This window comes from Delphinapterus leucas, chromosome 4 (genome assembly GCF_059928025.1).
Source record: "Delphinapterus leucas isolate spDelLeu-1000000601 "Yukka" chromosome 4, BTC_Dleu_Yukka2, whole genome shotgun sequence".
NCBI lineage: Eukaryota > Metazoa > Chordata > Mammalia > Artiodactyla > Monodontidae > Delphinapterus > Delphinapterus leucas.
The window spans coordinates 87,361,516-87,489,637 of NC_143132.1; the positions used below are offsets into that span (position 1 = coordinate 87,361,516).

Sequence of the window (128,122 nt, forward strand, 5' to 3'; positions counted from 1 at the left end):
GAGCCCTGACATTTCCCACTGCCCAGGGGCTAGGACAGCCACCTTTCCCAGAACTTTATGGCTCTGGACACACAGTCCCACACAATACAAGTGTTCACCTGATTGATCTATTTCACCACTGAGTACTACAGCCTGCTATATTCTGTCTTGAAATCTGAATGGAAGTCTAACTGCCTTCTACCCAATTCTGAACTGAAAAGCATTTCCAAATACCCACCTCGTATCCCCCAGCATTTATTGCTTGCAACACATTCTCTGAGAGTGAAAAAGTTGGAGTTCTTCCGTCATAAGCAATAGAAACTAGCTCTGACCAACATAAAGGAATAATAAGGGGTGTTTTGGAAAAGTACTGGATGACTCCTGGTACTGAAGAATAGGCTGAACTATCAGAAACCAATGCTCCAAGGTCACAGTAGCAGCCACTCATGCACCTTCTTTCCAAATGCTGCCACCAGTTAATGAAACAGTAATTTCATTCCATCCATATGCGTCTCTACTCAAGGTCTAGATTTCTAGGAGAAAGTCTGCTTGGTTGGGCCTCTGAATATGCCGAAGCCTGTGATTGGAAGGGGGCATTCTGCAAATAAGGGATGCTGATCAGAACAAAATTCAATAAATAAATACTGTACCGATCTTGCAGAATTGTTACAAGGATGTGAAATGTTTGTAAAGCATTTAACAGAGTTCCTGGAACATGCTAACTATTCTTATTATTTCTATCATTATCCACAAACCTGATACCTTCCTTCCTCTTCGGTGAGTGACTGCACGTTACTGTGGGGAACTGCTTTCCTCCATACATATAGCTAACCAAATTGCTCCCTCAGTATTCATTGATCACTTCATGAACACTCGTGCTTTTATACTTTTGCTCATGATGAACCCCAGTTAGAATATTCTCCCTCATTCATTTGATGTTTCTAAATCCTATTTGCCCCACATTTTTCAGAAAGTCTACCACATACACTTACTGCTTATGTCACTCATTAGATAATGTGTATTTTAGAAAATCTTTTATTTATCCACTCTGTCTCCCTGACTAGATATCAGGTCAATTGAGGGCAGAGACCATCATAATACAGCTTTGCATTCCCTGATCTAAGCTGTGCTTTTACATATAGAAGTTGCTCCAAAAAAAAGTTTTTGATTTTCAATATCCATCCCTCCTTCTCTCTTAGAAAAAAAATTGGGAGATCTACTGTATAGCACAGAGAACTCTACTCAATACTTTGCAATGACTTACATGGGAAAAGAATCTAAAAAAGAGTGGATTGGGAATTCCCTGGTGGTCCAGTGGTTAGGACTCCATGCTTTCAGTGCTGAGGGCTGGGGTTTGATCCCTGGTCGGGGAACTAAGATACCACAAGCTGCACTGTGTGGCCAAAAAAATAACAATAAAATAAAATAAAGTAAATAAAAATAAATAAAAATTTAAAAATAAAATACAAAAGAGGGGATATACATATATGTATAATTGATTCACTTTACTGTACACCTGAAACTAATACAACATTGTAAATCAACTATACTCCAATAAAAATTTTTTAAAAAAAGAAAATGAAATTGGGTAATGTTCTCAGGTAAAAAACTAAATTTTCCAACTTTGCATCTAGGTGCATCCAGTACATTTTAGAAATTAAGATGTAAGAAGAAAGTGTTATGCCCTTCTGATGTCATTCTGATCTGGATGTAATGCCTGGAGCTCCAGCAGCCATCTTGGACCTTAAGTGAGGATGGAATCCAGGTTCGGTAGAGAATAAAGATGGGAAGTTACTGGGTCCCTGATGTTTCTTAGAGCTGCATACTAGTCAGCCCTGGGCTGTCTAGTTTGAATGGTCTTCATAAAAGAAAAATAAATTTGTATCTGTTTAAGTCACCGTTTTTGAAAGAGGTAGTGGGAAATGCTCTGTTACAAGTAGCTGAATACAATTTCTAAATGATACAACTACATTAGAAAATTAGAAATACAGACCAATTTTAAAAAATTCATGTTACTTAGTACTAAGTAATTAAGTTTGCTTTATTTTTAACACTCTTATGTGAAAATCTCTTAAAAGCTTTTATGATCTCATGACTTGTGTAGTAGGCTGAATAATGGCCCCCCAAAGATATTCGCATCCTAATTCCTGGAACCTGTGAATATTATCTCATGTGGCAAGAAAAGATCTGTGTGTGGCATATGTGATTAAATTAAGTATCTTGAGAATTATCCTATATTATCTGGGTGGGCTCTAAATGTAATCACAAATGTCCTTATAAAAGAGAGGCAGAACGAGATTTGACACACACAGAAAAGGAAATGGCAATGTGACCACACAGGCAGAGGTTGGAGTGATGTGATCACAAGCCAAAGGATGCTGGCAGCCACAAGAAGCTGGAAAAAGCAAGAATGTATTCTCTCCTGGAGCCTCCAGAAGGAGAACAGCCCTGCCCACACCTTGATTTCAGCTCAGTGATATTGATTTCAGACTTGGCTTCCAGAACTATGAAAGAATAAATTTCTCCCATTTTAAGCCACCAAGTTTGTGTTGATTTGTTACAGCAGCCATAAGAAACTGATAAAGCTTGAATTACTTTTCTGCTTCTCTTTTAATGAGGAACTGTACTTTCTTCCACAAACCACCTCTTGTCTTCTTAACTCCTACCTCCCAACATCTCACGCCCGACATATTATAGATGCCCAAAATATATTTGGTAAATGTGTGAGTCCACACATCTTCTTTTTGTCCACCTAAGATGCAGTATTCCACAACATACACATGATTAGCCGTCAACTGCATGACACAGATTAACAACTAGCATACTGGGGGAGTGCACAAAATAAATTTAAAGAATAGACTGGTTTTGCAAGGATCAAATGTCCAGAAAGTTTATCACTGAAAAGAATGTGACACTGCAGGCAGTTTGAAGTGGGGCAAGGACTTTGGGCTTCCTCCTTACAGGCAGTGGAGAGTCACTGAAGGCTGTTGAGCAGGAAAGTGACGAACGTGAAGGTGACCTTTGAAGGAGATAAGGCTGGTGGCCCAGTGTAACACAGGCTGCAGGCGGATGGCTGCTGGCAAAAAGAACCCGCTGGGGATATTGCAAAAATGCATACAGCAAGCAACGACCAAGTCAGGGAGAAGAAGTGGAAATCACGTTCCATGAGGGAACTTGTAAAGTGAAAATTGACAGGACATTGATTTGGGAGATAAAAGGCCAATGTTACTCTTAGCTATAGCTATCCAGCTCTACTCCCTAGTTACATAACCTGAGAGAATTAATTAACTGCTCCACACTTTGTTCTCTTCATTTGTAAAATGGTAGGAAGATTAAAAAAAAAAAACTTTCTATGTAGGAAAAAAAAAATCTTGTAAGAATTGCACTTTCTCTCACTTTCTTCTCATTCTCATTGCCTCCTCTATTTTTAAAAAAACTCAGATATCTCCTCACTTATATGTGGACTCTAAAATATGACACAAATGAACTTATTTATGAAACAGACACAGACATAGAGAACAGACTTGTGGTTGCCAAAGGGGTGTGGAAGTGGGGGAGGGATGGATTGGGAGTTTGGTGTTAGCAGATGCAAACTATTTTATATATAAAGAGGATAAACAACGAGGTCCTACTGTATAGCACAGGGAACTATATTCTGTATCCTGTGATAAACCATAATGGAAAAGAATATGAAAAAGAATGTACAACTTTGAATCATTTTGCTGTCCAGCAGAAATTAACACAACATTGTAAATCACCTATACTTCACTACAATAATTTTTTTAAAAAACCTCAGATATCTCCTAAACTCTCTTGAAGTGATGACACGACAAGAGACCACATGAAGAGAAAGCTCCAAAGTATACAAGAAAGTCAAATGTTCTAATGAAACTTCTGACAGATATATACGGTGTCATTCATCTAAATTGTGCTGTATTATTTCCAATGTCACTTTGACAGCCCCATTAAATATAAGCAGTTTGTAAGAACAGTTTAAGTACATGAATAGCTCTCAAAAAATTTGTCCTATGAAACTAACTAGAGAAGAAGGTAAAGGACAATTAAAGGAAAAGGTGGAGGAGAAGGAGGAAGATAGATGTACGTAGACTGGGTGACTGAAACAACAAAAATTTATTTTCTCACAACTCTGGAGTCCAGAAGTCCAAAATCGAGGTGTCAGCAGGTTTGGTTTCTTCTGAGGCCTCTTTCCTTGGCTTGTAGATGGCTATCTTTCCCCCTGTGTCTTCACATGATCTTCCTTCTGTAAATATCTTTGTTCTAATCTCCTGTTAAAAGACCAGTCATACTGGATTAGGGCCCACCTAATGATCTCATTTTAACTTAATTACCTCTTTAAAGATCCTATTTCCAAATAAAGTCAGAGTTTGAGATGCTGGGGGTTGGGATTTCAACATATGAATTTTTTGTGGGGGGCACAATTCCACCCATAACACACACACACACACACGTATATAGATGTATATATACACACATATCTGAACCTAATTACTGTATATGTAGAGAGATACATATAGACTCATATATATGTGTGCATATCTATTCATACACACATACATATGTGAATATATGTGTATATGTATACACACATACATATATACACACATACATAGAAATGATATTTTTTCTGAACAATTTGAGAGTAAGCCAGAGACGTCATATCACATATACCACCTTTACCCCTAAATATTTCTATCTTCTACCCCTAAATATGTCCACTTCCTAAAATTAGGAATATTCTCTTTATAACTGCAGAGCGTTATCAACTTCTTAAATGCACTCTGAAATAATACTTTTATCTAATCCACCTTCCATACTCTAACTTGGTCAGTTGATCTAACAAGGTCCTTTATAACATACCCCCCCGCTTTATAACATACCCCCGCCCTTCCAGTACAGTGAAAGGTATTGCATTTAGTTTCATATCATTTATCCTCTTTTTATATGGAAGATTTTCACAGCCTTTCTTTGTCTTTCATGACATTCACATTTTTAATAAACAGTCTAGCTTTTTAAAAAATGGAATGTTTACATCTTGTGTGTGTGTGTGTCTGATGTTTCCTTGTGATTGGATCAAATTAGACTGAGTTTGGCATACTGCACAGGCTGTGTTCTTCTCAGGGTATATCCATGTGTCCCCTCATATGTAATGTTAATTTTTTTTTTTTTTAGCTGTGTTGGGTCTTCGTTGCTGTGCACAGGCTTTCTCTAGTTGCTGCGAGCAGGGCCTACTCTTCGTCGTGGTGCAAGAGCTTTCCATTGTGGTGGCCTCTCTTGTTGTGGAGCACGGGCTCTAGGTACACAGGCTTCAGTAGTTGTGGCACACAAGCTCAGTAGTTGTGGTTTGTGGGCTTAGTTGCTCCACAGCATGTGGGATCTTCCTGGACCAGGGCTTGAACCTGTGTCCCCTGCATTGGCAGGCAGATTCTTAACCACTGCGCCACCAGGGAAGTCCCAATGTTAAATTATTGTGTGTGTGTGTGTGTGTGTGTGTGTGTGTGATGTTAGCTTTGATCACCAGGTCAACGTCTCACTTCTCCACTGTACAATTAATGTTTAGTGTACAGTTACTTTGTATCCTGCTATTTTCACTTAACACTAGAGAAGATTGGCAGAAACTGCTAGTTTTTCCTCAGTATCCTTTCTCCAAAATTTTTTAGCTGGACATGTTTCTTGAGGCTGGGTATGGTCTTAGGACTAAGTCCTGTCCAGTGGTATGGGAACAGAAGTGAATGTGATTTCTAGTTCTATGTTTTAGATGGATAGAACATGCTTCCCTCTCCTATTTCCCTCTTCCCATTGGCTGGGATTTAGTCATGATAGCAGAAGCTATGTTAGTCATCTTGAACCATACAATGGAAGCAGCATGTGGAGAATGGCAGAGCAACAAGATAGAAAGAGACTGGGATCCTGAGAATTCATGGAGGAGAGCTGCCATACCAGCTGAGACTTTTACAAAGATAAAGAAAGAAACTTCCATCTCATTTGTGATATATTTGGGGTTTCTGTAATAGTTTCTCTACCTCTGTCTTAAGTAACATAGGTATTTCCCCTCATTGCTACATACTTTTCATAATTATTTTTAATGGCTACACAATATTCCATCAAGTGATATACTAGTAATTAACAAACCACTTGCCTATTAAGTACATATTGCTTATGTTTTTTCATTATTGTATATGATGTGATTAAGAGTTTAATGTATATATGGCTTTTTCATTTTTGTGGATTATTTCTTTAAGATAATTCCTTAGATATGTGATTATTAGGTTAAAAATAGAAGAGATCATGGCTCTAGGTAGGTTTTGTTCAAATGTCTTCCAAAAACAAACTCTCTGTGGTTAATTCTGATGTGCAATGTTGAATTACTACGCTTTTAGATAACTAATTAAATGTCATGATAAGTGATTTGAAAAACAAAAATGTGAATTATTAAGGTTAATTATAATTGATACATTAGAGGATATTTATTTTCATATTTTCCAATGTCAATGGTATTGCCATGTTAATGCAATATACAAAAAATGTCCAAAGTATGGGTACGTACCTGGAAGATATACTGCATCACACCATGACCAAGTTATTGCCTTTTCAATTCTCCATTTGATTTCATAAAGGAAAGTCTCCATTTGGTAAAAATCTAGGTAGAATATAATCCATAGTTATACCTGTGATTGCCTTTTAATTATGGCAAAGGACTTGTTTTCTATTTATAGTCATAACATTTTTAAAAAATTTAAGTTTAAAAAGGTCAAATTAAAGAAAATATGAAGTATATATCCTATGTGGAAGTAAAAATAGAGACAGTTGAAATCGAGGACTGCAATTTGGAAATAATTACATAAGGAAAGATATTGAGCCCTAACAATCTCTGCTAACTCCTTGTGATCTCCAGCAGAGTGTATTTGTTTTTAATGAGGACAGTATGGTTAATTTACGTTGCAGAATTTAAAGTCAACAGGCCTGAAGCAGGGATAGTATAGGTTATTTAGCAATTTTCTTGAAAAAGGAGTACACCATCTCAATCTTTAGTTGACAGAGAGAACTTTATCACCTATTACTTAACCAGTGTAGTAGGCACTTTACATGCATCATCCCAGTGATCCTCACAATACTACCGTGGGATGAAGAGCGTAATCCCCATTTTAGAAATAGGGCTTAAAGCAGTGAAGTTTTCTCAATATGAGATAGAGGGAAGATTAAATATAAAGTTCCTAATATGTCTGGCACATGCAGCAGATACCAAATAGATAGTAGTCATTATTATTGTCATAGTGTTTGGCAAGCTCAGAATTTAGTCTGAAGTCTGCTCAGTTCAATCCCATGTCTTTATAGAACACCATGCTGGGTCCTATAGAATTACAGAAAAAGAAAAAAGATAATTTAAAGATAACTCAAAATTCATGTTAAATCCATGAATCATTAACTCAATAGATCTTTACTCAGTGCTTGCTATGTTCCAGATGCTATGGAATGAGCATCCAATCATTCCATGTACCCTTAGTCTAGCTCAGGATGCCACAGGTTGCTACAGTGCCCTGTTCTTCCCCAGCACATGTAATCTGATTTAATGCCTATCATCTGTGCTGAGGAGTGTGCTCTGGGGGAAACATGTCCTGTGACAACCACTTGACCTCCGGTATGCATCTTAGTGACCAGTAGAGTTTTACTAACGTTTCCCTCCAAGAAACACTTTCAAACTTTTTTTTAAAACCTCTCCATTATATATATATGATCCCAGCTATGCTAAAAAAAAAAAAAAATTAAAGGAAATTTCTCAGATTTCTTTATGACTGGTGGGATTTCTAGTATTTCTTGTAACACTTTCCATATATATATATTTTTTATAAATTTATTTTATTTTTGGCTGTGTTGGGTCTTCGTTGCAGTGCGTGGGCTTCTCATTGCGGTGGCTTCTCTTGTTGTGGAGCACGGGCTCTATGCGCACAGGCTTCAGTAGTTGTGGCACGCGGGGTCACTAGTTGTGGCTCATGGGCTCTAGAGCACAGGCTCAGTAGTTGTGGTGCACGGGCTTAGTTGCTCCGTGGCATGTGGGATCTTCCCGGATCAGGGCTCGAACCCGTGTCCCCTGCATTGGCAGACGGATTCTTAACCACTGCATCAACAAGGAAGTCCCACACTTTCCATATTTTCTATGTTGTTTTTGTATATAATAATAGAAAGAAGAAAATAAAGTAAAACCTACTGGTGTTGAAAAATAACGTGTGAAGTCTAACAATATTGAATGTAAATGTACATAGGTGTAGCATCATTTACAATGACCACTGACAAGACCTATCTGCTTCCATTCTCCTTCCCCTTCTCCTACAAAACCAAATGGTTCGTGCAAGCAGGGGTTCAGGGACAGCATGTCCTTCTCTCAAATACTTTGGCAGCATTATGAGGTGGTAATTGCATAGGGAATCCTCAAAACAAAATCTGGAAGCAGCTGGGCGAGACAGCCCTCTTCTGGGGAAATAAGAAAATGCCATCACCCCAAAGGATGTTGGCTGGATTGTAAAGGGCATTTAGGGCCCTTAAGGCACAAGGGCATTCAAAAGGTATTCGCTGAGAATAATGAATTTTTGAAGCTAAAAGGTTATTTTGGAAGTTGAAGCATAAATGTTTATTTTTGTAAATATTGAGCATGTGTTTAAAATTTCTTAGCCTCAATTTCTCATCTGTAAAATGCAGAAAATGACCTCATAAGGTCATTTTGAAAATAATGTGAATAAATGCAGTTATTCAGCATAGTGCTCAGCAGAGAGTAAATGCTTAATAAATGACAGTCATTATTTTAACTCTTACTCATTTCATAATCTTTACAGTAATCATTTTACCTTGTGGAACTTCTCCAGTGTTTACAAAAAAGGACTCTAAGGAATCTGAGATATTGCATCTAAGAAAAATGAACATGTGTGTGTATATACATTTTAAAAGAACGATTTATGGCTAAAAAACATGAAAACATTGAACTTTGAGATCTCTTCACTGAAAAATTGTTTATTAAGGTGTTAATGTTTTATATAATTGGTTCAATATTTATATAATTTAAAATTCTGAGTTGCCCTTGAATAATCCACATATCTACAATACTCACATGTATATAAACTACATATTTCCTGATATTTAACATAGACTTCTCTAACTTCCATTTATCAGACAAATAAAACATTAATCTTTCAAACCTACACCTTTAGGAGTTCACAAATTCCTACTTCTTTGAGTTTTTTTTTATTATACTTAAACATTCTTAAAAGAGGAAGCTGAAAGCCCCAAACCAAAAGCCTTAATCTGCCTTTCACAATATATATGTGTATCAAATCATCATGATGTACACTTTAAATATCTTACAACTTTGTGAATGACACCTCAATAAAGCTGGAAAAAAAAATGAAATCACACACAAAAAAGCCTTAATCTGAACCAATGTTGAGAAATGGAGCAACGAATAGGATCTTTTATTCATCACACAGAAAAAATACAGAATATATCTAGTAATTTAGTATTGCCTAAAGAGAATATACTTTGTATTTAGAGAAATAAAAGATTAGTTGTCAGGAGTTGCTTTTGCAGAATGATCAATAAGTGTCTTATCAATGGTCAGATACTGATACCAGGGACCATCGCCTCTTGTACGCATTAGACTTCGTACTTCCATCTCCTTTAACCTGTAACAAACAGAATGGTGATGTTGTGACTACAGCATTTCCAATTATAAAGTTAATGAATTATCTCCATAAAGAACAACAACTTGCGAGTCTTGCTTTTATGTAAAATATAATGTCCCTCCACAGATCCATATGTATGCATATATCTGATAGGTACCTATAAGCAAAATTTGGGACTTATTTTGGCTTTTATTATCTTGCTTATGTAGTTAGCCAATGAATATTGTTTTTAATCACCCAAGCATCACTTGAATTGATAATCAATTCTCTCCTCCTGTCCCTGCTCTTTGTCTGGACAGATCACTTTCACTTGAATAGTGATAATGCATTTCCTGTCTTCTTGCCTTTTAAATGTTAAGAGAGTCATTTATACAGAACGCCTACTATTATCACCACATATTGTGCCAAGTGCTAGAAATTAAAAGGGAACAAGCCTTCCTGGAGGAGCTCACATCCCCTGTCTATACTGGCTGCCAATCACCATTAGGACAGAAAACTTCTTGAAAGAAGAGACGGTAACTTATTCACCAGCCACCAGCATCACACTGAGCCTGGTCGACAATCCATATTTGTAAAGAAAAGAAAAAAGAAAAACCAGGATTAAGAAAAACATTCTCTGACTCTAAGATCTACTTATTTGTCCTCATCCTTCTTCACAAACTGAATAATCTCTATTTTAGAAAGATACTTTCCTTATTCCACAGCCAAGCCTTTGCACAAAACTACCACGCATTCCTGGAATAATCCCTTCTCCATCAAGCCTTTTACTTTCCGTTTTTGTAGACTACATACTAACTTTTTATGACTGGAAATCTGTCACAGTTAAATGATTCACTTTATTAACCTTAACCAGTTTACCAACCCTATCTATGACAGATAATATACCTTTGTGATAGTGTATATAAGAGAATACATTTATCTTTTTTTTTTAGGGTTAAATATCAACCTTTTTCTTTTCTACTCTTTACAATAATCTAAAATGCAAGTAATTAATATATTCATCACAGGGGACTGGTTAAATAAATTATTGTTCACCCATATAATGGACAACGTATGCACCTGTTAAAAAGAATGAGGGAAATCTATATATAGTAACATGGAAGGAGAGGACAGATATATCATTAGGTTGAAAAAGCAAGGTATAAAATGAGTCTGTGTGGCATCTTCCCATTTCATTAAAAAGCAGAGAAAATCATTTATGCTATGTATATGTACACATGTACAGAGTATTAAAAATTCTGTAGGACCAAAAATAAATTATCTCTGGGGGAATCAATTACGTAAGACACTCCCTTCCTATTTTATACCTTTCCTTTAAGCTTCAGTTTTCCAAATACCTAAACATATATTTTTAAAAATGTGTAGGTACTCCCCATTCCATTCTCACACTTGCATCTTTCTTTTAGGAGTAAAAGTCAGGGTCCTGTTTTAGTTTTTTTAAAAATATTTATTTATTTAGGCTGCTCCAGGTCTTAGTTGCAGCACACGGGATCTTCATTGCTGCGTGTGAGATCTTTTTAGTTGCGGCATGCGGACTCTCAGTTGCGGCACGCGTGCAGGATCTAGTTCCCCGACCTGGGACTGAACCCAGGCCCCCTGCATTGGTAGCGCGGAGTCCGACCCACTGGACCACCAGAGGAGTCCCCTATTTTTGTTTTTATTTTTACTTTGTTTTGTTTTGAAATTGTTTGGGATTGTTATATGTCTAAGAAATTTTGTAATCTGATGTTTTATCAAAGGTATATGTCTGAAGTTCAAAAATGTCCAAAGCTAACTAAGTATGAGGCATAATGCTATTCCATGCTCTTAAATACTTAATGACAGTTTTATATGGTAACTACACATACATGTAATTACATATCTACAAAACAAGCCAATCATATGTTCATTTAATCATTTAAATAGTTTTCAATATCATAGCAATTTTTGTAAACTACAAAATTAGAGCAGAATGAACAGAAAGCAGATCAATGGTAGCCTGGGGCCAAGAGTAAGGGATGGGGATTGACTGAAGGGACAGGAAAGAAACTCACTAGGTGATCATAATGACCTCGATAGTGGTGGTTACAGTTATATATTTTGTCAAAACCCACTGAACTTAATGGGTACTTTTGATTGTATGTAAACCTCATTCCAAACACCAAAATAAATCTCAGAAAAGATCATATTTAAAAGTAGAAAAAGAAAATATGAGTGAACATTAAAAAATAATTTTGGGGCTTCCCTGGTGGCGCAGTGGTTGAGAGTCCACCTGCCGATGCAGGGGACACGGGTTCGTGCCCCAGTCCGGGAAGATCCCACATGCCACCGAGTGGCTGGGCCCGTGAGCCGTGGCCCCTGAGCCTGCGCGTCCGGAGCCTGTGCTCCGCAACGGGAGAGGCCACAGCAGTGAGAGGCCTGCGTACAGCAAAAAAAAAAAAAATTTTGGACTTGTGTATTTATTTATTTTATTATTATCAGAGACCTATATATGACACAAAATTCCAGAAGCTAAAGAAAAAGACTGACAAGCTTGACAATCATTAAATGAGTAAATATATTAAAAGCAATTAAAGCATCAGTACACAGTAAGTGTTCAAAAACATATTAGCTACTACTGCATTTTTGTTATCTGAAACATAAAAACACTAAGTTGCAAAAAAATTCTACACTGTCAGAAGACAAATGACAAGCTAGGAAAACATATCTGCAACAAAAACAAAAGGGGCTATTTTAATCAATGCACAAATTAATAGAAAATGGGCAATTTATGAAAAAGAAATATAAACAACCAATAGATATATGAAAAAATGCTCAACTTTGCCAAAAAATACAAAATTGAAATGATGAGATAACATTTTTCAACTGTCTTATCAGCAAAAATGTTTAGGTTTGATAAATTCCTTTACTGGGAAAGGTATGGAGAAACAGAATTATCCTGTATTGGTGACAGAAAAGACCACTGGTACAACTTTTTAAAGAAGAGTTTGACAAAAGCTATCTAAAATTTAAAGCATAACATTTGGTTTATCAGTGCCACTGCTAGGAATTTATATTCCAGATACACTGAATAAATATGCAAAAATATATGAGGATATTCACCACAGCACAATGTATAATTATCAAAAAACTTGGAAAGAGCCTAAGTACCAACAATAGGTCCCCCACCGGTTAAAAAAATTAAGACATATCCATCCAGTGCAGCCATTAAAAAGAATAGAGTATATGCTATTACCGAAAGATCAAGATACAGTTGGCCCTATCTATCTTCGGAGGGCCAACTGTTCTATACCATTTTATATAGGGACTTGAGCATCCTCAGACTGGTATCTACTGGAGGTCCTGGAACAATCCTCCTCAGTTACCAAGGAATGACTGTATATTTACATGAAAGGAAGACAAGGTGCAGAACAGTGCTGATAACAGGATTCCATTTGTGTTAATATATTTTGTAAATGATATATAAAAAATATATTTTTAATGCATAAAATATAAGAGATCATTAAATAGTAGTCACCTCTAAGGATGACACTGGGTGTAAGAAGAAAGGAAACTGGGTGGGGGAGGGGAAGGAGAGGGCTACCTTGCACTTAAAAGAGTCAGGACATTTCAAAAAAGAATTCTTTTTAATCTGACAGATATTATCTCCTAATAGCCTTCTAGTCTCCAACTCATAATCTCCTCTCTAAACAGGCTAATTCTCTCTCCATCTTCACCGTTTTACACAGAGCATCCTACACTGTTGAAATAGTTTTATTAAATTTCTTCCTGTGGTTTGCAACTGTAGGAAAGGATTTTCTTCCCTGCACTCCAACCCCTGCCCTTTTTTTTTTTTTTTTTTTTTACCGTAATTCAGCCTTTTCAGCTTCAACTTGAAGGACAGCCATTGTTCTTTCATAATTCTTTTCAGGACTATCAAAGAAAGTTCGGGCAATCCATCTTGATATAGGATGCTACAAGAGAAAATGTGTTTAAAATTAGTGTCTGAAAAGTACTTTGCTTTTCCAGTTTACTATTCTCCTAAAATGACCATCTCAGGTAAATCAATAACACTTTTACGTATCAACCACTTTATATATTTTTCAAATAATTTTAATTTGTTCGGTAGATACTACCTTTGTCCTCATTTATAGACGAGCAAATTTCACAACGTTGTACAGTTACTAGGTTGCAGCATCTGCACTCAGGCCAGGTCTGTCTGACTCTAAAACCTGTGCTCTTTCCTATTATACTACACTATAAGTATCTTAACTGGCAGATTTTGGAGCCAAACCCGGGGTCTGGTGATCTCAAAATGGCGCTCTTTCCACCAGTCAGCCAAGATAAACTAATTATATGGCTTACCTTAAGATTTAATAATGAAGTATTTCTTTTCTAAAATATAATTCATTCAGATAATAAAACATGATAAGATATACTGTAATCAAGGCCATCTCACTAAAACACTTGTAAAGACAAGTAACAGAATTAATTTTGGGTTTTAGTAGCCATGACAGTATGGTAAAATGACTAATTAACAGTGCAGGCTCTGGAGTCAAGACTGCCTGGGTTCAAATACTGACCCTATCCCTTAGACAGAGCACTTAACCTCTTTTAAGCGTCAGCTTCCTCATCTCTAAAGCAGAAATAATAATAGTACCATTTACATGGAATGAGATAGTATTTTCAAAACACTTATCATAGTGCCTGCTACACAGTGGGTGTTCAATAAATGACAGCTAGCATTAGTATCAGTACAGTTTTCCCTATGGCATAGAATGTAGGATAAATTCTGACAGTCAGAATTTACTCTCTAGGTTGAGAACACAGTGCAGAGTCAGTCTTTAAAAAACCATAAAGCTTAAGGTAATAAAACAATGCAGAAAATTACCAAAAGTTACTTATAAAAAGTGAGCACAAAATGTATCATTTACTTGTTATAAAAAATTGAATACAAAACTATACCACAATTGCTAAATTAAGATATTAAGCAGTACATTGACAAGACACCTAACTGAAAATAACTTTCAGTGACCTATACCAACCTTGAAATATTCCCAGTGCTCTGGGGTATAGCCTTCTGGAATTTCTGCTAACTCAGCTTCACCTAATAAGAGAAAACAGTGATATTCAACTTTAGTATCAGGAGTTTATAATGTTAATTCTTCACTATTTAAGTAAAAAACCAACCTCTTGTGATTTTAAAGAACCTTTTGTTTTGTAGCAATGAAGATATCTAATATTTTAAATTCACTTCAAGCTGGTGGAAAATCATTCATTAGATATTTTTTAGATGTCTTCTATGTGTAATGCATTGTGTATAGGCATTATATGAGGGTTCTCGTTTTGTTTTTATATAGTGTAAGAAGATATAATAAAAGACATACTATTCCTCTGGTTTTCCTTAAACATCCTAGACAAAATATTTAGGATTCAAGATGTTAGAAGTACTGTGAGCAGAATTTCCCAGGAGACCTAATAGTTACTATCATTCACAAATCTATTCTTTTTTGGAAGATTATAACTTTATATGTTCCAGGATGGATAAAAAAAGTTCTTCCATCCCTCAGCCTCTTTTCCACCTCTATCTCTTTCTATTTTCCTTATTCAGACTTCTCAAAGCTGGTTTTGGGAAATGAGAAAGAGGAAGAAGACAGGCCTTTTATGTGGCCTATAGAGTCAGTGACCTTAAAGGTTTTTGGAGAAAACAAAAAGTTAAAAAAAGAACCACTGTGTGCTATTGCAGATTAAGATTTGGTTATTTTAAAATAAATTCTCATGTTTATGTTTATTTTATTATTTGAAGAACTTTCCCTTATAATATCCATAATTCCTTTTTTATATTAATGTACACAGGTTTTAAAAATTTACTAATTTAGTTGGTGGGGGAGATACTTACCAATGAATACATTCACCAGAGTTATGCCAATTGCTACTGGAATCCCAGTCAACAAAATGTAGAATCTCTGTTAAGATTAAAAAAAAAAAAAAAAAAAAAAAAGTTTTCACATAACCATTTCCTAACTCCTTTCCTCACACTCAAACTGCCCTCATTACATGATTTCCTTATATTTCTTATAACATAAACTTGCCAAATTGGAGATGCTGTATAAAATTATTTATTTCTGTAATTTCTTTTGCTCTAGCTTTTAGATGCCTATATTTAGTGTCAAAAATGAAAGAAGAAAGCAAAGACTAATTGTATAAGTATAAAACAATATATATTTAAGTGATTTTTCATTTTTGGTTAAAGCAATGTCATAAAAGAAGTTTTTATGTTAAGAATAAAAGTGTAAGAAGATGAGGGCGATTTCTGGAGTTTGAGTTGGTCATCACAAGAAAAGTAGGAGCTCAACCATGGAGATGGAGAGGGCATTAAGCACAATGGACAGGCAAGGGAAGGTCTAGAGGGCAGCCAGTGGGTCACAGCTTTAGGAACAGTGGCAGAGTCCAGTCTTCCACCTTCTAAGTCTCTACTTTTCTTTACAGAGTCTTGAGATACAAACATGCAGTCAATGCCCTGCTTCACTCTCTGAAATCAAAGTTCCTAAACAACAAAGGAATAAAAAATCACATCCCAAAATAATGGAGTTACATATTTAAAGAAGTCCTTCAATGAGTTCTTTGTTAATTTAAAGAATATATTAGTAATATAAATAATTATCCCCAAATGAATCCATTTTCAGTTTTATAATTTATAGATTTTTCTTTTGGTCAGGGAACACAGATGATTTCAAAACACCATAATCTTGAGAAGAAAGGAATGTTTCAATTTTTACCTCCAATATGCATGAATTCTCTTTTTGAAGAAGGAAAGGTTCACTAATTTAAAAATAAATTCAGTGGGCTTCCCTGGTGGTGCAGTGGTTGAGAGTCCACCTGCGATGCAGGGGACGCAGGTTCGTGCCCCGGTCCGGGAGGATCCCGCATGCCGCGGAGCAGCTAGGTCCCTGAGCCATGGCCGCTAAGCCTGCGCGTCCGGAGCCTGTGCTCCGCAACGGGAGAGGCCACAACAGTGAGAGGCCCGCGTACCGCAAAAAATAAAAAAAATAAATTCAGTAACAAACCAGACCTTACTACTCAATCTCAATATCTTTTTGAGAAAAGGAATATGAATTTACAAAAAAAAAATCTTTTATAAAATGAAAGATGTTTTCTAAACAGGAAAAAAATTTCCTATTTATATGTAAAGAGTTTAGTTCAACAAGTTTTAACTCACCATTAATTTCAAAAAACGTCTGTCATAGAATCCAGAAGGCTTGATGATAAACAGTCTTTTCCCATGGTCTCCACTGTGTCGCACAGGAGCTGGAAATATTAAATAACCCCGTTATATACAAGGTTTATAAGGATATACTGTTATATTTTGAGATAAAAGTCAGACTATACGAAGACGTACATGCATAAATGTTTAATATGAATTAAAATAAAGCATCCCTTCCAAAAAATATATATACATATATATATACGATTAAGATAAAAAAATACATGCTTCTTTATTTGAGTACTAAAGGCAGGGAATACTAGGATATCTTTAAACAGAGATTGATGTACTGTTCTAAACTACAGCTCTCCTCATTTTTATTCAACATATTCATCAATATTTTCATCATTTTTATTCATCAATATTCAAGATATTGATATTTATTGAAGAAATATCTAAATGATTATTTGAATTTGTTTCAGTAGCAGGCAGGGAGATCAGATACTCTTGGTGGGCTACGTACCTTTGTTTACCTCTGCAATAAATATTTGCTAATGCTGCAAAAGAAATTAATTTAAATTGCGTCATATGATGAGGCAACATACATTAGGGACTTGATGCAAAATAAATGGAAAGATATTTTTTCAATATCTCTCTAGCAGGAATTTGAACTTGTTCAAAAGAACACACTCTAATATGTCTTGATAAAATCCCTTTATAAGCCATTTCTTCTTTTTTCTTAGTTGATATAATAATTTAATAATTATTATATTACATAATTATTTATTATAAATTTTACAAAAATTTATATTTTACAAAATATATTACAAAATTTTACAAAAAATTTTTGTAAAAAATAATTTACAATGTGTTTGTTTCTGGTGTACAGCAAAGTGATTCAGTTATAAATATATATATTCCTTTTCATATTCTTCTCCATCATAGTTTATTACAAGATACTGAATATAGTTCCCTTCGCTATACAGTAGGACCTTGTTGTTTATTTTATATATAGAGTTTGTATCTGCTAATCCCAAACTCCTAATTTATCCCCCTCCCCTTGCTTTCCCTTTTGGTAACCATAAGTTTGTTTTCTATGTCTATGAGTCTGTTTCTCTTTTGCAAAAGTTCATTTGTATCATATTTTAGATTCCACATGTAAGTGATATATAATATTTGTGTTTCTCTGTATGACTTACTTCACTTAGTATGATAATCTCTAGGTCCATCCATGTTGCTGCAAATGCGTAAGCCATTTCTTATTGTAAATATCCTTCTCTTCAAATCCTCTCCCAGACGGTATTTTATCAAGACTTGCTGAAGATAAACTGAGGCAAAACTCTCACTCTTGGATCTGCTTTCTACGCGATTTTCCTTTCTTGGAAGTCTGGAAGGATCACTATGGCCACTCTAAGCCCTTTCTGCTAAAAGCAGGAAAGGCTCTAACATTACTGAGAAACTAAGGGTTACTATGCTTCTGCTCTGTAACCGCATTCAAGGGAATTTCCCATGAGTCATTGCTGAATAAAAAACTAACTTCCCATTAAAGGAATTTTAATCATAATAGATGTCAGAAAGATTTGTATCCTTTGTTCAAGCTTAAATGTCAAGAATGACCTCCCCTCTCCTGAAATCTATTCTTTAGGCCCAGGTGACATCTCATCCTCCAAGAAATCAACATGCTTCCCAACCAGATGAGAGCTCTCCTACCTCTGAACTGCTTGCTGTATATTCTACTGATGTGTAAACTTGCTTTCACTGCCCCCACTGAAATATAAGTGTCTCGAAGGCAGGAACTGTCTTAAATTTTGATACCACCTGCAGCAGCCTGCAATGAATTTAGGAGGTTAATTCACAAGAGAATTAGAAGCTGGCACAAGTTTACTAAGTATAAATCATCTACTAAGGCTTCTAAAATAACAAGAGAATTTGGCAAGGTAAGTATGTATTTCTGCAAATCATTTGAAAGATACAGTAGAAATTTCTGTGGACTAGATGAAAAAAATGGGCTGGATAACAGTACAAACCACTAATTAATTCAATAAATATTTCAGTGCCTACTATGTACAGGTCTTATGCTAGGTCTATAGTATAAGAGGGATTTAGATTCTGCTGGGAGGAAAAAATAGATAATTACAAATCTATATTGTAAAAGACAACAATGGAAAGAAACAGGATGTAGTGTCAGAAAAGAAAAGGCTCAGAAGTAAAGCCCCTCTTTAGACAGGCTGGTGGAGTTGGGGAGGTATGAGGAAGGCACATTATAAACTGAGAGAAGTAGCAAGTTAGAAGAAATCTGTAATGGGTAATTGGTTGATTGATTATACCCAAAAGGTGCTGATTACTTAATGCAGTAACCTGCCAAAGGGCTCTCTCACAATTTCTATGAATGGCCTGAGTGTGGTGGAGATGGTATTCCTGATGATACAGAGCTACTGCTACAAAAGTGGCTACTACACTAATGATGAAATAGGATCCCCCCAAAAGTCCTCCTACACACTTACAAAAGGCTTGAATCTAAAAGGATTAAGTATAGTAAGTGGAAAGTCCTACTTGAACACTCCAGAAGTTTAGTGGCTCACAAACTTAAGAAAAGTCACTGGTGGGAGTTCCCTGGTGGCCTAATGGTTAGGATTCTGGGCTTTCACTGCCATGGCCCAGGTTCAATCCCTGGTCGGGGAATTGAGATCCCGCAAGCTGCGTGGCGTGGCCAAAAACAAAAAAAGAAAAAGTCATTGGTGTCATGTGGATGTGGTTACCAAAAAATCCCAAAGGTAATCCAATCTTAATCTGATGTACCAGAAATACAGGGTCAAAACAGAAGGAGCCCTCCACCTCCATGTCTTTCCAGACCTGAGGAAGTGTGTCCATCCCAGAGTACACTGTTTTAGAGGGACAATCTGGAGCACGTCCTAAGTTAAGCAACCAGGACGGCAAACAACCTGGAAATTGACCTACTGAAACTGAAAGAACTGAAGCTGACTGGCCTACAAAAAAGAAGTCAGGATAGAGACCAGAGAAGTGCCTTTAAATAGCTGAAGGCTGTCCAATGACAAAGGCTTACACTATTCTGCGCTGACCTGAAAGGAAGAACTAGGATCAATGTGCGAAAGAGAAATTTTTGGCTTAATACAAGGAAGAAGTTTCTAACAATTTTGAAAATAAAATGGTTGAAAATAAAATTGGACTGCCTCCCCAGTCCCCATTATGGAGTTATTCGAGTATCACTAATGGAATGTAACAAGGATTAGCATACTACAGGGGGTGGCCTATAAGATTTCTAAGGTCCTTTCCCTCAAAGAATCTGAATAGATGGCCTCTCTTAGAATAAAAAGACGTACCTTTCCTACTGATCAATCTCAATGGTTTCCTTCCAACACCAAGAACTCTTTCCTGCTTTCAGGTCTTTGCACTTAACCTTCCTCTTTGCTTGGAAGCTTTTCCTCAGGCTCTTTGAATGGCTAGCTCCTCACCCCATCCTTCAGAGGTAAGATCAAATGTTACCTCCTCAAAGAAGTTTTCTCTGACTACCCTATATCCACAGCTGGTCTCCCACTTATTCTCCTTAATATCATTTGGTTATTTCCTCTAGAACAATAAGCACTAAGCTGAATCATTCAGTAGTGTATCTCCAGTGCACTTTAGTGTCTGCCACATGGTAGGAACTCCATAAATATTGTTGAATTTACATTTCTTAAGTAAATTTAATGTTGGTAGGGGATGTTTCTTTAGTCCCTGAAAGTAAATCTTCTCAGAAGAGACAGTATACTCCCAACTTTCCCTTTCAATCAGACGGACAGACAGACACACACAGAGAGAAACACGTAAGGATTAAACTCTATGTGGGGTTTTAGGGACAACTGATTGCAAATGACAGTATTAGTAGATGTGGAAAGTGTAACAAACAAAAAAAAACTATGGAAGAAAGCTTGAGCTGGCTGCATTCTAGCAATATTAAACAGTTAGTAATGTGAACTTCTTGCTTTCTTTACATATAATTACCCTACTGTTAAACAACAATTATTCATGCCATTAAATGTGTTAGGTAACTGTTATACTATTAACTGTTCCAAAGGATATTTCATAGCACTAAACTCTTTTCAAACTTCTGAGCCTTCATGATTTGTTGTTGTAGTAGGGCCATCTGCTTACAATCTAAAATTATTAGAGTGAACATTGCTTACAACCAGGTGACTGCCAGGATTTCTGGAACTCAATCCTTCTGCCACAAAAAGAGGCATTTTCCTCCACTCTCTACAGCCTGGAATGTCTCAATTAAGGTACTCAGTAATTACGTGGAACTAAGGTTTCACTAACCAATTTTTTTTAATGCAAATAACTTCAGGAAAGTTATGCTTTGGACAATTGTGGTACTTGTGAGGATCAAATAAGATAATATCAGATTTTTTTGTGTCTCCAAGACAACACCCAAAATTGGTCATTTTCTTTCCCTCATTCTCAGACCATTCCCAGTTAATGGCACCACCAACTCAATTACCCAGGCTAAAAAATCTCAGTCATCTTCCTGTGCCTCATTCATCAGCTGTCAAGGCCTCTTGATCCTAAAATTCAAACTTTCCGTTTCTCTCCAAGACCTTTTCACCTCAGTGGCTTAAGAAATCAACATGCCTGATAAGCCATCCAATATTCAGAAGCATCTTCCTAAAACATACTACTGATGCTGCTCTTCCGCTAAAATACTCTCGGGTGCCTACAAAATCGTTAAGATACTTTGGCTTTGTATTCAGTCCCTCCCCTAATTAGGTCCTAACTTCTCTTTTTTTAACCTTCTCTCTCAACACCTACCTATCCCAAGAGCCCCATATTCAGATATATCTGAAAACATATCCTTTACTTTTCCATCAATTGCACCTGTTAAAACTATCCCTAGAATCCAGTTAACATGCCTCATCATCCATGTCTGAATTAAGCCACACTACTTCGTTTAATACTCTTCTCAGGTTTTAAAGCCATAATTATATGCACATCAGCCTTCAACATAAAAGTTCTCTGCAGCTGAGGGGAGAACTTAAGCTTATTTCTAGAATCCCTTGATGTTTGACATTTAATAAGTAATTAAACAGAATACTTTTATCTGCTTATTTTCTGAGAAAGGTTTTCACTGAGAGTGATTGATGAGAACATGACAGTACTAGATGTTTAAGGTGAGACCACAGGGCCCTGTAGAAGGTAATGCCCAGTGCTGTAGATTTTTCCCACTCACTCTTTACCACTACCTTTGAGGTAAGTTAAAATTATCACCCTCTTTTTAGAAACAAAACAAAACAGTTCTTATGGTAAGAGACAAGTTCATTCAAAATGACATTTCTAGAAAGATGCAAAATTATGCAGAAACACATTTCAGGGTTATAAATATTTGTCAGTGGGAAAGAGATTAGTTTTATTTTATTTCCCTGTCAACAGAAAATAAGCACACTTGTAATAAAATCCTCTTTTCTTTCTAAATCCTCTTTTTTAACGATGAAGAAATGCAGGTTTGGGGCAATTAAGTGCCTTCCACTTAGCTTCCCAGATGTGATGACCCAAGCTCACAGAGTTACTAAACTCTGGAGCTAGGATTTAAACCTAGGTGGTCTATATCCAGAGGAAACAAAACCAGACAAGGTTCTCTCCTCTGTTGGATCTTACGTTCTCCTAGAGGCAGCCATAAACAATAATATAAAACAGATTACAACCTTTCATTCCACAGTGATAGATTAGGTTTCACATGCAAAATACCTTTGAAAGCAGGTACACTGCTGAAACACAGTAACCTCACTATAGCTATCACATCCTTTCCTGCTTCCAGTGGAAAGGGTGTAGATTACCTGCGAGGATCCTTCCAGAACCCCAAGAATGGGGAATAGTGTATAAATGGGATCTAGGGGAGAAATTTTACCTCAGTTTATCTCCAGGTAGGCATGATAAAGTACTATGGGGGGAGGGGGTATTTGAAGAGGATATTTGTAATCAGAAATGGCTTACAAAGGAATTTTATCAAAGAATGTAAGCACATGTAGTTTTGTAACAGGTTCAAATTCCTGCCGGAAATTTGTTCAATGCCACTTTTTTTCCTTTCCATTTTTCCAGCAAGTCCCTCATGGCATCAGTGTATAATGCCTCATCATGTGAAGTGACATAATTCAAATTAAATTGGGAGAAGAGCAGTAAACAGAAAAAGATATTTTTAAGTTGGAGAAGAATCTTTTGGGCTTTAAATTTCACTTCCTCTGTATCTACTTGTATTGCATAGGACAAATCGCTTACAGTATATTTTTGATCAAGAGGATTAAATGAATACCTTTAATATCTTAGAATGGTGCCTGGCACATAATGTGTGCTCAATAAATGTTAGCTCCCATTATTATTATTCACTTAATACAGTAGTGCATTATTTTTGTAATAATTGAGTCACAGTTTCCTCATCTGTAAAATGGGGTAACACTGTACTCACTTTGCAGAATCCAAAAGGGAATAAAGCAGACTGAATACAAAGCATTTGATGCTTTGCTATTATGATTATTCATTCCCCTAGAGTTCAATCCACAGTCTCCAAGAGGCTCCAAATAATCCTCCCATGACTGCACTGACTTTCCTAAGACCTAGGAACTTTTTCTTCATAGGTCCCTTCCTCTCTAAGAAGACATTAAAAATAATTATTTTATGATTCCGTTGATATAAAACGAATACAATTCAGGCTGCATTCAGCATCACATATGCATTAACATTATAGCCCTTTTCCTTCTGATTTTAAAAGAAATTTAAATTAAAACATTTTCGTGGACACCTAAAAGTATCATGAAGGCACTGTGCCTAGCAGATGAGTTAGCCCTGAGCCTCTCCACCTGGCCATATATCAGTATTATTACTTAGCATCAGCGGGCTCCTCAGCAACATGACTTCCCACCTTGTGAGATTAAAACGTACCGCAGGTGGAACATACAAAGAATCTTGGTGCCTGAGAGACATGGGTCTCAGCTCTTTGCCTTTCTAACATCAGCTTCATCCGCAAATTACCACCAACAGGATAGGTGAATGACAAAGCGTCTCACAAATTCTAATTCATTACTTAAACACGATCGATTTGATTACTCCAGGAAAACCCTCAGTCTCCTCACATAGCCCATGCTCCGTCTCTCAAGTCCCAAGTCCTCAATTTCTCCCAGCTCTCTCCGGATTCCACCAAGGTCACCCGGGAAGAGTCCTCCATCTCTCCTCCCGCGTTTCTTGATAGCGCTTTCTCCCAAAGCCAGTACCCACCGACAGTCTTCGGAAAGTCACGGGTGAGGAAGCCCCCGAATACAAGTCTAGTGTCAAGGCGGCGGCCAGACAGAGCAGCCACTGCAGAGACCGAAGCCCGCTGTAATAAACTCATGGCCGCCATGGCTACTACGGGCAAGAGAAGAGCGGGCAAATGTAACGGGAGCCGAGAGAGCCAATTTCTCAAGGAGGGCGAAGCCGGAAAGTGGCCATGTTGAGTGAGGGCAAAGCCAATTCCTGTTCTCGTCATCCGGTCGGCGTGAGACGCCGGAAGTGACATCATCGTTGGCGGAAATGCGGTTTGCTTACTTATGCGGGAAAATGGCTGCCGCCAGTTTGGCTGTTTTCTGCCGGAGAGTGTCGGCGGCCCTGAAGGCTTCCAGGTCGTTAATAAGTCCTCAGGCCCCTGCTAGCACAAGGTAAGTGATGTGAGGAGTAGGTCTGTCCACTTCAACTTTGGTTCTTGTTTGGTTGGCGAGATACTGAGAAACACTTAGGGATGGAAAGGCCTCTGGGATGGCTGGGCCCGAACCCACCTCCGTGAGGAGCGAGTAACCTTGGAGAAGTCCCCCACCTGCGACATTTCCGTATCTTCCTCAAACATTTTGTTGCCACCTACTGTGGACCAGGCAGTCGTGGGGTCTGTAGAAAACCAGTATTTGTTGAACTAAACCTAGAGGTGCGGAAGCATCCTGTTCGGCTGGGTGAGTTGGAAAAAACTTCACTGAAGAGCTTTTGGCTGTGGAACTGAAGGCTGTGTCAGATTTGGATGGATTTAAAAAGGGGTGGGAGGGTGTACGCCCAGAGTCTGTCAAAAAGAGATTGTTCAGTAAATGTTGAGTGCATAAATGAAGGTAGCCAAATGAAGGTAGTCATTTTTTTTTTTAAAGGAAGTAATGTATGTGCTCTTGAATCCAGCACATTTATTGGGCATCTCTCAGATATAGTGAACTTAAATTAACCTCAGAGATAAGCAATTTTTTTGGTTTGTTTTTTGCAGAGGTTCAGGGGTTGTAACTGGAAAAGTAGCAAACTTGAATTAATCGTCTCTTCCATCTCATCATCGTTTTTCCTTAAAAAAAAAATTCTGGATTTTTATCATTACTGTTGAATAAATATCTGTTCATTTACAGACACTTTGGAAAATAGGGTAAAGTGCTTTGAAGAAGAAAATAAACATCAACTATGGTTTTACCATTCAGAGATAAACAGATTTTCTTCTATTCTTTTTAACTTTGAATATATAGACATACATGAGATTTTAAAATAAAATCAGGATAATATTTACGTATATGCATTTTTGTGTTCTACCCTTGTTTCTCCAACTTTTTATTTTAAAAAATTTCAAACCAAAAGGAAAGTTGTAAGAGTAGTACAAAGAATAACCGTATACTCTGCACCTATGTTAACCAATCCTCAGCATTTTGTCACCTTTTCTATACTTTTTATATCCATGCCTTTATTTTTCTGAACTATTTGAGGCATGTCAGAATTGCAGACATCATGACACTTCAGCATATATCTCCTAAGAACAAGAACATTGTCTTTTTTTTTTTAATTAATTAATTTATTTATTTTTGGCTGTGTTGGGTCTTCATTGCTGTGCACGGGCTTTCTCTAGTTGCGGCGAGCAGGGGCTACTACTTGTTGTGGTGCGCAGGCTTCTCATTGCAGTGGTTTCTCTTGTTGCGGGGCACGGGCTCTAGGTGCGTGGGCTTCAGTAGTTGTAGCATGCGGACTCAGTAGTTGTGGCTCGCAGGCTCTAGAGCACAGGCTCAGTAGTTGTGGCACACGGGCTTAGTTGCTCCGTGGCATGTGGGATCTTCCCTGACCAGGGCTCGAACCCGTGTCCCCTGCATTGGCAGGCGGATTCTTAACGACTGCGCCACCAGGGAAGTCCCAAGAACGCTGTCTTAACCACAATACTGCAATGATCACACTGGGGAATTTTTTTTTCTTTCTTAATTTTTAATTCAGAGTCCAGTCAATGAACATTTATCCTGTTAATTGTCGTGTATCATTAGTCTTCTTTAATCCAGAATGGTTCGTTTTTTCTCTTTCATGATATTGACATTTTTAATAAGGTCAGCATTTTTAGAATATTCCTTCATTTGGATTTGTCTGATTGTTTCCTCATGATTAGATTCACGTTAAATTTTTCTAGGTAGGAATACAACATTTGTTATACACTTCATTATTGTATTTTATTTCTCCAGGTCATTAAATATTCTTTATAAACATGACTTTTAGATTACTGCATAATAGATTATCATACAGATGCACAATAATGTTTTTAACCATTCCCCAGTTGCACATTTACATTATTATCAGCTTTTTGATATCATATATAACGCTTTAATGGACTTTTTAAAAGTATAATTGACTTAAAATATTCTGTTAGTTTCAGGTGTACAACATAGTGATTCTATATTTTTATACATTACAAAATGATCACCACAATAGACACTTTGATTTATCAATTCCCATCTATGATAATTTGTCTTTTTTTAAAAAAATTTATTTATTTTTTATTTATTTGGTTGCATCAAGTCTTAGTTGTGGCAGGCAGGCTCCTTAATTGTGGCTCGAGGGCTCCTTAGTTGTAACATGTGTGGGCTCCTTGGTTGTGGCATGTGAACTCTTAGTTGCAGCATGCATGTGGGATCTAGTTCCCAGACCCAGACCCCCTGCATTGGGAGCTTGGAGTCTTAACCACTGTGCCACCAGGGGAGTCCCTCTGATAATTTCTTTAGTTGAAATTTCTAAATTCAGTGGAATTACTGGGTTAAAGGAGGAAGCATTGGGGTCTCTGATGTGTTGCAAAATTAAAGTTCAGAATGTTTTTATCTGCTTATATGCCCACTAGCCACATATGAAGGACTTAAAAATGTTACCTTAAAATATAATTATGTCGGGCTTCCCTGGTGGCGCAGTGGTTGGGAATCCGCCTGCCAAGGCAGGGGACACGGGTTTGAACCCTGGTCCGGGAAGCTCCCACATGCCGTGGAGCAACTAAGCTCGTGCGCCACAACTGCTGGGCCTGCGCTCTGGAGCCCGCGAGCCACAACTCCTGAGGTCTGGGTGCCTGGAGCCCGTGCTGTGCAACGGGAGAGGCCACCTCAATGGGAAGCCCGTGCGCTGCAACGAAGAGTGGCCCCTGCTCACCGCCAACTAGAGAAAACCCGTGCACAGCAACAGAGACCCAATGCAGCCAAAAATAAATAAATTAAATAAATAAATTTTAAAAAATACCTTTAAAATATATAATTATGTCAATATATTGGCTCTGAAGTTACAGGATAGCAACATATATAATGGCATGTTAAAAATAATTTCTAAAGCATTTTATGAGTTTATCATTTCTTGGGCAGAAACCCCAAGTTGGTTTTTTGACATTGTAGATGAGGAAATGATTCCGTTTATTGCTTATAAAATCCAAATGTTGTGAAACTTGAATCACTTGTTTATATATGTTCAGTTGCAGGTTTTCTCTTTGTCTGTTGACTAAGAATACACCAAATGTCACATCTTTTCATCAGTGTAGATTACTTCATACCACATTGTCTAGGAGAGGACTGGAAGAATTTTTTGATGACCCAAAGAATTGGGGGGAAGAAAAAGTGAAATCTGGTGAGATATTTGGGTTGACCTATATTAAATAATTTTATTGAACCCTCTGTCATTTTGGGATTATTTATCCAGTTTGGGAATTACTTAAGTGTTTCCTTTTTTGATTTCCTTTGGGAATGTCTATTAGAGAAGATTAGAAGGACAGTATAATAGTAGAGTTAACTGTTCCTTGGAAGGTTGGCAAAAGGTTTAGAAGAGGAGTAGGATGAAATTAACTAAAGTGCGGTTTGGGGTTTGTTTTACATTTCATTTTTTTAGAGATAGTTGAATATTAATTTATAATGATACTAAGTATTTTGACATTAGACTGTGAAGGTACGTTCTATACTAATAATAACAGTTTTTGAATGCTATTGCTAGTCACATTACTAATATTTTCATATGTGTTATCTAATTTAATCACAAATCCTAATTATATATTGTACTATAATATAATAAAGCTATTAACACATTTTATAGATAAGGAAACAGGTTTAGAGAGGTTAAGTAATTTGCCAAAGGGCATGTAGCTAGAAAATTATTTCATGTTATGAATTTATCATTTTAATAGGAGCTTCATGGACCTGTCAGCAATTAAGGAACAAAAGTAATGAAGATTTACATAAACTTTGGTAAGTATACTGAGTACATTAACATCTAAGTGTTTGAAGCAGTTATAGTATAATAATGAGGTATAAACTTTATCTGATGTAAGAAATTAAGTAAAGTGATTTATAGTACTGTTTTGTGTTATATAAGATCATTAAAATTTTTATAAGTACTACAGAGGTTAAATTACATTATGACAGATGTATCAGAGTTCTTAAATAGTTGGGAGTTTAGAAATTTTACTGTAACTGCTACCAGTCATACTACCACTTTTATACTAAGAATTTCAAGAAACTAATAAAGCAAAATGGGGATGAGTTGGTCACATTTAGGTCTTCTTCCTTTTTATTACCTTTTGCATGGTCTGGACGCTTTAGCTTTTTTGCTTTGAGGAAGAGTATTGGAGGGTGCACTTAATTGGAAATTTGGGTAGGTTTTTCTGGCAGATTCTCCTGATAAATTAGAAAGAATTGAGAGGATTTAAGACAGATTTGCATTGTATATATACATATATAAATTGAAGTATAATTGACATAACATTGTGTTAGTTTCAGATGTGCAGTGTAATGGTTCAATATTTGTATATATTGTAAAATGATCACAATAAGTCCAGTTAATATCTGTCACCATATATAGTTACAAAAAGTTTTTTTTCCTTGTGGTGAGAATTTTCAAGATCCATTCTCTGAGGTACTTTCAAATACGCAGTACAGTATTATTGACTATAGTCACCATTGCCGTATATAACATCCCCATGACTTTTTCCTTTTATAACTGGGAATTTGTACCTTTTGACCCACCTATCCCCCTACATTAATCGACTATATTTAGCCCAGAGATATGTTTGTTTGGGCTGTGCTGTGTTTTAAAAATTGGGAAGTTTCACACAAAAATAAGGATTTCTGGCTCCTCTTGAATAATCAGACCTGTGATGTTGCAACACTGAACCTGCATTTTTACATGGTGACAGTTGGCTGGTCTAAATGGAGCAGTGCATACCACTTCTTACCCATCTTGTTGTTCTTTCACCATGCTCCCTTCACTCATAATTACTATTTGTCCAGGCACTGTAGTAGGCATTTAAAGTTTTATCCCTTGATTTAAAAGGTTATCTTTCATGGCAGATTAAAGAACTGTAAAATGCTTATAAAACCACTAATATTACAGGCTTATTTATGTGATACAATAAGAAATATATATTTTGTCTTTGTCTCTGATCGCTTAACACACAGCTTCTAAATCCCTTGGAATTGCCTGAGTGATATGAGTGTCTTCTAATCAGGCAGCTCTTGGGGGTGGGGGCTGGGGGGTATTGTTGTGTAGCTTCAGGATAGAGGCTGATTGCCAGAAAGGCCAAGGTGTGATTAGCAGATAGAGCATTCAGCCTCACCACCACCCCCACTTTTGGGGAGGGAGAGGGACTAGAGATCGAGTTCAGTCACCAGTGGCCAGTGATTTAATCAATCATGCCTGCATAATGACACCTCCATAATAAACCCTAAACAACTAGGTTTGGAGAGCTTCCAGGTTGGTAAGTACATGGAAGTTCTGGGAGGGTGGTGTGCCTTGAGAAGGCATGGAAGCTTTGCACCCCTTCCCCATATCTTGTCCTGTGCATCTCTTCCATCTGGCTGTTTCTGAGTTGTATCCTTTATAATAAACCAGTAAGAGAGTAAAGTGCTTTCTTGAATTCTGTGAGCTATTCTATCAAATTATCAAACCCATGGACAAGGTTGTTGGAACCCCCAGTTTGTAGCTGGTCAGTCAGATATGTGGGAGGCCTGGAAATTGCTGTTGGCATCTGAAGTGGGGGGCAGTCTTTCTTGTGGGACTGAACACTTAAATCTGTGGAATCTGGCTCTGACTTCAGGTAGTTAGTGTCAGGGAGATGGAAAAGACAACATGTTACTGTCAGGAGAGAAAAACCCCTCATTTGGTGTCAGAAGTGTTATGTTTAAAACAGCACAGATTCATGGTAAAAAATACGTTGTTTTAAAGCATGTTTACTGTTGGTTATTTGTAAAGGGATAGTTAAGGCAGTTTCAATATTCATCCTGGCTAAAGCCAAATAGTTTATCTTCTGCCACTCCTTCCCCCCAAATTCTCTTCTTCCATACCCAAAAGTACCCCAATTCCTTTGTTTCATTTTCTTTGCCCTCCACATTTATTTCCTTTCCTTTCTTCCAGCTCTGATTCTCAATCAAACTTATTTATTCACAAAAGTCACACTTGAGCTTTACCACCTCAGTGTTTTGATTTCAGTGATTTGATTGTGTTTGCTTTGGTTTCCTTTCCAGCCTAACATACCCCATCTCTATGAAGCTTTCGTTGATCATCTTAGCCAGAAGGAATGTCTCATCTCTCCCACTTAATTCTCCTGGTAGTTGTTGTCTATACCACTGAGTATACCACACCACATTTCAGTTGTGGAGGGAGGGTTTTCCACCCAGGGAGTTCAGGATTTGAATCTTGAATTAGGCATGTGCCCCCCGAAACCTTACTTCTCTTAGCTTTAGTTTCTTCATTTAGAATGTGTAAATAGTTCCAGCTTCAGAATTGTTGTGAGAATTCAGTGAAATAAATGTATATATGTGCTTATTTAGCACATTGCCTGGTGTATAACAGGAACTGAATAAGTGTTATTTATCTTCCATCCTCTCTCTCCACTTGGAATGTAGGGACTACGTTTTATACTTTTTTGTAACTCTTCTGACACTTAATGCAGTATGTGGCACATGGAAAATTTGTTGAACAAACGAGTAAGAATAGATATAGCTCTATATAAAGGATTATTCTAAAGGACTTTTGAGTACAGATCATTAATTTTGATGTCAAAAAATCACAGTTTTATTAATATAAGCACAGAATAGCATTACAAGCTCTGTTTTTTGATATAGGTATGTTCTCCTGAAAGAAAGAAACATGCTCCTAACTCTAGAACAGGAGGCTAAGCGGCAGAGATTGCCAATGCCAAGTCCGGAGCGGTTAGAAAAGGTGAGATTTGTGGGAGGCTGGAGACTGCTGAGTGTGGGATAAAAGCTAAAAGGTGTGAGTGTATGGTTCCTATAATTCTTGGCAAGTAGATTTCTTTCTTTCTATTTCTGCTTGATTTTTAGAAAATTACAGAGCTATGCAACTATCACTACTATCTAATTTAGAACATTTCCATCACTCCAAAAAGAAATCTCATGCCCATCTACAGTCACTCCCATTCCTACCTACAGCCCTCAGCCTATGTGTGGACATATGTTTTTATTTATCTTGGGTAGATACCTAGGAGTAAAACTGCTGTGTTGTTTGGTAAATCTGTGTTTGAAATTTTAGGAAACAGCCCAACCGTTTTCTAAAGTACCTGCACTATTTTACATTTCTAGTTCTGGTTTAGCTACTTCTGTACCAACTAGGTCAGATTTGTTTAATGCTTTTTTTTTAATTGATGTAAAACACCCATAACAAAATTTATCATCTTAACCTTTTTAAGTGTACAGTTTTTTAATTAAAGCATAGTTAATTTATAAAATTGTGTTAGTTTCAGGTGTACAGCATAGTGATTCAGTTTTATATATATGTATTTTTTTCCAGATTGTTTTCCAATATAGGTATTACAAGATATTGAACATAATTCCCTGTGCTGTGCAGTAAATCCTTGTTGCTTATCTATTTTATGTATAGTAGTTTCTGTCTGTTAATTCCATATTCCTAATTTATCCTTCCCCCACTCCCTCTCCTCTTTGGTAACCATATGTTTTTTTTCTATGTCTGTGAGTCTGTTTCTGTTTTGTATATAGATTCATTTGTATCTCTTTTTTTTTAGATTCAGCATATAAACGATATCATATGATATTGATCTTTCTCTGTCTGACTTCACTAAGTATAATATTCTCTAGGTTCATCCATGTTGCTGCAAATGGCAGTATTTCATTCCTTATTGTGTCTGAGTAATATTCCAGTGGGGGTGTGTGTGTGTGTGTGTGTGTGTATGTATGTATGTATGTATATACCTGTGTGTGTGTATATATACACCACATCTTCCTAAGCCAATTGTCTGTTCATGGGCCCTTCAGTTGTTTCCATGTCTTGGCTGTTGTAAATAGTGCTGCTGTGAACATTGGGATGCATGTATCTCTCCAAATTCGAGTTTTTCTTTTTTCCAGAAATATACCAAGGAGTGGGATTGCTGGATCATATGGTAGCACTATTTTTAGTTTTTAAAGGAAAATTTTCTGTAGTGGCTGCACCAATTTACATTCCCACCAAAAGTGCAGAAGGGTTCCCTTTTCTCCACACCTTCTCCAGTATTTATTATTTGTAGACATTTTGATGATAGCCATTCTGACCAGTGTGAGGTGATATCTCATTTGGTTTTGATTTGCATTTCTTCAATAATTAGAGATGTTGAGCATCTTTTCGTGTGGCTGTTGGCCATCTGTATGTCTTTGGGGAAATGTCTATTTAGGTCTTCTGCCCATTTTTTGATTAGGTTGTTTGTTTTTTCAATATTGAGTTGTATGAGCTGTTTGTGTATTTTGGATATTAACCTCTTGTCAGTCGCATCATTTACAAATATTTTCTCCTGTTCCATATGTTGTCTTTTCATTTTGTTGATGGTTTCCTTTGCTGTGCAAAAGCTTTTATATTTTGATTATGTCCCATTTGTTTAGTTTTGCTTTTATTTCCTTTGCTTTGGGAGACTGATCTAAGAAAATATTGCTATGATTTATGTCTAAGAACATTTTGTCTATGTTCTCTTCTAGGAGTTTTATGGTGTCATGTCTTATATTTAGGCCTTTAAACCATTTTGAGTTTATTTTTTCATATGGCATAAGGGAGTGTTCTAATTTATTGATTTACATGTGGCTGTCCAGCTTTCCCAACACCACTTGCTGAGGAGATTCTTTTCTCCATTGTATAGTCTTGCCTCCTTTGTCTAAGATTAATTGACCATAGGTGCGTGGGTTTATTTCTGGGCTCTCTATTCTGTTCCATGGATCTGTCTCTTTGTGCCAGTACCATAGTGTTTTGATAACTGTAGTTTTGTAGTATAGTCTGAAGTTGTAGATTAATTGACTGTAGGTGCATGGGTTTATTTTTGGACTCTCTATTCTGTTCCATTGATTTATATGTCTGTTTTTGTGCCAATGCCACTGTGTTTGGATTACTGTAGTTTTGTAGTATAGTCTGAAGTTTGGAAGGGTTGTACCTTCAGCTTTGTTCCTTTTTTCTCAGGATTGCTTTGGCAATTCTGGGCCTTTTGTGGTTCCATATAAATTTTAGGATTATTTGTTCTAGTTCTGTGAAAACTGTCATGAGTATTTTGATAGGGGTTGTGTTAAATCTGTAGATTCCTTTGGGTAGTATGGCTATTTTAACAGTATTATGTCTTCCAGTCCAAGGGCATAAGGTATCTTTTCATTTCTTTGAATCATCTTCAGTTTCCTTTATCAGTGTTTTATAGTTTTCAGTGTATAGGTCTTTCACCTTGATTAAGTTTATTCCTAGGCTTTGTTTTTTTGACACAATTAAAAAAATTTTTCTTAACTTTGTGATATTTCATTTTTAGTGTAAAAAAATGCAACAGATTTCTGTATATTAATTTTATATCCTGTTACCTTGCTGAATTCATTTATTAGTTCTTGTATGGAGACTTCAGAGTTCTCTATATAGAGTATCATGTCATATGCAAATAGTGACAGTGTTACTTCTTCCCTTCCAATTTGGATACCTTTTATTTCTTTTTCTTTTCTGATTGCTGAGACTGGGACGTCCAATACTACGTACTACGTTGAAAAGAAGTGGTGAGAGTGGGCATCTTTATTCCTGAATTTAGCAGGAAGGCTTTCAGCTTTTCACCATTGAGTATTATGCTGGCTGTGGGTTTGTCGTAAAGGGCTTTTATTATGTTGAGATATGTTCCCTCTCTGCCCACTTTGGTGAGAGCTTTTAACATGAATGGATGTTGAATTTTGTCAAATGCTTTTTGTGCATCTATTGAGATGGTTGCTCATGTGCTTTTTATCTTTCCTTTTGTTAATGTGGTGTATCACATTGATTGATTTGCCTATGTTGAACCATCCTTGTGACCCTGGAGTGAATCCAACATGATCATGGTGTATGATCCTTTTTAAGTATTGCTGGATTTAGTTTGCTGATATTTTATTGAAATTTTGTGTGTCTGTATCATCAAAGGTGTTGACCTGTAATTTTCTATTTTTTTGTAGTGTCTTTGTCTGGTGTTGGTATCAATCAGGCTACTGGTGGCTTCATAGAATATCTTTGGGAGTGTTCCCACCTCTTCCGTCTTTTGGAATAGTTTGAGAAGGTTTGGTATAAATATGTAAGTTCTTTGTATGTTTGATAGAATTCCCCAGTGAAGCAGTTGGTCCTGGACTCTTGTTTGCAGGGAGTTTTTTTTTTTTTTTTTTTTTTTTTTTTTTGCGGTACGCGGGCCTCTCACTGTGTGGCCTGTCCCGCTGCGGAGCACAGGCTCCGGACGCGCAGGCTCAGTGGCCATGGCTCACGGGCCCAGCCGCTCCACGGCATGTGGGATCTTCCCGGACCGGGGCACGAACCCGTGTCCCCTGCATCGGCAGGCGGACTCTCAACCACTGCGCCACCAGGGAAGCCCTGCAGGGAGTTTTTAAATTACATATTCTACTTCACTTCTAGTGATCGATCTGTTCAAATAATCTATTTCTTCTTAACTCACTTTTGGTAGGCTGTATGTTTCTAGAAACTTTTCCATTTCTTCTAGGTTTTTCAATTTGTTGACATATAACTATTCATAATATTCTCTTATGACTTTTTGTATTTCTGTGATATTGGTTGTTATTTCTCCTCTTTCATTTCTTATTTTGTTTATTTGGGTCCTTTTTTCTGGGTAAGCTTGGCTAAAGGTTTGTTAATTTTGTTTATGTTTTCAAAAAACCAGCTCTTAGTTTTATCGATCTTTTCTATTGGATCTCTATTTTATTTATTTCCTCTCTGATCTTTATTATTTCCTTCCTTCTGCAGACTTTGGGTTTTGTTTGTTCTTCTTTTTCTAATTCTTTTAGGTGGTAGTTTAGGTTGTTTATTTGAGATTTTTCTTGTTTCATGAGGAAAGCTTGTATTGCTATGAACTTTCCTCTTAGAACTGCTTTTGTGGCATCCCAGTGGTGGTTATTGTCTTTTGTCTTGAGGTATTTTCTGATTCGTTCTTTGATTTCATTATTGACCCATTGGTTTTTTTGTAGCATGTTCTTTAGTTTCCATGTGTTTGTTCTTTTCCCATTTTTCTCACTGTGGTGCATTTCTAGTTTCATACCATTATGGTCAGAAAAGATGCTTGAGATAATTTCTATCTGCTTAAATTTGTTGAGGCTTGTTTTGTGACCTAGTATGTGGTCTGTCCTAGAGAATGTTCCATGCATGCTTGAATGCATGTGTATTCTGTTTTTTTTTTAATGTAGTGTCCCATATGTCAGTTAAGTCCAACTGGTCTGTTGTGTCATTTAGGACTTCTGTTACCTTATTGATTTTCTATCTGGATGATCTGTCTATTGATGTCAGTGGGGTGTTAAAATCTCCTGCAATTATTGTATTATTGTCCATTTCTCCCTTTACATCTGTTAGTATTCATTTTATATATTTAGGTGCTCCTATATTGGGTGCATATATTTTGACGAGTGTAATATCCTCTTCTGTATTGATCCTTTTATCATTATATAGTGTCCTTTGTCTTTCTTTATGGCCTTTGTTTTAAAGTCTATTTTGTCTGATAGGAGTATTGCTACCCCACTTTCTTGTCATTTCCATTTGCATGAAATATCTTTTTTGATCCCCTCATTTTCAGACTATGTCTTTCACCGTGAAGTGAGTCTCTCAGGCAGCATATTGTAGGTTCTTGGTTTTTTAATCCAGTCTGCCACTCTGTGTCTTTTGATTGGAGCATTTAGTCCATAGACATTTAAAGTAATTATTTATTAGTATGCACTTTTTTCCATTTTAATCTTTGTTTTCCAGGGGTTATTTTATAGTTTTTCTTTGTTAATTTCTTCTTTTTGTTTTTCCTTTTGTGGCTTGATTATTTTCTTTTGTAGTATGCTTGAGTTCCTTTTTTTTGTTTGCCACGCTGCGTGGCTTGCAGGATTCTTAGCTACCCAGCCAAGGATTGAACCTGTGTGCTCGGCAGTGAAAGCACAGAGTCCTAACCACTGGACTGCCAGGGAATTCTCTTGAGTTCCTTTCTTTTTGTTTTTGTGAATCTGTTGTAGGTTTTTGATATGTGGTTACTATATCATAAGTATGGTATGTTGACCCATAACTATATCTAGTTGCTTTAAGCTGATAATCATACAAGTTCAAACACATTCTAAAAGATCTACATTTTTATTCTTCCCTCCCCAACATGTTGTGATTTTGGTGTCCTGTTTTACATCTTCATGCTTATCCTTTTGCTGTTAATTGTAGTTACCATTGCTTTTACAAAATTTCTTTGATTGTTTTTTAATCTATGTACTGGCTTATTTAAATGATTTTCAGTCCTTTTATATATTTGCCTTTCCTACCATGATTTTCCCTTTCCTATAGAGTCTTTCTTCTTTTCTATTTAGAGAAGACCCTTCAGTATTTCTTTTAGGGTAGGTTTAGTATTGCTGAATTCTTTTATTTATTCATTTATTTATTTGTGGTACGCGGGCCTCTCACTGTTGTGGCCTCTCCCATTGCAGAGCACAGGCTCCAGATGCACAGGCTCAGCGGCCATGGCTCACGGGCCCAGCCGCTCCGTGGCATGTGGGATCCTCCCGGACAGGGGCACGAACCCGTGTCCCCTGCATCGGCAGGCGGACTCTCAACCACTGCACCACCAGGGAAGCCCTAAAATTTATTTTTATTTATTTATTTTTAAATTAAAAAAAATTTTTTTGGCTGTGCTGGATCTTTGTTGCTGCATGAGGACTTTCTCTAGTTGCAGCGAGTGGGGGCTACTCTTTGTTGTGGTGCTTTCGTTTTTTTCATTTGTCTTTCCGTCTGCTATTTTGATTGGGTAGTTTCCATTATTCTGTCTTCCAGATTACTTATTTGTCCCTTCTGCGTCATTTAGTATGCTATTCATTGCTTCTAGATTGGTTTTCATACTGGCAATTGAATTGTCTAATTTTGATTGGTTCATCTTTATAAAGCTTCTGGTTCCTTGTTATAGTGATCTTTATTTTTATTATTTTTATCTGCTTTTATTTATTTATTTAAAATTATGTGTTTATTTATTTATTTTTGGCTGTGTTGGGTCTTTGTTGCTGCTCACGGGCTTTCTCTAGTTGTGGCAAGCAGGGGCTACTCTTCATCATGGTGCGTGGGCTTCTTATTACGGTGGCTTCTCTTGTTGTGGAGCATGGGCTGTAGGTGTACAGACTTCAGTAGTTGTGGCACATGGGCTCAGTAGTTGTGGCTCATGGGCTCTAGAGTGCAGGCTTAGGAGTTGTGGGTGAGCCACAAGTTGTGTGTGAGCAATGGGCTTAGTTGCTCCACGGCATGTGGGATCTTCCTGGACCAGGGATTGAACCCGTGTCCCCTGCATTGGCAGGTGGATTCTTAACCACTGTGCCACCAGGGAAGTCCCTGCTTTTACTATTTCCATTTTGAACTCAGGGTCTGTAGACTGGTGAGGTCTATTTTATTATTTGTTCTTTCAGGGGATTTCTCTTGTTTTTTTAAATTGGGAGTAGTTCCTCTGTTTTTTCAGTTTACTAAACTTTCTCTGTCTCTGTGAATTTAGGAAAAACAGTTATCTACTGTGGTCTTAAAGGGGTGTTTTTATGTGGGAGTGTCCCTGTGTAGACTGTGTCCAGTATTCTTGGTGTGAGGGCTGGTTTTGGATGCCAGTCATGTCCTTCTTAAGAGTACTCATCGTTATTTCCTTGATAGGGGGTGTGACGGATGTCTAGAGTCTGTGCTGGATGTGAGGCAGGGCTTCCTCTTGGCTCTGTAGCTGTCACTGCCCAGTCAGGGGTGGGGTCTGCTCCCCAGTTGTTGGAGTAGAAGCCTGAGGGTCAGGTTCAATTAGTCTCTGTTGCCCTGCCCCAAAGGAGGTGATTGCTGAAGCAAGTGAGGCTCCTGTGGTCACAGCAAACCTGTGCACCACCTGTGTGTTTCTGTCTGGAAGCATCCCAGGGTCCTATCACTTTCTGTGTTGTGTTTGTTCCAGATCTAGTACAAGGCTGTGGCATGGAGTAGGGTGGAGGTTGGGGCATTGTGTCTGCAGGAATTGAGGTGGCTGTGCTACAACCTGAGATCTGGGCTGCCTCTGTGACAGACTTCTCCAGGACCTGTCTTCCCCAGATCTAGTGCTCAGCTGCACAGAGAGGGCAGAGCCAGGGTGCTCTCTCTGGGACACCAAGCCTGGCCTGTCTGCCTGAGATTCAGCGCTTAGCTGCTTCGCATTCTTGTGGCCAGTGCCCAATGCGTCCACTGACAGTGTCTGCCTGACTAGACACTGCTCCCATGTGTGCACTGATAATAGTCTCTGTGGCTCTGCCCAGATCACATCCCAGGCACCCTGGTCTGTCTCTGCCTAAATAGACTGCATCTTTGCCCTGATCTCATGCCAGGCTACGGTGTGGAGTGAGTGAGGTCGGGGCATTAGCCCTTTCAGATTGGGAAGTACAGCAAGGCAGCAGCTGCCAGTACAAGGCTCTCTCAGACCTAATTGTTAGCAAGCCAGCATGCGTGCACTCCTCCCAAGTAGAGCCTAGGCTTCTCTAGCTCTTCTGTCTGTCTCAGCGGATTTCCCACCAGGCAAGGGGGCTTGTCTCCTCGTGCAGGACCCCAGGACTGGGATGGAGGTGCCCAGATTGTGGGTTGATCACTCCCTCCCTAGAGTGAGGGTCTGCCCATGTGAACCTTCTCTTCCTTACAGATCCTTCCCAGGGGCACAGGTCCTGACCTGATGCCCCTTTTTTTTCTGTTCTGCCTGGTTACATGGAGATCTTTCGTGCAGCATTGGTTGTGTAGGAGATCTTCTGCCAGTTTCCAGTTAGTTTTCTGTGAGAATTGTTCCACATGTAGATGTATTTTTGATGTGTTTTTGGGGGGGAGGTGAGCTCTACTTCCCCCTACTCTGCCATCTTGATTCCCCTGCTGTAGCTCAATAATATTATGTTCACATTACTGTAAAAAGGTCAACTATTATTTAGGTTAGATTTTCTTCATCATTAAAAAGAAGTCACTTGGGTTCTTTATTTCCATTCCTAGAGGTAATCAATCCTGTGTGTTTCTTATTTATCCATCAGAATTTCATCAGAATTTTTCTCTGCATGTAGAAATGTGCCTGATAATTTTTATTTACACAAATGTGGTTATACAGTATATACTCTTCTGAAACTTGCGTCTTCTACTTACTAGTGTATTTTGGAGATTTTTCCGTATCAGTAAGTGCAGAAGATCTGCCATTATTTTCTTCATGGCTGTACATGTTTAAGATATTTCTTTCATGTAGAGGTTTTATGTTTTATTTAGTTAGATTTATCAGGTTGTTTCTTTTTTTCATAGAGTGCTTTCAGGGTCAGCTCTTTATTGATTTTTTTCTGTTTCATAGTAAGTAGTCAGTGAGATTGGAACGCAGCTTTTTGTAATGGCTTCAGTCTTGCTGCCTTACCTCAGCTGCTTCAGGTTTCTTTCCCCACACTGCTCACCACCATTAAGACCTGATATTCCTGCAGAGAGTCAAAGAAGGTATTGGATAAAATCTCAATTATTTACCCTAATTATGGAGAAGGTTATTCTGCCTTTATAAACATTGAGTTAATCATATTTTGGGGTTTTTAAACTTTATTTTGATAAAACATGAGGCTGGCAGAAAAATTACAAGAAAAATACAAAGAGGCATCCTTCACCCAAATTCCCTATGTATTTTACCACGTTTGTTTTATCTGTCTTTGCCTCCTCTCCACATAACTACATTTTTCCTCAGCTATTTGAGAGTAAGTTATATATGTGATATCCCTTTACCCATAACTACTTTAGTGTATATTGCCAAAAAAACCACGGATATTTCCTTATATAACCACTGTACAGTTTTCAAAATCAGGAAATTAACATTGATACTATAATCTACAAATCTTACTGAAATTTCATTAGTTATTCCAACATGTCCTTTTATAGCAAAAAAAACCCCTGGCTGGTGTGTTTTCAGTGTTGTCTCTTGAGTCTCCTTGAATCTGATTACTCAGTCTTTGTGTTTCATGACATCGACACTTTTGAAGAGGATGGGCCAATTTGGGTTTGTGATGTTTCTTATGATAATCATGATGATTGGCAGGAATATCATAGAAGTGATGCTGTATTCTTCACAGTGCATCATGTGAAGAGGCATGCAATGTTGATTTGTTCTGTTACTGAACTTGTTAGCATTAGTAATTTGGTTAGCCTGGTGTCAGGTTTCTCCACTGTAGAGGAACTAAATTTTTCTTTACATTGAGATCTTGTAAATATCTTTTAAACCCTCCAACTTGGACTCGCTGGTTTTAGCATCTATTGATGATGATTTTTGCCTCAATCAGTGATTATTACTGTGATGTTTGCCAAATGGTGATTTTCTAATTTCATTGTTCATTCTACATTATTTGTTAGCTTTCTTCCGTAAGAAAGGGCTTTTCCTTTTCTCCATGTCTTCCTTTCCTTTCCCTTTTCTTTCTTGAGTCATGCATTCCAATTTTATTCAATGAGTTAAAATCCTTTAATATCATCATTCTAGATTTGGCCAGTGTGTTTTCCTTCAAGCTGGCCTATATGTCCTCATCATTCTTTGATGAGGAACGGCAAGATATTCTGGATTCATCCTGTACTTTTCCTGCCCCAATCCTGGAATCAGCTGTTTTACAGAGGAACCCTGATTCCTTTGAATGGAGAATGGTATATTTAGAAACTAAGATCTGGGTGGTACATGTTTTCATTGCTACAAAACATTTGTAAAGTAATGTTACTTTATTTTTAGGTATATTTGGCAACTCTTCTTTTAAGGAAAGTTATGCTTTAGAGACTCTTCTAGGTGGATTGGCTGTTTATAAGTAGCACATTGTTTATTTGATGAAAAAGCTTTTGCTATAATGATGCTGTTCTAATAAGACTTTTAAACTTCAATAATAGATTATCCCCTCTCCCTGCTTTAAAAAATATATTTCAGAGGTGAACTTCAGCCCAGTAAATCATATGTACTATACTTTCTGAATTAGTAGAATCTAAAATAGTAAAAGTTTTAAACTGAAAGTGATTATAATTTTTTTTAACCTCAAATACAGTTTTCTCAGTGCTTTGTGACACTTTGTGACATACTACTAACGAAAATTTATCAAGAAAAGTTTTAAAAGAATTATTCTCAATTTAAGATATAAGCTGAAGCTTCGGAACTATGTAAGGACACTTTTGGCTCTGGGAAAGTTGTAAACTAGAAAAGAAAGCTCTTTGAAGTTGGCTTTTTTGAATGGGGTGTATCTAATTGATACTTTTGATTTTCTTTCTCATCTGTTGGCATGTTGAATGTTTGGATGTTAACTGAATAATTGGATGTTAACTCTGTGGACTTGGTAGCCATTTATTTTCTTATCTTTGTGAGCTAACATTAGATTTCAGTTAGGAACCTCAGCCCTGACCTTGGGCAGACTCTTTAATGTAGTCAGTCAACAGCCAGGTTTACTGAGTTCCTAAGGGTCAGAGAGCTTTGTATTAGGCCCTGATCGGTGTGGTCTCTTCACTCTTCTAAGTTTGTCTGTCTTCAAGATGGGATTTGTCATTCTTACCCATCTTTTATTTCTCAAGGATTTTGTAGAAATTCATGTAGTGTGAGGATTCAGTGTGGCTTTGAGTTAAGTAGGCCATAAAAGTGCTGAGTGTGAGCTGCATATATAGGTTATGAAGTAGTTTATCTAAATATGTGGCTTTCACATCTCTCTTAGGTTCCACAGCTACCTGGGGAATTATCTTTATAATCTAATACCCCTCCCCTTTTTAGGTTTCTTATAAGGGACAAGTATGTATATACAGTATTTCATAGCTGTTATGATGCTTAAGATAATACACATATATCACTACCTAAAAATGGCTCTCAGGATTTAGAATTATGAAAAAATTTAGCTCACCTGTCATTACAATCCCCAATGTATGAATATTTATTTTTGAATAAATATATATTGCTCAGCCAATATATTATGTACAATGTCAAACATAATAGAAATGTTAAAAGAAGGAGATAAAAAATAGAAGTTCTAATGGTATCTTCTTGTGTCTTGATGGATCTTTGGAGATTAGTATCAGGATAGGTTGGTATTCCATTCCCTATAATAGCAACAGCTGCCAAGTAGGTCAAAATATCTGTATCTGAGTGTTAGGGACACACTAATTAATTAAGGCCAAAACATAGGTTTTAATATTTAAAAAGCAGCTGTTAATCACTTCTTAATAGCTCATTGAGTTTTAAAATGATGAGTCAAATTGGGTCTCCAAAAGGAATCTATGCAAGTGTATCCTACTCCAAACAAAAGTAATATACGGAAATTTGAGCTGAATAGATTTTCATTTAAATGAAACTAAACTTAAAAAAAATTACAAAAAGTGATATTACAGACACCTATGTATATGCATACCCAGCCAGAAAGATTTTTAGGAAACATTTGACAGAATGGTTCTTTGACAAAAAGATTCATCATAGGTTTTCTGTAGCATAGTCATTATGTGTTTTCTTTCTTTGGAATTCTGTCATGTGGTGATTGTTGAAATTATATCTTTCTATTCTCTTCTCAGGTAGTAGATTCCATGGATGCATTAGATAAAGTTGTCCAGGAAAGGGAAGATGCCCTCAGACTTCTTCAGACTGGTCAAGAAAAAGCTAGACCTGGTGCTTGGAGAAGAGACATCTTTGGAAGAACCATCTGGTACACAGTGGCTCTTCTAAGATGAGAGTGAAGTCCCATGCCTCATTCCCCATCCAGCATCTTTTAAGAATATGAGATATATTAGCTGTATCTAATATACAAAGAGGCCCCCAAACCCCTTTTGAGCTACAGGATATAAATGAAGGTAGCTGTATCTGATAGCCAGGCATCCCATTCCCATGATTCAGTTATTTATGGGTTCTTTATAATAGTGGTTCTTAATCTTATGTGAATCAAATGACCTTTTAAGAATTTGATGAAAGTTATAGATCCTTCCCCCAGGAAAAAGTTACATATGCACATGTAATTTTAGAGGGTTATAAATTCCATGAAGCTAATTTTAGGACACACCTATCCTCTTTGCCCATTAAGAACCTGGAACTATTAAAAAAAGAAGCTCTCCAGGAATAAGGCCGCATGAACCGGTCTCAGTTTGCTCCCATTGCCATTAGGATAGGCCCTAGTCCAAATTTTGAATAAAAATAAACAGTTTATTTTCATTAAATCTTTCCACCTTTGTGGCATCTTGTCCCCTATGTCCAGTTCCAAAGTCCTGTCAGACGTTGGGAAAGGATGTGATAGTAAACATTCACACTGAGGTATAAGTAATTGAGAAGACCCAGTATATTCTCTCTTCCAGGGGTTTATTTGCATTTGGGTTGAACTACCAAAAGGAAGCATGTTCAGTAAAATTTTTGTCATCAGTCAGCAAGATGAGGAAGGCATTTTGGGTGGTTGGAGACCTTCCCTGTACTCTTGAAATTACACTACAAAACAGCACTTACGCATTTGGTAGATTGTTTTAATGGAGTTTGCGGTAATGGGGCTGCTTGGAGCCAAATTTAGGGGAGTTGCTGTGTTGTCTGTAACCGTGTAATCCAGTACAGAAAAGAGAGTAATTGCCAAAACACCTGCCTAAGAACTTTGAATTCTTTTCTTTTCTTTTTTTTTTTTTGGATCTATTTTATTTTGTACTAAACTTTATTGGGATTAATCCAGTTGAGGCCAGTTAGGAAAGGGTGAGGATGCGGGAGAGAATGTGTGTCAATTTTAGAATCTGTAAGAGTGCTATTCTCATTAAGGTTTAAAAATTTTTGCTTTTTAACTTTCCTGGAGTTAAACAAAGTAGGGAACAAAGCAGTTATATCAGGACTTGCCTGATGGTTCAGTGGTTAAGATGTGGCGCTTCCAATGCGGGGGCTCCCGTTCAAATCCTGGTCTGGGAACTAAGATCCCACATGTGTGGCCAGGAAAAAAAAAAAAAAGCAGTTACATCATCTTTCCAATGTAGCTTATTAAATGAAACATTACAATTCCAATGCCTTTTCCCTAATTTTCTGTTGCATGTTAAAATATTTAAATTAGCCTTTTAAATGCAGAGATTCTTCAAAACATTACATCTAAATTTTTTTTTCTGACAAAAAATCATGTGGCAGTAATGTCAGAGAATACTTTTTGGATGTGTCTTTCCCTTGGTTGTTGAAAAATAGTGGTAGACTATCATCCTGCCGAACTGAGGGGATTCCTGATAAACTGAGGGAATTCAGTACCTTTATCTATTCTGCTTAAAGCAGTGTTCATTGCTCCAGTGGCACTGCCTGTCAGATTATATGCTAAATGCCAAAATTACAAAGAGATTGGAACTTAGGCTTCTGATATTACAGATTAATTCTGGATTTTTAGAGAAGATTGGTTATATGCCCTGAAATTAATCCTTCCGTTACTTTTTTAATTGAAATATTTTCAAATAAATGTTACAGTGAATTCACAATTTCCTTTTTTCCTACTCAGCATTATGATTTTTTAGGTTTTGTTATGTTGAGGTAGATATAGATAGATATCTATATCAGTTGGTGCAATTTACTTACATTTTAAAAACAAAACATATACACGTAAATATCAGTGTTTCAAATTATATGTGTGTGTATACATATGTATGTGTACATATATAAAATTAGTACACACATATATATGTAGTAAAAGTACAAAATATATCTGGTAATGATACACTCCAGTTTATGGCTAGAAGCTATTGTGAAAGTAGAGAACTTAAGCTGTGTCTTTAAACTTTTATATATATATATATTTTTTTTTTAAAAGAGTGATCTGAAGCAAACATTGCAAAATATTAACATCTGCAATTTTGCAGTGGATTCATAAGTGTCTTATATTTAAGCTATAAAAATTTTTAAATCTTTTAAAAGCCAATTACATCTCTTTTTATTGAAAACATATTTAGTTCAAAGAAGGCTAAAACTCTGTAAAAAAGTGAAAATGTATTAAATGTTTTCTGTTGGGTGATACTTTTTTGTTTTCTTGGCAGGCACAAGTTCAAGCAGTGGCCTATACCTTGGTACCTAAATAAAAGATACAATAGAAAACGATTCTTTGCAATGCCCTATGTGGAACGTTTTGTCAGGTGAGCACAAGTACCGTTAGTACTAAAATGTATCGTTACATCAGATGACGTGTGTTAAGCTTTTATATAAATAATACATGTTCATTGTCAAAAAACTAGAAAAATCAGGTAAAAAAAGAAATTAGCCTTATGTAATTTCACCATCCAGAAATAGCTGCTGTTAACATTTTAATGTATATCCTTTGAAAAGTTTTGTTGTCTTTCTATTCATCAGTCTGTTCTGTGTAAGTAATGATTAAATCTTTATTGTTAAAAGGAAGGTCCAAATACTTCGCTGCATAGAATGTGAGCTCATGTTATTGCAGGGCTTGGTGAAATGAAATAAGCAATTGAAGAAATTAACTGTACTGGATTTTCCTCCTCGCTGTCTCCAAACCTAATGTGCAATTTGATCCTTTTGTCCCTTAGCCGTAATAGGTGAAGCTGTAAATAACGTGACTTTAATGTATGAGAATTATGAATGCAGTGTCACTTTTACAGGCCTTAAATATATTGTTTTTGAAACTACCTTTAGCCTTACCTTCAGAACATGCAGCATAATCTTCTGAATATTCTTAAGAATAGCAAACCTTTAACATGGGTTTATTTTTTTAAATGGCCAAAATTTAGTTGGAGCAAAGACTGATGAATAGAATGCGTAATCTGCTTTCAACTTTGTTTAGTCTTACTTTATACTTAATTTATAAAGTAGCTTATGTTTTGTATATGTATTTTTATCTCTATCCAAATATAACCCTTATCTCAAATTTCTGTGACCTCCCCCATAGCACTGGCATATTGTAGTTATTCAGTACCTTTTTTTTTTTTAATATAAAGGCCTGTATTTCACCTTCACTCTGGAATGAGTTTTGCTGAATATAGAATTCTTTTTTTAATAAATTTATTTATTTTTGGCTACATTGGGTCTTCATTGCTGCGTGCAGGCTTTCTCTAGCTGCAGCAAGCAGGGGCTAGCTACTCTTCTTCGTTGCGGTGCACAGGCTTCCTATTGCGGTGGCTTCTCTTGTTGCGAAGCATGGGCTCTAGGTGCATGGGCTTCAGTAGTTGTGGCTCGCAGGCTCTAGAACACAGGCTCAGTAGTTGTGGCACATGGGCTTCGTTGCTCCGCGGCATGTGGGATCTTCCTGGACCAGGGTTCGAACCCGTGTCCCCCGCATTGGCAGGTTGATTCTTAATCACTGCACCACCAGGAAAGTCCCAGTACCTGTCTCTTAACTGTATTGTTATATTTCAATTTAAGTACAGTAGAGGCTAGGCATCCATGAATTTATCATTTGCAATTTTGATAATTCCAAAGTGACCTTATAAGTCAACATAATTTAGCTGAGGCACAAAGGCCTAATGCCCTGGGATGCTGATAGGTAGAGGCAAACCCAGAGTGGCTAGTCCAGCTAGCACTAAGCATCATCTCTTAGCATGGCTTTATTCTCTCAGTTGTGGGGAAATGATGTTAGACTGAGTGCTATTTGAAATTAGGGAATTCCTAAACACCTCAGGACGTATCTCAGGATGTAAAATATCTAATGTATTCAATAAAACTACATTATTTCTAAAAATAAAGGAGAAAGTCCAGTCTGTTAGAGGCTCACAGGTCTGTTCTTTCTTTCCAGTCAGGAAATAGGAAGGAGAATTGGTGTAGCGTTACAGATGCTTTTGATTTCATGTTTATCTTTGACTTGTGTAGGTTTACAATGATTATTCAAGTTTAATAATATACATTACACACCTGATACAGAGACAGGCATGATTGAGGTCTTTAAGTGATTGATTTGGACATATATTGACAGTACCGAGTAACAGGGAAATAGTTTTGTATAAATTGCTGTTATGCTTTTATTTACCTAGATTGAGAACTGAGAAACAAGCCCGCATCAAAGCAAGGAAGAGAAGTTTAGCAAGCAAGAAAGAAAAGTTTCTTCAGGAAAAGTTTCCACATCTTTCTGAAGCCCAGAAGTCAAGTCTTGTCTAAGATATCTGAACTCTTAATTTACCACTTTGTTTTTCTTGGATTACAATCTGTATACAAAAGTAAATACATATTAAGTGGTTTATAAATAACTTGTGTTTTTAGTCAAATGACTGTCGACTGTTTTAAGTGTTATTATGGCATGCTAAATCTGGAAGTGGTCAAAATCAGGTATAAAGTTCAGATTAAATTCCCATTTTATAAATTCTGACATCTAAGCAGACTTTTAATCGCCTGTATCTTAGAGTGGGAAAGTGATATAACTGCTATAGCAAAGGCAATAAGGTAATTTTGGAATTCAGGTAACCTTTTTACTACTATTGTTACTAGATATGAAGGGGCTATGGATTCTACTGTTAATAAACAGTGAGTACTTCCATTCAAAATAATGATAAATACATTTAGTACTTAAAGTGGCAAGTTACAACACAGCAGTCCAAATAAAAAGTATTTCTGGAGTGGCTAGTAATTTTTATTTAATTTTAAAAGCCTAAGGTAAAAAACATAGGCAGTAAGTTTTACTAGTCAATAAAAAGCAATTCTACCATAAACAGAGTTGGAAAGCATTTTACTGAAAGCAAAATATTTAGAGAAAATAGACATTTTTACAAAATTATAAAATGCTTGTAATAAGAATAAGTGCATTTCAAGGAAAGCACAAACTTATTTTAATTTACAGAGCCAGTTAAAGCCTTAAAAAATTTAAGTGGAAATTGAAATATGCAAAAATGTATAAACATTCTACAAAAGATGGTTGTTCTTTTCCTGAGTATACTAAAGCTATGAAACGTAAGGTGACAAAGAAGGTAGTCATTTGGGAACTCTTCTCAAGGGCATTTCCTTTCTACACACTGCTTCCCTCCTTCTTCATATTCTTGTTTGGAAATCCACATCTGCTGAAAGGTGCCCTGTGAAATGGAAAGAAAAAATTACATATGTACCTTTCTATTAGAAAATTTTTTCTTTTAATATCTTCATTATCACAACTCCTAATTTTTGAAGAACTCTTAAACCCCTCCCCAAATAGTACTCAAATTACACCCTTCTGGGCTTCCCTGGTGGCGCAGTGGTTGAGAATCTGCCTGCCAATGCAGGGGACACGGGTTCGAGCCTTGGTCTGGGAAGATCCCACATGCCGTGGAGCAACTAGGCCCGTGAGCCACAATTACTGAGCCTGCGAGTCTGGAGCCTGTGCTCCACAACAAGAGAGGCTGCGATAGCGAGAGGCCCACACACCGTGATGAAGAGTGGCCCCCACTTGCCACAACTAGAGAAAGCCCTCGCACAGAAATGAAGACCCAACACGGCCATAAATAAATAAATTAAAAAAAAAAATTACACCCTTCTTTTTTCTGCCCTCCTCCAGAACACGCAAAGACACTATTTAGTCTTGCCCAAGTTTATATAGAATATTAAATCTTTCTATACTGTCATGAGGATTTAGAAAATGCTGGGAAAGGAAGATGAAGAGTTTAGCTATGATGGGCTGATTAAGGCAAAAACAAATTGTTGGAAGGCTTGATCCTAGTACAGCATTGATGAAATGTTCTAGCATTTGATTAATGGTAACGTTTAGAACTCAAACTAGGATAAAGTTTTACAAGTACACAAACGACAGTACACACGCACTATGCAAAATAAACAGAAGGTCAAAGGAGGAAAATGACTAAAGGAGGAAGGAACGTGGACTACATTACTACTAAGATGTGTAAGGAGAAGAAATCCGTTCCCTATGATTATTCAAGTGGATTCATATATTGTATCCAGTTTTGAACTAAGATCATTAAAAGACTAGAAACAGAACATAGACCAGAAATATATAAATGGACAGTTACAAACATTTAATAGTTAATAGCTTTTTAAAATGTTTAGCATAAGTACTTAGTGACATTTACTTTGGCTGCTCTGAGGTGAAGGGGAAATCCTCCAAATTTAGGGTGCAGATAAGTACAAGGACTTCCTCCTGATTCACAGTAGGCACCAGTCCAAGCAGCATGCAAACCCCAACACCATGACTTCACCATTTGCCCTAAGAACCAATTCCTGACTTACTCTACCTCACCAACAGGCCAGGGAGCAACCAGAACCCAAGAAGGAATGATTTAATTTTTTTTTTTTTTTTTGCGGTACGCGGGCCTCTCACTGTTGTGGCCTCTCCCGTTGCGGAGCACAGGCTCCAGACGTGCAGGCTCAGCAGCCATGGCTCACGGGCCCAGCCGCTCCGCGGCACGTGGGATCTTCCCAGACCAGGGCACGAACCCGTGTCCCCTGCATCGGCAGGCAGACTCTCAACCACTGCGCCACCAGGGAAGCCCGGAATGATTTAATTTTAAATGTGCTGCAGGTAAGTCCTGACCAGAGCCAATGGGAGTATTATTAAAAGAGGCGAGGATAAGTTAACAGATGCCCGCCTCTGTGTGAGAGGGGAAACTGTAATTAGGCTGACAATACCCACTAATAAGGCATTGAGGCATTTTGTCATTTTGGAACATGTAAAACTGGTATCAGGTCCTCTACTAATTTGATAGCTAAAAACTGCAAAGATAAATGATCCATGGGGATTTTTAGTCTTTCTACTAAATTTAGTATTTTCAGTGATACATTTAAGTTAAATAAGAATCTTCAACTATTTTGCAAAGTAGTTTATCTACTAACCAAAGAAGCCAGAATGGAGCCACCGATCCATGAACTAAACCTCCGTTCCACTGTTGTATTATTTGCGATCAGTTTCAACCGCATACTCTAAAATAGAAAGGGAATAAGTATTAGTAGGATCAAATAGAACAAGTGACTCAACTTAGGAAATTCAAGTTATGACCTTTTAGTGGCTCTGGTTCAAGCACTAATTACACATGATTATTTTGTAGTAGCCAGATTAATAGTAGGCATAGGTTGGACTACTGTATAGGATTTTAAAGTACTTTGATTATGTCTTGTAATGTGTAGTTGAATAAGAGAATAAATTATATAAACCTTACAAAACTGCATACTAGACAGCATGGCATTCAGAATTTAATCCTAAAACAGCAAAATAAGTACTTAACACTATAAATCAGGTACTGTGCTAAGTGCTTCATATATTATTTCATTTTGTCCAACACCAAGTATAATTATTATCCCAACCTGCTGCCCTTTCTGTAGTGCTCAACTTTCTAACTTACTTTTTTAGGCCTTCAAAATCCCTCCTCAATTAGTTCATCCCTCATATCTTAGTTCAACCCTCCCTATTCCTCCCTGCCCCCATCCAAATCAAAACACAGACATAAGATCTCAGGAAAGTTTATTCACACTGCTTTCTTTCAAGTTAGTGTTTCTGTTCTGCTGGAACACTCTCAATAAACATGGTTTTATGGCTCAGCACTATCCCTATCTCACTTCCTGTAGGGGAGAGATTTCCCCCCTACCTAGGAATTTGCTTCTGGGGAGTTCTCAAACTGTTGATACTTACCAATTATTCTATATATGAACATACAGTTTGAGTCTTTTTCACAGTGAAATAACTGTGTATGTAGCAGGGGTGGAGTATGTGGAATGGGAGGGAGGGGTGCTGAGAGCAGGAGGGATGAATACAGGGTTTTGTAGGTGAGGAACTGGTTGATATCTATTACAATGGATTTCATTAAATTTTAATTGCCTCCTAAAAGACAAGGATAGTATCTAACTGGTCTTGACCAGACCTTGGACAGCCCAAGTCTATATTCATTATTCTGGGACTTTTATGAAATCTAATGATTAGTACTATAATTAAGGTAGATGCCAGGTCAGTCTATATCTCCAAGAATGTAAGGAGGTATCAATCTTGTGCCTATATCAATACTTACATAACAAATATAAAAATGTGGCATATGTAAAACAGTCCTTTATATGAGAAACCAAAGGCTATCAAGTACACAAATTCTATAGATTCCGTTAGGGCCTATGTAATCTCTAATAAAGTTTTTTAAAATGTAATATTTATTGCAGGATACCTTACAAAAAACTACTTGATGGAAGTTTAAAAATCTAAAGACTATGACTACTACTCTGTTACTAATGTACCACGTAAACTACCTTCTCCCTAAACCAGGTTCTTCTATCCTTTTGAAAGTTATCACAGTGCACCAAGGGATGTTTTTAAAACATAAAAGCTCTTCAGTCCTCTGCCAAATTTTATCTTGTAAGTTTGCTATTAATAAGTGACATGACCTGGTACCTATCTCTGTGGGTTGAACTGTATCCTCCAAAGAGGTATGTTGATAATCCCTAGTCCCTGTGAATGTGACCTAATTTAGAAATAGAGTCTCTGCAGATGTAGGGTGGACCCTTAATCCATTACAACTAGAGTTCATTTAAGAGGGCATACCCACAAAGGGAGAATGCCACATGACAACGAGGATAGACACTGAAGTACTATAACTGCAACCCAAGAAACGCCAAGGATTGCTGGCAAATCATGCGATGCTAGAAAGAGGGAAGGAAAAATTCTCTTCTGTACGTTTCAGAGAGCATGGCCCTAATGACATGTTGATTTCAGACTTCTAGCTTCCAGAACTGAGAGGTAATAAATTTCTGTTGTTTTAAGCCATCCAGTTTGTGGTACTTTGTTACAGCAGCCCTAGGACATAATATACCATCATGCTCATCTTTCCAGCCATATAGCTCTCCCCACTTCTACACAGACTATAAGCCAACTACTTCAAAATATTGGAATATGCCATCTTCCCTTCATATTCTGCACATGGTATTCCCTCTACCTAGATGTCCTTTCATAAACTGCCAACCAGCTGAACTCCTATTCATTCAAACAGCTTCTTAATGAGGCTTTCCTCTGACACTCCTAGGGAGTTAAGTGCTTTCCCCTCAGTGTTCTTAAGAGTGCCTGGTTGATGACATACTGAACCACTTAGCACGTTACAGTTTTTATTTTCTGCATGTCTACTCCTCCTAACTGACTAAGCCCTTGGTGGGAAGGGACTATATTTTCTATCCTTAGTGCCTAACAGACTATAGGTACTTAAGTATGGAATCAATGAATAAAGTGAGATTCAAACAGTACAAGAGTAACTAATAGATGTCATCTAGAAAAATTTGATTAATAAGGGGTATTAACGTTAAGTAATACCATACCAGGCAGACACAAAATACCATCAACCTACTGAAAAACAAACTATATAAAGTTCCACCAGCAGTGAGGATACATATGACTGAAAAATACCACTAAAGAACAAACAAAACTTACCGGGGGTGTTTTCTGAGAGAGTTCTCTATTCAACCTGTCAGTAAAGCTCTGAATTAGCGTGTTTCCTCCTGCCACTATAACGCTGCCATAGAGACCCTGGGATGAAAACAAAAATAAATTAGTTCCAAATGTTTCCAACAGTTTTAAATACAACTACAAATAAAACCATGTCTTCCAGTACAATTTTCCCTTTTTTAATTTTTTACTTCTACATAGACCTACTAGTTTAATCTAGTGGTTCTCAATCCTGGCTGCATATTCAACTCATTAGGGAGCTTTTAAAACACCAATACCTGGGGGCAATTAAATAAAAATCTCTGGGGATGGGGTCCAGGAAAAGTTTCTGTTGGTTTATTTAAAACTCTCCAGATGAGGGCTTCCTTGGTGGCACAGGGTTAAGAATCCACCTGCCAATGCAGGGGACATGGGTTCGAGCCCTGGTCTGGGAAGATTCCACATGCTGCGGAGCAACTAAACCCATGCGCCACAACTACTGCAGCCCGTATGCCTGTGCTCCACAACGAGAAGCCTGCGCACCGTAACAAAGAGTAACCCCCTGCTCTCTGCAACGAGAGAAAGCCCACGCGCAGCAACAAAGACCCAACGCAGCCAAAAATAAATAAATAAATAAATTTATAAAAAAAGAAAACTCTCCAGATGATTCTACTGTGCATTAAAATTTAAGAATCACTATCTTAAAGCAATTCTTCTACAATCCAATCATAATTTTCTGGCAGATAGCTGCCAGTATTTCATTAGAGGTATATTTCATAATTACATCATCTCAGAATGCACATCTAGAAGTTACGATGTTTAAAATTAGACAAGGTTTAATGATTATGGTGGATAATGCATACTCTGACAATAGTCCTGGCCAAAATGACTGCTACCTTTCTCTTCTGCAGAGACGAACTTTTTCAAAATCCACGTGCTGAGGCCTCCCCCGCCAAAAATAAATTCTCAGTAATAAGGAGTATATTTACCTCTAATCTGCATGTATGCATCAGAAAGTTAAATGTCAGCCTGCTTTTTTAGTGGCTAAATTCATATTTTAAAAATTTATTCCAAATGTCTAAATCATCTAACTTTTGAAAGAGAAAATGGAATATAGAAGCATCTCCTCCTTTGCAGTCAACAATAGTTTAAAGGAGAAAACTCAATAAAAAACAAAGTTAGCAATGTCTTACAGTAAATGTACTTCAAATCAACTGCCTTCCCCTTGAGTTTACACTAAAAAATTGCATACTTACAACCCCATTATCCTAGAAGCAGCACATCCCTGGCAGGTAATTAGTTGAAATAAAGAACATTTTTCATAACTACCCGGAAGTCTTTTTTGAACAACATGATTTTTTATAGACCCTTAGCTATTAGCACTATGCTCTAAGCAAATGCATTAACTCAAAGAAAATCAAGGCAATACGTTGGCTACAAATTAAATCTAGCGTTTAAATAAGATATAATCTATCTACTAATTAGTGTGGTATGGAATATGGAGTTAGTCCTTAAAACTTGGCAAGAAATAAACTGATGAAACAAACAGCTTGGAAAAGCACAAAAAATATGAAGTTTATATCTAAACTCCATGTAAAAGTTACATAATTTAAACCCTAAACCACACCTTCCTGAAAAATAAAAAGTAAAACTGTACTAGGTACATTAAAAATCACCAATAATCTATATCTTGGTATGTCACGTTTTAGGAAATCTCTAGAACAGCAGTGTCCAAAAGAACTTTCTGTGATGATGGAAGTGTTCTACATCTGCACTGTCATAGAGCAGCGACTAGCTACATTTATAATGTGGCTAGTGCAACCGAAGAACTGAAATTTAAATTTCTGTTTATTTTAACTGAATTGCCACATGTGGCCAAAAGCTACCACACTGGACACAGCTCTAGAGTTTTGCATTTTTCCTTTTCTAGTAGAACTTCATTTTTTTACATATTTTTATAAAATGGACTTCAAAGTCAATGGCCAAAGTTGCCAACTTAAATAATGATGGCCATTATAAATAACGGGGCACTAGATTGCCCTAAAAGATACCTTTATGCCATAAATGAGACTGGCACTTACTGGTCTGATATCAATATCGCACATTCCAACACTTGTAGTGACAACATGACTGACGCCCAGCATTGTATTTCCTGATAACCCCTATAACAAAATAGAAATGAGTAGTCACACAGAAGACCTTCAAACAATAAAGCACATCCAAAAAAGTTTAGTCAGTCTTATTTAGGTTTTGTAATTACAAGAGATCTTTAAAGGAAAAACCAGGCTAATTATAAAAATAAGATTTTATACCTTTACATTGGAAGGGTCAAATAATCCTTCAGGAATCTTTAACCGTTCTGCTCCAAAATCACAGTTGTAGCCATTGGGGAATTCATAATGAACAGTCGGCATCTGTGCGGCTACTCTGAAAACATATCAAACAATATTAAACAAAAGACAAAACCAATCCTCTTCAGAATTATAAACTACTAAGGAATCATCAACTTATAAGAAAGCAGGGTGATAATATCTTATTTTCTTTTAAAATGTTATTCAGTATTTCTTAACTTTTTACCTTTAGACCAGTTAAGCATATTCTACAATCTTTTAAACTAAACAAATCAATTTCTTTCCTCATTTATGAAGTACACAGTTTAAAAAAAAAATTTTTTTTTTAAAATTTTTATTTATTTTTGGCTGAGTTGGGTCTTCGTTGCGGTGCGCGGGCTTCTCATTGCAGTGGCTTCTCTTGTTGCAGAGCACGGGCTCTAGGGTGCACAGGCTTAGTTGCTCCATGGCATGTGGGATCTTTCCGGACCAGGGCTCAAACCTGTGTCCCCTGCATTGGCAGGCAGATTCTTAACCACTGCGCCACCAGGGAAGTCCCTACAGTTTTTTTTAAATTGAAGTACAGTTGATTTACAATGTTTTGTTAGTTTCTGGTGTACAGCAAAGTGATTCAGTTATATATTAAGTATACAGTATTTTTTTAAAGATTAGTATGAAGGTTTTAATAAGCTATTAAGTTTTAAGTCTTGTAGAAAAAATAAGAAAACATACTGTTCATCGTAAGTTGAATCTGATACTTGAAGTACTGAGGCTTGAAAATCCTGGATAACACACTATGGATTTTAAAAAAAGGATAAGAAACAAAATTATTGAGATTTGTCTTTGCAGTCTATACTTTTGTAACATTATTTTAAAAACACTTTTCTTAATGAAACTGTACCACATTCCTGGATGGCTAACTCATTTCAAGGGTATAAATCTACCCAGTAAGGACTCTGAGCATCAAGAAACCCAATTCTAAACACTCGCATTATAAGTTAAATTATATAACATTTAAATTACAACCATTATGGAAAAATGATGAGATAAAAACAAGTGGGAACCCTTGTACCCCAGTCCTACATAACAAAATTGGTTTTAGAACACTGTTTTCCCATTTAAAAAATTTTTTTCTTTAAAATTTTTATTGGCGTAGAGTTAATTTACTGTTTTCCCCTTTAAAATAAGCTTAGAAGCAAGATTTCATTAGCTGAATATATATAAAATGCATATATATTGTATCTTATGGAATTTTTAATGACTGACATAGTATAAAACAGTTAAAAAATTTGCAGTGAAATACATAGGACCTCTGAGCTGCTAAAGAAAAATCCTGTCTAAGGTCTAGGCGCAATTATTAATCATCTTCACAATTTTTCCTTGTACCAAACACCCACAAAAAATCTTTATCCTTAGGTGTAAGAAACTGTCAAATAGGATATATCCCTGCCATAGTAAATGATGACTTTCATATCCTTTTACTGTTAAAAATGAATGTATATTGTGGTGTGAGAGGTTGTTTTACTAACCTCTCCCCTGTCAGTAAGTCATGTTCAGAGATGGATTTTCAGTAAAGAAAGCCTTTTGTTGGCTCCCTGCTGTGAACAGTAACACATTTTTTTACATAGCTGACTCATATTAGGAAAGAGAACGTAACTGAGCCATACCAGCAGGCCTCTATATACTAAAACCATTTTCTTAGTCAAAAAATGTACAGAATAGCATAATGCTTGTTTTTATCCCAAAGGTCCTTTCAGGTCTCACCACAGTAATCCAAGTGAATATAGTTTGTTGAGATATCTGACAAGCATGAAAAGCACTCCCCTACTCCGCCAAAAGCTATTAATTTTGTTTGTAAAATACCATTAAAAGTATAAGTTTGAAAATATAAAGTGCTCATACTCTAGTCGAAGACTTACAGCCTATAATGCTTTCGTAAAGAGAATAAGGGTTACTTACGTTACACATGTAATTGTGCCAAGACCTTGTAACCTGTGGCAACTTCTCTTTTCTTTTCCAGTTTGCTGGAGATCCTTCACGAACAGCTTCCTGAGTGCCAAGAGCAAGTGCTAGGTTAACAGAGTTCACAACATGGGGGTGGGGAGTTGGAGGTAAATCCCAGAAATAAAATTCATTCATCACTTACTTTTGATGCAATCATATATGGAGGAATCAGTTCTATATTCATTTCTTGGAAGAGTTCTCTGCACTGCATAGTAATAAAGTCTCCAGCAAGAGGGGATTTTACAATGCCTATGAAACAGATTAAACAAGGCTAAGAAAGCATTCCATCCAAACTCCCTGGGACAAATTTCCTCTGTGTATTTATACATGATTAATTGTTTTCAAGCAGAATTAATGGAACTATCCCTCCAGGCATGAATGAAGCCATGCATCAGTTTTAAATATACACTATATACTAAAGATTAAAAAAAAAAACACTTAAAGACATGACTGGGAAACTGATATACTTTGATAGTCCAAGTCATTGCTTTATTTCATGATCTGTGTCCTCTGTGCACCCTGGTTAAATAGTTACCTTGCTGAAGGACATAGCCATCGTGAACTGGAATTGCAGTGGTATGAGTGGCTCCACTGTCCAAGATAAGCCCAGTAGAACGACCATTAGCAAATCTAGTTTAAAGCATTAAGGAAAAGAAAGTATCAAGGTTCCTAAAATAATGTTTATTGTAAAGGGAAGGTTTTATTAAGGCATTTTTAAAACATGTGCGTTGTGGCTTAAAATGCATTAAAAAAAATAAAATAGGGCTTCCCTGGTGGCGCAGTGGTTGAGAGTCCACCTGCCGATGCAGGAGACACGGGTTCGTGCCCCGGTCCGGGAGGATCCCACATGCTGCGGAGCGGCTGGGCCCGTGAGCCATGGCTGCTGAGCCTGCGTGTCTGGAGCCTGTGCTCCGCAGCGGGAGAGGCCACAACAGTGAGAGGCCCGCGTACCACAAAAAAAAATTTAAAAATAAATAAAATAATAAAATAAATACGGGGATGAAAGTTGGCATCAAATAATAACTCTGGTTTCAAAACAAATGACAACAGGCAGGACTTCCAGAATGGTGGTGTGAGGAAGTCAGAGAAACCTTTATCCCAGAGAGACATCTGTTAAACTGGTCCAAATGAGCACAATTATTTAAAGTCCCTGGCACAGATCAAAGGGCTTACAACAAACTGAGAAGCATTTAACAAAATCTATAGAAACTTGGTAAGAACAGTGGGAGGCTGTGACATTTGAGATAAGAACTAAAATCATTCTCACATAGGATTAAAGAAGAACCATTTCAGCAGTTTGGCAGGTGAGTGGCTGTTATCATCATCTCCCCCAACTCAATAGGAAGAGCTATTCCAGGCAGATTCAAGAGCCAGTGAATATCAGCAGACTCCGCTTATCCCATTTTCCACAGCTCTGTGCTGCAGAAGGCCTACATCACATGAACATCATCAACCAACATTTAGGAGTAGAGCCATTCACTGGATCATCAAATATTTACTGAGCATCTATTATGTGCCTAGTGATAGGCCTGGTGCCCAATAAAGGAGGGCAGCAGGGAGGTCATTCTCTCACTAGCACTCCTTAAGCAGAGAAGACCCAAAGAGGTGAACCAAAACTGTCTGCCCTGAAGGGTATCCTGATAAGTGCAGCAGAGATCAATAAAGCTATAAAAAGAACAGTTTGAGATGCCATGGGAGAGTATATAGGAATATAACCGGTCCCTGGGAAATTCAATTGTAAGCTGGGGAGGGGGACATGGGGAAGAGGAGAAACATGCGGGAAGGCCAGGAGGCAAGAGAGCATGGTGAAGAGGTCAGGGAAGTGCAGCGTAGTTCAGTGGGGCCTGAAAGGAGAAGAAAGGCAAGGCTGTGGAAGATGATTCTGGCTTAAATCAGCAGACTGGCAATTACCAAAGATGATCAGAGCTGCAGTGTGAAGACTGGGCAAGATAAGAGGAAGGGGTGCACCTAATGCAATGGCAGTGGATAGAGAAATAAATGGATTTGAGGGTTTGGTTTGGGGCTGGGGGAGGCTGGAGAATAGACAGGTCTTGATAACTACAAAATCTGAAGGGTTAATGAGAAAGATTTCTGGTCTAGACAACTGGGAGTAAGATAATACACAAAGGAGAAAGAATAAATTTGATGGGAGAGAAGAATTTTGGATATATTGAGTTTACAGTGCTTAAACAGATAACTGATAGAAAAAAGTTCTAGTAGACAGCTGGACGTGGGCCTGGAGCTCACAAGAAAGATCTGGGATACAGACATGGATTTGGAATTTGTCAGTGTGTAACTGGTATCTGAAGCCAAGGAAATAGATAGTTAAACCAGAAAGAACATGTCAAGAGAGATGAAGGGCTAAGGGCAGAGAACTAAGGCATGGGCAGGAACGATCAGAGGAAAGAGGTCTGAGAATAAATGGCCAGAACGATAGGTTAGTAATTTATCTTTGCTATTACTGGTACTCCATTGATCTCTGGTCATCTATATACATAAACACTAATTTTATCTCTGTTAGTACAAAGTGATACAGTAACACCAGACTAAAAGTATGTAAGCTCTCCTAAAGATGGCAATTATAAAACCTGGACAAATTATTTTAAGTGACCATTTTAAGATACTGGAAAGTATTCAAAAGTAGTCAAAACTCAGCCAAAACTTATCTTCATGAAACTGCAACCAGAGGGGGTAAAAACTGCAAGTTTGCAGCTTCCTCGCCTAAAAGTGCTTCCCAGCTCCATGGCTATGGTTCAGGAAAGCAGTGATGAAAAATCGCAACTTTACCACCTTGAGTGGACACAGAAAGGAGTTCAGGGCTGGAAGAAAAGCTGGACATTTAAGGTAGAAACTCTGGAAGAAAGAGAACCACAGAAGGGATAAAACCCAAAATCTGAGTATAAAATCTACCCAAATCTCTGGTTGACAACTGAACTATTCAACTGCAGGACTGCAGGGGGACCAACAAAATGCAGAGAACAGAAGTGCAATGCATTCTTGAAAAACAGAGGTGCACCAATGAGTTCTGTGATTTTGCTACCTTTTTAAATAAATGAATTCTCCAACAGCATGCAGCTCTGACAGCAGAAGGCTGAAGCCTGCCTCGCAAATTGAGGTGTCAAGAGGACAGAGCCTGAGGCTGGCAGATAAGAGCCCAGCTATCAATTAAGTCAGATAAAACAATACTACTCTTCTTACTAATATTTTTGTTTTGGAAAACAGAGTTATCTTTTTCATAAAACTGTTATTTTTGTCGACATTAATGTGTGTATTTTTGTTATTTTTAATTAAATTAATAAGAAAATGTTAAAAGGAGTCTTAGTTTTAAATTCTCAAACAGTAATATTGATAGTTATAACCTACAAAAAACAGAAGCTCTGCGTCATCCTCAGTAATAAAAGTGTAAAGGAATCCCAAGGCCATGGTTAGGAAGTCAAAACAATTTTTAGAATAATACTAAGATGTTATTTGCCCTTTTCACTGTCACTCTCTCATAAATGTACAAGAGAGTTTTTTTCCAGAGGCTATGTCATGTGTGATACACAACAGACTGAATGTGATATGAGAATCCAACTTCTGCTATTAAGTCCAACGTTAAAGACATTTGAAAAGTTGTGAAACGAAGCCACTCTTCTCATTAATATTTTTGGTTTTGGAAAACACAGTTATTTTTTATTAAAATATTTTATTTATATTATCATACAATGGGCTTATTAATTTACTTAAAATAAGCAAATATAATTTTTTTAAGTTTCTGTCTTAATTTCTAATATGGCAAATACTACCAGATATGATCCACATAAATAAAAGCTCTAGGTATAAAACGTTTGAGAACCTCTGGGCTAGAAGAACACAGTAAAAAACACCAGTCAGCAAAAGCCAGAAGTGTTAGGAATTCTAGAGGACAAACAATCTACTTCCCTTACCAAATAAATTACAAGAGAAAATAAAGGGGAGGGTGGGTACAATCTACAGACCACAAGAGACCTAAGAGACATATCGAACAAAACAATGCATGGAAAAAAAAAAAAATACAATGCATGATCCCTGTTGTTTGGGTCCTGATTCAAATATACTAAACTGTTTTTTAAAAAAGAAAATAAATTGTGGTTATATCTTTAAAAAAAAAGAGACATATGGTAACATCTTGTACAGATACATGCTTAATGTCTGGGATTTACTTCAAAACCATGGTGGGAGGGGGAGTGCCTGTGGTTATAGCTAATACCACTTAGCTCTGTGTTGAAAGTTGTTGACCCTGGGTGATGGGCACATGGAGGTTCAATATAATATTCTATCTTATTTTGTGTAAGAAATTTTCTATAATAAAAAGTTAAAAAATAAAACAATACCAAGTCTGTTTACATACTCCTTGTAAGGAAGCAGCCAAACAGATCTTATGTTCAAATTCAGAACTGCCGTTTTCAAGCTGTGGACCGGGACCAGTTTGCTTACTTTGGCTCCGATTCCTGACAGGATTATTATGAAAATTAAATGATATAATGCACACAATGAGTCTGCTAATACTCTCCCTCCTTCCTCTACTCAAAACCTGCAATGGTTCTCTTGAGTCTAAAGTTCACATTTTTAAAATCTAACATGCAAGCCTTCTACAGTCTGATCTAAACATATTTTTACAACTTGTTCTGAAGCCGAACATAAATCTTCAACTCTAAACTAAGTCACTGTGAAGAACGCTTACACCTTCCACCTCCACATTTGTGCTAAAGTCATCTCCAAGACACACCACGAAAGACAAATGTTAGATTACAGTTACCACAGTGATTCTCACACATATAAAATTCGCTTGAATATTACAGCAATCCAGGGAGGTATACCAGATAAATGAGTAAAAAGTGAAGTTCAAATTTTAAGTACCTAATTCAAGATCAGTTTATAAGCACTGGAACTTGAACTCTAAATATAGGTCTCCTTCCCCCACATCCTGCAACTAAATTCTCTTTTCTTTACAAAGGCTTGTCAGGCTACAATATTACTCCACTGAACTACAATTGCTATTTGAAAAATTCAAATTAATCATGTACTTCTTTACGACTTTTGCCAATGCTATTTTGAAGTACTATTTAAATCTGTTATTTAGTTTTCAACAAGAATATTATTCTTTGAGATCAGGACATAATATTTCCTTGTCTGTCCCTTAATATGCTTGTAAAAAATATTTGGTTATTAAATCTTAAATGAATTTACAGCCAATTTCCACTTTTCTAAGGTACTGGAGAAGAGGAAGGAAATGGCAATCTTTGAATTCAGCTAGGTCAACTGACTTAAATACTGTCCTGTCGTCACATTCCCCTTCTAAAAACAAAAATTTTTGTTTTTGTTAAACTTTGTTAAATTAATGAGAAGAATTTGAGTGCTTCTTTCCTATCTCCCTCTCACATTTTCACATGCATCAGTTCCAATAAGAATACTAAAAGATAGATATCTAAAAGCAATGGAGAAAAACGCCTCAACTTCCGAACAAGCAAGAAGTGGCTCCTGTCTTCCTGCTGAAGGTATCACCTTTAGCAGCACCACAGTTACTCCTAAAGAGAAGTTGGGTATTACTCTTTCAAGGATACGCTGTCAAAACGGCAGTTTTGCAAAGGAAGAATGCAGGGATGTTGTAGTGTTCAAACATTAACTCTGTCAGTTTCTCTCTCTTTGCTCTGGTATTCCACTTGAAAAGAGGGAAAAAGAAATGCAAATTATTTATTGTTTAAAAACTAAAGTGTTGATGTATCTCAAAATTCATTTCAGCACTACATTAACAAAGATGTAAAACATTAATAATAGAGTAAAATACCATGGAAAATCTTCTCCATAATATCTTTACAACATTTATTTCTATGTATTTGTAATAAATTTAATAAATATAAAGTTTATTATTTAATACATAAAATTGTTTGCTGCTATGAATTCTAGAAATTACACTTTTCAAAGTATATGGAAATCTGGATTCTTATAAACGAAGTATTATTAAATCTTTTTTTTTTAAATCTTAAGAGTGAATCTAAGCGTGAGGGACAACTCGAATTCCGTTTGGAGGCATCTTTGAGCTCGTGGAGTAGACATCATGAGCAAAGCTCACCCTCCCGAGTTGAAGAAATTTATGGACAAGAAGTTATCATTGAAATTAAACGGTGGCAGACATGTCCAAGGAATATTAAGGGGATTTGATCTCTTTATGAATGTTATGATAGATGAATGTGTGGAGATAGCAACTAGTGGGCAACAGAACAATACTGGAATGGTGGTAATAGGAGGAAATAGTACCATCATGTTAGAAGCCTTGGAACGAGTTATGAACAATAGCTGTCTTCAACAGAGAAATGAACTGCTTCCACATGTCCCCTCTCCACATTTTACTGCGATGAAAACTGGGTCGTGTACATTTTCTTACTGAACTTTTTTGTTAAATAAACTTTGGTAATAGTCAAAAAAAAAGAGTGAATCTAGTCATCAAAATCTTAAATATGCATTTTAAACCACCAAATCCTCCCACTTGTAGATGGTACTCAAAAGAAACTAGAGTTTAGAAAACAATAACAAAATACTGATAATTTATAATCATTATCTAGTCTTCTGGGCCCTTTTGACTCTGTACCAAATGTATTTCACAAGAGACTCTGGTCTAGCAATTTCCAGCCCTAGTTCAACATTGACTTTAAATATAAATTTTATTATTTAATAAGTATAATTGCTGTTATGAATTCTAGAAATTACAGACTTTTCAAAGTATAGGGATATCAGGATTCTTATAAACATGAAGTATTATTAAATCTTAAGAGTGAATCTAGGGACTTCGCTGGTGGCACAGTGGTTAAGAACCCACCTGCCAATGCAGGAAACACGGGTTAGAACGCTGGGTCTGGGAAGATCCCACATGCCGCAGAGCAACTAAGCCCGTGAGCCATGACTACTGAGCCTGCACTCTAGAGCCCGTGAGCCACAACTACTGAGCCCGCGTGCCACAACTACTGAAGCCCGCGCAACCTAGAGCCCGTGCTCCACAACAAGAGAAGCCACTGCAATGAGAAGCCTGCGCACCTCAACAGAGTAGCCCCCACTCGCCGCAACTAGAGAAAGCCCGCATGCAGCAGCGAAAACCCAATGCAGCCAAATAAATAAATTTATATTTAAAAAAAAGAGTGAATCTAGTCACTCTTAAGGTTGAGTATAAAAGCAGATATACACTGCCCTTGAGGGATAAGGGACAACTGACCAAAATGGGAAGCAGCCCAAGGAACTCAAATGTTAAATTCCCGGAAAAAACAGATAAATAACCACCAGAACCCACTAGGGTGCTTTAATTATTGTTCTTTGAGTATTTTAATTATTGAAATAATAAAAATAAAAGTTGTAAGAGTATTTATAAATGAATGTCCCTTTCCCTAATCTTCAAAATATGAATTTCTATGTCTCTTAAAGAAAAAGGAAACACTCTTCAAATGAGTAAATAAACAACCTAGAGAAACTCGAAAAAGTTTGTCTCACCGGTGCTTCTGACATGAGAACAGGATGCAGGCTGGCTTCTGATTTGACATGCATTTTGTAGGTATGATCCAAAATAGCCTGGAAACTATCCCAATCTTCAACTAAAATATAAGATTAATACCTTGAAAATAATGCTTAATCGAAGATTAATACAGCAACTTTTGAGAGACTGTGTCTAATGGTTTAGCACTAATATTGATACTGTAATATACAGAACCTACTTATTTTACAGCTCTGCCTCATAACACAGCACTTCATATAGACATCATCTTTGTCTTCTAGATACGGTTTCTCCAGCCCCAACATTTACAACCCCTAGACCTGTCCCAGGTGTAATTAATGTATCAAATAGACGTAAAATACCAAATAAATATTATTCAGTAAGTACTTATTAAAGGCCCAAAACGCAATTCAAATGGTAGGAGAAAACACAGAAGAACTGTATGATCTAGAGCTGGCATTTAAAAAGCTTACAATCTATATGAAAAAAGATGTAAAGACTTAAAAAAGTACTAGAGAATAGTATGTTTTCAATTTGCCTTCCACCTAAACATCCCACTGAAACTGCTCGCATAAGTTACTGATGAGCTTCTAACAGGCAAATTCAGTGGATACATTTGGAATCTCATCTGACCTCTCTAACTTACTATCTGACACTACTGACTCAAGAGTTTACAAACTTTTTCTGCCGCAGTCCAACAAAGCAATGTCATTCCTTGTAAACATACTTCTATAGGCCTCTCAGGATGGGGGTTTTTTGATCAATGGACCTCCTCTGTAGCTTTAACTTCTCTTTCCCCTTCTTAGCGTAAAGCTCAGTGCCACAGCTGAGAACAATGAGAATCACTGGACTTCTTTACTTCTAGAACTTTTTCTTCTCTTGGCCTTCTCCTGAATTTTCTCCTACTTCCCCAACTGTTCCTTCTCATTCTCCTTCACAGGCACCTCTATTGGTTACATACATGAAAATAAATTTTCATAAGGAATCCTATCCTCAATCCTCTTCTCATATCCCAAACTCTTTCTGGTAAAAAAAAAAAAAAATCAGCTCCATGTCTTAAAATCTCTCTCACCTGCTTATTAGATCAGCACCTATATTCAAACACTTTGAACTAATAAACTCATCTACTTGCTGTGCAGAAAGAGCTAACTTAGCAGACCTGAGAAAGGCCTGCTTGCAAGGCTGACCCTTGGCTGGCATCTAGGAACTTGTTTGGTAAACAGTTCCCTACACTGATATAAAACTTTCCCCAAATACGAATAGCTCACTGTGCCTCAACTGTTTATACAGTGTGGTTTATGTGGAATACCTTTCCTTCTGGGAGTCTGGGGTTTTGGAACATGTTAGGCACAGAGTACCTACATGACCAGCCCTTAATAAAAACCATGGGCACTGAGTTCTTTTTTTTTCTGTATCCAAAAGACAGTCATTTGTTCCAAGTATCAAGATAATATAAGAAATAAAATATTTGCAACAAAAAATGTCCTTCCAGTTTTTTTTTAACAGCTCTATAGAGGTATAATTTTCCATAACATGGATCCATTTTAAGTGTACAATTAAATGATTTTCTTTTGTAAATCTACAAAGTTGTGTGAATATTATTACAATTTAATTTTAGAATATTTCCATCATCCCAAAAAGAAACTTTATGCCCTTTTGCAGTCACTTCCCATTCCATCCACAGCCCCAAGCAACGACTACTTTACTTTCTGTCTGTATAGATTAGCTTTCTCTGATCATTCCATATTAGAGTAATCATACATTATGTGGAGTTTTGCATCTGATTTCCTCTATTTGGCATAAGGCTTTTGGGGTTCTTCCATATTTTAGCTTATATCAGTATTTTGTTCTTTTTATTGCCAAATAGTACTTCATTTTATGGGTATACCACATTTTGCATACCCATTCATCCAATGATGCACCTTGGGCTATTCCACTTTTCGGCTAATATGGATAATGCTGCTCTGAACGTTTGCATATATGTATTTGTGTGGACATATGTTTTCAGTTCTCTTTTGTTGATACCTAGAAGTGGAACTGTTTGGATTACATGGTGAATTTATGTTTAACCTGTTAATAAACTGTCAAATTTTTCCAAAGCTGCTGAACCATTTTTTGTTCTCTCCCAGAAACAGATATGGAGGTTTCAGTTTCTCTATATCCTCATCACACTTGCTATTGTCTGTCTTCATAATATAGCCATCCTGTGAGTGTGAAGTAGGGTACTGAGTCTTTAATGAGCTCTACTAGTAGACCACACACACATGTTCCTGGTTACTGGAGGGATTAAGCACATCCTTTATGACTTCACTGTAAGCTCCTGGAAGCTTGCACTGGTTTCCTCTGGACTTCTCTACATGCCCCTTTTTTCTGTCAGTTCTGCTTTGTATTCTTTCAGCATAATAAACCTTAACTGTGAGTACACTGACATGCTGAGTCCTGTGAGTCCTTCTAGTGAATAACGGGACCTGAGAGTGATCTTGGGTCTTACACTTGCTTTTTAAGACCATAAAACTTGCTCCTTCCCCTGCTATTCCTACCTCAATGCATGGTACCCCCCATTCAGTGACTCCAATCAAAAATCTAGGAAACTTTCTCAACTCTTTAAACACTTAGTACCATTTGTCTTGGATATATCTGACAGCCACCTCAGGATCTCTGCCATCAGTATTAAAATTTTAACCCTCTTCATTTCTCATTTGGACTCACCTCCCTAACTGATCTTCCTATCTCTAGTATCTCCCTCCAATCCAGCCTACACAGGACTGTTAGACTAATCTTTCCAGCTGGTACATATGAGCATTTATATATAAAATGCTGTTTAAATTCCTTTGGAGTTACCTTTCAGTTACCAGCTTAATATACTCCTGGCATTACATGCGCTTTTATGATTGCTCTCTGCCTACCTTTCCTGCAATTGGCCATAATGTACCTACTGTTACAGGCATACTTAATTGATGACACTTCTAAACATGGAAGTTTCTTCCACAACACCATCTCTTCACACATGCTGGTTGCTCTAATTTACCCAGCCTTGTCAGTCAGGCTAATTCTTATTCAGTGATCAAGATTCAGTACAAAAGTTACCTCCTTTGTGAAAACCATCTCTGACCCCCAATGATAGAGTTAAATACCCCTCTCTCTAATCCCACTGCTTATCAAACATAGTTATATTATAGCACTTATCCTATATATATATATATATATATATATGTGCGTGTGTATATATATATATACACACACACACATATACACACATCTATCTCCTCTACCTATGAGTTTCTTGAGGAAAAGAAACACGTTTTATGCATCTTTGTATTCTCAGTGCCTGGAACATCAGTTTATGGAATAAAAACAACAAAAAAATAGCTGATGTTCAACTTTTAAGAAGCCATTGGTTTGTATCTAAAATATACTATGCATACTCTACATTTAGAATCAAATCCATAGAAAAAAACATCGTACCCATCCCATTTTTCAGTGGTGAAATGGCCTCTGTATTCTCCCTCGGAACACGCAGGGCATTAGTATCTATGTAATAGGTGGGACCGCCTTGTTTGCCTTTATCACCATCTATTTCCATCAAGGTACTTCCATCATCTCTTTCTACCACCATACCAATAGCGGTAGGGAAATCCACCTGTAAGAGTCAAAAACATTATTTACAAATTTTACCTGCTTTTACCAAGAAGTCATTTCCACCAACTAATGTCTTTTACCATATTTGAGTCAGAATTTCCCCATGAATTTAACTCTACATGAATGGCTTTTGCATATCCAATTAACTCTACCATTCCACTTACCTTGGGACAGTCCTCACCAGCATACCCAGCTCTCACAGTATAGGATCCAATGTCAAAAACAAGGGCTCCAACTTCATCTGAAAAGATGAAAAGATAATTAACATTAACGACTTACAAGTATCATGTGAAAATTAAGAGTACTTAATGTGCTTATATTCATATTATTACTAGCTTGAACCAAGTTTTAAATACACCTTAAAGATTCACTTAATTAAAATATAACAAGTCATACACAGTATATCAGTAGAGGTTCAATCAGGAAAGAGGTGGTACACTAAAATTAGGCAATTTAAGGAGAGTTTACTTATTAAAGGGTCTACTTACAAAAATACAGGCAAAATATAGGAAAACCAGAAAGGACAGTATGGTACCCTAGGACTAGTAATAACAGAAATCTGTTGCCACACTTAGAATTGAAGAAACCAGAACCCGGAGAGAGACCTGTATTGGGAGGGCATCGGACAGGAGCTGTGATCTTCAGTTGAGGGATGGAATCAGCCTTGGCTGACCCTGAGGAAAAGGAACCAGACTAATACATTTGCCAACCTCTCTCACCACTGGCTAGCGTGATCTTATAATTTCTCACCCAAACTGAGCCACTACTGAATGTGATAGGAGCCCCTATTAATAATTATACCAGGACAACAGACACAAAGCAGCAAGTATGGTTACCCTACCATTGGCCAAACCAGAGGCCAAGAGAGTCCACTGATGCAGTCTACGAGGGTCAGTCTTTAAGGGCACAGAGAGGGTGGAAATGGGTGGAAAGTGGATCTGGAGGGGCAAAGGAAAGCTATCCAGTACACTAAGGTATGCCATTTTTTTCATACGTTAATCAACATGATATTTCATGCAATTAGGGAATAAACTTAGCAAAACCCCAAGAAAAATAAGGAACCTAAAGAATAAGAATTTAAGGTATAATAATATAGGCCAGGTAAAAATCATTAAAATGAAGGTATCATTAAAGTTTGCATATTTCCAGATTTGTAGGAGATAAAAGTTTAATACTGAGAGAGAAAGCTAGTATTTTTTTTCATATTCAAATTCAGAGAAAAGCCTCTAATTACACTTTAAAAATACTTCACCCAAAGCAGCACGCCTCCTAAAACAAAGCACTTGGGTTTTCTAGGCACTGATTTTTCAAAGGATTTTTTCACTCAGTCATTAAAAATAATAAAGAAATACTACTTAGCTCAATTAAATTGACAAAAATTAGTAAGGCTGATAAGACCAAGTATTGTCAAAGATGTAGAAAAAGAGGAGCTCTTACACATTTGCTAGTAAAGTTGTAAACTGGGACTTCCCTGGTGGTCCAGTGGTAAAGAATCCGCCTTCCAATGCAGGGGATGCAGGTTCAATCCTTGATCAGGGAACTAAGATCCCACATGCCGCGGGGCAACTAAGCCCACGCGTCACAACTACTGAGCCCATGAGCCTCAACTAGAGAGCCTGCGTGCCGCAAACTACAGAGCCCTGGAACCCGCGCTCTGGAACTCGCACACCACAACTAGAGAGAAGCTCACGTGCCGCAAAAAAAAAAAAAAGTTGTAAACTGATACAACCACTATGGGCAATTTAGTCATATCTACTAAAGTTGAAAATGTGCATACATAGAAATTACACTTATGTCTTCTCTAGAGAAACTCTCTCACGTATATCACAAGGAGACATGTAAGAGAATGTTCACTGGCTATGTAACCTCAGGTGATTTACTAACCTCTCTGCCTCACTTTCCTCATATGTAAAATGTGCATAATAGTCCCTTATCTTGCAGGATGCTAGAAGTATGGAAGCACTTAGAACAGTACCTGGTACATAATAAGCACAATAAGTGGTAGCTGCCATTATACTTATTGTCATCACACTGCGTGCCACAGGAAAAGGTAGGAAGATTAAATGGTCTCTCAGTAGGAAAATAAACTACAGTTTATTCATAGAGTGAAATACTACATAGCAGTTAAAAATGAATGGTCTAGGGCTTCCCTGGTGGCGCAGTGGCTGGGAGTCCACCTGCCGATGCAGGGGACGCGGGTTCGTGCCCCAGTCCGGGAGGATCCCACATGCCACGGAGCGGCTGGGCCTGTGAGCCATGGCCGCTAAGCCTGCGCGTCCAGAGCCTGTGCTCCGCAGCTGGAGAGGTCACAACAGTGAAAGGCCACGTACCGTAAAAAAAAAAAAAAAAAAAAAAACAGAAAAAAAATGAATGGTCTACATCTACATGTATTAACATGGATAAATCTCAAAAGAATTAGTTTAAAAAGCTAGTTACTATGCACACATATTTTGATACTACTTAATTCATTATGGATTCACTCACTTAATAAAAGTATAAAAATATGCATAGGGTTGGGGAATATTACATACCAACTTCAGGTTTCTGGTAACCTCTAAGGAGGCAGAGAAGAGGAATCTATATCAACAATATAGATTTTATCTATATTGTTGATTTCAACAATATCAATTTTATTTCGTAAAATATCTGAGGCAAATTCGACAAAACATTACATTTATTTAATCTCAGTAGTGAGTACAGAAGTATCATATATAAACTTACATATACTTTACTTTTTAATGTTTAAAGTATTTCAAAAACTAAAAAAAAATTTTAAAAATAAAGATCAGGGCTCCCCTGGTGGCGCAGTGGTTGAGAGTCCGCCTGCCGATGTAGGGGACACGGGTTCGTGCCCTGGTCCGGGAAGATCCCACATGCCACGGAGCGGCTGGGCCCGTGAGCCATGGCCGCTGAGCCTGCGCGTCCGGAGCCTGTGCTTCGCAATGGGAGAGGCCACAACAGTGAGAGGCCCGCGTACCGCAAAAAAAAATAATAAATAAATTAAGATATTTAAAAAAATAAATAAATAAAATAAAAATAAAGATCAATTATTACACTACAATTATCACAGTTGAGAGATGGTGTCCTTACAGAATAGTGATCTCATTTTTATTGAAATAAAATGAAGAGCCACCTATGTTTGAAAGGAAGTTTCTGTATTTGTTACATTTCCCAAAGTAATCAACTTTTCTCTACACAATCTCTGATCCAAATTATTTTGTCTGAAAGAAAAGGTCCTTAAAAGCAGAACACTGCATTTGTTTTCACCACAGCATGTAAACTAAGGTACAAACAGTAAGTATTGTATACCAATGACATGAACTGGTAAATTCTAACACTTTGATTAACCAGAATGTTGGGTAAAGAAGTATCCTAACTAAATGGATTAATTGCTTGGTTAACCAAAATTTTCTACTCCTGTTCTCAAGGATCAACCTTTTGCCTTGCACCAGGGCTTTTAACCTTTTCTGTTCCATGGACCCCTTTGACAATGTTCGAGGCTGAAATTCATATGTTGAAGTCTTAACCCCGAGTAACTTAGAATGTGACTGTGTTTGGAGATAAGGTCTTTAAAGAGATGATTAAATTAAAATGAGATCATTAGGGTGGGCCCTAATCCAATGACTGATATCCTTACACGAAGAAGAAATTTGGACACAGATATGTACAGAGGGAAGACCATGTGAAGACACAGGGAGAAGACGGCCATTGAAAGCCAAGCAGAAAGGCCTCCAAAGAAAACAACCCTGTCAATACCTGATCTCAGACTTCTAGCCTCCAGAACTGTGAAAAAATTAATTTTTGTTGTTTAAGTCACCCAGTCTGTGGTACTTTGTTATGGTAGCCCTAGAAAACTGATACAGACAGCTTAGGACACTTACGAATGTCTTCTTAGAATGTTTTCAAATAGACTATAAAAGAAACTAATTAGAATAAAATTCAGTTAGTTAGGGCTTCCCTGGTGGCGCAGTGGTTGAGAGTCCGCCTGCCGATGCGGGGGACACGGGTTCGTGCCCCGGTCCGGGAAGATCCCACATGCCGCAGAGCAGCTGGGCCCGTGAGCCATGGCCGCTGAGCCTGCGCGTCTGGAGCCTGTGCTCCACAACGGGAGAGGCCACAACAGTGAGAGGCCTGTGTACCGCAAAAAAAAAAAAAAAAATTCAGTTAGTTATATCCATGGACTCCTTAGGGAGGCCAAGGACTCCATGTTAGCATCCCCTCCTCTAACTTACCCTTTCTTAGGTAACCTGCTCCACTCTTACAGCCTCAATTTCTACCTAAACAGTGGTACTTCCAATCTCAAATCTCTCTCAAGCCCTCACCTTCATCCAGATCCAGATCTCAAACTTCTTACTGTACACTGCTTTCACCTGATGTCCCATTGGTACCTCAAATTCAACATACCTGAAGCACTGTCTCCTTGTCCCCATCCTGCCTAATCTAATCTCAGCTGTGCTTATCACAGTTAGTAGTGGCTCCAGTCATCAGAGGCAAAAATCTTCCTAAACACCTTCATATTTCATATCCCTCATCAAGTTCTGACAAATATTTCTGCTAAATATTTCTCAAATCCCTTCTTCTTTAATACCATTGCCACTGCCTTGAGTCAAGCTCTTATCTCAACCAGGAATTACAACTCCCTACAGGTATTGTGCTTCCATCTTTACCGTCTCAATCCACCTTTCAAACTGCTGCACTGTTATCTTTCAAAACTGTAACTGAACATTTTGGTACATAAATCCTTCAATGAAAAGAAAAGGGAGAATCATTCAGTGGTTTTCCATCATCCCAAGATAAAATTCAAATTATTCTACCCAGGTGATATTCAAGACCTAGCATAATCTGGCAGCAGTCTCTCCTCCCACCTCATACACTACCATTACTGAAGATTATGTTGTCTCCTAAACACACCGTCTACTCTGCATATGCTGTCCCTCTCTATTCTTCTTTCATCATCCTCATAACCTCCTTTGTAAAGTCCCTTGACTCTTCCACATTGAGTTAATAACTTTTTTGTCTGTGCTATCTTTGTATCTTCTATATATTGTCATTATTGAACATACTTCACTGAATTTATCATCCATATAAGACACTATAAACTATAAGCTGCACTATTAGTTCACGCACCACTAGGAGAAAAACATGCTGCCAATTAAGCTCTGCCACGCCATCAATAATATTCCAACTTCAGCTCTTTAAATGTGTGTGTGTGTGTGTGTGTGTGTGTGTGTGTCTGGGGTGGAATGTACAACTAAAAATAAATTAAATATGGTGTCTGTTTATTTGACTGACTCACCTACAAGACTGCGAGTTTCTTGAAGGCAGAAGCTATACTTTGCACATAGCAAGCACTCAAAATTTTTTTGTGTGAAAAGAAAAATCTAACAAATCAGTTATTTTCCTGTCTTAATCAGTGTGGTAAACTGGACATAGTAGAATTTTAATTTGAAGAAGACTCTTGACTCTCAGAATTTGGAAACCCTTTCACAGTAAACCCTTTGGAAAATGTGACCCACTATAAATACTGGCCATACAGTAGTAGCTCAAACACAAAATCATACACTTATTTTTGTGAGTTTTATATACTTTATATGTGAAATAGGCTTTAAGATATATTCCTCTACATAAGCAAATGAGAAACAGGATGTTTATTCTGAATACCTAAACCATACATGAATATGTTGTGGTTCCATACTTGAAAAATGGCTTATGGAGAAACAACCAAAATCTTTTTATTTATTTATTTTTTTTTTATGGGGAAGGGTTTTACTGAAATGCCTTTTCTTTTCCTGCTCCCCACTTACTAGAAAGTTATGTAACTCTGGGCTGGTTAACCTCTTCTACACCTCATTTTTTTCTCTAATAATATGGGGATAAGTAGTACCACCTACAGTGGTTGTTGTGGATTAACTGACCTAATGCATGTATTAAACGCAATGCATGAAAAGCCTCTGGAACAGTTCTTGGTACACAGTATGCACTCAATAAATGTTAACTGTTGGCATTATTAGTATCCATTTCTATGTTAGTCACATTAAACAATGCCTTGTAAGGAAATACTCAGTGGACAGCCTTTAGGTTCTTGGATCAGTGAACCTGAAAGTCAAAAGAGTCAGCAGCCTCCATAAGGCAAAGGTACATAGATCAGGTCTTTCTGTCAGGATTACATCTTCAGATGGGGAAGAAGTAAATCATGAAGATCCACTAGGCTTTCTCAAAAGTAAAACTGGAAAACTACTGAATCTCACATTTGAGAAATCAAAACCAAAAGCATATATGGAGAAGGAGAGGGTGAGGGTCAGCGTGTCACCTGAGTGGGGACTCAAACGTCACTCCAAAACTACTAAAACCTTTGAAAACCTTATTTTCATCTCCTACCTATAAAATGCCATCCGCTTCAGAAAGCAACAATAACAAAAGCAACACTTTGGGTTTGCCTCTTTCTTCTCTAACTCATCAAACACAACACAAAGCATGAATCATACACATCAGTGCTTCATCTAGGTATCTTGCAAAACCGGAGGCTCTGACTCAGTAGATTTAGAGTGGGGCTTAAGAGTCTGCATTTCTAACGAGCTTGCAGGTGATGCTGATGCTGCCGATCCTTGGATCATACTTTGAGCAGCAAGTGTAGCATTATCCCATTTACCTTCACAACCACCCCAATGGGTAGGAACCATCATTCCACAAAAGAGGAGCCTGAAGTTGGGAAAAGTTAAGTAACCTGCCCAAGGCCAATGAGCTAACTAAATGGTGAGCCTGATATTCTAACCCCGGTCTGTGTAGTCCCCAGGCCCGTGGTAATCGTTCACTACACCGCGGCCCACCCAACCGTAACCATCCTTCAATTACATGTGTTCCTAAATTAAGCCGGAGCAGACCCGCCCACAGGTAACTCCGGAGCATCCACAGTCAATAAATAGGCAAGAGTCACTGAAAGGTGTGAGGCAGAGTGAGCTCGGGGCGCGGACGCTGAGTCCTGAGTGACCGCCACTCCTTCAATCAGTGCCACTCCTTCAATCATTTCCATTCCTCAGGACTCGCTCTGCCATCTCCGGGACGCCGCGGAAACCTTCCGTCCACGCCGGAGAACTGCCAGGACCTCCCAAGTTTAAGAACATGCGAGTGCACACACGCCGACAGAGCCGGCTGTGAGAGAGGAAACCCCGGGGCCGGTCACCCCAGCCGCGGCTCTCCGGGCCGGGCCCCCGAGAGGAGCTGCCCGCCCAGCCCCGAGGCAGCGCGCACCCTCGAAAGCCGGCTCCTCCGCGGGCCGAAGCTGGCAGGAGCCGCAGAGGGCGGCGACTCCGGGAGCCTGAGGCACTCGCTGAGGCGGGGGCGGGGGGGGGGGGGTCCAGGGGCGGGCAGAGCGCGGGGCGGAGATGGGGCGGGGAGGCCGGGGTCCCGAGACGGGGAGACCGGAAGGGCCGCCGGGGAGGAGAGGGGAGGGCTGGGGGCGGCGGTTACAAACCCCACGCGCTAAAAAGGCGCGCTCTCTCCATCGGCAGCACTCACTCACCTCCCCCGTACACCCCGCCGCTCATGGCTGCTATCGACGCGACTCCTACGCTAAAGGCCACCCGGTGAAGTGACTGCAACGGCCGCGACTGCGGGTCCGGAGAAGCGTTGGTCCCCGACTCCCTTAACTTCCACTGCCACCCCCCTCAGGCAACAAAGCGGCGTCCACCCCGGCGCGCAGTCACACTTGCTGTCTCCCCCTTATCAGCCAATCACGAGAGGCCCGACTACCCTTCAGCCAATCAGAATGAGGCTGTGCTGCATCCCTGCCGCGGCACAGCCAGTTTAGCCAATCGAAGGCATCCATGGGGGCGGGGAGAGGGGAAAGCGACGGAAGGAGGGAAGGAGTTGGGTTGCGGAACTGGGGGGCGGGGCTTTCCTAGTGGGCGGGAAAGTGGGGCGGAGGGAGCAGGAGAGGGAGGAGGAAGGCCGAAGGCAAGAGTCGGGGGCGGGCCTAGGGGTGCGGCTGCGCGCGGAGGAGCGATGGCAATCCGGTAGAGCGACGTAAACCTCTGGAAAACATCTGGAATTTGAGGTGTCCCCACGCAATAGTTCCGAAGGTTCTGGATTGTAGTGAATGAAGGTTTGTTTTTTTTTTCTGAAAAAGTATTTTCAACTAACTAATGTTGAAAAAAATTAAATGTTATGCTCCACTTTGGGGTAGGAGGCACCAATAAATCGTACAAATCAATAGGACCCAGAAATTTTAACAAAGGTTATTAATATTTAAAAGAAGATGATAAACTATCCCAGCTAAATTTAGGTATCACTTAAAAAAATTTTTTTTAAGTGTCATCAATTTCTTTTATCCTGTGAGACAGGTGTAAAGCAATGTAATCAATCCTCATCCAAGCAAGCACCTAGTCCTAAATACATCTCAGGACGGTCTGCTTAGTCCCCTATGTCTACCAGCCCAGTCCAGATGACCGTTATCTCTCCCCTGGATTACTGCAACAGCTTGTCGCTTGCCTCTTGGCCACACTGCAGGCAGCCTGATCTATAAAAATGCCCAAATCATATACCCTTGTGGGTTGAGAGCCATTAGGTTTTTTTTTTTAATAAATTTATTTATTTATGGCTGCGTTGGGTCTTGCTGCCCGCGGGATGCGCCTGGATAGCCATTCTTAAATTGGTTTGACTAGAGTCTAGACATATAGGTAGTTCTTAACCTTAAGAATAATTGAATGAAACCCCATCAGTCTCAGTGCCAGCAGCGCGGCAGAAAGTGATAGAAGGGTGGGAAACAAGGCTAGTGAGAAAACCCTTTCCTGTTCACTTAGCAGTATAATCTCAGTATCCCTGATCATTTAGAAACTCCGTTTACCCAATGAGATAATGCAGAAGTCAGCAAACTATGGCCCCAGAGCCAAATCCAGCCTGCTTTTGTGTGTGTGTGGTTTTTTGTTGTTGTTGTTTTTAATTGTAATTTTTTACCAAAAAATTTTATTGAAATATAGTTGATTTACAATGTTGTGTTAGTTTCAGGTGTACAGCAAAGTGATTAAGTTACACATATATATACAAATATATATATATTCGTTTTTTACATTCTCTTCCATTGTAAGTTATTACAAGATATTGACTATAGATAGTTCACCACTTTGTTTTTGTATGGCCAGTGAGCTAAGAATGATTATTGTGTTAAAAATTTTTTTTAAATATTTTTAAGAAAAACATTTTGTGATATATGAAATTCACATTTCTGTGATAATAAACTAAGTTTTACTGGAACACATTTATGGCTGCTTTTGCTCTGTAAGGGCAGAGTTGAGTTTTACTACAGAGGCCCTGTGGCACACTAAGCTGGAGGATGCATTTACTATTGGATCCCTTATAGAAAGAGTTTACTGACCCCAGAGACAGTGCACGTAACACATCTACCACAGTGCACCAAGTACTCTATGTTAACTGTGGGTCCCATGATTACAGCTCTCACTGTGGATATATAGCAAATCCCCCAAATAATTCTATTTCCACTCTATGTTTTTATATTGTGTTAGACTAATAAAGCTGATGAGATGCAAAATGAATAAAATATAAAAACTTACTTTGGTAATAGTTAAATATTGAAGAGATACTATTTTTGTTTATAATACGCAATAATCCATTTTTATCAATTTACCATTTAAACACATAGTAATTCATACATAGCAATTTAAATAGATTATATATATTGATATCTCTTATCAGTACTATCTCTAACATCTCCCATGGAAATAAGATACCATCTGGGTTGAAAAAGAGTGAAATATTTGTCCCACTAGTTCAGAGTGCATCAGAAAACAAAACAGTTCTGCAGGGTTAATAAGGACCACACACCTAGCCTCCAGGGAGGCCTGAGATTCTGTGACTGTCCTCTCCCACAGAGAACACACTGGAGTGCTGAGGACTCTTCAGTCTGACAGCACAAAGAGACAGCTTGAGAAAATACTGAAGTCATGGTGAGATGTTTTTACTTAAAGTGTTTTGCTTCATTTGATAATTTGGAAAGACATTAGAAAACAGATCAGCACAATGAATGTAGCCAACATTTTACAGTAACTTTAAATGGACTACAGTCTATAAAAAATTTTCAAATCACTATTTTGAACACCTGAAACTAATATATCGATAATACTGTAAATCAACTATACCTCACTTTAAAAAAAAAGAAAACAGATCATTTGTAATTTCAGGTCAGCTTTTTCTCTTAACGTATCAGTGGACACATTGCTTTATAAACCACTTGAAATATACTTCAAATGAAATGAACTTCAGAGTACATTTGATGTCAGGATTAATCGTGTTAGTGCAGATAAAAGGGCACACGTAAGCCTTTCATAAATTTTAATCAGCAAAAAATGTAATAGGGCAATAAAATTATTGGCCCTAATCCACTAAGTTGCTGGAGGAAGGGACTTTTGAGAAAGGAAACCTATTCTGCATCCTAAGGGAACTGTGCTTCCTCGGTAATAATGACATTGTTTCCTTTGAGGCAAGACTTATACCACGGCAGCTTGTTTTCTTCCATTCTTCCATAATTAGAAAACTGGTGGAATATACATTAAAAGAAAAATACTGACCCAGCAGAATCTATTTTACAAAGTATAAAATATCTGAGAGCTTTTTTTGCATTAATATTTCTCCTCTATAGCCTATATTTTCTCTAAAGTCTTGACTCAGCCTACATTATTGTTACTGATAGCTAGTCAGATCAAACAACAACAACAACTCAAGTTTATTGTCTGTATGTCAGTTCTCAAGGGCATAATATACCAAAGCAATCAATGCTTGCAGTTTTCCCGCCTGAGCCAACATATTCTGTATGTCAACCTAAAAATAAAAGATATTGAAGTAACATGTATGTAAACATCTACCCACAGTAGACGCTCAGTGGTTGACTCTGAATCCAGATCTATAGAAATAAGTGCCCTTTCAGAAATCCTTTGTAATCTCTGAGCATCAAGAATTTCCTGTGTACTCGGTGCAACCCTTGGTTTTGCCTCGCTGGGTCGCTGGTCTTCTATTATTGTAACACTGCACCAGAAAGCGCCTGATGCTGCATCCTCGCTCCTTCTTTTTACCAGCTCTGTCAGAATTCAGATCAGAGCAGTCATTACAAAATGTTACTGCTCTTGTCCTCTGTCTTAGCCTTTAACAAGTTTAGAGTTGAAAAAGAGAATTGCAACTGTTATTAATGCAAGTTAGGAAACACATTCAAGGGATTATCATCTGTTAAGAATAACACAAAAATTTATGTACGTTTAGAATTATTTCATGCTGCAAAATACATGACATTAGCAATTATGAAAAAGAACTTTCAATGTAAACATTTTTGTGTGGATTTGTGTATATTTAAAGAGTCATCGTAAGTACCCTCCTCTTTTTATAGAAATTCCAAAAATAAAACACTCACGCAAGCACTACTGAGATAAAGAATGAATATCTGGGCTTCCCTGGTAGCGCAGTGGTTGAGAGTCCGCCTGCCGATGCAGGGGACACGGGTTCGTGCCCCGATCCGGGAAGATCCCACATGCCGCGGAGCGGCTGGGCCCGTGAACCATGGCCGCTGAGCCTGTGTGTCCGGAGCCTGTGCTCCGCAGCGGGAGAGGCCACAACAGTGAGAGGCCCGCGTACAGAAAAAAAATAATAAATAAATAAATAAAAAAGAATGAATATCTGGAGTCCAGAATTTTTTACCAGTAGACATATGATCAGTCAGATTCATCTGTTTGCCATTAGAATAGTAAGAGATCTGCTAACCATTTCAAATAATATGACCTAGATATACAAAGAAGCAAATGAAATTATATTTGATCATAGCTGGTACCTTTATAACACAACAATTGGTTTGTTATAGTATTAACAATGTGATCCTGAAAAGACAAAGAAGTAAAGCAGATGAAGTGCTAGATGCTCTCTGGATTTTATGTCTTTACTATTTCATTATCACTTTAAAATCTCTTTGTTCATTTGATATAGTTCTTGTGAGATATCACAACGAGTAAACGATGTCAGCATTTAATCGATTGGTGCCATAAAGGGGTACTATGCTGCCTTGGGTTGCTTTGGGGCAACTCATGGGCATCCCGCTGATCTAGGACAGTGCCAACACCATGTTATGGGACTGTTACACAGCCCAAGGAGCAACGGTGAATGGAGTCCAAAGTTCATGCTCCTGTATTGCTTCATTAGAACAATTGAAACCATTTTGGAATCAGAAGAATTTCATCTGCCATATGATAATAATGACTATAGATTACTGACCTCCTAATACATGCTATCATAGGAAACGTGCTTTATATATAATATTTTCCATGTAATCCACACAACATCCTCATGAGAGTTTTGCATAAGAGGCCCAGAGTGTCAGCAAGTTGCCCAATATCACACAGCTATTGAAAGAATCAGGATTTGAAACTACCAAGCATGCTGTTCCTACTTCCTAAGATAGGTTTTCTTTCTACTTCCTCTACACTTTCAGTAAAGTTTTATTACATATATATATATATAAATCAAAATGTACAAAAAGAGGGCTTCCCTGGTGGCGCAGTGGTTGAGAGTCCGCCTGCCGATGCAGGGGACACGGGTTCGTGCCCCGGTCCGGGAAGATCCCACATGCCGCGGAGCGGTTGGGCCCGTGATCCATGGCCTCTGAGCCTGCGCGTCCGGAGCCTGTGCTCCACAACGGAAGAGGCCGCAACAGTGAGAGGCCCACGTACCGCAAAAAAAAAAAAAAAAAAAAAATGTGCAAAAGAAATGTCTCTCTCCTCCCTGTGTCCCTAGCTGCCAATTTTCCTCTTCAGAGATGTTCTATGCTTCTACAAGTAATTATGTAAATATATCCCTCCCCCCGTTTTTCTGATATAAATGGCAATTCACATTACGCTAGTGGGTTTTAAAAAGCATTCTCCTTGGAAACTAATTTTAAGATGTTTACTTTTTAACATTTTTAGTTTTAAAAATTAAGTGGATAGTCTATACACTTGGCTAGAAACTGAAACAATACAGTAAGTCCCCTACATACGAACCCTCAACCTGCGAACTTTAAAAGATTCAAACATGCATTTGCATGTCCAATCATGTCCAATAGTTAGTTCACGTGTCTGGCATACACTGTCATGTGCGTGCATCTTCTACAAGTGGTGGTGCTTTTGTGTACTTTACTGTACAGTACTGTATAGAGTACAGCAGTACAGTATCTTTATTTCAAGCCCAGGATGTCCGGAAGCAAGGGTGAAAGCAACAGTGAAGTAGCTGGTACTGCTAAGAAGTGCCAGGAATTGGACATCCACAGAAAGGACAAAGAGAGACAAGAGGAAGAAGTAACTGAAGAACCAAAGAGATTCACGATGCAGGAAATGGCAAGGGGATTTTCTTTATCTGAGGAGGCACGGTTAGTTTTTGAGGCACGGGACCCGAACGTAGAATGGTACACGAAGGTTGCAACAGTCGTTCAGAATGCAATCCAGTGCTACCATGTCACCTACAGCGAGAAAAAGAGCTATACCCAGACGTCACTGGATCGTTTTTTCAAGAGGGTAGATAGAATTGAATCCAGCAAGGAACCAGAACCTGTGCCATCAACGTCAGGCATGACTGAAAGTGCAGCTTGCCCTCTGTCTCCTATTGCTGACGATCCTTCAGCTCTACCATCCCCCACCTCCTCTCCCTCCTCCAGTCAGTAACTCTTCTTGCGTGCTCACTCGATGCCAGCCCCTGGATGCCAGCTGTTGTACTGGACTACTGTACTTTTCAAAGTACTGTACTGTAAGATTAACAATGCTTTCTTTATTTTTTGTGTTTGTTTTTTACATATTATTTGTGTGAAAAGTATTATAAACCTATTACAGTACAGTGCTATATAGCTGACTGTGTTAGTTGGGTACCTAGGCTAACTTTGTTGGACTTAACGAACAAATTGGACTTATGAATGTGCTCTCAGAATGGAATTCATTTGTATGTAGGCAAGTTACTGTACAAAAGAGTGAAAAGCAAGTGTCTCTCCCTCCGGTCCTTGAAATTCTTCAATTCTTCCCACCAGACTGAACCACTTTCACCAGTTTTTTTATTTTATTAATTTTGGCTGCGTTGGGTCTTCGATGCTGTGCGCGGGCTTCTCTAGTTGCGGCGAGCGGGAGCTACTCTTCCTTGTGCTGCGCGGGCTTCTCGTTGCGGTGGCTTCTCTTGTTGCGGAGCACAGGCTCTAGGCGCGCAGGCTTCAGTAGTTATGGCACAAGGGCTCAGTAGTTGTGTCTTGCGGGCTCTAGAGCACAGGCTCAGTAGTTGTGGTGCACGGGCTTAGTTGCTCCACAGCATGTGGGATCTTCCCGGACCAGGGCTCGAACCCGTGTCCCCTTCGTTGGCAGGCGGATTCTTAACCACTGCGCCACCAGGGAAGCCCCCCAGTTCCTTCTGTAAGCTTCTAGAGATCATCTTTTCAAATAAAAGCATATATTTGTATCCTTTCCCCCACTATATTTTGTTTATTTAGATAAGCAGTAGCATATTGAACACATTGTCTTGCACCTGACTTCTTTCACTAAACCATAATATCTTGAAGATCATTCCGTGTTAGTTTGTATAATTCTATCTTTTAAATTTAAACATCAGACAGAATTCCATTACATGTATACACCATAATTTATTTCACCAGTTTTCTATACATGGACATTTACATTATTTCTAATCTTTTGCTAGTGTGAAGAATACTGCAATGACTATCCTCTTCTGTGTGCATATGTGAGAGAGCTTTTTATGCAGGATGAATTCTCGGAAGTGGAATTGTTGAGTCACAAGATATATGCATTTATTTCAATGGTCATTGCCAAATTACAGAGGTTGTACAATTTACATTCCCTCACTAACATGTTCGGAAGTACACTTTTTCATCCAAACCTCACCAACACAGAACTTTATCAAACTTCTGTCAAGATGGAGTTTTTATAAAAGATGTTTCATTCATTCACTAGCTGTTTAGGTAGAGCTCCTGATTTTACTTATTGAATCTACTGATTCATGGTATACCAGACCCAGGAGTACATTCAGGGGACTCCAGACTGTGGATGACAAAAGAAAGGTGAACCTTTGGTCAGCTAATTTATTGGATACCTACTCTAAGCCAGGCACCGGGAATACAGGGAGAAGTGAGCCTGGGTTCTACTCAGGGACTATAACTGTTCCCACTTTTGGTGAAAATGACTGCAAACACATTCCAGTTGCTACTTGGAGAATGGATCCCCAAAGTTCATTTAGGCTTAGACCTCCAAAGCTTGAGAAGTGGTGGGTGGTGGTTCTGCAATTTTTTCATTTGAAGTCTTTTATCTTCCCTTTGGCATATGAATAAGGCAGTTGCAAACAAAAGAGAAGGCATTTGGCACACCTAATAGGAGGTACTCACATTCTAATTGCAGGGTGCTCTGTATCTCCAGCCAGGGAACAGTCTATAAGGTTTGTTTCATTTTGTTGGTAGGTGGGGGAGGGTATTTCTTTTGTTCTTTTTTTGAGTGGTAGGGGAAGGATATCAAAGTTTTTTTTTTTAAATATGAGAAACAGAGGAATTATTAATTATAAAATCATCAGCATTTGCAGATGATTCTAATAAATGCCATCTTCCAGCTCTAAACTGACTACACAAAAGGCTTTATTTTGTGGAAAATTATTTTAATCATTAGATATGTAAAATAATAAGCAGAATGTTTAGTTTTTAACAGATATCTGGTCAAAATGGATATCCTTCCCTGTTAGGGTATACTTGAGAATGCAACAGTTATAAATGCACCATATATTTATAATCTTTTTTTAAATTGAAGTATAGTTGATTTACAATGTTGTGTTAGTTTCAGGTGTACAGCAAAGTGATTCATATATACATCTATCCATTCTTTTTCAGATTCTTTTCCTATATAGGTTATTGCAAAATACTGGGTATAGTTCCCTGTGCTATACAGTAGTTCCTTGTTGGTTATCTGTTTTATATATAGTAGTGTGTATATATTAATCCTAACCTCCTAATTATCCATCCCCCCACCCCGCCCACCCTTTCCCCTTTGGTAACCATAAGTTTGTTTTCTATGTCTACAGGTCTATTTCTGTTTTGTAAATAAGTTCATTTGTATCTTTTTTTTTTTTTTTTAAGATTCCACATATAAACGATATCATATGATATTTGTCTTTCTCTGACTGGCTTACTTCACTTAGTATGATAATTTCTAGGTCCATCCATGTTGCTGCAAATGAGGAAAGCCTATATTTAAACTTACCATTATGTTTGTTGATTTCGGATTAAAAAAAAATCAAAAAGTGCCCATAATCCAGATGGAAACACCCAATCGTTGAAGAATTGGAACATAAAATTAGGTCATAATTAGCCTATTATGCATAATCAATACTATAAAAAATACTATGATTGGGCTTCCCTGGTGGCGCAGTGGTTGAGAGTCCGCCTGCCGATGCAGGGGACACGGGTTCGTGCCGTGGTCCGGGAGGATCCCACATGCCGCGGAACGGCTGGCCCCGTGAGCCATGGCCGCTGAGCCTGCGCGTCCGGAGCCTGTGCTCCGCAACGGGAGAGGCCACAACAGTGAGAGGCCCGCGTACCACAAAAAAAAAACAACTATGATTTTTGAGTCCAGCCTTTCTTTCCCACCCCTCCTGTTACCTCATATAGCTTCTATAGAATCACATTACACTACTCTTGAGAGTAGTGAGATTACTCACCTTGGTTACCGACTGTCAGGCTTTGATAAACTTACACAGGGATTAAAAAGCTGCTGATTTTACTGTTTGTAGCAACAGTGCTGCTCCAAATCCAGGAGTATTTTTTGGGGACTGTAGACTCTGGGCAACAAAAGCAAGCAGAATAACTTACAAGCTGAACCTTTGTTTATTTCATGTTGTTCTGTCAGCTGTTAGAAGGATCCATGTCATTCCCACTGTGCCAGCTGGGCTATAGTAAGAAACAGAGACAGCAGTGCTCCCAGAACATTTTTGGTGTCTATCCCCTGGGACATGTGAACAAGAAGATTCTGAAGGATTCAACATGATATCCCTTCTGGAAGGTTCTTGAGTAACACTTGACAGTAACAGTTTTAATTGTAATTGCTAGTTTGAAGCCTTATTTTTAAAACTTTACCTAAACTTGCTCTACTTCACATAGCTATCACTATGATCATATTCGCAACTATTAACTAATATTTATTGAGCTGTGTTTATTGCAAACTGCTGACCTTAAAGTTACAATAGGAATAAGGCAAAGAAAACCAGGAAAACAAACATAGTGCAGATAAGTATTGAAAGGGAACACAGAGAAACAAAAATAGCTGTACATGACTAGCAGAGTTATGTGTACGGTTATTTTTTTTTTTTTTTTTTTTTTTTGTGGTACTTGGGCCTCCTCATTGCGGAGCACAGGCTCTGGACGCGCAGGCCCAGCGGTCATGGCTCATGGGCCTAGCCGCTCCGCGGCATGTGGGATCTTCCCGGACCGGGGCATAAACCCGTGTCCCCTGCAACGGCAGGCGGACTCTCAACCACTGCGCCACCAGGGAAGCCCTGTGTACGTTTTTAAATGTTTTGTTTTGTGTCATAAATTTGTTGTAAACATTATTGGCTTTAACAACACATTTAAAACTTTACACTAGGAAAGTAGCTTTACAATCCTAAATTGGGGTTTTAATTTCCAGGGTAACATTTTGGTACGTATTATTTCAGGGTTTTTTCCTTTGCTTATACTATCTCTTTATCTCTATAAAGATATAGATATAATTTATAAATAATTACAATATTTTAATATATAATCATATATAGTTACACATAATTTTATTTATATAATTTGACATATATATTTAATAAAGTAACAGCATATTATGTAAGTTCACATTCTGTTCTGAAACATGCTTTTTTCACTTAATATATTTGGACAGGTTTCCACAATATTATATATAGATTTACATAATTTTAAAAAAATGATTGTTTTGGACTGCCCTGGTGGCGCAGTGGTTAAGAATCCGCCTGCCAATGCAGGGGACAGGAGTTTGAGCCCTGGTCTGGGAAGATCCTGCATGCCCCGGAGCAACTAAGCCCGTGCGCCACAACTACTGAGCCCACATGCGCCTGGAGCCCGTGCTTGGCAACAAGAGAAGCCGCTGCAGTGAGAAGCCCACGCACTGCCGGAGTAGCCCCCACTCGCCGCAACTAGAGAGAGCCCGTGTGCAGCAATGAAGACCCAACACAGCAAAAAATAAATTAATTACTTAATTAAAAAAAAATTTCACTGTAGGGATAGTTCGTTATTTATTTAAGCAACTGCCTATTGATCGACATTTCAATTATTTCTAATGTTCTGCTGTTATAAATATTCATATAGGGCTTTCCTGGTGGCAGTGGTTGAGAGTCCGCCTGCTGATGCAGGGGACACGGGTTCGTGCCCCAGCCCGGGAAGATCCCACATGCCGCAGAGCGGCTAGGCCCATGAGCCATGGCCGCTGGGCCTGCGCGTCCGGAGCCTGTGCTCCGCAACGGGAGAGGCCACAACAGTGAGAGGCCCGCGTACTGAAAAAAAAAAAAAAATTCATATAGATTAAATGATAGTTTTATCTCCTGTTATAGATACCTTGGATGTCTGTGTCATCGCATATTTGCGAATACTGATTAATGTATACAAGTTTAAAATGTTTTTACGTTGACATTCACATTAAGACATCAATCATTTTCTTTATAATTTTTGTACTTAGTATCATGCATAGAAAGGTGGATAAGGACTTCCCTGGCAGTCCAGTGGTTAAGAAGCTGCACTTCCAACGCAGGGGGCATGGGTTCAATCCCTGGCTGGGGATCTAAGATCCCATATGCTGCATGGTGTGGGCAAAAATAAACAAATAAATAAATAAATAGAAAGATTTATTTAAAAAAAAAATGTGTATAGCTGCCAGGAACTGGGGTATTTTGTTGTTGTTTTATTTGTTTTTCAGAAAATCGAGCCCTCTGCTGAATTCTCCAATATGTACTTGGATGGTCCTGCTCATCATTTTTTCATTTATATCAGGAAAACTGCTCAAAATCAAAGCAGGAAGGGGGAGCTGCTGCCCAGGACTCAGCCACCCTGCCCTGATTGTGCTCCGGCTGCTGGCAGCTGAGTTGATCTTCCGAGGCTCTGGCTGAACTCTATCTCCCGGCTAAATCCAAATTCTGACTGGCACACTGACGCACACTGCTTGGGGTCCTGCCTGGCCTGGCCTGGCTCTCCCCACTCCAGCTTCCCTGGATTCTGCCTGTGCCCCTGGCTAGCCAGGCACAGCTGAACTCCCAGGGTGCCAACCTCATTGGTCTTCCTGGACTCTATACTTGCTCACTCCTTCCAAACTAGTCTCACACCCTTGGCTGCAACTTTTTAACTCTTGACCTGCCTTATTTGTTGTGTGGTCTCCAGCTCTGAAAGGCTAACAGAACAAATGCCAAATGAAACTCCTCTTCAAATAGTTCACAGTGTATGGAGTTTGCAATGATGCATATTTGTTACTCAAGGAAAAAAAAATCCATTAAGTAAGAAAAATCCAATTAGCCCTCTGAAGACAATGCCTCACACACACTTTCAGATATCTAAATTAAACCACAGCATACTCCTAATACCATCCACAAAGAGATCTGGGGCGGGAGGGGGGATGCCAAGGGAGAGAGGTGAGGAGGACATATTTATATGAAGGAAGTTAACTCTTACAATTAGCTATATTCTAATGAAAATAAACTGATTCGGAAGACCTAGAAATGACACTACAGCATAATAATTTATAAAACAGTGTGGAATTTTCAGTAAACTTTAAAAAATTCTCTTTCTTGAAGTTTATGAGAATTTATTGTCACAAGTTGTTTTCTTGCTCTAAGAATTCATTTTCTCATAAACTGTACAGAATATCTTGTAAAAAATAAACCTATGGAATAGTATTTCTAAAATGCAATAATTCTTTTATCCTCTCTTTTGTTATTTATAACTCTTTCTTTGAATCTTTCAAAGAATTTCCAATTTTCTTTGTAGACTGACAAAAATAACTTCAAATAACCCTGGAATCTGTGTATAAGCATAGGATCATGGCATTTCTTTCTGAAAGAATTTGCCTATTACTTCTATTAAATTTTAAAGATGAGGGATAGCAAATGATAATCCCTCATTATTTTTCCACCTAACTCCAGCCCTTGTTTTCTTGCCTTTTCCTGACATGGGAATGTCAGAGCCTGGATTTCCCTTAATCATGCCTTTAGATTAGTTTTCTATTACTGCTGTAACAAGGTATCACAAAATTAATGGTGTAAAACAACACAAACTTATTCTCCTACACTTCTAAAAGTCGGAGGTCCAAAACTGAATCTTAGGGGGAATTAATCAAGGCATTCACAGGGCTGTGTTTCTTCTGGAGGCTCAAGGGGAGAACACATGCCTTGTCCTCAGCTTTAGAGGTTTCCTGCAACCCTTGGCTCGTGGTCCCACATCACTCTGTCTTCTGCTTCTGTCAACACATTCCCTTCTCTGTCTGACCCTCCTACCTCTGTTTTATGAGGACTCTTGTGATTATGTTGTGCTCACCCAGATAACCCAGGATAATCTCCCAGTATCGAGGTCCTGACCGTAATCACATCTGCAAAGTCTCTTTTGCATGCACAGGGTCCAGGGATTAGAACGTGGACATTTTGGGGGAGACCACTATTCCGTCCTAATCCAGTCACATACTTGAATCTACTTTATAATTTTGCCTGGATAACTCACTAATGGGAAAACACCATTAATATTTTTTGCTTTTAAAACTAAAGTATAAAGGCAATAGCTATGTCCATAAAGAGAGCAGAAGAAGATATTAGGGCAAATAGAGTTCTGTAATGATCTATTTCTGTAATTACACAACCACATGTTCTCTCTGCCAGTTCCCTCCTTTCATACCTTGGTTCCATCCATTCTCATATCCCCCATGCCTGGTCTTTAACTAGGATCTTCTTTTGGGCATTAGGAACTCCCCATTCTAAGATCAAGAAGCTCCCCTACATCCTTGAACACAGTTTCTCTTAAATATAGTTCATGACTAACTACGATTAAAGTTTGGTTTTCCACCAATACCACTGTCATCTCTAATGTAGGCCACTTCCCATTGTGTTTCCCCAGTGCTCACAGGGGAAGGAGGAATTGGTATATTTTATTTACTTGCTACTTCCCTACTTTTTCTCCACCACTGCTCTCAATACCACATGTGTTTTGGAAGGAAGCCCAAGCCATTCACTTACACGTCCCTTCCCCTACCTTCTCTAATTATCTATGGAAATTCAGGATACTCTCCACTTTCCTTGATCATTTCAGGATTTCAGTCCTTCTGTCTACCCTATCTATCGCCATCAACCTCAACAGCTGCATACAAACTTTCCAACATTCTGACCTCACAATTCTTACTAGGATCAACATAATTCCTTAATCTTCACATGCCTCCTCTCCTTGCCAGCTGGGTCCAGTAACACTCACTCATTGATTCTGCCCTGACCTTCCATGGTCAAAGGCTTTGGGAAGCTCTGCATCGCCATTTGGAAAGCTCAAAAGCAAATAGACCTTCTTGCAGTTGAACTCTGACTTTATTTTTCATTTCTAGAAACTGGGCTTCGACTTGGTGTCAAGAAGTTACCAAGGAATAAAATTGGTTTTCATCTTGCTCACTTTTGTTTAAGGCCTGCGACAGTCTCCTCTCCCCATAGGCCTCCAGGGGTCCTGACCTCTCTCCTCCCCCCAGTTCAAGGCTGTGGCAAACTTTCCTGGCACTTGAAGCCTGCCTCTCTGTGTCATCTCAACTCTGAACATTACCTGCGTCTAGAATCCAGCAGCCACATCCATCCTGAGGCTGAGCAGTCACTTGGACCCTGACTTTGATAGGTTCACGTATTTCCTAACTACTGTGTTCTGCCTGCTTGGCTGGACATTCTTCCAGTACCAACAGCTGGGTCTTTATCCTCGGCACCTGTTCACCCAAGTAGACTGGTCCAGCTTCATTTCGGTCTACCCCACCAAGCTGCAATGAACTTTTCTGTGACCAGCTACGCAATGAGATATAATAGCCCCCATGCTTTCTACCACTCTCTCACTGCTATCCAGTTGGGTTTTCCTTCTCCCTTTGTTCTCCAGTAGCTCACCCCACAGGCTCTCTGCTTTTTTCTTGCATTATTTCCTTCCCTCACCGCTCCAGGACATTCCAAACATTTTAGATCCTCTCATGTCTTGGTTTCTCTGCCACCTTCTCTCTGCCAATATTCCAAACTTGGTTAGTCCCTGGGGTCATCATTAGGACCATCTACAAAACTTCCAGTTCTCTTCCCTCTAGGTAACTGGTAGGGTCTTACTTCTCCAACCCCTCTGCTCTGGCCAATGAAATATAATCGTGAAAAGTCTCGTTTCCAGGCAGAAGCTTTAAGAGAGAATGCTTCCTTTACCACATTCTCCTTCCCTTCGCCTCCATGATCTACAGCACACTGAGTGGCCCCAGTCGACTGACAATGGACACGTAGCAACAGAAGAAATAAATCTATGTTGTTTTAAGCATTTGAGATTAGGAGGTTGTTATTGTACCTAACCCAACCTATCCTGACAGATACTGATCTTCCCATCTGTTTTCTCCTCTCATCTTCCTGGTCTGTAGTGGACCTGGTTGTTTCACCTGACAGCATTCCTTGAAAACCACCCCTTCCTCAATTTGAGTTTATGTAATTCATGACTTCAGGGGTAAGTGTATGACTCAGACCCAGGCAGTCAAACTATCCCATCCCTTAGGCCCCAGCGATTAGTCCAGTGGTGGTCACATTACCCAAGTTGGGCCAACTGTAGTCTATATTAGGGTTTGGCTGGAAAATTGGGAGAGAAATGCTCTTTTTGTGGGGGCTTGCTAAAGCAGGTAGACTGTATTCTGGAGCTGGCAGTGGCTACTTAGGAAAGCAGAGCTAAACAATGGAGAAAAACATAGTTTTGATGACGTTTTTTGAGGCTCTGGATTTAGCCATGTCATAAATCATTATGCTCTTTAGATGTTCCTGTTATGTAGGCCAATAAATTTCCTTTTTTCCTTTAATCTATTTTGAATTGAGATTTTTGTCACTTGCAACTGAAAAAGTGCTGATTAAAAGAGCTGCAAAGCATTAAGGGAAACATCAGGAAACCATACAATTTTCCTTTATACTTTTACCCTAGAGAATATCAACAGAATTCTCACTGGGATCAGCAATCCTTTTGCTCAGCTTTATTTACTTCCTAGTGTACTCCTCATGGTGCATATTCCAAACATTCTCTATTCTCCGTAATTCCTTTCCCACTCCCTAAGATGAGCTAGCCTTTCACTTCTCTGAAATGAAATTCATCTCTCTTGAGTGTCCTCCACTTTAACCCTATTCCTAGATAGATTTTCATCTATCCATCTCTTTCCAAACTTAACTGTATCACTTGTTCCTCCGCTGGTGGCTTTTGTGTCCTGGTTTTATATCTCTGATCACTCCTGGGTGTCCACTTCTTTCCACTGCAGCCTGGGAACAGCTGTTCACAGCCTCTACCTGTCTTTTCTTCCACTGCAGATTCCTGGTATCTATTCCTTTGGCTTTATCTGTCACCCACAGGCAAATAGCTCTCAAGTCTATACATTCCAGTCTTTGCCTGCTAGACTTTTGCATTCACATGCCCCAGTTGGAAATGTACCTCAAACACAACTTGTCCAAAAGTGAAATTATTCTACTCAATTCAAACTCTGAGCTATTCTGGGCAATCTCAGCTTCTCTCCTCTGTACCCTCAGATCCAATTAGTTACTGTGTCTTATCAATACCACCCTATGATACCTCTCTAAACTATACCCTCCTTACTATAAACACAGCTACTAGTTCTGGCTTTTATTATCTGCTTTGCAGACTCATGCAATCATTGCCACAGTTTCCCTAGGATGATCAAACTCCAGCCGGCCCAAAACAAAATGAAGTAAAAAGATACAAAATGAAGTAAGTTTTCAGTTGCTACCTCTTGTCCAGGCACATACGTCAGCTCAGGACTCTCTGTTGAAAGTTTGCTAGAGACCTGTTATTTTCACAAGCCAGATCTCAATACTTCATATCCACAGTGATATCCTCAGCATACTTGGGAATAGTACATCTTATGCTCAGGGGTCATTGCTGCAAAATTCTTTTGTAGTCCTCATGGCCCCACTGAAAATTTCAAACATGCTATTGCAAAAGTTTCCAGAACCCATGCAATATCATTGTTTTGTTAGAGAGTGTTCGCCTGGCCTTGTCCCAGACTCTTTGACCTTTTTGTTCCACTACTATCCTGAACAGCCTTTTATAACAGGGCCTTACAATACACTGTTTTATAAAAGTCTCAACTATAGGTGTATAAACCTGTAAGAATCGCTCTAACAGCGATAACCTACCCAGCCTCCTGCCTCTCCCCTTTTTAGCTCATTCTCTTCAGAAAATGGTTCCAGTTCCTTTCTTGAAGCACAGCATGGATCACTCTTTAAAAAATTCAGTTGCTCACACTAACTACATAATCCAACCCCAACTCCTTTGCCTGGTGTCCTAGTCCATTTGGGCTGTTATAACAAAATACCATCAACAGAGTAGCTTATATAGTTGACCCTTGAGCAATGCAGGGATTAGGGGCACCCACCCTACTTGCATTTGAAAATCCGAGTATAATTCATAGCTGGTCCTCCCTATACACAGTTCATCCATATATGTGGTTTTGCACCTGGGATTCAACCAACCGGGGATGGTGTAACACTGCAGTATTTACTATTGAAAAAAATACACATGTAGGTGGATCCATGCAGTTCAAACCCATATTGTTCAAGGGTCAACTGTAAACAACAGAAATGTATTTCTCATAGTTTTGGAGGCAGAGGAATCCAAGATCAAGATGTCAACCTCTCTCCTTGGTTTGTAGATGACTACCTTCTATCTCTGTCTTCACATGGTCCTTCCTCTGTGTGCACCCATGTCTGTGTCCAAATTTTCTCTTCTTATAAGGACATCAATCATATTAGATTAGGACCAATGAGTCTTAAAGACCTCATTTTAACTTAATTACCCCCTTAATGAGCACTTGTCAATATTCTCATTTTTGAAAAGCAGATTTGACTTAGATATGCAGAGATAGGGGATGCTGTAAGGACACAGTATTATGAACAAAGTCCAGGAACCTGGCAAGGAAACCTCAGGGAATGACAAGTGGACAGTTTGGCTGGCTAGAGAATCAGGTGTGGGAAATGAGGATGGATAGGTGTTGTCATGGGCTGAATTGGGTCCCCCAAAATTTGTATGTTGAAGTCCTAATCTCCAGGATCTCAGAATGTAACTTTATCTGGAGATACATTCTTTAAAGAGGTAATTAAGTTAAAATGAGGTCTTTAAGGGGCACCCTAATCCTAATTCTAACTATCTTTTATAAACTCTGTGCAAACACTGAATTAGCCAATATACTGAACCATTTCTTCTAGGGGAAGTACAGGATTAGGTTCCTGCGAGCCTCTGATCACAACATTTTTTTCAATGAACCAGTGAACACATAACTTTGTTTTACGTGTGTTTCTGTTTAAAGGCACCTTATTTAATATACATTGTTGATTCATTAACATTAAACTAACAGCCAACTGCACCATAACTCATGCCTGAACAAAGCTTAACTAACATCTGTATTTTTTCTGTAAGGCACATCACAGCCTTCTTGTGCTTAGGAACACTGGGACAGCACTTCAGCACTATGCTGGGGAGTCATTTTAAATAGCAAAACCACCAAGAAAAAGCACATAGATGCAAAAGCATGGCACTAAATAGACCATAAAAAGTTTACTGGTTTACAGTATGAACTCAGCTGGGAACGCACGTCTTGAGCAACTCAAATTTTTTGTTGCACTGCACATGTTTGTGAATGACTGCACAAGTGCTGCAAGTATTGATTTTGGAGTTAGAGATAAATTCTAACAAGTAGATGAATTCGCAAACACAGACTCTGTAAGTAATGAGGATCAACTGTACTATTAATCCCATTTTACAGACAAGGAAACTAAGACTCAGTGCAGTTAAGGTCTTTCACAAGGTTACTGCTTGTGAAGTTGGCACAGCCAGGATTCAAACTCCACTTTGTAAAACAGGGAGATTTTTTCTTCACCTGCACTGAGTCAGAGTTGAGGAAATCAGTCAAGAACACTAATACAGAGGCTGCAAATAGCGAACAGCCTTTGCAAAATCTTGCCAATTACATGAAGCATGATTTCTGGGAATGGCATCAAGATATTAGTGAATAGCAGTCTCACACTGTAAACAAAGAGAATTGTTCTTAGAAGTACAGTAGTAATATATTTATCTGAGGGCCCTAGAGCCCAAGTGACCAAAATCCACAGGCTTTGTTTCTTCAGAGTTCATGTTGTCATCTTCTCAATACAATTCTGTTTGGAGAAAAAAAAAAAGAAGTGCATTCACACCCAGCCATTACGTAGTATACAAAAGCATAATCAGGGACATATTATAATACGGCAATTCAAGGAATTAGTTGTCAAGTCTGTAAAGGGGCCTTCATGCACCAAAAGCATAGTCTATCACAATAAGCCATGTTTTAAAAAAGCATTAATTCATCCAAAACGATGTACTGAGCTGCCACTGTGTACTGGGTGTTATGTTCAGTACTCAACATCAGAGTGAATATGAAATAGTTCCTGCCCTGGCCGTAGTCACAGAATAGTGCCTGAGGCAGGTGTAATTGGGTGTGCCTGTGTGTGCGTTCCTTGGCGGTTTCACTCTGTTTCCCCCCCTCCCATACTTAACGCATCTGTACATTTGCACAGCTGCTGAGAGCCTCCGAGGAAGACTCAAACCTTAGGATTGAGATACGTATAACATATCAGCTGACCTGGGAATGTCGGAAGCCAAATTACAAAGCAATTTCAAGACCCATGAGAGAGAATTCACCTGAGGCAAGGAGTCAGGAGTGATAAGGAGGGCAGCAAGAGGTTCCGGGAGTCCCAGAGCAGTGGTGGCTTGGGGCACTGTAGGAGAGCTTTTTCTTGCACCTGTCTTCACTGAGCCACCACCCAGACACCACCACGTGTTCCTGTTTTTCTTCCCATCCCTCTGACCTCTGCTTTGTGGAACCCACCTCCTCTTTCCAGCTTCTAAATAAGACTGTCCTAGGAGTCCATCCTCAAATCTCTTTTCTCTTGTATCTCTTCTCACTCCCTAAGTGATCTTCTCCAATCTCAGGTTTTTAAATTCAGTCAAGGACCCAACAAGAAACAGATGGCACAGTCAAATTACAGTAATTCAAGCAGGGCTCACTAAAGGGACTATTTGTAAAAGTGTAAGGACAGCAGTACTCTCAGGCTAATAAGGGGAGGAGCTGTTTCCACCCAAGGACAAGGAGGAGTGAAGGGACAGAGCAGTTACTGCATCTGGAGAGACAGCTGTGTGGAAGCCTGCCTGACAGGAGCTGTAAATTTTCACAGAGAGGCTCAGGCAGCTGAGGAGAACTGCAGGGAGGGAGTTGGAGAATAAGCTATCCCACCTTGCTCTCCTCTCTTCTGATCTGCTGCCGGCGGGCTGAATCTGCTGGAAACCAGATTGGAGTCCACTGACTTAATCCCTAGGATTAGTCTATATGGAGGCAGCGAGCAGAGTGGAGTGAGAATCTGGAAGGCCTGCAGAGATATCCAGCATGCTCTCATACGTGGAAGAGTCACATGTATAGCTTCAATGCTAACTTTTCAAGTTGAATCACAATGGCCTGCTCGAACATCTCCATCCGAATTGTCACTCGAGTGTCCCATGCCCAGATCTGGTCCTTGCCTATCCTGTTCCTTCCCCACACCCCCGCCAGTTTTACCACCATTCACTTGATTGCTTAGACCCAAACCTAGCTTTCATGCCTGAATCATTTACTTCTCTTACATCCAATCCATGAGCAAGTATGTCAGTTCCACTTTTTTTTTTTTCAACAGAGACATCAATGGTTTAATGGATAGGGTTCAGCTCCACTTTTAACTAGTGCCCAGGGAATTCCCTGGCAGTCCAGTGGTTAGGACTCGGAGCTCTCACTGCCAAGGGCCCAGGTTCAATCCCTGGTCAGGGAACTAAGATCCCACATCCCACAAGACGTGTGGTGCAGCCAAAAAAAAAAGCTAGTGTCCAGAATCTGGATACTTCTCATCGCCTCCACAGCTCCCTCTCTAATCCATACCCACATATCTCTTGCTTGTATGACTGCAATACACTACCACCTGGTGTCCCCACCCCTGCTCTTGTTCCCACTATGGTTGATTCTACTTTGGGCCACGTTAGGTCCACACAGCAGCCAGAGTGATCTTTCTCTAGTTACTCTCTAACTCCTTAACCTGTTTAAATTTTCTCCCCAACCATGTCTACTTAAATGCCTGTCATATGTTTATTCATTTATTTGTTTATTGTCATTTTCTCCATTAAAGTGTAGGTGTTATGAAGGCAGGGATCTTCTTGTCTACTGAGTAGTCCCCTCAGTTGAATAGACTTTCTTGAATGAAAAAATAAATAATACCTCTGCAAAAGACACTGTTAAGAGAATGAGAAAACGAGCCACAGATGGGAAGACAATGTTTGCAAAAGACATCTCTGATAAAAGACTGTTATCCAAAATATACAAAGAACCTTTAGAATTCAACAATAAAAAAAAAAAAACTTGATTAAGGAATGGGCAAAAGTCCTGAACAGACACCTCACCAAAGAAGATGCACAGATACTCTTCCCATTCTCCACCAAGGCTCAGGATCAGAGTGAAAAGGAGAGCCTATGCGGGAACTTTGCATCTGTAAGCTCTGCCTCAACATCTGTGTGGGGCAGAGTGGAGACTGACTGAGCCGGGCAGCCTCAGGGCTGGAGCGGCTCACCAGCCGGACCTCTGTGTTCTCCAAAGCTAGATACACCATCAGGTCCTTTGGCATCAGGAGAAATGAAAAGATTGCCATCCATTGTGAGGCCAAGGCAGAAGAAATCCTGGAGAGAAGTCTAAAGGCATGAAGTATGAGTTAAGAAAGAAAGAATTGCTCAGATACTGGAAACTTTGGTTTTGGGATCCAGAAACACATCGATCTGGGGATCAAATGTGACCCAAGCACTGGTATCTATGGTCTGGACTTCTGTGTGGTGTTGGGTAGGCCAGGTTTCAGCATCACAGAAGTGAAGAACAGGTTGCATTGGGGCCAAAAACAGAATCAGCAAATAGGAGGCCATGTGCTGGTTCCAGCAGAAGTATGATGGGATCATCCTTCCTGGCAAATAAATTCCCGTTTCTATCCAAAGGCCAATAAAGTACACCTGAAACTAATTTAATATAAAATGTCAAATATATATCAATGAAAAAAATTTAAGTAAAACAGAAGCCAATAAAATGTTTTCAGTAAAAAAGAAGGGATATGCAGATGGCAAATAAGCATAGGAAAAGATGGATGCTCAACATCATAGATCATTAGGGAATTGGAAATTAAAATGAGATATCACAGGCTTCCCTGGTGGCGCAGTGGTTGAGAGTCCGCCTGCCGATGCAGGGGACACGGGTTCGTGCCCCGGTCTGGGAAGATCCCACATGCCACGGAGCGGCTGGGCCTGTAAGCCATGGCTGCTGGGCCTGTATGTCCGGAGTCTGTGCTCTGCAACTGGAGAGGCCACAACAGTGAGAGGCCCGCATACCACACACAAAAAAAAAAGATATCACTACACATCCATTAGAATGGACAAAATCCAAAACACTGACAACACCAAGTACTAGCAGGGATGTGGAGTAACAGGCACTCTCATTCATTGCTGGTGGGAATGCAAAATGGTACAGCCAACTTCCAGAGATGGTTTGGCAGTTTTTTTAAAAATTAAACATAGTCTTACCATATGATGCAGCAATTGTGCTCCTTAGTATTTACCCAAATGAGTTGAAATTTATGTCCACGCAAAACTTGCACACAGGTGTTCATTGCAGCTTTATTCATAATTGCCAAAACTTGGACGCAACTAAGATGTCCTTCATTAGGTAAATGGGTAAATACACTGTGGCACATCTGGACAATGGAATATTCTTCAGCACTAAAAAAAAAAAAAAAAGAGCTATAAGCCATGAAAAGATGTAGAAGAACCTTAAACGCATATCACTAAGTGAAAGAACCCCATCTGAAGTGACAATATCCTATATGATTGCAAATATATTACATTTTGGAAAAGGCTGAACTATGGAGATAATGAAAGGATCGGTGGTTGCCAGGGAAGAGTGGAGAGGGAGAGATGAATAGGTAGAACATGGAGGATTTTTAGGGCAGTGAAACTGCTCTGTATTATACTATAATAGTGGATACATGCCACTACACATTTGTCATGGAATATAAAATACCAAGAGTGAACCCTAATATAAGCTATGGCCTTCAGTGACAAGTAGGTTCATTGAGGATAACAAATTTACCACTCTTGTTCATGATGTTGATAATGGGGGAAACCATGCATGTTGTGGGGGGGAAGGGGGGTATATGGGAACTCTCTGTACTTTCTTCTCAATTTTGCTATGAAACTAAAACTACTCTAAAAGTAAAGTCTATTAAAAATAATATGTGTGGAGACCCTGGGGAAAAATGGACCATAAATCTAGAAAACCTGTCCCACTAAACTCTGAAAGTAATCAGAACCCTGAAAAACCCTAGTTTGGTTCTCTTATAAAAAATGCAATATGAGGCTTCCCTGGTGGCGCAGTGGTTGAGGGTCCACCTGCCGATGCAGGGGACACGGGCTCGTGCCCCGGTCCGGGAAGATCCCACATGCCGCGGAGGGGCTGGGCCCGTGAGCCATGGTCTCGGAGCCTGTGCTCCACAACGGGAGAGGCCACAACAGTGAGAGGCCCGCGTACCGCAAAAAAAAAAAAAAAAAAAGATTTACTAGTGACAAACACTTTAATGGGCTTGGCAGTTGTTGTGAGACAGAACACCTAAGCTAATAGTGGAACTGTATTTTGCTTAAATTAAAGACTCAAAGATGCTCTTTTCAGATCTCCGAGTCCTTAAAAAGTTTATGAAGAGTGTTTGTAAAAGGGAAGATTGCTAGTGCTCATCTTAAAGCCATTTAGTGCCTGTATGAGCCTGAGAATTCTAAGTCCTCGGGATGATCTATAATGCATGGAGTGTATGCTCTCAGCAGTGTTTTTCCTCTTTTCTTGACGTCAGTTGCCATTTGTAAGGGTTGCCAGGGTAATGACATCTAAAGACAGGCCTACAAGAAAGGACAGCATACTTATTTTTTCTCTTTTAGCATCAAATATATTTAAAATTCATAACACATTCAGTTTGATGAAATTCTACTTCACAGAGAACCAAATTTCAAAGTACAGAAAAGAACTCTCCCACTCCCCTCACTACCGCCCACCAACCTGCCCTTGTCTTTGCAGCTCTGCTCTTAATGACTGGAGTTGTTCGAAACATGCTTTTATATATGCCACGGGTTTTTTTCTGGGGAAAAAATTGTGAGGAGGTGCTGGCTGTATTTTATAAAATAATTTTTGGTAAAGTCAACAGAAAGACCTAGCTTACCTCAAAGGCAGGCATGGGAAAAATTGGAATCTGTTTAAAAAGGGAATATTTCAGGTTCCTTGGAAAGTATGTGGCTTTTGAAAATTAATTAAGAAATAATACTTGGGGTTATCAGTCAACATGGTTAATTGATATATTTCTAATGGGATAGGTTTGTCACATCACACTAATTCTAAGTTTTATATCAGTAAAAGGGTTTTACAACTTTACACATTGACAAATATATTTTTATTTTGGCAGCAATAAATAAAGCATCACGTGTTGCGGAGGAACTCATCACAGTTAAGCTGAATTTCATTCTGTTTTGAAATGAAGTCAACCTAATATTAGAAAATTGCATTCTGGCATGAACCTCAATATTCTATTTCTGTTGGTGGCTCATTCATTTCAAAATAAGTACTTACTGTTGTAAACGCTTAAGTGTGTATCTTTTGGCATTATTGAAATCCATTTATTTACCTTTCAAATGAAGTCCAAACCATTAAACAGAAGTCGTTTTCTAAGGAAATCCTTTGCAAGATACAGAAATCTTTTTATGCTTGAATAAACATTTTAAAATGTTTTATGTGAGATACAGGGACTTCTTGTTATTGAGCACGCTTGCCCTCTAGGATGCCAACTGTAGAGAGTCAGAAACACATCTGTGCTCAAACACCCTTAGATTCTCTTACTAACCCATTGTGAATTTGATGATCGAATATATTTACCTTTTTTTGCGACAATTTCTATTTTCAGCCTGAACCACTCCTTGGCAAAAGATTCCATAAACTTAGTACCAAGTGTGTAAGATTGTATTTAATAATATACCTCTCTTTATGCATCTTAGAATTGTAAGATTCAAGCTTCAAATCATGTGCCCCCCCCCTTTTTTTTTTTGCGGTACGCGGGCCTCTCACTGTTGTGGCCTCTCCCGTTGCGGAGCACAGGTTCGGGACGCGCAGCCTCAGCGGCCATGGCTCACGGGCCCAGCCGCTCCGCTGCATGTGGGATCTTCCTGGACCGGGGCACGAACCCATGTCCCCTGCATCGGCAGGCGGACTCTCAACCACTGCTCCACAAGGGAAGCCCATGTGCCCTTTTGCTATGAAGTTTGATGGAAAATTCTGTGCCCACTCCTTTCCTAATTTCATGGGATGAGATCACACCACTTTCCTGAGTCTCCACTAGAGGCCCAGGACTCAAAGTCTAAAATCCTGGAGATCATCCTCTCTCCTTGGGTTATTTTGGAACTTCCCCAGCTCCATGATGCCTTCCTTGAGAGTGATCAGCATTTCACATGAATGTGCAAATGGATTTTAGTTTGATCCTTAAAACAAATGAACAGATTAATAGATGCTGAATGGTAACATCTTCATGGGGTGAAGAAATTGCTGGTGCAGGAAACGGGTGGGGAGGAGAAAATTACGATTCAAAATACCCACTGGGTTGTGTTGGCTTTCTCAAAGTTTCTGAGCCTCTGTTTTGCTTGAATTTTAAGGGTAAGAGACATCTATTAGTGAATCCCTTATAAGCAACCTTATGACAGTTCATCAGTCATTGAGTCCCTGCTTTGGTGTCTTGCACTGCTCTGGAATGTTACAGAATTTGTGGCTTCCTGTGACTTTCCCAAGTATCAACCTTCAGAGACTATGTAAAGAAAACCAGTATGACCCTCTGATGCAGGCACAATCTGTTCTTCCCTAAGCTCCTATTCCTCACAGATTCTCTGGCTCTGGGTTCTTTTTTCTGGCTCTCCTTCTTGCAATGACATTCTTAGACCTCCTACCGGTCTTCACCAACACCAGCTCTGTGCTGCCTGGTTTGCTTAATTCTGGCAGACTCCACCCACTGAGACAGCCTCGCCCCACTAGCTCCGGCCTCAGGGACCCACCCTGGCTCACCTTCCTCCTCCACTCACAGACTTCCCACCAAGGGAAAGGGATTAGACATGTTAACTTTTTCCAGACAGATTTAAAATGCACAGGGGGAGTCACTGAGCAGAGCTCACAGAGTGTTCATACTGGGAAGCAACAGAGTTGAGAGCTGTGTGACCCTGGGCAAATTACCTAACGATTCTGAATCTGTTTTCTCTTCAGTAAAATAGAGATGACAATGTTTACTTCACTGTGTTATTGGAGAGAATTAAATAAGATAAGGTACAGAAAGAGCCTTATGCATAGCAGTCTTTTTAAAAGATGGTAGCCAAAAAAATTAAAAAAATAAAAAATAAAAAGATGGTAGCCATTATTACTTTGAGATTACTTCTGAATTATTGTGTGTAATATTTGTGTGGAAGTCTGAGCCTAGGCTTAAAAACAACAACAACAGCACAACAAGTTTGGCCATAGAATTTTAAAGTGAAAATGAAGAAATGGCCCATAACTGCTGTATTTATTTAAGCTTCTAATTTTTTTTTTTTTTTTGCGGTATGCGGGCCTCTCACTGTGTGGCCTCTCCCGTTGCAGAGCACAGGCTCCGGACGCGCAGGCTCAGCGGCCATGGCTCACGGGCCCAGCCACTCCGTGGCATGTGGGATCTTCCTGGACCGGGGCATGAGCCCGTGTCCCCTGCATCGGCAGGCGGACTCTCAACCACTGCGCCACCAGGTAAGCCCAAGCTTCTAATTTTTATGCATGCTTGTTCAACTAGCATATATTAAATCTTTCGATTTGCCAGGTGTTATGCGGGCAATAGGTAGCTGAGTAGATGTTCCTCTCCTCCAGGGATTTGCAATCTAGCTGAGAAGACAAACATGTAAATAACCATCTAGTGACATGTGACAAATATTGAAAGCATCATTGCTGTGAGAAGCCCTTGACTCTGCCTGGAAAGGGCTGGGAAGACCAAATCCACGTTCTCAGTTCCCTGTAGAAGCAGCCGGGCAAAGAGGAAAGCTTTCCCACTGTTGTGCTAGCCAGGGTTGAAAACTGGTGGCCTGCGGACTGTATCAGGGCTGCAAATTTCTTTTGTTTCGTCCATACAGGGTCTTAAAACCAAGAATATATTACATAAGAGTCCAGAATTACGGATTTTCCAAAAAATTACAAGATGTGACCTGGCAATTCTGGACTGTAATCAACCAGATCCAGACTAGCTGCTTTGTTTTATAACCAAAGCTCTTGACTCATCTGTCTGCCCTACCCGGCCTCTGTAGGCATTTGTGATTTCAACCTTCCAACAGACACACCTGGGTCCAAATTCCAGCTTTACCACTAATTGTATTGCCTTCAACAGCCGACCATCAGTTACCTGTCTGTTAAATGGGATCGATAATACCAACTTTGCTTTTTTTAGAAAGTGGATTCTAGAAGAGCATGGATTGGACCAGAGCTGTTCAAAACATAAAACAACAAACACTATGCTGTACACCTGAAACTAGCAGAATACTGTAAATCAACTCTACTCCAATTAAAAAGACAACAATCCAATACAGCAATCACTAGTCAGGTGTGACTATTTAAATTTAAATCAAATCAAATAAAATTCAGCTCCTCAATCACACTAATCACATTTCAAGTGCTCATTAGCCATCTGTGGCCTGTGGCTACCTTACTGGACAGTACAGTTGCAGAGCAGTTCCATCATCATAGAAAGTTTCATCGGATAGTGCTGTAGACAACATTGCCCAATAAATCCACCTGAGGTTATCCAATTGTCTGGGGGATCTAATTTTGTTTGACCTACTGTGTTTTACAGATTAGGGTTCCAAGTCTTTGGAAGTAGATGTTAATGTCTAGAAGATTGTTAAGTTGCAAATTATTTTTGTCCTACAGAGATAAACAAACAATTTATGTCCAGTGGAAAAGAACCCTAAAGGTTTTGGTTTTATTGCTCTGTAGGACATTAGTCAGTCTTCCCTATCTTTCTTTGCAATCTTATCTAGGATTCTTTTCTTCCAATGGTGAGACACACACACACACGCGCGCGTGCACGCGTGTGCGCCCACACGCACAATCTTCTCTCCTCCCCTCTGAACCATCTATTTCCCTCATAAATGAGGTAAGCAAATCTTGGACATTATATATTTGTATGGAGATCATGTTTCTAACTTTTAAAAATTTGTACTATTTAAATTTACACTTTGGGCAAACTATGTAGCCTGGAAAGCCTCACTGAGGAATACTTTCTAAGACAGAGACTGTCCTCATAGGGTTCTTAAGAATTAAATGGGATAATGAATATAAAACATTTTATGCAGCTCTTGGCATGTAAAAATTGCTAAATAAATGTTAGGCTTTATGATTATTATTTAAGAACTCTTTATCTTAAAGCGTTCTTAAATAATAATCAGTGTGTTTCTAGATGTCTAAACATCTCAATTCCTACTTTCAGGTAGCTCCATTCAAATGCTGGAAGTCCCAAATACATTCTGGGCACAAGGCCTGTATCTCCCAACTTTGGCATCACTCTATCTGCACTCAGTACCTTTTCATCCTTTCTGCAGCAATGGGAGAAATTTCCCGGCCAACATCTGGCTTCAAATTGTGAGAGAAAGTCTTCCAGGCTGAGAACCACTAAAAACCCTCCCCTCCAGGCACCGTGCTCTCTTCTTCCTCCCCCCTCCTCTACCCCTTCCTGCCGGCCCAAGTCCTGGATTCCACCCTTCCTGCCTGGCACCATAAATGCTCCCTCCTGCTGCTGCCTGCCGTCACTCAGGCTTAACTCTTTAAGTGCTAAAGACCCTTTTCCCAGAACGATGTGCAAACTTACAACATTCTTATCTTCTGGGATGGAGAATTGTTCACAGAATTCCCCTTTCCTTTCCCCAAAGCCTTCTTACCCATTCTACAGTATCCATTTGTATCAATCGTATATAAAATTAAATTTTTGGGGCTTCCCTGGTGGCACAGTGGTCGAGAGTCCGCCTGCCGATGCAGGGGACGCGGGTTCGTGCCCCGGTCTGGGAGGATCCCACATGCCGCGGAGCGGCTGGGCCCGTGAGCCGTGGCCGCTGGGCCTGCGCATCCGGAGCCTGTGCTCCGCGGCGGGAGGGGCCACAGTGGTGGGAGGCCCGCGTACCGCAAAATAAATAAATAAATAATTTTAAAAATTAAATTAAATTAAATTTTTGTTGGGAATGGCACCAAAGATAATTTTTTTTATAGCTCAGAGTGTTTATTGAAGATCTTCTATATGTGCAACACTGTAATGTCTCTATCATCTAAGGAACTACTCAACATAGAAAAGAGAGAGGAAGATTTTGTTCTCTGTTTTTCAAAATTTATATACCCAGGCTATGAAAACTCAGTCTAGAGCATAACTTGACAGGGTCTCGGCACAGAGGCACAGTTCGGATTTTTGCAATAAACGTAGTAGAAACAGTGCTGAGATAGAATGAAATCGAGATGTCTGGAGAGAGATCTGCAGGTCACTCAGAGCTTTAGAGAAAGGCCCTCCAGTCTCCAAAGGGTAGCGCTCAGTATTATGGGCCCAGTTTGGGTTTAGACATTAGAATCTTATGAGGAACATTTGGTTAGAAAGCTGCAAATTGGATTGTAATATGTTTTCTCTTCAGTGATACTTGGGTGGAGAGAGGCAAAGAAAGCTTGAACTCACTTTGAAGCTAAATACTCATATCCTGCCTTTGATGCACATCACACGCAGCACTTAGTTTCATCGCAGAACTCATTTTCTATCTATCTATTTATTTATTTATTTGGCTGCATCGGGGCTTAGTTGCGGCATGCGGGCTCTTTGTTGCGGTGCCTGGGCTTCTCTCTAGTTGTGGTGCACGTGCTCTAGAGCACGCGGGCTTCGTTGCCTGGCTGCATGTGGGATCTTAGTTCCCTGACCAGGGATCGAACCTTTGTCCCCGGCGCTAGAAGGCAGATTCTTAACCACTGGACCACCAGGGAAATCCCTATATTCTATTTAAATTTTGAGTTGCATCTGAAAATAAACAAATCATCCTCAACACATTGTCAAATGGTAATACTTCCTATTAGGATGCTAATTACATGGACAAATATCTAGGTAAATTAGGTCGGTTCCAGCTGTATCAATCTCAGTTTGCAATTCCTACCTGTAAAACCTGGGATGAGTTAGTTAACCTCCTGTGCCTCATTTCCTCATCTGGGAAATGGGGATAATAATAGTAAATGCCTGACAGGATTGCTGTGAGGATTAAATGAATCAATACACAAAGAGCACTTAGAAGGGTGTCTGCTACATTGTAAGCACTGTGTTAACTGCTATGTTAATTTTATTGTTTTTTTATTATTAAGCCATTTTACCTCAAATTACTCAGTGTGCTAAGATTGTGACCTTTGAATATTTGTATAGAACTTAGCATCCTGTAAATAGGAATGGGTATTCAATATCTGGCTGTCATACTAAATAACAAACTGCAGTGGTGTCAGTCTTAGTTGTTTAAATGGAGAAGCAAAGCACAAAGCAGTAAGAACAATTCCACCATTTTAAGATGTGACCATTCTAAAGTCAATTCTTTTTTTTTTTTTTTTTTTTTTGTGGTACGCGGGCCTCTCACTGTTGTGGCCTCTCCCGATGCAGAGCACAGGCTCCGGATGCGCAGCCTCAGCGGCCATGGCTCACGGGCCCAGCCACTCCGTGGCATGAACCCGTGTCCCCTGCATCGGCAGGCGGACTCTCAACCACTGCGCCACCAGGGAAGCCCAAAAGTCGATTGGTTTTTTTTTTGGCTGCTCTGAGCGGCATGTGGGATCTTAGTTCCCTGATCAGGGATCTTGCCCATCCTACTCCTGGACTGGGGCATGACTCCTGGATTGGGGCATTGTTAATGTTATATCAGTCAGGTGTGTAAGGGAAAAACCAAGGTAGATAACCACTAATTTAACCAAATAGCCTAATCATTGGTTCTCAAAAGGTGGGGACCCGTAGCATCAGCATCACTGAGGAACTTGTTAGAAATGCAAACTTTTAGGCCCTTTGCCAGGCCTAAAGAACCAGAGACTCTGAAGGTGGGGTCCAGAAATCTGTGGGTTTTTTGGTTTTGTTTTTGTTTTTGGCCATACTGTGCAGCATGTGGGATGTTAATTCACCAACCAGGGATCGGATCCTCGCCCCCTGCAGTGGAAGTGCAGAGTCCTAACCACTGGACTGCCAGGGAATTCCCTAAAGTCAGTTCTTTAGTAAGGACCAAGAAATGTTCTAAACCAAATGCTAAACTCTGTGTTTTAGTCTGTTAGGGCTTCCTCAACAGGATACCACAGAGTGGCTTAAACAACAGAAATTCTGTTTTTTTCGCAGTTCTGGAGGCTGGAATTCCAAGATCAAGGTGCCAGCAGGGTTGGTTTCTGGTGAGGCCTTCTTGGCTCACAGACAGCCATCTCTTTGCTGTGTCTTCACCTGGCCTTTTTCCCTGTGCACACACACTCCTAGTGTCTTTCTTATAAGGACACAAGTCTTATTGGATTACGGTTCATTCATGTGACCTAAATTTAACCTTAATTACTTTCTTAAAGGTCATATTGGGGGTTGGGGCTTCCACATATGAATTTGATGGGGGGAGAGGGACGGGGACACAATTCAGTCCATAAAACTCTGCCTCATTCCTCCTTATTTAATTGCCTTAAAATTTTTATTCTCCTCCCTGGCTTGAGAGTAGGTCCAACCTAAGTCATAATGACTAAGAGGGTTACCTCTCACCACACTTCTAGGCTTTTTTTATGTCTTGAGCAAAATTCATTGTGCGTTGTTTTGCTTGAGGTACGTTCTTTTTTGTACTCATTCTGTTCCCTGCTCTTAGAATGCCTTTCCCAACCTTGACATGTCCACATCATATCTATATCTCGGAATCCAGCCTAGCTGCTGTTTCCTCCAGGAAGCGTGTCTCAATCCTCCCTGATGGAAATCCTCCCTTCTCGGCTGAACTCCTAAAGTATGGTGTCTCCCTTTCAGAACTTTTCATTTTCTCCATTTTTCTTCAGCTCCTCTATGAGTTCCTTGGGTGCCAACCAGTTCTGATTCATCCATCATAATCTTTCCCCAGCGTAGAGTCTTATTCTACACAGATGTTCCAAAAAATGAGTTGAATGAAATGTCAATTGCATGCCAGTGACAACCAGGTAGGAGCAGACAGAGTAGGAGGGATCTGGAAGGACAAACACCAAAGCATAACTGTGGTTATCCTTAGAGGAGTGAGATTTCAGAGATCTTTCATTTTATATTTTGTATATTTTTGAATTGTTTGAATTTTTTGATCTATATGCCTTACTTTTTTTAATAAAAAAAAGTATTGAAAGTTTCAAACACCTTTAAAAAGAGGTAGGTGGGAGGAAGAAGACTGATGTCAGGAAGCATGGTTATAAGACCTAAAACACGTTGTCTTTGTGGCCAAGATAGTGAAGGAGGAGGGCTTTGGAGGCACCTGACCGAGGTGTGTACACATGCAGAGGTGCTCATCCTCAAAAGTAATTTACAAGGTTTTTTAGAATTACTTGATTATTTAAGATATGTGCATGAATTACTGACAAAAATGAAAATTTGAAAAAAAAATGCTGTGCATGATAAATGCCTTATCCTTAATTTCTGTGGTATTGAAGAAATTTTAAGTATATATAATGAAATCCATTTTGAAATATAATTTTTATCACATATCGAATCTGCAACTTATCATTTAATTTTTCTCTTCTGGTCTTCACCACTACAGGGAGAGCTATCCCAGTGTTCCAGAGACAAAACAGAGATTGTTTTTGAAATTAAAAAGCACAGGAACTTCCCTGGACGTCCAATGGTTAAGACTCCGCACTTCCACTGCCGGGGGCGCATGTTTGATCCCTGGTCAGGGAACTAAGATCCCACGTGAGGCATAGCCAAAAAAAAAAGCAGTCTTTCAGTGATAATTAGGAGAAGATAGATTTTTGTACAGTAAATGATAACATGGTTGGGGGAAAAAAAGGTAAAATCTATTTCAGAATGTTACTTCAGATTTTTATGTATACCTTTAGGATCATCAACACAAAGCCGAATTCACACACACACACACACAAACACAAACACACACACAACTACTAAGAGAAGTTAGAGATATTTATGCTCATTACACTTAACAACACATAGTGTAGAACCTAAAACTATGGTGGGTTACTTTCACTCTGCTTTGAACACGAAGTAGAAATGAGTCCAGAGAAAACGTGAAGTGTGCTTTTTCCAAAGTCCAATCCTGCCATAGAACACACTGAATGTTGTCCTCTGGGAGAGAGGCAAGCCATTTAAATTCAGAGAACACATTCTCAACACTGGCAAGCTATTTTTAGCTCAAGCCGTAGCTTAATTTGGAATCCAACCAGTTGAGGTCTTGCCTTTTCCTTGGATTGATTTTTTTTTAAATGGCAGTAGATAGCTATACACATGGAAAAGGAGTTTTAAGCATTTTAAATGTTCTTGAAGAATATATATTCTAAAACCCGTTGAAAACAAGGTTCATGGTAGAGCTTTGAAACTTTTTATCCGTAGACTGTTGTTTTAAAATTCACAGTGTATGGCCCTAAAAAAAGGAAAGATGCTTTTAATTAGTTTATTCAACCACAGTTCTGCAGGGAAGCCAGCCTGCACAGCTACCTGATAGAATAGCAACTCTGCCTTGATGCCAGGTGCCTGGCCTGGGAGGCCTGACCAAAGTAAAGAAGTGGGGAATTTCTTGGCTTCCAGGAGATTGAGCTTCTCATGCTCAAAAGGATCCCAGTGTAGCCAGACACTTACTCCATCAGCTGCTGCAAGGAACCTGCTCCTGACTGTCCCTCAATGAGTCTAAATTCAAATTCTAATTAATTAAAATAAAATTAAATATTAATTTTCTTTGTCACACTAGCCACATTTCAAGTACTTGGTAGACACATGTGGCTAGTGGGCTACCATATTGGGCAATGTAGAGCATTTCCACCATGACAGAAAATTCGATTGGACAGCACTGGTCTACACCAATGACAAAATAACATTAGGCCATTTTGTAAGAAGCACTAGACAGGGAGTTGAGAGACCCAGAATTTGGTCCTATTCCAGCTTTTTTTTTTTTTTTGACAAGCCCTTATGTAGTACTTACTATGTACCAAGTGTAATTCTGAGCACTCTAGAAAATCATTTAATCCTCACAACTATCCCCATTTTCCAGATGAGGAGACTGAGGCACAAAGACATTAACTTAGTGAGCCAGTACATGGTAGAGCCTGGCTAGGAACCAGGAATTCTGCCTTCAGAGTCTGTGGTCTTAACCACTACTTAATGCTGCCTTTCTGAAAATCCATGTGACCTGGGGAAATTTCTTCACCTCACTCATCAAACGAGGAAAGCAGACCAAATGCCCCCTGAGGTCCTTTCCGCTGCCATGGCCTAGGATTCATTCACTTACGCATTGGTTGTTGAGTGTCTGCTTTGGATGGGGGTATATTAGATGCTGGGTATACATCAACAAACAAAGCCTACACAGTCCCTCATAGTGAGAGAAGCAGACATTATTCAAACATAAATACATGGACAATTGCCATGGGGAGCAGTGTGCCAAAGGATTGGCCTTCAGTACTGAGAATGTTTAATGAGATTTGACCCAGTCAGAGAGGCCAGGCGTGACTCCTGTGAGCAGGTGAAACTTGAACAGTGCAATCAACACCCAGAGGAGGGACGATCAGGGGGCCTGCACTGTCCTGGCTGCTGCCACCCAGTGAAGGTCAGCTGTGCCCCCTGCAGTGATGTGTTTACCACGGGTCTCTGTGTTGGGGGGCGGTGGGGGGGAAAGGGTGAGGCTGAAGGCTTGGGTGAGCAGGACCACACAGAAACCAAATTTGCCCTCCCTTAGGGCACTCTTCTCCCTGGTTTGCCCAGATTCGTGTCTCCTGGGCAACCAGTGCACGTGCCTACGTCAGAGTTAAAAATGGAACGCAGGCTAACATCTGTAATGGGGACCAAAAATAATTCGGGTTTCAGCCTGTGCACAACTTAAACACAGGGGCTACCTGAGCACAAGCCTGTGTCAGTCATGTCCATAGGTGACACAGCAAGTGTGTGCAAAACTGAGCTAGGAAACTTTGAGTTAAAGAATTGTTTCAGGGCTTCTGACTCCAGAGACTTTGCTCCAGAAAGAGCGCTGATTCTTAACTCTGTAAGTGGGAAATTTTGTTAAAGAAAAAAAAAAAATTAAAAAGAAAGAAAAGAGCAAACAGGAACCTTGTTCTGAAGAGGCTTCTTCTCCTCTCACTTTTCTGCTGTGGGTTTTCCCCAAGACTCAGGCCTCAGTTTCTTCCTCTTCAGCAAAGTCACTTTATTTCATGACTTTAACCAGCATCAGTAGATGGTGCAAATATAGACAGGAGGCCACCAGGGATCCTGCTCTAGCCTTGAACCTGGACACTAGGAAGAAAGCCTGCCTTCTGAGACTTAACTACTGAACAAGGGCAGTGGTTCAGAAGAGTGACTGATTCTACAGAGGCACCTTAAAATGACAGCTGCAAACTCAGTGCTTACAGTGGCAAGACAGGTGACAGAAACGAGTGATGTGGGCTGGGTGGAGTTCATGGTGAACTAGGGATTGTGTGCTGCTTCTATGACTCCAGCTAATTGTTGCCCAGTTCCTTTTTTCCATTTTGCTTTTTTTTTTAAAAAAAGAGAAGTCAGAAATCTGTATTTTCATGTGCTATGTGGGTAATTAATGCTGTACTTTAAGTGACACAATCCACATCTGCAGGACAGATGTGGTCTTTTGCTCCTAAGACTTGATAATCTCACCATATCTAATGAAAAAGGCTGCTTATGGGGAGAGGAGTGGCCAGAAGAAAAGAATAATGAAGGGAGGGTGAGTAGAGAGTGAACAGAGACCAAGGCTCTTGTAATACTGCAATACCAGGTAGGCAGAGCACAAGAATCCGCTCCACATAACAGGTGTGTATTGAATCACCTGTGTGGAGATGACTGCCTCAGATGGTTATGGCTTGGTAAAACAGATTCTAGAATTATGCAGCTAACTCTAGTCACTTGGGCTTGGTACTCCCCATGCTACTTCTGCTTATAATTTGGTTTCCCAAGATCTGTCCACAGATAGAGAATGCAAATATGAATATCCAGTTTATTTGGTAGTTTCACTTCACCTCCTAAAATAATAAATAGGCATTCTGATTTTATAAATTCATCTCTTTTGGTTAAACCCAGGACCTCATAATCTAAGACATGCTTGATAATTAAATTTTTTTGTGATGATATATATATATGTGTGTATATATATATATATATATATATATATATAATGACATATATATACCAGGTCTTAGATTTGGAATCAGTCATTCCTCCGAGGAGCCTTGTCTTCATGAGTGGGAAATGGTATTTAAAGGCCACAATCTGTGCTGTCATTACATCTAGGCCTTTTCTGTGGTCAGAGCTAGGAAATACATATTTCTGTAAACTTTAAAAAAAAAAATCACAGGCACATACTGATATTTCCAATTCAAATTTAACATTACAGGGATATATATATATATATATATATATATATATATATATATATAATATTACTGTGGAAAATCTTGATTCCTAACAACATTAACATAGTTATTTGCTTTATCCTGCAATATAAAAGTTACAAAATAATATTACTGTTAACAATAAAACTATTTAATGCATGAAGTTTATGATTTCTTTGCAGCTCTATTTGTCCCTAGAATATATCCCACTGGTATATTAATCCAGTCAAAATGCTGGATTAATAACTTGAAGTAATTATTTTCTCTGTGTAGTTATATCACCAACTTGATACACAGTTTAAAACAAGAAAACGTTCATTTTAATTCTTTTTCAATTTTTAGAGATTGCTTTTTCTTTTTTGACTTATCTTGGAAATTTAAAATATTAACAAGATGCTAAAACTGTAAAATAAAGTGTACTCTGGAAAGGATTACCTCCATCTACATTTTTATTAGTTTTGGTTTATGTTTGCGACATTTTGTTTTGCAAATATAAGCATATAGGTATCTATTTTAACCATATCCTCTTCATAATCAATACTGAGAGGAGTGACCAGGGGAGACTCACACTATCCTGGCTGCCACTCCAGTGAGGGGTCAGCCATGCCCACATGTCCCCCATGGTGGTATGTTTGCCGTGGATCTGTGTGGGTAAGAGCATTGTGGTTACGTAAGAAAATGTCCATATTTGTCTTTCCCATTTGGATACTGTCAGTTAAAATTCATTATGTATAAAGCCAAAGCAGCCCTCTTCTTCTCGAACTAACTCTGCCTCCAAACTTCCTTCTATGTGTTCTCAGCACCTCAATTCTCCTAATCACCCAGTATAAAAACTTTGGTCAATGTGGACTCTCTGTTCTGTTTAGTCTCATACTCTATCGATCACTAAGACATCTGACATCAATATTTTTTGAGCATCAACTATATGCCAAGCACATGATAAATAAGACATGATTGGTGACTCCAAGGGGGAGCTTACATTTCAGTGGGGAAGTCAAAGAAAAAAATAAATGATCCCAGTATGGTGTAAGGTGCTATAATCGAAGTAGGCAGGGGATGGTTTGGGAGAACAAAGGGAGTACAAAAAACTCTAATGAAGGAGAACTTCATTAAGGGAGTGATGCCTGAGTTGAGTTTTGTGGGGGAAGTGGGAGTAGGATTTATTCATGAGAAGAAGAGGATGGAGATGAGAGAAAGAGCATTCCAGGGGGAGCTCAGAGGTAAAAGAGAGCAGGGGGCTTCCCTGGTGGCTCAGTGGTTGAGAGTCCACCTGCCGATGCAGGGGACACGGGTTCGTGCCCCGGTCCGGGAAGATCCCACATGCCGCGGAGCGGCTGGGCCTGTGAGCCATGGCCGCTGAGCCTGCGCGTCCAGAGCCTGTGCTCGGCAACGGGAGAGGCCACAACAGTGAGAGGCCCGCGTACCACAAAAAAAAAAGAGAGAGAGAGCAGGATGTGTTTCAAGAACTACAGATTTTTCAGTATTCATGGAGTGTCACAGTTTGGCGGAAGAAGAAAGAGAATCAGAGACCTGATGGTGAAGAATTTTGTTCCCTTAAAACTCAGTGCATGTTACAAATTTTGGTTTCTTACCTGAACTCTCGGGGAAGCCCTTGAAGGATTTAAAATTGTGTAGGGATATAATCAGAACTGCACTTTAAAAAAAATCGCCCTAAGGTTGTTCAGAGAATAAGAATGAAATGAAAGAGGAAAAATCTGAAGGCAAGACTAATGCCATAATTCAGGGGAGAAACACTGGGTGCCTGAACCAAGGGCAGTGGCAGAAAAGATGGTGGGAAGGAAACTGACTTGAGAGAATTGAAGGAGATAGAACCAATAGGACTGGCAAATGGATGGTGACTCTAGGACACTCCCAGACTTCTGGTTTTGACAACTAAGTGGGTGGTGGCACCATTCACTTAGAATAGGAGCACAAAAGGATAAGCAACAGGCTGGAGGGTGGGGAAAAATGATGACGGTACCAATTGGAATAACAGTGTGAGCAAAGTATTCCTTCAACAAATATCTGTTGAACTACTCTGTGAAAGGCACAATGTTTTCTTGGGAGTTTGCAACAGATTATGATATGCAGGAGTTTATTTACAATAGAGGGAGGATTAGAAAGGGTGACCTAGGAAAATGAGAGGGAAAAGAGCAGAGGGATGAGTTTTAATGGGGATGAGAGTATGGAGCTTGCATTTGAGAATCATGAAGGAAGTAACTGATCTCAAGGATCCGAACAGTATGTTGACCTAAAATTGCTTCAGTATGAATGGATGCTGAAGCCATGGAGAATTTCAGAGGCTGGAGAACCTTCTTTTATCTTCTTGTAGCTTCCTTTTCATTGTCATTGCTATCACCAGAGCTCAGACACTTTCTTCCTGTTCCTTTAATCTGTGTATTTCTTTCTTTTTGTTTGTATTTTTTATTTTAAAATATTTTCCTATAAGCAAAAAGAAGAAAATTTAAATACAGCTTATAATCCTGTCATTCAAAGATAAATACTGTTAATGTTTTAGGATAATTTTCCATTTTTTTCCTAATGAAGGGCAGAGAGGAGAGAAAACATATTTTTTTATTTACAGAAAGAGGATCATATTATATATTTTGGGTTTTAACATGCTTTTTAAAAACCCAAACAGTATAACAAGGATCTCTTCCTCTGCCCTTAAAGGTTCCTCTATAGCATAATGTTTAATGACCTAATAGCACTATGTTGTATTGTATTGTTGTTTCCAATTTTCAGGATTAAGAACAGCTCTGACCATTCCAACATTATGCCATCTTTCCCTTCTCCAAATTCAAAATGTTTATTGTCAGTGCCACTTATTTTACCTCTTATCACAATCTACTTTATGGTATTTTTATATTGTTTTTTAACTTTTTATAAGCTTGTGTTTTGGTTTTACCAAATATTGTGTGTATCAGCTTAGGTTGTTATGCTGCAGTAGCCAACAACCCCCAAATCTCAGTGGTTTACAACAACAAAAATATATATATTTTAAATAAATTTACTTATTTTATTTTTGGCTGCATTGGGTCTTCGTTGCTGCACGCTGGCTTTCTCTAGTTGTGCCGAGCAGGGGCTACTCTTCGTTGTGGTGCGCAGGCTTCTCATTGCGGTGGCTTCTCTTGTTGCGGAGCACAGGCTCTAGGCACGCAGGCTTCAGTAGTTGTGGTGCATGGGCTTCAGTAGTTGTGGCTCGCAGGCTCTAGAGTGAAGCCTCCGTAGTTGAGGCGCACAGGCTTAGTTGCTCCGCGGCATCTTCCTGGACTGGGGCTCGAACCCATGTCCCCTGCATTGGCAGGCAGATTCTTAACCACTGCGCCACCAGGGAATTCTCAACAACAAAAATATTTATTTCTCACTCATATTTCATGCTCTTCACTTTGGGGATGTGGGCTGAAGCAACCTCTATCTGGGACATGCCATTCTGTGGCAGGGGGAAAAAATGTTGGGGTAGTCATGAAATGACCCTTAAAGCTTTTGCTTGAAAGTTTTGTACATCACTCCCACTCATACTTTATTGGTCAAAGCAAGTAACATGGTGAAGCCTGATGTCAGTGGGTGGGGAAGTAGAATCCTCTCACATGGAGAGACAGTGTGTCATTGAAGCAATAATATAATCCACCTCAGTTCTAAATTCCTATGGATACATGTGTTTTGCTTATTCTTTATGTATCATCTTTATGAGCTAGGTGGATTTTGTGGGAAAAATTATTAAATAGCTTTATTTTTCTTACTGTCTTTCAAATATGACTGAGTGGCATCCCCTTTCCCAACTATGGACGTTATCTTGGGCAGAACTGAAAGATTTTCTTACAACTTTGAGGTTTTGATCACACAGTCTTGTCTTTATGACTTAAAAAGTTCAATTTGATCAAAATTAAAACTTTAATCCCTCATTCAGTTAACACTTCTCTCTTCCACAGCTGCTCTTAATCAGACCTAGGTTTGGACATTTGCAGTGAGTCTGTTTTTCTCTACTTGTTCTACCTCTTCCCCTAATCATTTTGCTTCACTGGTGCCACATTGGTTTAGGCCCTCTAACAGATGCAGAGTTTCTGGCTCTTTCTCTTATGGGATGTTTTGTGGGTTGTTTAAAGACTCTTTACTAGAGGTCCCCACTGCACTGTTCCCTGATGTGGGCAAGCATCTTCCAGTTGACCCCACCACTATTCCCATAGCTCTTGCTTCTCTCTTTACACCCCAGGACCACTCTTCCTCTCAGGGCCATCTTGTCAGGTAGACAGACCTCTAGAATGAAGATGCTATAAGACACTCATGCTGATCACCTACTCTGATGTCCAGTCTGGTTCACTGGAAATGCTCAAATTTTTGCTCCACCAAATTCTGAAAGTGCTGGCTATTCCCACTACAGCCCTCACTCCTCACTCTGTCATCAGCGGCAGTTCTAGTGAGCCCTTGCCTTTAGACTTCCAGGTGCAAGTCAGTTTTGGGGTCCTCCAGACACCTGAAGACCCATGGCAAGTTCTCTGAGATGTTCTCTTAGAGTTTTTTTTTTTTTTTGCGGCTTGCTGGATCTTAGTTTCCCAACCAGGGATGGAACCCAGGCCCTTGGCAGTGAAAGTGCCAAGTCCTAACCACTGGACCATCAGGGAATTCCCTCTTACAGCTCTTATCTCACTTAAGGTGGGGGTGGGATGGGAAGATTTCAAAGCATAGCTCCCCAATAACTGTTTCCAAAAGTGACTCTCACCTCCAACAGTCCTCATCTCATCTACAGGCTGGAGGCAGGAGTTGGTCTTAGAGTCACAAAGTAAGTTTTATAACCTCTTACCAGTTCCTTAAAGCTCCTTTTGTTTACTACTTTGGGGCAATAACCATTACAAAGACAAAAGAATATCATGCCATATATATTCAGAATTTATATTTTCTGTGACATGTTTTACATCTAAACTGGTTAACGTCAGGCATGAGAGAGATGGGACAGGGTGACATCCAGTTATTTTTATAAAAAGTTATCTCTTTCTTATACCTAAGATAGCTGCATAGAAGACTTTCACCACTATTTTTTTTTAAAGCACGGACTTGTGAAATAGCAAACAAGATTAGAAAGTTCAGAATTCTGATTGATATAAATGAAAAGGATTATAATACCAAGGGAAAGCAGCTATGAAAACTTACATGTCCCATCCATCCCTGGAAACTCTGATCAACTGGGAAAAGGGTTAGAAAGATCTGGGAATTCAGAGCTCAGTCATACCCCAGTTTAGTTCAACTTAGCTTTATCTGTTCTTAATCTTATAAGCAAAAGAAAGCAATGCAGAGACCCAGGAGTAATATTTCAAATCTCAGCTGCTAGCAAATGAAAAACAGATTGAACAAGTTTGGCTTATGATTCATTCTACAATTGAAAGCCATTGCCCTTTAATTTAGCCTTTTGAATGCAACTATAGTAGGTTTGCATCCTTGTATCTGGTTAATGAGCCCACACACCATGAAGGCTGATGGCTGTGTCTGGGCTGCTTGCTGGCACCACATAGCACTGAGTGCAATGACATTATGCTCCCAACGGTGTTAATTATAAGGGTCTTAGAATAGAAACCTGGAACAGAAAATCAAAGATGTTCTTAGTTCACCACTAGCAAACAAATGGCAGAAATTCTCTCTGTTGGAGGTAAAACCACTGAGATATTGACGAACTACTGAAGCCCAGGATACTTTAACAAACTGTGTAGTTGTTAAGAGGAATTTTTTTCTGAAATTTTATTATGAAAAATTTCAAACATACCAGAGTTGATAAAATTGTAGTAACCTCTCACGTATTCACCACCTAGATTTTATAATTGACATTTTGCTATATTTGCCTTCTTATATAGACATCTACCTATCTATTCATCTTTCTATCTATACACCAATCCATCTTATTTTTTTATGCACTTCAAAGTAAACTGCAGACATCAGTACATTTCACCTCTAAACACTTAAGCCTGCCTATTAGCTAGAGTTCAACATTTGTTTAGGGATTTTTTGTGTGTGTGGTAAAATTTACACACAGTGAAATGCACAAATCTTAAATGTACTGCTTGACAAGTTTTAACAAATGCATACACCTGGAACATAGGTTTTTAATCTCCGATCTAAATGACTATATTTAACTTTTAGGGTTGTGTATTCCATCTCATCAAGTTTTGCTGAAGTTCAGTTTTTTTTTTTCAAAAGCTTGAATTTCAAAGACCACCAAAAGGATAAACTACAGGCTACCACCACCTACTCAATTAATCCCTCCACTCATTAAACAAATATACCAGCAATAGCAGACTAGAAAATATTATAAGAATGGTGCTGTTCACAAATGCATCTAAAATATGAAATATCTCAGAACAAGTTTACAAGAGAAATGTGTGACATAAATAAAGGAAACCATGAATCAACTGAAAGATAAAAGAAGGCTTTAATAATATGAAAAAAAAGCCATATTCCTAAGTGGAGAAATTAAACAGTATAAAGATGTTGATTCTCCCCAACTTAATTTATAGGCTTAAGACCTTTGAAATTGAAATATCAGTGGGATTTTCCATCTATACTATAGCAAAATAATTATAAAATTTATGACAGAAAAGTCTAAAACAGAAGAATAAGAGGGCATATTACCCTATTAAATAAATGCATGTATAATAATCACAAGCAAGAGATGGTGGCATTTGGAATAAAGAGGTAATACTGGAAGTGGTGAGAGGTGGTCAGATTCTGGGCATTTCAAAAGTAGAGAAAATAGACTGTGATGGTGATTCAGACATGCGGCATGAGAAAAAGAAAGAACTCAAGGGTGATGCCAGGTTTTTACCTGAGTTACTCACTGAGAATTGGAAGATGGGGATAAAATATTAGGAGGGAGAAGAAGGGGCTCAGGAGTTCAGTTATAAGTCTCCAATGTTAAGTTTTAGATGGTCATTACACATGCAAGAGGAAATATGAAGTAGGCGATTGTATATTTGGGTCTGAAGTTCAGGGGAGTGAAAAAGTCCATGTCCAGGCTAGAGTTATAAACACCAGAAAAAATCTAGGGAGTAACTATAAAGAAAGAGGAATCGAGGTCTGGAAACTGAGAGCTAGGTAGACAAAGAGAGGTGTTGCCCAGATTCCGCTTCAAGGAAAGACTTTCACCCTACCTGCCAGCAGAAGCTTCCTCAGCCAACATGGGCACCTTGCCCAAAGCCCCACCCTCTCCCAGGGCTGGAGTATAGAAGCTTGGCCATTTTTGTCCAATGACAGGACAGCGCTGACCAGTAACACATGCTCAGGCGCCCCACTGGGCTGACCACTGTTTTGTTGGGCTTCTATTGCAAGTGACTTCTCTCTCCATCTATTCTGGCTCTCTCCTCCTTCCTTTCATAGGTGTTGATTCCTAAGACACATCTCATACACCAAACTGTCTCAGCATCTGCTCCCAGAGAACTAAACCTATAACCTAAAAACAAGGAGAAACCAGTTAGGAGAGAAAGAGAGGCCTTTGAAGCAGGAGAGTAACTAAGAAAAAGGGGAGGCTTAGAAGCCCAGAGAAGTTCGAATGGTTACTCCACGAAACCTGCTGTATCAAACATCCTGGGGTGCCCCCCCATATCTCTCCTTGTCTTCTTCCTGAGTTTTAGAACTCCCAGATTTCAGGTGGACACCTGGCCAACCAAAATAAAGACAAAATTTCACAGTTTCCCTTAAAGATTTTGTGGTGATGTGATAAGTTCCGGCCAATAATACGTCAGTGGCTGCTTCAGAGAATCTTCCTTCAAAACAAAACAAAACATGGGGCTTCCCTGGTGGCGCAGTGGTTGAGAGTCCGCCTGCCGATGCAGGGGACATGGGTTCATGCCCCGGTCCGGGAAGATCACACATGCCACGGAGTGGCTGGGCCCGTGAACCAGGGCCACTGAGCCTGCGCGTCTGGAGCTTCGAACATGTCTGGGATGGCTAAAACTCCATCCTGGCCAGGGTTGACACCTTACCTTAGGGATTGTGGAGCAGAAAGAGGCAGTCAGTCTGGGATCCAGTCAGTCTGGAATGGTAGACTCTCTATACGAGCCCTGGAGTGCTTTCATCCAGACTTTTATAAGAGCAAAAAATAGTGATTGTTTTGTAGTTTCTGTCGCTCTTAGGCTAATCTAATCCTAAATAGTACATGTACCCTAATCTTTTTCTACCCCAGGGTTGACCACTCCCTCCATCTGGCCCTTCTGCTCTTTGTGCATGCCTCTGTCACAGCACTTTCCGTAATGGATTGTCATGATTTAGGTGTCTTAGTAGGTGCTCTGAGTTTGTTGAAATCTGTGAATGGACATCAATCCGTTAATTTGGATCCTTGTAACTTAAACATTTCTTATCCTTCCAATTAGATCACAAGCGCTTTGAGCACAGGGACCTTTTCTTATTCTCTCTGTAAAATTTCCATTTGGTTCTTTACATTTTCTGTTTCTTTGCTGAGAATTTCTTTTCATATGTCAGAGTATAATTTTCAAAAAGTTAAATATATAACTTTCATATGAACATAAAGTGAGCACACGTCAAATATTTAATTCACTCATGAATGATAGAACTTGCATGATGGTGAGGATGGTTCAAAAAGAATTAGAAAGAAGGAAGTATTCAGAGTTTTGCTGAGAATTTTTATCTTTCTATATGTTTCAAGATGGTTCACCCTTACTTCTTAGAGAGTTTTTGTAATAGCTGCTTCAAATACTCTGTCATATAATTCTAATGTATGTGTCAGTTTTGTGTTGGCATCTATTGACTGTCTTTTCCAATGTGAGTCAAGACTTTACTGGTTCTTTCGATGCTGAGTAATTTTGGATTGTGCTCTGGATATTTTGAATATTATAGGGTTCTGGGTCTTACTGAAATCCTATGGAGGATGCTGATATTTTTGTTTTAGTGGGTAATTGACCTGGTTGGCTTCAGGCTACAAATTTTGATCACACTTCTGGGTTTGGGGCTGCCTTCAGTTCAGGTTAGGGAACATTAGAGGGATAAAAATTGGAAAGTCACCACCAGTTCAGTGATACTTCAATTCTGATCTTCTTCTCCAATCTATCTGCTATGATTTATTTTTCAAGAGTCCTAAAATAGCTGTTCCATGCATTCCATCTAGATTTCATCGTGGTATTCAGTGGATGAAATAGAGTGAATTGTGCTCTCTTGCCCAGAACAGAACCTTACTAAGTCATTTAAAAAATGTATGTCCTTCATTTCTATAAAGGTTAAATAGAAGAAATGACCATATGAAGAATGGTTCTGAGTTGCTAGGAAAGTCCTTAAGATGTATCCTGATCCATTGCAGGGTTTAAAGTGCTCTGTGCAAAGAATTTGGGAGATGTGCAAAACAGCACAAACCTTGAAATTAAGCAGTCCTATATATGAACCTACATTTCATAGAGTGGAAAATAGATTATTATGATGTTCACTGAGAGGATAAAAATCATATCATGTTTGTAAATTCCCCAGCATATATAAGATAGAAAATAAATGTTAATTCCACTTCCTTTTAGAATTTGGTATCAGGAAAAGATTGCCTGAAGAAATAGTATGCTTCTTTTGATCATATGGTAAGAATTATGTAACTTGTATTTTTCTTCATGCTTTTGCTGACAGGAGGCTCAGAGCTAAGTGTGACGAGCAATCAATATGTTCATTTGTGGAACTGGTATATTTGCCTCTGTAGAATAACATGCCATTTTATTTTCCATTTTTTTGTTTGTTTGTTTGTTTGTTATTTTGGCGGTACGCGGGCCTCTCACTGTTGTGGCCTCTCCCGTTGCGGAGCACAGGCTCTGGATGCGCAGGCTCAGCGGCCATGGCTCATGGGCCCAGCTGCTCCGCGGCATGTGGGATCTTCCCAGACCGGGGCACGAACCCGTGTCCCCCGCATCGGCAGGCGGACTCTCAACCACTGCGCCAGCAGGGAAGCCCTATTTTCCATTTCTTTTAATTGCAATAGCCAAATAGTATAATGTGACCTTTATGGTAAAATATTTTAAGCTTTTTGGATGTAGATAGAACATAGCCATAAAAAAGCTACTATATACTATGCCTTTTAATTTATATGGTACTACTAAACATTTTATGTTCCTGAATTGAAAGTTTGCAGTTATTTCCTTATAAAATAAATCACTTCAAATTAAAATAGATATAGTTATTTCAGAGTCATGAACACTTGGTCATAGAATAGTCACAGCTTACACCTAAAATTCATATTTTACAATTAGAGCTAGCATTTTAGATCTTAAACTGGCATTGCTCCTATATATGACCCATTTTAAAAACACTTAATATAAGATGCTGCTAACACATGAAGAATATTTTTCTAACAAAATTAGGTGATGTGATAAGATGTGGCTGTATAATCTTCCTTCCTTTAAATGTTATTAGCATATTCATCACAGTTAACAGTATGCCTTTCTTTGTTAAACACTGTAGGAATTAGTTTATAGTCTAAAGACATTCAGAGTAAGCACAAGTTGCTTTAAATGACTCCTATTTAAAATAGGTTTGGTTAGATTTTGAAATAATGAAGTGTCTCATGCATCTGATGAAAGCTTTCCTTTTTTCTTTCAGATTTCCCTTAGAAAGAGCCATTTTTAAATAGAAGTGTTTTCTAACTACAGGTCCAATTTCTCCAGCTTGATTTATGCCAATATGTTTTTTAAAGAGTTGTATGATTATGTTGTGAGGCCAGATGTTTAAACAGTTTTTGTTTTTAAGTTGCAGGCACAAGCTCACCTTTCACAGGGCAACACAACTTCCTAATTTTTGATTGAAAACTGTTTCTGAAGCCTTAGATTTTTCCTCGTAATCCAGTTCATGGCAGTGCAGCAGTATGTTTGTGCACCCAGATTACTGAATTTGAGGTAAAACCTTGCTTTCTAAAATGGGTTGGCCAGTTTCTGCCTGCTAAGATGTCTTTTGGGATTAAGTGTGCTTGTAATTTGCCACATCAACTAAAATAGGATCAAAACCTGTACCATGTCACTAGAAAGTCCTCCTAAAATTCAGTTGGCATCCTATAATATTGCAGGAGATGTCAGTGGTATTCTTGTTTGCTTTTTACATTTTCTTACTCTTGTTTAGCGAAAGATATACAAATATTCTTCAACTTTAGGCAAGAATTGATGACTGTAGCTGGGAACTGGAAAAGCTAGATTAAGAACCCTCAGATTAATATCACAATTTTAAGGTGGAGCAAAATAAGCAGGGAAATGTTCACCTAAAAGGAGATTTATTAAGTAAATAAACATGTGATTAGTTTCAATTGTTTAACAGAAGAATGGCTTGAAGAATATACACAATTAGTGGAAAGAAGGCAGTTACAAAACCCACATCTCAATCCAGCCTCACCATAGGCCCCCTCGACCCTCCAGTCACACTGGATTTGCAGTGTGAAGATTTGTGTCACACTCTGTCTTACAGATGAGAGTTCTCACAAGCTATCCCTTCTTTCTCCTTATTTTCTTCAAGTTTCAGCTTGAATGTTACTTCCTGATCCCTGAGACTAGGGTAGACATTGTTTGCCTTATGCACTTGTACCTGACCACTAAAAACAATACTGAGAGGTAAGCAAGTTAGGTTGTTCTCAGCCTCATTTTATAGTTGAGAGACAGAGATAAGGAAACTGAGGCACAGAGTGGTGACATGATTTACCTGTGATCACACAACTAGTGAGTGACGGAACTTGATGAAATGTCTTCTGATGGTATATAGCAAGTCTTTTAAGTTAGCTAAATGGCTCTTATCCTAAACAATATATCCTAAATAAGGTTCTCTAAACTTCTAAAAGCAAACAAATCTAAGGAATTGTAAGAGTTTCATTTGCCATCTTATATTTGGGTTGAGACCAAAATATGATATAATAACTGAATAACTGAAATATAAGTTTTCCAAAGAGTAGGAATAGTTTTCCCAGCACAACTTATTGAAGAGGCTGTCTTTTTTCATTGTATGTTCTTGCCTACTTTGTCATAAATTAGGTGACCATATGTGCATGGGTTTATCTCTGGGCTTGCTATCCAGTACCATTGATCTATATTTCTTTTTTTGTGCCAGTACCATACTGTCTTGATTACTGTAGCTTTGTAGTATAGTCTGAAGTCCAGGAGCCTGATTCCTCCAGCTCTGTTTTTCTTTCTCAAGATTGCTTTGGCTATTCGGGGTCTTTTGTGTTTCCATACAAAAAGAATGAAATTAGAACACTACCTAACACCATACATAAAAATAAACACAAAATGGATTAAAGGTCTAAATGTAAGACTGGACACTATAAAACTCTTAGAGGAAAACATAGGGAAAACACTCTTTGACATAAAGCACAGCAAGATCTTTTTTGACCCACCTCCTAGAGTAATGAAAATAAAAATAAACAAATGGGACCTAATTAAACTTAAAAGCTTTTGCACAGCAAAGGAAACCATAAACAAGATGAAAAAACAACTCTCAGAATGGGAGATAATATTTTCAAATGAAACAACGGACAAAGGATTAATCTCCAAAATATACAAACAGCTCATGGAGCTCAATATCAAAAAAAAAACAACCCAATTAAAAAATGGGCAGAAGAACTAAATAGACATTTCACCAAAGAAGACATACAGATGGCCAAGAGGCACATGAAAAGATGCTCAACAACACTAATTATTAGAGAAATGCAAATCAAAAATACAATGAGGTATCACCTCACACTGGTCAGAATGGCCATCATCAAAAAATCTACAAACAATAAATGCTGGAGAGGGTGTGGAGAAAAGGGAGCACTTTTGCCCTTTTGATGGGAATGTAAATTGATACAGCCACTGTGGAGAACAGTATGGAGGTTCCTTAAAAAACTACAAATAGAACTACTATATGACCCAGCAATCCCACTACTGGGCATATACCCTGAGAAAACCATAATTCAAAAGGGCACATGCATCCCAATGTTCATTGCAGCACTATTTACAATAGCCAGGACATAGAAACAACCTAAATGTCCAACGGCAGATGAATGATAAGGAAGATGTGGTACATATATACAATAGAATATTACTCAACCATAAAAAGGAATGAAATTGGGCCATTTGTAGAGATGTGGGTGGACGTAGAGTCTGTCATACAGAGTGAAGTAAGCCAGAAAGAGAAAAACAAATACCGTATGCTAACGCATATATGTGGAATCTAGAAAAATGGTACAGATGAACCTATTTTCAGGGCAGGAATAGAGACGTAGACGTTGAGAACAGACATGTAGACCCAGGGGGGAAGGGGAGAGTGGGACAAATTGGGAGATTAGGATTGACATATATACACTACCATGCGTAAAATAGATAGCTAGTGGGAGCTTGCTATAAAGCACAGGAAGCTCAGCTCGGTGCTCTGTGATGACCTAGATGGGTGGGATGGGGGGCAGTGGGAGGGAGGTCCAAGAGAGAGGGGATATAGGTATACATATAGCTGATTCACTTCATTGTACAGCAGAAACTAACACAACATTGTAAAGCAATTATACTCCTATATATATATATATATATAAAAAATTTAAAAAACAAAACAAAACAAAAAGAGTAGGAATAGCAGAAAGGGATTTAAGAGTCAGTGAATAACAGCTTAAATATGAATTTAAAGTGATGATGTTTAAAGCACAGGAGACTGCATTTTATATGTTGGAAGACAATGCATTTCTGGAGTTAGAAGGGGGAAAAGGCACTCCACATGGTACTGATCAAAATGTTAGTGGAGAAGTATGTCCTGTTTTGTGTTTCACAGTTTCAGAAAAGAGCAGAGAGCTCTAGTGGTGTCAAGGCATTTTACAAAGCTAATTAAATATTACTAGAAATATTATCTGAAATTTGGAAATAAGGGAAAGAGTTACCACATGTTCTTGCCGTCCAGTGCTGGTTTGACTTTCTATTTCCAGGCCTATTTTATAATTCTGCAGAGATTAACTTATAGATACAGTTGAGTCTCAGTTCTCCCAGTAGTGTTCTATAAAGTCGCCATGAACACTGAATTAGCAAATACTACTGCTTCTATGGGAAATACAACGTTAAGTTCCTGAGAGCTTCGGGTCACATTTTCATTAACTGAGCAATATAGAACCTTATTTTACGTGTGTTTCTGTTTGAAATACCTTATTTAATATATACATATGTAGTGTTTATTCATTAGCATTGAACTCATGGCCGATAGCACTATAACTCATGCCTGAACAAAGCTTATCTAATACACACCACACGCAAGGCACACCACGGCCTGCTTGCAGTAGAAACACTAGACAGCACTTCAGCACTACGCCATTTTAAACAATGAAATCACCAATAGAAAACCACAAAAATGTAAAAAACATGGCACTCAATAGACCACAAAAAAAGACACTTGTTTACAGTGTGAGAGCTTCAAGAAGAAGGCAGAGTATCATTTTGTTTGACCTCAGCTGGGAACACGCCCATCAGGCAACTCAAATTTTTCGCTGCTCTGTGCATGTTCTCGAATGACCACAAAAGCGTAGTGAGTATTAGTCTGGGGGTTACAAATAAGTTTTAATGAGCAGAATTTCACAGATAAGACTCCGCAAATAATGAAGATTGACTTTCTTCCTCCTGCAGAGATGCGAATAATTTCTAACCAGTGAAAAGAACCCTATAGTTCGTGGTGTATGGCTCTGCTGGAGGGTTACCCAATTTTATACCTAAGAGATCAATTAGTCTGCCTTTGTCAGCCCAGTTTCTCATTTGCTCTTTGAACTGATTTTAATATCTTCTGGTTCCTTTTTCTTTTGGCCGCGCTGTGCTGCTTGAGGCATCTTAGTTGCCGGCCCATGGATTGAACCCAAGCAACAACAGCGAAAGCGCAAGTCCTAATGAGTCCTAACCACTGGACTGCCAGGGAATTCCCTGGTTCCTTTATTAATTAACAAGTTGAATAAAATCTTTGACACGTGTTCAATTTTTATTTACCTGAGAGTCAGTTTTTTTTACAATTTGGAAATTGTACTTTATACATTTTCAGAGACTAAGACACTGAGAAAATATGCCCATAACTGCTGAATGAGGAGACAGAACAAGAAAAGTTCTCAAGTCCTTTCTTTGGGGTCTGAATTCCGCAATTTTGAGAGACTGAAGAGGCTTAAGAAGAAACCGGTGAGGGATAATTCAAAATTATTTAAACTATATTGATTGTAATAAAACTCGTTAAATATCTTTACTTTAGTTAACATTTTCTAACCCTAATCTTTATTAGGACACTGTCAGAAAAGAAAAGAATTCTCTTAAAGTGAAAATGGAAATAAGCTATCTAAATAATGTACAGAGAATATCAAAAGATTATTTAAACCATTATCTGGTAAAAGGTAACAATTTTTTTAGTCTTAATAATAGAGGTTATATTTAGTATCATGAGAAACCATTGTCTGTTTGTCACAGTTTTCTGCCATTTGTGATTTCAATAATTGCTGTATCATATAAATCTACTATAGAGTCCCCCACTGAATTAACGAAGGAAAATGAAATTATGCTGATTATTTCTTTCTTTTAGCTTTAATTGCCAGGAGGCTTAGAGTGAAATTTGAAGCTAAACAATAACAACTATATAGTTTTTCAAGACCTGTGCCTTTATGAGCCTTTTCTTCTTCCTAATCCTATTTGTAACTTATACTACTTACTTATAAATTGACTAAAAATATGTTTATAATATAGTATATGTTAATTAATTACAAATGTATTACTATTTATTTATAATTTTCTCAATCCTTGACTTTTTAACTCCTATTTCTATTTTACTCTTTCATTTTACGGGTCTTTTGTTGTCAGCCATACAATTCTGGCATTAGAAGGGAAAAAGTATTCTCTGCTGTGGAAAGAGACAGAGCATACACAGGAAAAC

General features: G+C 38.8%; 3 protein-coding genes and 2 pseudogenes across 8 annotated transcripts; 3 read left to right on the forward strand and 2 right to left on the reverse strand.

The window, feature by feature from the left end:
• Window positions 1–8,980: 8,980 nt before the first annotated feature.
• On the reverse strand, window positions 8,981–24,245 carry NDUFB5 (NADH:ubiquinone oxidoreductase subunit B5). Its single transcript, XM_022571605.2, has 6 exons — window positions 24,091–24,245; window positions 16,846–16,934; window positions 15,526–15,592; window positions 14,672–14,733; window positions 13,494–13,600; window positions 8,981–9,668 (listed from the first exon to the last, which is right to left on the reverse strand). Exons 1-6 carry the CDS (start codon window positions 24,212–24,214, stop codon window positions 9,548–9,550), a joined length of 570 nt encoding a protein of 189 aa, XP_022427313.1. The 5' UTR covers window positions 24,215–24,245; the 3' UTR covers window positions 8,981–9,547.
• Window positions 24,246–24,369: 124 nt separating this feature from the next.
• Window positions 24,370–57,283, forward strand: MRPL47 (mitochondrial ribosomal protein L47). Of its 5 annotated transcripts, none has more exons than XM_022571633.2 (8): window positions 24,370–24,509; window positions 27,569–27,720; window positions 28,271–28,331; window positions 31,206–31,302; window positions 43,081–43,211; window positions 45,535–45,630; window positions 47,476–49,940; window positions 57,159–57,283. In XM_022571633.2, the coding sequence occupies exons 1-7, from the start codon at window positions 24,385–24,387 to the stop codon at window positions 47,597–47,599; spliced, it is 786 nt and encodes a 261-aa protein (XP_022427341.1). In that variant the 5' UTR covers window positions 24,370–24,384; the 3' UTR covers window positions 47,600–49,940; window positions 57,159–57,283. The 5 variants fall into 5 exon arrangements, with proteins under 5 accessions (XP_022427341.1, XP_089766940.1, XP_089766939.1 ...); XM_089910814.1 differs by having other exon boundaries at window positions 27,635–27,720; XM_089910813.1 differs by lacking the exon at window positions 47,476–49,940.
• ACTL6A (actin like 6A) lies at window positions 48,146–75,986 on the reverse strand. 2 transcript variants are annotated; one of them, XM_022571621.3, is made up of 14 exons: window positions 75,799–75,986; window positions 68,444–68,520; window positions 68,106–68,280; window positions 64,640–64,740; window positions 62,725–62,822; window positions 57,678–57,772; window positions 57,285–57,391; window positions 57,098–57,187; window positions 55,871–55,932; window positions 55,121–55,235; window positions 54,890–54,970; window positions 52,815–52,910; window positions 50,252–50,338; window positions 48,146–48,504 (listed from the first exon to the last, which is right to left on the reverse strand). In XM_022571621.3, exons 1-14 carry the CDS (start codon window positions 75,821–75,823, stop codon window positions 48,424–48,426), a joined length of 1,290 nt encoding a protein of 429 aa, XP_022427329.1. In that variant the 5' UTR covers window positions 75,824–75,986; the 3' UTR covers window positions 48,146–48,423. The 2 variants fall into 2 exon arrangements, with proteins under 2 accessions (XP_022427329.1, XP_089766938.1); XM_089910812.1 differs by lacking the exon at window positions 75,799–75,986 and adding an exon at window positions 69,717–72,410.
• Window positions 63,019–64,679, forward strand: LOC149749388 (small nuclear ribonucleoprotein G pseudogene; annotated as a pseudogene).
• A 20,935-nt stretch (window positions 75,987–96,921) lies between the features above and the next one.
• Window positions 96,922–97,987, forward strand: LOC111175636 (large ribosomal subunit protein uL5 pseudogene; annotated as a pseudogene).
• Window positions 97,988–128,122: the final 30,135 nt, after the last annotated feature.

Excerpts from the sequence above, each read along its gene's own strand:
- NDUFB5 (XM_022571605.2), bottom strand. The coding sequence starts at position 24,214 with ATGGCGGCCATGAGTTTATTACAGCGGGCTTCGGTCTCTGCAGTGGCT. Across the intron at positions 14,734-15,525 it reads TCTGGTGAATGTATTCATTG|GTGAAGCTGAGTTAGCAGAA; the intron begins GTAAGTATCTCC and ends TTCTCTTATTAG. Across the intron at positions 9,669-13,493 it reads GCTGAAAAGGCTGAATTACG|GTTAAAGGAGATGGAAGTAC; the intron begins GTAAAAAAAAAA and ends TGTTTGTTACAG.
- MRPL47 (XM_022571633.2), top strand. The coding sequence starts at position 24,385 with ATGCGGTTTGCTTACTTATGCGGGAAAATGGCTGCCGCCAGTTTGGCT. Across the intron at positions 28,332-31,205 it reads GAAGATTTACATAAACTTTG|GTATGTTCTCCTGAAAGAAA; the intron begins GTAAGTATACTG and ends TTTTTGATATAG. Across the intron at positions 43,212-45,534 it reads ATCTTTGGAAGAACCATCTG|GCACAAGTTCAAGCAGTGGC; the intron begins GTACACAGTGGC and ends TTTTCTTGGCAG.
- ACTL6A (XM_022571621.3), bottom strand. The coding sequence starts at position 75,823 with ATGAGCGGCGGGGTGTACGGGGGAG. Across the intron at positions 57,188-57,284 it reads CATATATGATTGCATCAAAA|GAAGCTGTTCGTGAAGGATC; the intron begins GTAAGTGATGAA and ends CTTGGCACTCAG. Across the intron at positions 50,339-52,814 it reads TCTCTCAGAAAACACCCCCG|AGTATGCGGTTGAAACTGAT; the intron begins GTAAGTTTTGTT and ends TTTCTATTTTAG.